Source organism: Mobula birostris, chromosome 18, assembly GCF_030028105.1.
Source record: "Mobula birostris isolate sMobBir1 chromosome 18, sMobBir1.hap1, whole genome shotgun sequence".
Classification (NCBI taxonomy): Eukaryota; Metazoa; Chordata; class Chondrichthyes; order Myliobatiformes; family Myliobatidae; genus Mobula; species Mobula birostris.
In genome coordinates, this window is record NC_092387.1 from 62160919 (window position 1) to 62278548 (window position 117630).

General features: G+C 42.1%; 3 protein-coding genes across 4 annotated transcripts; all 3 read left to right on the forward strand.

Annotated features, from left to right (window-relative positions):
* Positions 1 to 3318: 3318 nt before the first annotated feature.
* Positions 3319 to 16424, forward strand: LOC140211866 (cocaine- and amphetamine-regulated transcript protein-like). The gene is made up of 3 exons (XM_072282046.1): positions 3319 to 3462; positions 3994 to 4077; positions 16320 to 16424. The coding sequence occupies exons 1-3, from the start codon at positions 3319 to 3321 to the stop codon at positions 16422 to 16424; spliced, it is 333 nt and encodes a 110-aa protein (XP_072138147.1).
* A 6244-nt stretch (positions 16425 to 22668) lies between these two features.
* Positions 22669 to 24435, forward strand: LOC140211892 (calicin-like). Its single transcript, XM_072282078.1, has one exon. The coding sequence runs from the start codon at positions 22669 to 22671 to the stop codon at positions 24433 to 24435; it is 1767 nt and encodes a 588-aa protein (XP_072138179.1).
* Positions 24436 to 25602: 1167 nt separating this feature from the next.
* On the forward strand, positions 25603 to 79546 carry tubgcp4 (tubulin gamma complex component 4). 2 transcript variants are annotated; one of them, XM_072282047.1, is made up of 18 exons: positions 25603 to 25842; positions 32508 to 32633; positions 37201 to 37323; positions 38600 to 38653; positions 40630 to 40686; positions 44090 to 44169; positions 46031 to 46235; positions 52319 to 52484; positions 53407 to 53531; positions 56814 to 56864; positions 60358 to 60463; positions 61983 to 62090; positions 63396 to 63525; positions 64975 to 65152; positions 70923 to 71057; positions 72843 to 72959; positions 76728 to 76867; positions 78035 to 79546. In XM_072282047.1, exons 1-18 carry the CDS (start codon positions 25687 to 25689, stop codon positions 78045 to 78047), a joined length of 2070 nt encoding a protein of 689 aa, XP_072138148.1. In that variant the 5' UTR covers positions 25603 to 25686; the 3' UTR covers positions 78048 to 79546. The 2 variants fall into 2 exon arrangements, with proteins under 2 accessions (XP_072138148.1, XP_072138150.1); XM_072282049.1 differs by lacking the exon at positions 37201 to 37323.
* The last annotated feature ends 38084 nt before the right edge of the window (positions 79547 to 117630 follow it).

Here is a 117630-nt window from a genome sequence, read left to right on the forward strand (position 1 = left end):
ATTAACCATTGCTCTGACAGTCAAGGGTCCTGACAGCAAATAGGTCCTAATGTCTCCAAAGTCAGAAGCCATTTTAGCTTTCAGTTTCATTGAATTTGTTATCACGCAGAGGACAGCTATGGTGCAGCATCAACGTTAGCACAGCCACAAACAATTAAGGTCAGGATGACATTCCATGCACTAAAAACCATAAGAGATAGGAGAAAATTAGGCCATTCAGCCCATCGAGTCTGCTCTGATATTCAATCATGGCTGAATTTTTCCCCCTTGTAACCCAATTCTCCTGCCTTATCCTCATAACTTTTGACACCTTTACTAAGCAACAACCTATCAACCCCCACTTTAAGTATACTGTACCTAATTAGTTGGTCTCCACAGCCACTTGTGGCAATGAAATCCATATGCCTATGCCTAAAGAAATTCTTCCACATCTCTGTTCTAAAGGGACATCCTTCTATTCTGAGCTGTGCTTTCTGGTCCTACACTCTCCCACTATTGCATATATGCTCTCAATATCAATATTCCGTATGTTTCAATGCAATACCTCCCCCCCCATTCTTCTAAATTCCAGTGAGTACATGCCCAGACCCATCAAAACTCCTCATAAAATAATCCTCTCATTCCTGGGATTATTTCCCTTAACCTCCTCTAGACCTTCTTCTGAAGACATTTTTCAAGTCTGGTCTTCACGAGACTTAAATTAGCTGGGATTCCTGCACAAGATCACCATCTGGTGCTCTCTACAAGTTGTGTGTGTGTGTGTGCCTGTCTATCTGTGAGTATGCATATGTTTGCGTGTGTAAGAGTGAACGTATGTGCATACTGTATGCTATTGTTTGTAAAATCCTGGATGGTGATGAGGAGGTGAACAGCAGTGAGATAGATCAGCTGGTAGAGTGGTGTCACAACAACAAGCTTGCACCCAATGTCAGTAAGACCAAGGAATTGATTGAACACTACCTCACTATTTTATTCTCTTTTTGCACTTTTTAAAATATATTTCTTATTGTAAAATACTCTCTAACAATATTTTAGGTATTGCACTGTACTGCTGCTGCAAAACATCAAATTTCATGACATATCTCAGTGATGATAAACTTGATTCTGAATCTGATATGTGTGGAGAAGACAGAATTACGTTTGGTTGCAGTGGTCCTGCAACAAACAAAAGCAAGAGTGTGTCAAGAAATTTCTCAAGCCTGCTGACTGTCTGTTTAAGTAAAGGGTTGACTTCAATCTTATCCACTTTCATCAATAGACCCATTTCCATTGATTTCCTTAACGTCAAAAAATACACTGAGCTCCTACGCAGATATAACCAATGGCTGATCAGCCACAGCTCACTGCGGGAGTGAATTTCAAAGATCTGCAACCCTTATCCCAGTCTTAAGTGCCAGACCCTTTATCCTGAGACTGTGAACCCAATCCCTAAACAGCTGACCAGTCTATAAAGATTGCAGCAAAATGAACCATCACTTATGCAAGCAGATTTAGATTAATTTATACATAGTATATCACATGCAAATTGAAACATACAGAAAAATGCACCATTTGCATTAACAACCTAAGGATGTGCTGGAGGCAGCTCACAAGTGTCACCACACGTGCCAGTGCCAACAAAGCATGCCTACAATGTTCAAGCAACAACAACATAACAAAACAACAACAGCAGAACAAGTCCCATTCACGAATGAACACACTTATAAAATGGAACATACCTAGGTAGAATGTACAGCACAGTACAGAAACTTTGACCCACAATGTTGTTCTGACCTTTTAACCGACTCCAAGATCAATCTAACCGTTTCCTCCCTCATAGCTCACTATTTTTCTTTCATCCATGTGACCTTCTAAGAAAATACACAAAATGCTGGAGGAACTCAACAAGTCAGGCAGTATCCATGGAAATAAACAAACAGTTGATGTTTTGGGCTGAGACTCTTCTTCAAGACTAGAGAGGAAGGGGGAAGATCCACATCTTGGCCGAAAACATCAACTGTTTATTTCTCTCCATAGCTGCTAACTGACCTACTGAGTTCTTCCAACATTTTGTGTATGTTACTCTTCTTTCTTAAATGAAAATCTAAGTGACGGCTTATATTCATTAAAGTATGTTCTCTGGGTGATAACGGGAATTGTGCAGAAACACAATTAGATGACAAACAGTAACCACTGCACTATTGACAAGAGTACTATTAACACTGACTGAAACCATCTAACATTGTTGGGCTCATACAGTCACTGGCTCTTTCTCGGGATTCCATGTTATATTTCAAATAAATTGCTAATGTATTTTCTGCAGTTGTGTTACAGAATACAGTAACACAAACAATGGAAAAAAAATTCTGTTATTGTTTCATTCCATTTGTCTTTTTCAGTAATTACAGGATTGCTCATTTGAATAGCAGGGTAGGGAGCTATTTGGCCCATTGGTCTTATGCTTTGTCTTACAGCAATGCCAGTCAGCTTTATTCTCTCTGTTTCATCCCCACTCTCCCCATCCCTCTCTCTCCAATCTCTTCCCCAATCTTTCTTTCTCTCTGAATCTCTTTGCTCACCCTCTCTTCCCTTCTCTCTCTATCTTGATTCCCCAAACTATATTTCCCTCTACATTTCTCTTTTTCTCTTTTCCCTTTCTGTCTCTCTCTTCCCTGCTTTCCCTGCCTCTTCCCTTCTATCTGCCCCCCCTCTCTCTCTCTCTCTCTCTCTCTCTCACACACACACACACACACACACACACACACACACACACACACCTGACTGATTCTGAATTCAAGTTAATAGGTTTGAGAAGCAAGAGATTACAGATGCTGAAATCTGGAGCAGCGCACAAGATTCTGGAGGAACTCAGTGGGTCAGGAAGCATCTGTGGAGGGAAATGGACACTGGACGGCTGGAGCCAAGACACTGCATCCAGACTGATACAGATTATTTTTAAAGCAAATGTTTCCACCTTGTGTGGAGAAAAGTAGGAGTGTCAAATAACGATAGGATTGAAATCCCTTTCATTAGATATCAGACCGTTCTCTACTAATAAAGCAAAAGATTCTTAATCCCAGATCGCTCTTTGAGACTGGAACTGGCAGGTTGGTATTTATATAGATGGGGGAGTGGACAATTTCGACAGCTTCTCCTGATAAAGAATTGGCAGCAATCGGCAAAGCCTTTGAGCCCACCCCTAACCTGGGAGGAGTCATTGCGTGTTTTCAGACCAATAGTCCCACTGTATAAAAGTCGGGCGCTGGGACAAAGAGTTAAACACTCCAAGCTCCCAAACCCGTTTCCGTTCGTCAGCCGGGCGGAAATTCATTCAGCACCATGGTCAGCGACCGGCTTCTGCTTGCCGTCTACTTTTCCGCCTTACTCACCACGGCTATTGGCACCGAGAACTCTGATGTGGAGACAAGAGCCCTGCGAGATTTCTACTCCAAAAATTCTTATCCTTCCAGCGAAAAGGAACTGGTTGGTTTATCGTTGTTTTGTTACTGGCAATGGGGTAATCTTGTAGGGGGCAGCTTGACGTTCTTGATTAGTTAAATGTGCGTTCTCTCAACTGGAGTGTGAATTTGATTGTTGTGATTTTGTTAAGCATTAAAAGTTAAAACATTTAAATTAGTTTAAGCGAACAGTGCCAGGCGCACGGGTGCGTGGAAATAAAACTGAGGTTGAAGTTATAACATCGTATTTAACATAGAATAGTACAGGACAGGAACAGGCTCTCGGCCCGCAATGCTGAATTAAACTAAATCTCCTCTTTTTGACTTTTTAAAGACATTTCCTTTAAAACCAATATTTTGTTGCCGTGAAGTGGCATTTAAGATAACGGAAATGTTGTAGCTTATTACAGATGCCCAAAGTCCAAACCTCCAGGGAAAGTAGTGAGTTAATTATAATCATTTATAATATTTGTTTGGAGGACTATATAGTACAAAGGATTTCACCAAACCTCTCTAATTCTAAACCACCCGCTGCACACCCTCCCCTGGACGACAGCTCGGAGCCCTGCACGAGGTGCTGAAGAAACTACAGACCAAACGGCTTCCAACCTGGGAGAAGAAGTATGGACAAGGGCCACAGGTAGAGTCAACTTATTTTGTTGTTCAGCAACCAACCTCCCCCCCCCCTTCCCGAGTTACTAAAGGGTTCCGTTTTTACCGATATCAAAAAGTCAGTTCTGCCCGTTTGTGGGAAAATCCACAAAAAATACTCGATATGGAAACCAGACCTCTCGGTATAATAATGAAGAGCATCAAAGCGCAAAAGACTGATAATAAAGAAAAAATATTGAAGATAGAGAGAGAACTAGTTCTGCCGTTCGTACGTACGGTATGTACGCCGAGTTTTGAATTGAATAATACCACGAGAGCTCGTTCATAAATAGGAAGTGTCCATAGATTGGGCAGTCATAACCCGGGAAAGGTCTGCGTTTTCTCCGTTGTTTCTTCTGGCTGCACATGAAGTATAGTTAATGTTTTGTACTGGCCGCTTTCTTCCGCCATGCAATATGAATTTATTTCTCTTTCAGCCGGTCTGCCTCTGCGACCAGAACTTTAATTCAAGCTTCTTGTGTCTTTTAGCTCTTGGCTAGTCGATTTCCGTTACCATTATTACCAAGGGTTAAGGGGGAGAAGTGTTAATAATCCGAGATCTCAAGTAATACCCATTTGTTTGCATGGAGAAGTGAGGTTTGATATACAGAGATAACTGGGGCGGTGGTCTTGATCAATCAGGGCGACGGGGAGAAAGGAAGAGAATAGGATTGAGAGGGATAATAAATCAGCCATCAGCCATCAGCGGAGCAGATTCGACAGGCTGAATGGCCCAATTCTGCTCCTTTGCTTTATGGTTTATAGCCTTATGGTGAAACAGCTTCGAGTCTGACACAAAGTTAACTCTAACCTTGTCAATGAATAGAGCAACTGACGAATCCATCTGAGTTCTGGCTCAACATCAGATCGAGAATGTCGATCCGAAATGCTGGATGAATTGAATGGTGGGGGGGGGGGTGGATTAAATAGCATCCATTCCACAGGAAATGAGTTTGCAATCTGCATCCCATCTCCTCGTTGCGACGTGGCAATGCCCACATCTGGAGGGAAGGCACTGAGAAAGGACCAAGTATTCCGGATAACATTTTCCCATCTCTCTGACATTAGAGGGTAAAGGTCGTCCAATCTGAAATCGCTTTCACCCTACTGGAAATTGGTTCCATGGACTATGACTCCCAGGGACGGATTACTAGTACTGGTGACTGCACCTTTTGAGTTAGTGTTGTCCATTGCGTTACACGGTACATCATTCAAGACCCCTCACACCTTCTCCATGAACTGTTTGTTCTTCTGCCATCAGGCAAACGTTACAGGAGCATCAAAACTAAAACCACAAGGCTACTAAACAGCATCCTCCCACAGGCAGTCAGACTGCTAAATAGCTGCTCTACCTGACTCTGCTTTGGGCACTTTTAACTTGCACTGGACACTTATAACTGATTTTAACTGACACGTGGCTGTTGTGTTTTACTATTTATTGTTATGTTTATTATTTAGTGTTGCGTTTGTTATGTTATGATTGCACTGCTCCTGAGAAACACTGTCTCATTCTGCCCTGCAGAGCTGATGTATGGTTAGAATGACAATAAAGTTTTGAATCTTGAATCTTGAATCTACTGACTTACCCAACTGCTGGGTTAAAATGAGATGTTTTTAAAGTTCCGCGTTAAAATTGATTAATTCCTCCTTCTCTGAGTATCAAGGATACAACGCAACTGTGTGGCATGGTGATTTCAGAATGACGTGATGATTTATAGTGCATGGGTCCCACCACGTCTGTCCTCTGCCTCAGACCTCCCCCGTACTTTCTGGTTCCTCCTCGTTGAAAGCGAATTGCAGACCGCCGGCAATATTTTCCCGATCCCCTCCCACTCCCCTCTCAACTCCCCGTCTATTTTTGCAGCTTACTATCTTAAAACTATGCCCACAAAATATATCATTTTGTAAAATGGAACTATTTAAATGGAAATAGCACGGTAGCGCAGCGGTTCATGCAGCACTTGTAAGATTGGGATTCAATTCCCGCCGCTGTCTATAAGGAATTTGTACGTTCTCCCCGTGACCCCATGGGTTTCTTCTGGGTGCTTCGATTGAAGCATTGAACACATTTACACCAAACACCGCACGAAAGCAGCATCCATGATCAGAGATCACCACCACCCAGGACGTGCTCTCTGTTTCGCAGCTGCCATCAGGAAGATGGTACAGGAGCCTCAGGACTCACACCACCAGGTTCAGGAACAGTTATTACCCCTCAACCATTAGGCTCTTGAACCAAAGAGGATAACTCCACTCAACCTCACTTGCCCCATCATTGAAATGTTCCCACTCCTATGGACTCACTTTCAAGGATTCTTCATCTCATGTTTTGGATATTTATTGCTTATTTATTTATTTATTATTCTTGTTTCTTTATTTTTGTATTTGTACAGTTTTTTTGTCTTTTGCACACGAGTGGTCTTTCATTGGTTCTGTTACAGTGATGATTCTATTGTGGACTTATTGAGTATGCCGGCAAGAAAATGAATCTCAAGGTTGTATATGGTAACATATATGTGATAACAAATTTACTTCGAATTTTTGGTTTCCTCCCATATTCCAAAGACATATGGGTTAGTGAGTGTTAGTAAGTTGTGGGCATGCTATGCTGTTGCTGGAAGCATGGCAACACCTGCAGGCTGTCCCCAGCACATCCTTAGACTGTGTTGGTTGTTGATGCAAGCAACTCTGATTAACATTGAAAACACTGTATATTTCGATGTTTTGGGATACATGTGACAAACAAAGGTAATCTTTAATCTTTAACATTAGATGCAAACCTAACTGCTAAAAGAGGTAGATTCTACCCCTCCTTGTACAATTACAGCAACACTGCTTTTTCTCTTGGAAAACAACTCCTGGTTGGAGTATTATAATTAGCCCCTGCATCTCAGGACTGCAGAATATTATTGTTCTATATCCTTAATTCCTCATCAATCCATCCCCAGTTTAGGTGATTGTGTAGATTTAGGACAAATTTACACACAGTTAGCAGAAAGCCCTGTCAGGATGTTTGCAATGCCTTGTCCTTTTTATTTAGAAGTACAGCACAGTAACAGAACCTACTGGCCCAATGAGCACACACCGCCCAATTACATGTATGTGCCCAATTAACCTACTAACCTGTAAGTCTTTGGACTGTGGGAGGAAACGAGACCATCTGGAGGAAACCCACACAGTCACAGGGAGAACAAGCTCCTAACAGACCCTGATGGAAATTGAACCTGAATCTCAAATGGGAGAAGCTTAGATGGGAATTTTGGTTAGCTTGGACCAGTTGGGCCAAAGAGCCTCTTTCAGTGCTGAATGACAAATGTCACTCAAAATATATTTGTGATTAAGTACTGGGGCTTTCAACACAGTGCATTCTATCACTTTATGTTAATATAGAAGGTTCTACAAAGAAAAAAAATCCAAATCTATATTGTCTTATAAACTGCTTCTTGTACAGAACAAAGATTTTCTGCTAAAAAGAGTTCTCCCATTGAATCTGATCTGGTTCCTTAATTCTCAGATCTTGATGAGAATTTAAGGAAAGTCAATGAGAGAATGGAATGCAAACCCTGAAGTCAACAGTGAAGAACAAATCAATAAATAACGGGAAATTAATTGGGCTGTATTAATGAACTTGTCTCCTATCTAAAACCTTGTTTCTATGAATGAGATTCTTTGTGAGGTATCTTCTTGGTAGAATCTAATTCTGACATTTATAGGGAATCAAAGCAAATTATGGTATAGAGGGAGGTTGCTCAGTCCACCAACAGCTGATGAAAGAGTTTTTCAGGTTAATTTCACTTCACTGCTCCAAGTCCATATTCCCACAGGTTATAGCGATTCCACTGTTGATTCTGTCACTTTTACACAGAGCAGAGAGAAGGTGCAAGCTCCACACAGACAGCACCCAAGGTACAGCAGAGGTTCATGCCTTTCAGTCCTATGTCTGTGCTGTCCATGATGCCATATTAAACTAATCCTATCTGCCTGCTCATGATCACATATCCCTCTATTCTCTGCCTGTTCATGTGTCCTTCTAAATGTTTCGTAAACATCACTATCATATCTGCTTTCACCACTTCTGACAGCGCTTTCCGAGCACCTACCACTCTCTGTGTAAAAACTTTCAAACTTTCCACCTATCACCTTAAAGTTTTATTTATCTCTCTATCTATTTATTTACTGAAATACAGTGTGGAATAGGCCTTTCAGGTCCATTGAGCCACGCCACCCAGCAATCCCCCGATTTAATCCTAGCTGAATCAAAGGACAATTTACAATGGCCAATTAACCTACCAACCGGTACACATTGGACTGTGGGAGGAAACCATAGCACCTGGAGGAAACCCACACAGTCACGGAAGAACGTACTAACTCCTTACAGGCAGCAGCAGGAATTGAACCTTGGTTGCCGGTACTATAAAGCATTGTACTAATGCTCTGGGACTACGCACCCTATCAATGCCTCTCATAATTTTATATTCTTCTGTTAGGTCTCCCTAGTCCTCTTATGTTCCAGAGAAACAGCCCAAGTTTGTCCAACACCTCCTTATTGCTGTAACTCTTGAATCTAGGCAACATCCCAGTGAAACTCAATTGCATCCTCTCCAAAACCTCCACATCCTTCATGTAATGCAGCAACCAGAAATGCACCTGCTACTGCAAATGTGGCCAAATAAAGTTCTATTCAACTCTGCCATGGACGGTCCTAAGTCCGGCTGTGAATTGAGGAGCATTGGGCTTGGGGCTACTAACACCATCCGTAAAAACACAGCACCACAAAAGCTCCTGGGAGCAGAAGGATTTTCTTGAAAGATTGGCCCAGGACAGAAGACTCTGGCGAGCTGCTATCGGCAGCCTATGTCCCAGTAGGGGTGATGGGCTTAAGAAGAATGTTCTACTCAGCTGCAACATGACTTCACAACTTTTATACTCAGTGCCCTGATGGATAGTGGCAAGTATGCTGCACGCCTGCTTTACCACTCTGTGTATTTGTATAGCCATTCTTAGAGAACTACGGACTTGCATCCTGAGATTTCTCCACATATCAATGATCCTCCTAAGGGTCCTGTCATTTACTGCATACTGCTTTGCATTTGACCTCCCGTAGTACCTCGCAATCATCCAGATTAAACACCATCTGCCATTTCTCTGCTCATATCTCCAGCAGGCACTTGTCCTATTGAATCCTTTGATACCTCTCCTCACTATCAACAAATGTTCTGATGAAGAGTCTCAGCCTGAAACGTTGACTGTTTAATCCTATCCATAGATGCTGCCTGAGCTGCTGAGTTCCTCCAGCATTTGTGTGTGGATTTCCAACATCTGCAGAATCTCTTTGTCTTTATGATCCATACTCTGACAATTTGTGTGTTGTGTGCAAACTTACTAATCAGTCCATCTACATTTTCATCCGGATCATTTATGTATATCAGAAACAAATCAAACACATAACAAATCAGCTATTTTCATATAGTCTTTTTATGTTAGTCTAGTCATATACCACAGCCATGCTATTAGCATCACACTCAGTGGCCACTTTATTAGGTACAGGAGGTGGAACCCTGCTGTGGTCTTTTGCTGCTGTAGCCCTTCCGCTTCAAGTTTTGAAATTTTATGCATTTAGAGATGCTCTTCTGTTCACCAATCTGTAATACATGATTATTTGAGTTACTGTCACCTTCTTGTGCGAAAATCCAGGAATTCAGCAATTTCTGAAATACTCAAACCACCCCCTCTGGCATCAACAATCATTCCATGGCGAAAGTCACTTAGATCTTCTCTCTTATGATGTTTGGTCTGAATATCTTGACCATGTCTGCATGTTTTTATGCATTGAGTTGCTGCCACATGATTGGCTGATTAGATATTTGCACTAATGAGCGGGTGTACGTAATAAAATGGCCACTGAGTATAAGACAGGTAAGTTAATATAATAGGTTCTAACTGCTGCTTTAAGTTATTTGGTCTCACCCTTTGATATTCCCTTCGTTATGCCCACCACTGCCCTTATTCTCTGCTACTTAAATCTAATTTGTAAGCTCTCTTTCCCAGACCTGACAGAAGTTCTAGGAATTTATTGACGTAAGTCACAAGTACACAAGGTGACCGGGGATGTATTGTGAGAAGAATTGCATGATGCTTTATCTTAGTTAGGACAAGAATTATATCTTATACACTGGAGGTTTAATTTATTCCTAGGTATTGATTTACATGCTTGTTAAAAAGATCCGGAGAAACTGCCAACCCACCTGACTAACTTGAACAGGTTAACATTATTTTGTAGTTGGAAGAACTCCATACCATTTGTGTCAACATTCTGCAAGCTGGCAAGAGATTCAGATCAAGGCAGGTGAATGGAGTTGATTGATTGATTGAACTCCCTGTTACACCACTGGAAGTTAGAGCAGTAATGAAGGTCTTTCCTCTCTGGTGGCATTCAGGGCTTCCTTCATTCACCATGGCAATAGCTTGGTTTTCACTGTCATCAGTCACACAGGTCCCAAGTGCAGATTCAGGAATACCGTCACACTCAGATGTAGAAGGATTCCTCATTGCTGTTTCTGTAACAAATTTTGTTTTACCAGTCAGGGTTGTTAGCCATGAGCTGAACCTTCAAACCTGAAGGACCGGTGGACCACTCCTAGTCTGGCCTCTACCCTTTGATTTGTTTGGAATGTGTGACTCTACTAAGCCAAAGCATGGAAACCCTGACTCTAGCCAAATAGCTCTCCGGGTCATTGAGGCATGCAAGCCTCCAAACCTAATGACAAGGTTGAGGTCCTCTTGGAGGAGAATAGGTTTGAGAGGGATAATAAATCAGTCATGATGGAGTGGTGGAGCAGAACTAATGGGCCAAATGTCTCAATTCAGCTTCTATGTCTTACGATCTTAAAGTTGCATAAGAAAATAAAGTGAAAATGGTATATTCTTCCTGGTTCTCATTAGAATGAGGAAAAAAAAGATGATTTAACTGTAGAAGTATTGATCACAGCTGAACTCAAGCCTAAACACTCATTTTTCACAAAGAGATCATGTAAAGTAGAATTGAGGCAAGTTATTGATTCTCACCATGCTAGCATAATAACTAACTGAGTTATTGATCTGGAAGCATCAGCTCAAGTTCCAACACAGCAACAAGGGCACTTAAATTCAAGTAGTTAGGTAAACAAGTTTTTTAAAAAAATGATAGTGCCAGTAATAATGACAATGGAGTTACTAGATTGGCATAATAAATCCATTTGATTCATTAATATTCTGTAGGGAAAGAAAATCGTCTTGTTTACTTGATCTGGACCATGTGTGACTCTACCACTGTGATTGTGTCATAACTGCCCTCTGAAGTGGCCAGCAGGTTACTTAATACGGTGTATTGGTCTTGCCAGTGATATACCTGTGAACAAGTGGAAATAAGTATGGATAAGGAATTACCTGTCACTTCCTCAGACAGATTTGTCAATGAAATTGACATTAATCTACCTTTTATAATATCCATTATCGTGGCTAATTTCTCATTTTTCATTATATTTCTGCTCCACTCTGCACCCAGTGGCCACTTTATTAAGGTACAGGAGGTATCTAATAAAGTGGCCACTGAGTGTATGTTTGTGATCTTCTGCTCCTGTAGCCCACCCATTTCAAGGTTTGATGTGTTGTGCATTTAGAAATGCCCTTTTGCACACCACTGTTGTAATGTGTTGTTATTTGAGTTACTGTCACCTTGAGCCAGTCTGGCCATTCTCCTCTGACTTCTCTCATTAACAAGGCAATTTTGCCCACAGGACTGTCAGTCACTGGATTGTTTTTATTTTTCCACACCATTCTCTGTAAACTCTAAAAACTGTTGTGAGTGAAAATTCCAAGAGATCAACAGTTTCTGAAATATTCAAATCACCCCATCTAGCACCAATAACCACTCCACAGTCAAGGTCACTTAGATTGCATTTCTTCCCCATTTTGATGCTTGGTCTGGATAACTCAATCTCTTGACCATGTCTGAATGCTTTTATGTATGAAGTTGCCGCCACATGATCAGGTATTTGCATAAATGAGCAGCTGTACCCACTGAAGTGGCCACAGAATATATGACTATTTAAACAGACAACCTGCTTTCTGCAATATGCAGGCACATTGAAGGCTGGCTTCAAACAGTTGATGTTTCTGGACCAAGATTGGAAAAGAAGGGAAGAAGCCAGACTAAGAAAGTTAGGGGAGGGGTAGGAGTACAAGCTGGCAGGTGATAGATGAAACCAGGGGAGAGGGGAAGATGGGATAAACAGAGAAGCTGGGAGCTAATAGGTGGAAGAGGTAAAGACATCTGATAAGAGTGGAGAGAGTAGACCTTGGAGAATGGGAAGCAGGAGGGGCACCAGAGAGAAGTGATGGACAGGTGGGGAGAAGAGAGGGGTAAGGGAGGAGCCAGAATGGAGTTTCAAAAAATAGAGAAAGGCAAGGGGGTAAGAAATTACTGGAAGTTAGAGGAAGTTATGTTCACGCCATCAGGTTGGAGGCTACCCAGATGGAATACGAGGTGTTGCTCTTCCAACCTGAGAGTGGCTTCATCGTGGCAGTAGAGGAGGCCATGGACTGAACATGTTAGAATGGGAATGGGAAATAGAATTAAAATGGGTGGTCAATAGGAAAACCCACCTTTTTGTCAGACAGAGCGAAGGTGCTTGACAAAATAGTCCCCTAATCTACATCAGAAATCTCCAACTTTCCACTGTAACAGTCTTTGTTTCCAGTTACTGCTCAATCACATAAAAGTAAATCTAAACTATACTGGGGAGAGAAATAATAAAATACAGAACAATACAGCACTGGAACAAGCCCTTTAGCACATGATGTCTGAAAGTTTACTCCACTATCTTCTATAGGCAATGCTACAATAAGGCAGTATCCATTATTAAGGACCTTCACCATCCAGAACATGCCCTCTTCTCATCACTACCATCAGGGAGGAGATACAGGAGCCCGACAATACACACTCAGTATTTTAGGAACAGCTTCTTACCTTCTGTCATTAGATAAATGAACGCTCCCTGAACCTATGAACACCACCTCACTATTTTGTTCTTTTTATACACCACAAGATGGCGGTGCATACAGTCACAGCAGCTCCAATCAATGTGAAATTTGTTGTTCTGTTCATCTTTTCTATGACCATAAAACTCTGCTGATCTTAAAGAACACTAAAATCTGTAGGTGTACCTCGCTAGTGAGTAGAATAACAAGGAGCTGTGTAGTTAAGGACTAACACAGGGAGCAGGTCCTTGCTCTGCACTGTGGCTTACTGGGGGACTCAGACATTGGAAAAGCACATGAGGATGCAGACATGCGGTAAGTGTACAGGTATTCGAGCGAGACTTAAAGTGGATCCCTGCAGGCCCATGCTCCTGACGATTCTACTCACTAACGCTGAACCACTAGAAAGTAAGTTGGATTACTTGCGTCTGAGCCAGCAGAAAATGAGGGACTGCTGCACACTTGTCCTGACAGAAACGTGGCTCCAGAACACCACTCCAATACTTGGCCATCCAACTAGAAGGCTTAATCTCCTTTTGGTCACACTGAAATGCTGTGAATGTACTCAAGACCATCAGAGAAGGTCTTTCTGTCTACGTCAATAAGATCTGCAGCTCACCGCAGATAAAGTTTTTACTGAAGTGCAGGCATTTCTACTTACCAAGAGAGTTCACAGCCATTGTGCTTATTGCTGTTTACATTTCTGCTGCTCCCCCCACACCGTCCCGTGCTCATGGTGGGGAAGTGCTGCATGAGCTCCATGGCGACACTGCCCCTGTAGGCTTCAAAGTAGCCACCATCATTCCAGTGGTGACCAAGAGAGCGACGATAACTGACCTAAATAATTACTGTCCAGCGACACTAACTTCACCCATCATGAAGTGCTTTGAGCAGCTTGTAATGGATTGTATAAAATCCCAACTTCCAGTTACATTGAGCCCCTTTCAGTTTATCAACCACTGAAAGCGGTCCACTGATTACGCTATAACCTCAGCCCTCCAGTCTGACCTGTCCCACCTAGAAAATGATGCCTCATACACTAGGATGTTGCTCAGTGTTTAACACAGAGGCTGGTGGGGAAATGTCCACATTGGCACACGACACCCCTCTCTATAATTGGATCTTGGACTACTTCATGAAAAGACCCCAGTCAGTCTGAATTGGCAGCAGGATCTCAAGTTCCAATACACAGAGCACTGGTGCTCCCCAGAGCTGTGTGCTCAGCCCGCCACTGTTCATGCTGCTGACTCACAACTGCACTGCCATATCCAGCTCAAAGCGCATCAAGTTCGCTGATGATACCGCAGGGATTGACCTCATCAGCAACAATGATGAGTCTGCAGACAGAGAGAAGGTAGAGAGGCTTGTCAAATGATGTGAGAACAACAACCTGACTCTCAATGTGGACAAGACAAGGGATGATTGTGGACTTCAGGAAAGCACAGGTCACCCATTCTCCATTGCACATCAATGGTTCTGTGGACTAGAGGGTGAAGATTAATTAAGTTCCTTGGTGTGCATATACAAATGATCTAACCTAGATCCACAACACCTCCTCACTAGCCAAGAAGGCACAGCAGCATCAACACTTTCTGAGCAGATTGAGGCATGCAAGGTTCCCTACCCTCATTCTAACAACTTTCTACAGGAACACCACCGAGAGTGTCCAGTCTGGCTGAGTAATTGTGTGGTACGGAAGCTGCAAGAACAGAGAATAGCAAAAACCACTGAGAAGATCACTGGGGTCTCACTCCCCTCTATTTGTGACATTCACCGGGAGCATTGCAGACAAAGGGTTTGAGGCATTGTTGATGATGCCTACCACCCACCCCACAATCCCTTTGACCTTCTACTGTCAGGAAGGAGGTAAAGGAGCATCAGAACGAGGACTGCTTCTTCCCTCAGGCTGTAAGACTAATGAATACTCTGCCACCACCAAGGTTGCGTCACTGGGACAGCAAGCTGTTAGTGTTTATCTGTGCTGCCCACTACATGCATTTTGAATTGTATTTTATTAACTTATTTAAGATAATATTTTGGTTAATATTCTGTGTGTGATATACGTTTTGTGGATGTACCATGGTCCGGAGGAATGTTATTTTGTTTGCTTGCATACATGTACAGTCAGATGACAATAAACTTGAAATTCTTGTATTATTTGTTCATATTTCTTATTGTAACCAAGAGTTTTTATATATTTGCTATACCGCTGCTACAAAACAATAAATAAAATGCATATGTCAGTTTCAAATTCATTTACTTACGCACGTACATCAAAACACAGTGAAATGTGTTGTTTGTCTTAACAACCAATACAACCCAAGGGTGTGCTGTGGGCGGTTTGAAAGTGTGACCACACATTCTGTGCCAATGTTACATGCCCACAATGTTTAGCAGAACAACACAACTACGTCAATAGCATCAAAACAAGCCTCATTCCTCCCTCCCACCCACTCACATATACAGAAAATCCTCCAACCCTAGTACCGGCCATCTCCGTCAATGATACCAAACCTGATTCTGATTGTTTAGACTGCATATGGTCCTTCCCCCTCTGTTCTCTGCCTGTCCATGTGTGCATCTAAATGCCTCTTAAATGTTGATGTCTATATGCCATGGATTGATCTTTATATTTCTTTATATTATATTTACATTATATTCCTGGGGAGGCGGGTTGGAGATACTTCTGTACCAAAAGAGGTACAAGACACTCCTTCCATCTGCTAACTGCAGGCCACCTTTCAGCAAGCTGTAGCACCTGCTTAGACCTGGGATCACGGGAGCAGGTGATAGATGGTCGTACAAACAGTTGGTACATATCATAAATCCTGGTTTTGTGACCACTAACACTGGCAGGCAATCTCTGAGGAGGATCGATAACGGCCGGTGTTACCATCTTGTAAAGACTTTGCCTGGAAGAAGACAATGGCAAACCACTTCTGTAGAAAAAATTTCCAAGAACAATCATGGTCATACAGATGGAAGACCACGATTGCCCATGTCATACAGCATGGCACATAATGACGATGATGATGATTATTTATTCTTGCCTGGCCAAAAATTCTATTAATAATAGGAGATCCTTTCTTTTAGGTTTGAGCAACAAAAGCTGGCCTTGACAGCAACTTCATGTCCTGAGAAATGAAAATGTAAAAGATTCTGCATACAGGACAAATATCTAACCTGAATCTCCTTATGTTTGTCTGTTTCCAGTGTTACATTGGGGATGTGTGCGCAGTGAGAAAAGGACCCAGGATTTGGAGAACCTGTAACTGCCAGAACTCTAAATGTAACTACTTCCTCTTCAAATGCGTGTAGAGATCTGACGAAATAAAATCATTTCTATTTTCAATGGCTAAGTGAAGAAAATTAAGAAATATGTTGGACATATTATAAATAAAAATGTTACTATCCCACTACATAAAACTGTTCCTGTACAATTTGCTCTGTTCTGTATGTATGTTTCAGTGTCATTTGAAAAGATACAAGCTATTATTAAATCTGCTATCCTATTTCTTCTAAAGCACTTTGTGTAGTGTCAAGATTTCAATGTTTTGGTATTGAACTAGGCAGTCTTGGTACAAGCCATAGTGTTACAGGTTTCAATACAATTTTTTTTTGTTCAAACGTAAGAAATGTTTTTATATGAGTATATCTGCCATGCTGTTTAAACCTTTAGGCACCACAATCAATTTACAAAGTGAGGGATTAATTTAAAAGTAAATTATTTACAAGATATAGCAAACACAATGAGACTGAAATGAGGTGACCATCCTTAAATAACTTATACAACTCAGAGGCTTGTTAATTCACCCAAAAGACAGTCATGGCCAAGTTTTGGTTTGAACCTCATTTTATGATAGAATGGGTGAGGAGGTCTTGGATTCTGATGTTTCAGTCCAAAGTGCTTTCAGAGGTCAGGAAAGAGGCACAAAAATTTCTTGCTTCATTATAGTTTTATTCAGCTTCAACAGGGCAAAGAAATTAAGATGGTGCTACCTTGCAGTCAGCTATTTTTATATCCTAGATAAGAAAAATTCCATTCAAATTTGTAGGTAAGAGTCAACCAATGAGAAAGCTCTTATCCAAATAATGCAGAACCAAGAGAGGCTTCCAGAAGTAACCCCTGGGGAAACACACTGAACAACTGCATAGACATACTGTGGCCACTAGGAAGCATAGTAAACAGTTACTTCTATATAAGTAATTATATAAAATAAAAGTTAAACAGTCTAATCTAAAACTTAAACAGTTGGATCCAACAGAGGGCACATAGTAGAGTGCTATCTCACAACACCATAGACTCAAGTTCAATCCTGACATCCAGTGTGATTTGTATGGAATATGTATGTTGTCCACGTGACTGTGCTATGTTTCCCCTGGGTGTTATGGTTTCTTCCTACATCCCGAGCAGTTGTTGGTCAGTAGGTTAATTGGACACCATAAATTGTCTGCATTCTCAGAACAGAGATGAAGAGGAATTTCTTTAGCCAGGGGGTGGTGAATTTGTGCAATTCATTGCCACAGACATCTGTAGAGGCCAAGTCATTCTGTATATTTAAAGCCGGAATTGTTATGTTCTTAATTAGTAAGGACTTCAAAAGTTATGGGGAGAAGGCAAGAGAATGGGGTTGAGAGGAAAAATGAATCAGCCATGAATGGCCTAATTCTGCTTCTATATTTTATGGTCTTATGGTGTAAGTGAATCCCAACATCTGGGGTGGAATTGATCTAAATATGGGAAGAATAAAACAGATTTAGTGTAAATGAGTATTGGATAGCAGCATTGACCTGGTGGTTGAAAGAATCATTTCAGGGGTGCTTATCCCTATAATTAAGTAGGTTGTTCAAGTAATGTCGGAGGTGAGTTTTAAATAGATACTTAGGATATTGGACCATAAGGTATACCTGCTCTAGTAATTTATCTATGATATAAGGAGAGAGGCCACCTGACTTTTCTAAAATTGACAATTAAGCTCAGCACAAACCAGCAATGTTCTGTGAAATCAGATCAATACATTCATCCTTTCCTCAAATTCCATCTAAGCCATTTGCTGATTTTAGATGGTTGTGCTAATATACAGGAAGGTGCCGGCAAAGAGCCAGTAACATCATGAAGGATCCCACCTACCTTGTTTATGGACTCTTTGTCCCACTCCCATCAGGGAGGAGGCTGCGTAGCATCCATGCCAGAACCATCAGACTCAAAAACAATTACTTTCCCCAGAAATAAGGCTGATCACCACTTACACCTACTAACTCTATCACTACTTTATTTCCAGTGAATCACCTTGTGTATAGCCTAGCATCACTTTATGAACATACAATTGATAACTATCTTATGTATTTATATTTATTCTATGTTTTTTAAAAAATTAATATCGTGTTCTTTATCTTTTGTGTTTTTTTTTTGGTGTGTTGCATCGGATCTGGAGAAGCAACTATTCAGTTCTCCTTACAATTACGTACAGGAAATGACAATCTTGATCTGTTGTCCAGATGCAGGGTCTCAATGTGAAATGCTGACTATGCCTCTGCCTTTACAGATGCTGCCTGACCTGTTGAGTTCCTCCAGCTTTTGATTTTTTTTTTGCTTGTTGGACTCCTCTTCTCTTCCAGCATTTTATCTTCCATCCTACTGGTTCTGGGAACAGTTTCACTCATTGTCACCACCTTAATATACAGAGTAGGTGGAAGCTGAGTTTCATTCGTTATGAGGTTGATTTCTTTTCTATATCTGAAATCTATTCTGGATTAGAACTTGGTTCATTCCCAATAAAATTGGTGTTTTATGATTTTTCGCACTTTAGTAGCAAATAATAGACAATAGTAGAGATGATTTTAAATCAGTGGCCATATTATTAGATATACCTGTACACCCGCTCATTAATTCATACATTTAATAAGTCAATCATGTAGCAGCAACTTTAAGCATAAAAGCATGCAGACATGGTCAAGAGGTTCATTTGCTGTTCTTACCAAACATCAGAATGGGGCCAAAGGGGTGGATTGAATATCACTGCAACTGCTGATCTCCTGGGATTTTCACACACAACAGTCTCTAGAGTTTATAGAGAATGGTGTGAAAAACAAAAAAAAAACCATGCGGTGAGCAGCAGTTCTGGGGGTGAAAATGCTTTCTTAATGAGAGAGGTAAGAGGAAACTGATTCAAAATGACAGGAAGAGACTGTAACTCAAATAACCACACTTAACAACAGTGGTGCGCAGAAGAACATTTCTGAACACACAGCGATTTGAACCTTGAAGTGGACGGGCTTCAGAAGCAGAAGATCACAAACATCCACTCAGTGGCCATTTTATTAGGTACAGGAAGTACAATAATGGCATTGATCAGAATTAACAGTAACATTGGTAATGTGATATTAATTTCTCAATAATCATAGTTACTGTATTAGTCTTGCCTGAAAGGCCCTTATCCCTCAATGAATAAATAGAATCTTTGTGCCAATTCTCCACTACCACTATCAATAATTTTTTACCTGATTAAACCTAACTTTACTGCTGATCCCTACCCAGTGATGGTCAAGGGCGGTACACATGTACCAACAGCAAGCAAGCCACAGTAGAATTGATCAAGTGACATGCTGATACTCACTGTGTGATGTCCCTTTAGAAAAGAGATGAGGTGGAATTTCTGTGCCATAGACGGCTGTGGAATTGAGAGGGAAAATAAACCAGCCATGATTGAATGGCAAAGCAGACTTGATGCTGGCTTGAAGACAATGGTTACTTAAATCAGCAACTAACAAATGCATCTATAGTATAGGTCTGCCAACATCAAGAAAGGATAGAAAACATGGATGTTTGATGAAAAAGAAAATAATATTGATAATGGACTAAGTGTCCAGGCTTTACTAATTCAGACAGGTTATTCCCAGCAAGTCCTAGGAGTCAATGGTGATATCTATCTCTCTCTCTCTCTCTCTCTCTCTCTCTCTCACACACACACACACACTCACTTTATTCTTTCATAGTCGTTTAATTATTGAGCTGCTATGCATGATCCAAATCATGCAGATGGCCCTAGAAGGCTCCACGGAAGCGTAATAGCTAGTGCAAGACTACTAAAGACTACTACAGCTCTGGGTGTTGGGAGTTCAGAGTTCAGTTCTGGCATCATCTATAAGGAGTTTGTACATCCTCCCCATGAATGTGTGGGCTTCTTCCAGGTGCTCCAGTTTCCTCCCACTGCCCAAAGACGCACCGGTTAGTAGGTAACAGGACACTGTAAATTGTCCTGTGATTAAGCTAGGGTTAAATTGGTGTGTTGCTGGCAGTGTGGCTCAAAGGGCTGGAAAGGCCCATACTGTGCTAGATCTCCAAATAAATAAGAGAAGGCAGAGATAGGCTATAATTGCTATGAGACAGTCTCATTTCTTTTTTTCTGGTGTTAGGAGCAACCGAGACAAGATGATTTTTCTCAATGGTGGTTACTCTTACAATGACAAATCTTTGAACAGATGAGCACTTGGGAACAACTGAGTTTGTGATATTTCTTTATCAGATCCACAAATCCACCCACAGGAAAGCTGCACGGATTGTTTTTGTTCAGCTAGGTTCTCCAATTTCTCCACTTTCAGTAATTGCTGGCCATTTGCTCATCCTTGATTTTAATCACTCCTGCTGTCTGCCGAGTCTGTAGTTCCCTGGGTCCTAGGCTCTGGAATTCCCACCCTAAACCTTCCTGCCTCTTGGTGCTCCTTTCTGAAGCAAGTATAAGAAACAAGCAATGGGAAGCCAGTTGAACCTAGGTGTCTATTCTACCATCATAGGATCACTGAAAACGACAATGCTGTAGGAGGCCAGTCAGCCCATTGTGTCTATACAGCTCACTCTTCACTTCCAGCAAAAGGTTCACAGGTCAGTTTGTCAAGCATCCATTTAACTACTGCTGAATTGTAGTCAGACATCCTGTAACAGTTATCCATTCAGAATTTTTGGAATTGGAATTGGTTTATTGTTGTCACAGGTACTGAAGCCCTTTGTTTTTTCCTCCTATTACTTCCCAGCTTCTTATTTCATCCCTTCCTCCCCCACCCACTTGGCTTCACCCATCAACCTTCTAGCTTGTCCTCCTGCCTCCCTCCCTACCTTTTTATTCCAGTATCTTCCCTCTTCCTTTCTGTCCTGACAAAGGGTCTCAGCCTGAAACATCGACTATTTTTTCCTCTCCATAGATGCAGCCTGACCTGCTGAGTTCCTCCAGCATTTGCGTGTTGCCCTTTATCACTTCGCTCTAATCCTTGCACTAATTACTTTATATCATTCCTTCTGATTTCTCATCCCTCTGTCAAGGGATTTAGCTTCTACTTACTTCACTTTGGCCCCTCGCAATATTATACAATCCTAATTTTCAACGAAAACTACCTGAGCTTATTCAATAAGGGTGACACGTTAGTGTAATGCTTTACATTTCCTGACACTGTCTGTAAGAACTTTGAAAGTTCTTCCCATAATCACATGGGTTCCCTCCGGGTACTCTGGTTTCCTCGCACATTTTGAAGACACATGGTATAAATGGATGGCACAGGCTCGTTGGGCCAGAAAGGCCTGTTACGGTGCTAGATCTCTAAATAAATAAATAAATAATTCCACGCTTTAGTTCCAGATCTTCCAGTTCCAAGACAGTTTTATCAACTCACCCTGTCCTGTCCAGTGCAATCACATCTTTCCTGTAACGCAGTGACCAGAATTGCACACAATGTTCAAGCTGTGGTTATATACATTTCCGCATAACCACTTGCTTTTATATTCTATGCTTTGCATAATAAAGAATATGCTTCCTAAACCACCTTAATGACACATTCTGCTACCTTTATGGACATATGGGCACAGACTCCATTGTCCCTCTGTTCCCACACACCTCTTGGTATCTTCCCACTTTTAAATTCTCTTGCTCTGATCCACTTCTCAAAAACATTAACTTCTCCATGGTGAATTTTTATTACACATCAGAACTGTGTATTTCTTTCCTCTTCACTGCCAGTCACATCTGTAAACTCTTTAAAGATGCACCCTTTATTTAGGCCTAAATCAAAATGCGAGGGACTAAATACCGAGTTCTGTGCACCCCATTGGTAGCAGCTTTATAGACACAAGAATAGACATCAGCCATATCACTTTTGGATCTATTCAGCCACTTTTCCTTCAATCCCGTGAGCTGTCCTGCTTCTGGATCATTTGCCATGTGGGACCTTGGCAAGTGACTTGTTAAAGTCTTTGTATACATCTAATGCCCTTTTCTTATTGACCTTCCAAGTGAGCTCTTCAAAAATTTCAACTGCTGGGAACCTGCTGAACAAGCACAGCTGACCCTTGTGAAACAGGTCAATTGGTCAATCTTCCAAGGGGCAGACAAGTAGGGACTGGCCAATCCAAGCTCCTGTTTTATACATCTTCCTGATGAATAGTCACAAACATTCTACTGATGGATTAAAAGTATTGTGAGATCAAGGCTTATTGCATCACTTCCTGGTTACAACAGACTTCTATCTTAAGAGGCTCTGCTGCAAACTTCAGGACTGTCTTGCCCATTGCAGGATGAAGCTGGAATTTGATGATCATAAGCATAGTACCTTCATTTTGCAAGCTCTCAATACTCAAAGACAGAACAAGGAGTGTTGTGATGTTGTCATCAATGTGGGTTCCCATTCATTTTCGGCCCACCAGAACATTCTCACTGCGGTCAGTCCCTACGTCAAGGACTTAATCTACAGTTGCAATATCCAACCATCTGATGAGCTGTCCGTCACCATTGACATCGATTACATGAGCCCAGTGTCGGTGGAACAACTGCTAGACTATTTCTACACGGGTAAGATCATCATTGCTGACAAAAATGTGGAGGATCTGCTCAAAGGAGCCAAGTACTTCATGATAAAGCGACTCAAGTCCCATTGCGTGGAATACCTAGAGCTCGTCCTTGACAAACAAAATTACATGTATACGCTTACATTGGCTGAGACCTATGACTTACCTGAACTGGCAGCCACTGTGTACCTCTATTTGAAAGATGAATTCTTCCACTTGAGTGAGACAAAGGAATTTGTGGAGTGTCCATACCATATATTACTGAAGCTGGTCAAGGATGAAGACCTCCACACCACTAATGAAGACCAAGTCCTCTCAACCATACTAAGATGGACGAACCACAGCTTTGAGAACAGGATGGGTAATTTTCAGAAGCTGTTTTCCAACATTTACCTGAATGGTGTCACTGACCAGCTGCTCTCAGAAGTCAGCAACGAAGAGGTATTGGTCAAGAACAATACGACATGCGTGTGTGCTATAGTGGACGTGCTTAGTCACCGCAAACAGGAGAACACTGACAGTGTCTTACAGTTCCAGAGGAAGGGAGCCCTGGTGGATGTGGTTCTAGTGTTGGGGGGGCAAAGCAGTGATGGTGGTTTTCGGAATGCCATCTATGCCTATGTTGTTGATGAGAACAAGTGGATTAAGGTTGCAAACATGCCTTATCGAGCTGCTGCTTTGGGGGCTGTATGCACGAGGAATTACCTGTATGTGACAGGAGGCACCAATGAGCAAAGTGCCAGCCTCAAGTCAGCATGGAGGTACAATCTGGACAAAAGCACTTGGAACAAGTTGCCAGACCTCCCACTTGGGTTGGTCTTCCATTCAATGATAGCGTGCAACGGATTAGTATACACCGTTGGGGGCAGCGTGGCCCCTAGGAAGTACATCCCCACTATTTACCGGTATGACGAGAAAAAGGAGAAGTGGACCACTGTTGGAAGGATGAGTGTCCCCATGGACTGTGCAGAGGTTGTGACCCAAGGGGACAGATACATCTACATAGCAACTGGCAGGTGCATGATCAATGACAGGATCTCCAGGGTGGGAGTCGTGGACTGTTTTGACACGATAACAGGCGAAGTTAAGCAAAGCCTGACTTTCCCCATTGAGTTCAAACACAGGCCAGTAGTTGCCTTCCAAGGTGACACAGCTCTCTCCGTGCAAAGCCACAAGCACACCATCGAAGTGAACTTGCAGAAGTTCAAAGCCAACAAGGTGGTCAACCGCATCCCCTTGCTCCCCAACGGCACTAAACTGGAGGTGTGTCATGCCATGGCTACCATTCGGAACATGGTTTTTGTCTGCGGAGGTACCTCTGCCATTGAAGAAGGCAACACCAAGGAGTACGCTGTGAACAAAAGTGCCTTCCTACTAGAGACCAAACTGGGAGTATGGGAAGAAGTGGCGAGACCTTCTGAAGCACTGGAAAGTTCTGCCTGCTGCAAAGCTAAACTGCAATGCAAATTTATCCAAAAACCTGAAAAATTTAGCTAGGACTGTAGAAGATATTAGATAAGTATAATATTCAAAATTAATATTTTATTTCCTATCATGAAAATAAAAGTGTCAAAATCAAGCCTGTTGTTGGAAAATAAATTATACATATGAAGCAGAAGGAGGCTACTTGGTCCATGTGCTAGTCATCAAAAGCACCACTAACAGAACATAGACTATTACAGTACAATACAGTCCCCTCAGCCCATTATGTTGTGCTGATCTTTCAATCCAAAATCAATCTAACCATTGTCTCCAACATAACCCCTCCATTGTTCTATAATCCAAGTGCCTATCTACGGGTTTCGTAAATGTTCCTAATGTGTCTGCCTCTACCACCACCCTGGCTACATATTCCATGCACCTACCACTCTCTGTGTAAAAAAAAACTTATCTCTGACATCCCTCCTATACTTTCTTCCTTAAAATCATGCCCCTTCATATTAGCCAATTACACCCTGGTTAAAAAGTGTTTCCCTGGATTTTCAGCTTTTGTAGAATCTCCTGTGATTATAAAAGGGCCTTTCACAAGTTGGCAGACTGTAACTAGTTGGACATCACGAGGATTATGTCTGGACCCCAACTATTCACAATCTAAATCTACCCAGAATACTGAAAATCCTCCAAATTCACTGGAAGGAGAGGTTAATATCCTTACCTGGGTCAGGATCCTTACCTGATATCCAACTTGGCCATGCTGGGCACTCCAATATAGTTCACATTCCTGACTCAAGTGAGCTTTATCAAGTGAAGAGATTAGTGGACAGGGAATGAGATTCAAGAATGTGCTCAAACCCGTCTGGGAGCTCTAGACCATTCCCCTTCACAAGGGGAAGGTGCATTAAGAACCTCAAATCTAGGAATGATGAACGCCCAGAGCCCAATGTAGGTGGCAGAAAGAGTGCAATATCTCACAAATTATCCACTCACTCACCCTGAGGGTCACTGCCAGCCCTTTTGTGGAAACCTCTATAGATCCCACATTGGCTTCCTGAACTACCTCAAAATCCACTGAAAAGGAGTCCTCAATCCCCAGTGCTGCCTGCTGGTCTCTCCTCCCTCCTCAACAATAAAGATGACAACAATCCGTTATGTGACTTGGAAACTGCCAGTACTAAATATTGTGGGCGTCCAGTCTTAGATCTTCCAGTCGCCAGGATGAATTATGGCGATCGCGCGCAACGTCATTTTGGATGATTTCTTGCCAGTCACAAAGATGTCGGCGCGCAGATCTGGAGGTTGCTGTTTTCTATGTTAAACCGGACACATCGATTTTGTTTCTGTTCCTGGGGACAGCGACAACTGGGCGTTGGCGACCAGGCCGGTGCCATGATCCACGAACTGCTTCTGGCCCTTAGTGGATACCCAGGCAGCATCTTCAGCTGGAATAAGCGCAGCGGCCTGCAGGTGAAGGCGGATCTCCGAGCACCATGGCAACCGGAGGCGGGAAGGGAGGCATAAGAGAGTATGCAAGATAGGGACACAGAATGCCGGAGGAACTCAGCAGGCCAGGCAGAATCAATGGAAAAGAGTGCAGGGTCTCGGCCCGAAACGTTGACTGCACTCTTATCCATAGATGCTGCCTGACCTGCTGAGTTCCTCCAGCATTTCGTGTGTGTTGCTTTATTTCTAGCATCTGAAGATTTTCTCAGTACTTTCCTATGCAATATAGGGGAAAGATGTAGGCAAAAGACAGAGGAGAGAGGAGGAAAGTGGGGTAAAGCAAGAGAGGGAGGGTTCACGCAATAGGGGGATGCAAGAGAAGGAGGAGGGTGGCAAGAGAGGAAGGCAAGGATGTCGTGCTAGGTTAGGTCGAAGAGCTTATGTATAGTCAAGGCATGAGGATTTGGAGTGGGAAGGGTGGGACAGAATTTCAGAAGAGGGTGTGGGATCACAGGAAGTAACTAATATGACAGGATGATGGATTGTTCTGTTTTGTGGTACGTATGAGGTGTCTGATAGCAAAGGGTCACCGGTCTGGATTGCAAGAGTGGGGTGGCATTGCAGGAGTTGCTTTTGCAAGTTTGAGGGGAAGAACACTTATGGGGCTTTGTAAAAGCCGAGAGTTGCAAGCACAGGTGTGGGTCTCAGTGATGGGGAGTATGGAGATAGGGAATGCAATTATGGATTAGTGTGTTGAAGCGGAGAGTGATAGTGAAAGGATTTTGTAATGGAGAGCCAGCAACCAGTGGTGCACTGTTGAGTTCTTCAGCAAGGCCCTTACTGTTTGTTAGATACTTGAATGATTTGGATGTGAATGGCAAAGTTATGATTAGTATATTTGCAGATATCGTGGAAAATTCTGATATCAACTGTGAATAGTCTTTGGTTGCAGAATGTTTTGATGGACAGAGCAAAGGCAAATGGAATTTAATCTTGATGCATTTTGACCAAAAACAGTGTATGGTAGGAACTCCGAAAGTACTGAGGAACAGAGGGATCTTGGCAGAGGACAAGTAGATGAGGCAGTTCAAGTTCAGTTTATTGTCATTCAACTGTAATCGAAATGATGTTCCACCGGTCCAAGCTGCACAACACAGTACATATAAATCATACACACAACACACACAAGTAATATTACCACTAGTTAATTAATAAGGTGCAATTCTGACACAAGTTTTAAAAAGTAAACAGTATAATGCTACTGGCACTTCATACATAATGAGATCTGTGTGGTGATCATAGCCTTAACGGCCAGGGAAAAGATGCTGTTTCCCACCCTGACAGTTCTTTTCCTAATGCTACGGTACCTCCTGCCTGATGGTAGGGGGTCAGAGTTTGTCGGACGGATGGGAGGGATCTTTGACAAAGCTGAAGGCTCTGCATATGCAGCACTCCTGATAAATGTCTTTGATGGATAAGGAAGCAAATGGGATAATAACCTTTCTTTGCCAGGGCATTGAATAGTAGAACAGGGAGTTCATATAAAGCATCTGGATTATTGTGTACAATTTTGTTCACTACACTGCAGAAAAGATATGTTTGAACTGCAAAGAGTGTAAAGGAGATTCACTGCGATGTTGCATGGGATGGAGCATTTTAGCTACAAGAGAATGAAAAAGAAGGTTTGCTTTCGACTGGGGCAGGTTGAGGTGTCTGACTAAGGCTTGCATGAAAGTGTAGTTGTTATTGTAACACTATTACAGCACCAGTGACCCAGATTCAATTCCACTGCTACCTGTAAGGAGTTTGAATGTTCTCCGCGTTACCACGTGGGTTTCTTCCGGGTGCTCTGGTTTCTTCCCTTATTCCAAACAAAGTATGAGTTAGTTGTTTAATTGGTCAAATGGGTGTAATTGCGCTGTGTGGGCTCATTGGGCAGTTGGAAGGGTTTGTTTCTGTGCTGTAAATAAAATTTTTAAAAACATTGTAAGGCAAAGATAAAAATATTTTCTCTTAAATGAGTTGTCGATAAGCAGAGGGCATGTTTAAGGTAAGGGTCAGATTAATTGAAGAGGTTTTTTTTCACACAAGGGATGGTTGAAATCTGGAGTATGCATAGCCGAAGACATTTACGTGGTATTTTGATGAGTGATTGATAACAGGACTGATATAGATAGGAACTGATAGTCTGGTATGGATGTGATAGGCTGATGACATTATTGAAAAATAGAGCCCAGAATACTGAAGAAAATATTCAGATAGATGTCCAAACCCTTGGTAATTAAGACCATAAGATTAGGAGCAGAATTAGACAATTTGGCCCATCAAGTCTGTTCCACTATTTGATCATGGCTGATTTATTTTTCCTTCTGAACTCTATTCTCCTGCCTTCTGTCCATAACCTTTGATGCCCCTACTAATAAAGAACCTATCAACTTCTGCTTTAAATTAATCATCTTAAGGGAAGAAAAAAGCAGTGTATAGTAAGGGAGGCTGCTGAAGATGCAGTTGCAGGTGGTAATATATTTTTTTGATTGATGCTTAGTGTTAATCCAAGTGCTATGTCCTTTCAACTTCAACCTTTCAGATTTGAAGGAATGCCATTTCTGATATGAGCAGTTTCAGAAGGCACACCACCAAAGTCAACTGAGGATGGATTGTAAATAACTCCCACTTGTTATGAATTTATAAGTATTTTTGGTTTGCTATGTCATTTCCTCAATGGTGTCTCTTACATACAAAAATCATTGCAGGGCTTAACATGGAGATTCTGAGGTATCTAGAATTTGAGATCAGTCTCAAGGGGTCACCAATGCAGGACAGATGGGAAGAATTTTCTTTATCTGGATGGTGGTAAAGTTTTAAAATTCACAACCAAAGAGAGCTGCAGAGGCTTAATCACTGTTTTTAGGACTGAGATTGACAGATTTTTTTGCGATATTAAAGGAATAATGGGGATAAGTGGACAAAATAAAAGTCAGCATAGCCTTGTTGGAGGCTGGAACAGTCACAAAGCTGAAAGGCCTATTTCTGTTTTTGTTTGTTATGCACCATCTTGCTAACAAGAGAGTGGGTTGTTTTCTTGCTTACTGAAGCCCATGTGCAATCAATCACCATTAATGAGATTTCTGAGGTAACACATCCTTCACATCCAACATATTTTGATGTATACTGAGGCTATGAAAAGCCCTGTATAAATAAAACTTATTAAAATAACTAATCTATCAGAATTCCGATGAGGGACGAAACCTCTCCAGTGTCAATAACTAATCAAAAATTGCACTTAGGCAGTAGATTCTCAGAAGCTCTGTGGAACCAAGCAACCACCACAATTTAATATGCAAAAGGAAACTGGATCTAATTGTATTCTTGTAAGCTACAACCAAACAAATGAGAAAGATATAATATGTGGTATAGATAGTCGTGGGAGAATTTTAGCAAGAAGTTTTTTTAAATTGAAATAAAGTTTAAAATAAAATTTATGATCTAGAGTACATACATGTCATCACATACAACCCTGAGATTCTTTTTCTGTGGGCATACTTAGCAAATCTTTAAAAGAGTAACTGTAAACAGGATCTGTAAACTGTAAACAAACTGTGCAAATGCAGATAATAAATAAATAGCAACAAATACTAATAGTTTGATAAAGTCACCATATACTACATTGAGATTGATTTTCTTGCAGACACACAGTAGATCAAACAAGTACAATAAAAACAATGAGAAACTACACACAAAAACTGAAAAACAACCAATGTGCAAAAGGGAATAAACTGGGCAAATACAAAAAAACCCAACAATAATAATATTAAATAAATAATACTAAAAGCATGAGTTGTAAGAGTCCTTAAAAGTGAGTCCATAGATTGTGGAATAAGTTCAGTGTTATTGTGTGTGATGTAATCCATGCTGCTTCAGGAGCTTGATGGTTGAAGGGTAATAACCGTTCCTGAACCTGGTGGTGTGGGGACCTAAGGCTCCACCTTCCTGATGACAGAAGTGAGAATAGTGCATGGCCTGGATGGTGGAGGTCTTTGATGATGGATGCTACTTTCTTGTTCAGCGCTTCTTGCAGATGGTGTGGAGAGCTTTTTCTGTTTTGGAAGGAGCTGTATCCACTACTCTTTATAGGTCTTTCTGTTCTTGGGCATTGGTGTTTCCATATAACCTGTAATACAGCCAGTCAGGATGCGCTCCTCTGTGCATCTGTAGATCTATAGATTATGTGCATTTAAAATCTCACATAAATCACTAACACAAAATAGGTCCAATAAGGTGTTGCGGTAATACATCATCATCGTTAGAGGGATAGCTGTTAACACAGGATATCACAAGAATTAATGCAGTGACATGAATTGTGCCTAGAATTTAGACGTCCAACTTCTTTCCTAGCAGCCAGGATTATATACTGTTCTCAAGGTGTATCCTGATCTGAATCAGATACTCATCTGCAATATTTGACATTTGAAAGAAAAACTAATGACCCTCATGACCCTTTCAATTGTTGATAACTTTGTGCTCATCAAGTCATAAATCTTTCTATTGATGGCACTATCAAAGCTTGCAAACTGGGTTTGACTGATCTAAAAATGCTTCATGGTCTGCCTCTCACTACTATCAGAGCACTTGTGGACCTGGTACATAGACTCTAACCTCAAATGATAGGCTGTCTGTAAATATCACTTGATCTGATTAAAGTAATTTTTTTTAAAAACTGGCCTAGAGTGAACACACTATGAGAAATCTAGGGGACACCTGGAAAGGGAAAATTCAAGATTAATTCATACCAAGTAAAATCAATGAGCTTGAGTTTTTTAAATTAAGCATATTCAAAGTTCAAAGTAAATTTATTGTTAAAGTACTCCTATGACTGTATGACTAAGTACAGCTCCAATACCATATTTAAGTTTGCTGATGCACTACTGTTGTGGGCCTTATCAAAGGTGGTGATGAATCAGCATACAGGAGGGAGATTGAAAATTGAGCACATCTACATGAAATGCTGTCTTAGAAAAGCAACATTTGTCATCAAGGATCCTCACCACCCAGGCCATGCTCTTTTCCCACTGCTGCCATCAGGCAGACCATACAAGTGCCTCAGGATTCGCACCAGGTTCAAGAACAGGATAAATGCACTCCTCTGTTGAGATGTTCTCACAAGCAATGATCTCACTTTAAAGACTCTTTATCTTATTATTTCATGCTCTTGTTATTTATTGCTATTTATTTGTAGTTGCATTTCAACAGTTTGTTCTGTCTTCAATGCTCTTGCTCTTTCATTGATCCTGTTTACAGTTACTATTCTATAGATCTGCTGAGTATGCCCGCAGGAAAAAGAATCTCAGGGTTGTATGTGGTGATATGTATGTACTCTGATAATAAATTTTAATTTGAACATGTATGTCACCATATACACCCCTAAGATTCATTTTCCTGCGGACATAATCGGCAAATCTATGGAATAGTAACTATAACAGAATCAATGAAAAAATCAACTGGAGTGCAGAAGACAACAAACTGCAAATGCAAATATAAATAAATAGCAATAAGTAAAGAGAATATGAGATAATTAGATAAAGAGTCCTTAAAGTGAGATGATTGGTGGTGGGAACATCCCAATACATAGGTAAGTGAGTGTAGTTTTCCACTTTTGTTCAAGAGATTGATGGTTCTGGGGTAGTAACTGCTCTTGAACCTGGTGGTGCGAGTCCTGAGGCACTTGTACCTTCTAGCTGATAGCAGCAGTGAGAAAAGAAGGCATTTCATGTAGATATGCTCAATGGTTGGAAGGGCTTTCCCCCGATGTACTGGGTCGAATCCACTACCTTTTGTCAGAGATAGGGCAGAAAACGGTGAAGTGAAAGAAGGCCGCTACCTCACAATGATGTTGTACAGCCTGATTCCATTTCTCATGCTCCTATATAAATTAAGGTAAAGATCCAGAATCATTTAGTAGGGGATTGTACTGCAATGGGGGACAATATTTGCATGGCTGATTAAATTGGACAGACCAAATCCTTCAGTTGTCATTGTTACACACTTATTAGTTCAAAACTCCGTATTTTCTAGGCATTCCAAAGCTGTCGGTGCTGAACAAGCGAAGGGATAGTTTAGGATGTCAGTAATATCTACACGCAGTTTTAATTCAGAGCAACACACAAAATGTGGAGAAGATATTTCCTCTCGTGGTGGAGTCTTAAGACCAGAGGGCGCAGCCTCAAAGTACAAGGATATCCCTTAAGAACAGAGATGAGGAGGAATTTCTTCAGCTAGAAGATGGTGAATCTATGGAATTCATTTCCATGGACAGCTGTGGAGGCCGTCGTTGGGTGTACTTAAAGCAGAGGTTATTAGGTTCTTGATTAATAAGAGTGTCAAAGGATATGGGAAGAAGGCAGGAGGTTGAGGTTAAGATGTATAATAAATCAGCCATGATGCAGTGGTGGAGCATTGCACCCATAGATGGTCCCTGACTTGCTGAGTTCCTCCAGCATTTTGTGTGTACTCTGGATTTCTGGCATCTACAGAATCTGTTGTGTATAAGATATATATTGGTGTATTTGACAGATGAATGACTTAAGTGCTGAGAACATTTGACACTGTAGCCACTAATCAAATACAAACTATTTATATTACTGCGTATTAAGCCATGCCCTAAGCTAACAGTTATATCTGATTGTACCTAGGTATCTCAGGATCTGCCTTTTCTTCATCCAAGTGAGACCAGTGTCTTAAATCGATTGTGCAAGTTAGGCACTGACTACATTCGCTTTACTGAGTTTGTGGAGCAGTATACCGGACATGTACAGCAGGTAGGTTCTATGGCCACTGATCTATGCTGAGGTTTTGTATACACCTCTGTATTGCTTGCCACTCAATGCTTCTGACTTGTAAAGCACTTTTAAGGTGATGCTTTTCAGATAACCTCCACAAATGTATCGTGCCTGGATTGGAGAATATGTCTTATGAGGATCGATTGACTGAGCTAGGGCCTTACTCTTTGGAGTGAAGGTGGATAAGAGGCGATTTCATAGAGGTGATAAGAGGCATAGATCAAATGGACAGCCAGCGGCTTTTTCCCAGGGTGGAATTGGCTAATACATGGGCGCATAATTTTAAGGTAATAGGAGGAAATTATATGGGGGGATGATAAAGGTAGGTTTTTGACACGCAGAGTGGTGGGTGCACAGAACGCACTGCTAGGGGTGGTGGCAGAAGCAGTTACATTAGGGACATTTAATAGACTCTTGGATAGGCACGTGTATTATAGAAAAATGGAGGGCTATGTAGGAGGTAATCTATGTTAGATTGATCAAGGATCAAATTTAGTCATCATATACATTTACATGTATTAGGATTTTGCTGTGGTGTGTTGATCAGAGCATGATCTTAGAGTAGGATCGTAAAGTATTGATCTTGGGGTAGGCTAAAAGGTTGGCCCAACATCGTGGGCCAAAAGGCCTGTACTGTGCTGTGATGTTCTATGCTATACAACAGTATAAGGTGGCAAAATCTGCTCCATTTCTCCTCTTAAGATTCAAGTTTATTTTAATGTCATTTCCAGTACACAAGTGTAAAAGAAAACAAAATAATTATTACTCTGGATCTGGTGCAGTACAAAACAAACAATAAGATAAAGAACACTATACGTAGTGTGATCTTATGTCCATAAAGTGACACTAGCACAGAAGTATCTTCACATCAGATGACTCTAACAGGAAATGATAAAGTGGTTGTAGGGTGAATTAGTGGGTGGAGGTATTGATCAATCTTACTGTTTGGGAAAAGTAACTCTTTTTGAGTCTGGTAGTCCTGCATGGGTGCTCTACTTAGCCTCCTCTCTGATGGAAGAGAGGCAAACAGTCCATAAGCAGAATACCTCATGATGTTACTGGCCGTTTTCCAGAACCTCTCTGTATATACATTGTTGATGGTGGGTAATCTGGTGCTGGTGACGTGTTGGGCAGTTTTGACTACCTGTTGTAGAGCAGTTTCCGTACCATGCAGTGATGCAACATGTTAGGCTGCTCTCTACTGCAGTTCTGTAGGAGGATGTGAGTATTGATGTGCATAGTTCAGCTCTCTTCAGCCTCCTCAGAAAGTAGAGGTGTCAGGAAACTTTCTAGTCATTCAGCCATGTCCAGATGGGACTTATGGCTTGAACTCCAGTGAACAGTGTGATTGCTGATATGCAGATGGTTGCGATCCAGTCACTGGATTTTGCCGCTGGACTGGTAAATATCAACAATACAGATATTTTGCAGTACTATTCTGATGTTAACATGCACTTACACTCATTAGCCCATCCATTTCAAGGTTCCACTTGTTGAGCATTCAAAGTGTACTCTTCTGCACAACACTGTTGTAATGCGTGGTTATTTGAGTTACTGTCGCCTTCCTGTCAGCTTGAACCACTCTGGCCATTCTCCTTTGATCTCTCTCATTAACAAGGCATGTTCAGCCACAGAACGGCCACTCACTGGATTTTTTTTTTGGTTTTTGCACCATTCTCTGTAAACTCTAGAGATTGTTCTGTGCGAAAATCCCAAGACATCAGCAGTTTTTAAAATACACATACCACCCCATCTGGCACCAACAATCATTCCATGTTCAAAGTCACTTAGGTCCTATTTCTTCCCCATTCTGAAGTCTAGTCTGACTACAACTGATCCTCTTGACCATGTCTGCATGCTTTTATGCATTGAGTTACTGCCACATGATTGACTGATTAGATATCTGCATAAATGATCAGGTGTATACGTGTACCTAATAAAGTGGCCACTGGGTTAATTTTGCGACTTGTTTGCACTGGTACTGATCACAGAGCTGGAAATGTAATCAGACCTACAATAAGTCATTACAGTGTAATGTTGCTGGGCAGCGCTTCCATTCAAGTCTTGTTTCAGAATACTTGTCTAAAATACCTGTCAACATCTTTCACACAGAGAGTGGTGGGTGCGTGGATTGCACTGCCAGCGGGAGTGGTGTAAGCGGATGCAATAGGGTTTTTTAAGAGCCTCTTAGATAGGTACATGGAGCTTAGAAAAATAGACGGAAATTCTAAGCAGTTTCTAGAGTAGGTTACATGGTCAGCACAACATTGTGGGCCAAACGGCCTGTAATATGCTGTAGATGTCTATGTTTTATGTAGATTGTAGGATGTGTTCTGTAGCCATGAGAGGTTGTGCAAGATGTGCACTCCCAGGACTTTGAAACTCCTTGTAGCTTCCACTGCCATGCCTTCAATGTAAAGAGGGATGTGAGTGGTGTGAGTTTTCCTGAAGTTGATAACTATCTCCTTTGTTTTGTTGACATTTGAGAAAGAGGGTATTTGCCTGGCACCAGACTTTGAGCTCTTCCACCGACTTGCTGTAAGCCTTCTCATTGTTGGTGAAGAGCCCCACCACTGTTGTGTTATCAGTGAACTTGACAATGTGATTACTTGGGTGTTTGTTCATTAGGTCATGTGTGAGTAAAACTCAAATTGGATAGTGCTCTGATAGCAATCTCCTGTAACAAGGCAGAAACAGTGGCCTCAGCAGTTTATTATCCTTAAACCAGAATTATTGAGACAGATTACGAGGCCTGAACCAGGCCACCAGAGACAGAGAACAGGCACTGAGGCTGTCTGTGGTGGATATCTTGATCTAGATCAGGGGTTCACAAACTGGGGTCCGCGGCCCTTTGCTTAGTGGTATTGGTCTGTGGCATAGAAAAGGTGGTTACTCCTTGAAAATGTATCTTTTCCTGTTGATCTGCCTCTCTACCAGAGGACTTTAGGTTCAGACCAAGGGAATAATTGTCAAACACAGTTTACTTAAGGTTACATACTGTTTATTAGCAACTTTGTGTCGCTCAATTGATTTACAGAGTCCCGCTCATAGAGCCTGGATATCTATAACCAAGTGAGCCCTGAGCACTGTCCAGGGCTGCTTGTTAATCATTTGTTATCACATAGTACTCTGATCATTGCCAGCCATCCTTGATTAGTGGTTACACAAAGCAGCTATCTCTAGCAACATGCACTCCTTTGTTCCTTGCATCAAGCAATCCTATGGTTAGCAGTTTAGTAAGCCACTATTATCTTGCAACATTATTCTCATCACGCAACTAGTCAAGCTACAAACAAGTCAGTCAGGTTTTAACCCTTTTTATTCTGTATATAATTCCTCATTCCTTTTCTTATATAACAATGATGATAATGTTTCAACATAACCTCATTGAATCAGGAAATAAAGAACTGGAAAATGGACAAACCATGGATCAACTCTAATTTTATTGAGTGCTTACATACTTTATTTCTAATTTTTGTATTCTTAATTATATGAATTAAGCATAAATATGACATGATTCTATTGAGTGGATAACTCCACTCAACTTCACTTGTCCCATCATTGAAATGTTCCCACAACCTGTGGACTCAGTTTCAAGGACTCTTCATCTCATGTTCTTGATATTTATTGCTTATTTATTATTATTATTTGTTTTTTAATTGCACAGTTTTCTTTTGAACACCAGCTGAATTCCAAGTTCGTGTAGTCTTTCAGTGACGCAGTTATAGTTATTATTCTATAGGTTTATTGAGTATGCCCACAGGGTTGTATATGGTGGCATACAGGATATGTACTTTGGTAACAAATTTACTTTGATCATTGAAAGAACACTCAATTTAACCTGCCGCTTGGTTATCCTAGTGGCAATAATATATAGTATATTATATTATATTATGAACAAATGAGCAATTCCTATTTATTTATCCTTAAAAGTTGATTCTGAAAATTTCTTTCAGATCTGGTTTTAATATTTTCTTTTCCTGTGAAGAAATTCCCAATAACTATAAGGCTGTAACAGAGAAGTACATGGAATCTTCGCACTTGACCTAGGCAGATTATGTTGATGTTTATACTGCCATCAAGTTTCTCATCTCCATGTCATTCTTCATTGTTGTCTTTGAAATATTTTTTTCCTTTAAGGCAATAACTGTATAGTCCTCATCAATACCCGCCGATGCTCGTATTTTGGTGGAAACGGTGTCAGCTCATGACTTTTAAGTTCTGTGCCCATTTGTCTGTTTTGCTGTGTTCCTTATTGCTATATCGTTCACCTGGATCTTCTGTCGGAATATTGTTACAACTGAATTATTCAAAATACTTCTATATATGGTGGGAATATTCTGGTTAGAATGATAAATACAATGGAACTCCTGACCCTATTTTCACACAAGATACAAAGAAGCTCCAAAGCAGGCCATTTGCCCAAACGGTAAATGATGGTCACCATAAAGATTGTGGTTCTGTTCATATCTATCCTCCTTATTATCCTTTTCCATTCATCTGATCTTTCTTAAATGAACCAGTAACAGCTAGTCTTATGTTACAGGAGTGCCACCCTTCCCAGCAGGGCCAGACAGGACTGCACGGGATTTACCTTCGTGCCTTCTGTACAGGACTAGACTCGGTGCTGCAGCCCTACAGGCAGGCACTCCTTGACCTGGAGCAGGAGGTAATTGTCTTCACCTTTACTATAACATTGCAGGAAAATGGAGCTGCTAAAACTGTTCTATTATCATTTGAATGAGTTGCTATTGATAAATTTTCAGTAACCTGGCATTGTTCTCTGGGCAAAGTGTCAGCTATACAGTTCCACCTGTCCTTAATCTGAAGTTTGGTTTGCACTTTAGAGATCTTCAGGTGATTGTTAAAGATCCTGTGATACTATTTCAAAAAGCAGGGAGATCTTCAGGTACCTTGGACAACATTCCTACTTCCATCTATGCAATAGCACTTCTCTCAATTAAATCATGTAAGTTACCTTTACATGTATAAATGCTGTGTGAGAAAGGCCAGCTAGTTTAACTTATCTGTCACATTCAGTCATCATGTGTTTAAGAAGTTTCAACTACCAGTTACTTTGTAGTCATGTGAAGGAGCCAAAAAGCTTCTGGTGAATTCAGAGAACACAAGTATGAGTCCTAATGAAGGGTCTCAGCCTGAAACATCGACTGTTTATGTCCCTCCATTAATGCAGTCTTATCTGCTGAGTTCCTCTAGCATTTTGTGCATTACTCAAGATTTCCAACTTCTGCAGAGTCTTGTGTCTACAAAATATGGGGATATTTTCTCTCTTCAAATATTATCCAAATATTATCTAGGTTCTCAAGTCACTGTGTAACATTACTTCTTGTTGCACCTACAATACATTTATGGTAGGGGTTCAAAGTTAAAATTGAATTTATTGTCATATGTCTTTTCACAGGTGCAATAACAAGCATTACTTGCAACAGCATCACAGGCACATAGCATCATATAAACAGTGTTCACAAGAAAATCATAAAAACACCTTTTACAAGAGAGAACACAATTAGAATCAAAGAAAAAGCAAAATCCATTTTAGTGAAAAATGGTCATAGTGTTGCTAAACTCTACTGATAAGACTGCAGATTAGCTCAAGAACTGAATGATTGAAGAGAAGTCGCTGTTCTTGAACCTAATAAAGAAAGGATTTACATATATGTAATGTCTTGCACAAGTGTACAGTCTTCAGACATTCCAATCTACCTTATAGCCAGTTAACTGCTTTTGAAATTTCATCACTTTTGCAGTTAATTTGTATGCAGCTTGTTCTGCAGAGAAGCATTGAGATAAATTACTACGTTTTCTATTACAGTGATGTTGGTTAAGAGATTAAAAATTGTCAAATGCATGCATTTTTCTGATGAGTCTTAATACACTCTTCTGGCTCTAGCAAGATGATATATTGCCTGTATGTTTTTTTCCAGTTCTTGGCAGACCCGCACCTCTCTGTCTCTCACATCAACTACTCCTTGGATCAGGTGAGCATATGTCACAAGTACATTGAAGCTATTCCAGATTCATTAGCTGATTGGATGAGTGCCCATCTTTGAAAAGTGACTTTCAAAATTGCTGAATCACTTCTGGCGTTTGATGTCAAAACTAAATATCTTGGCATGTCTGCAGACCAGTCAGTGAAGCATGTAGTCAGAGGAGTTTTGGGTGCAGCATCAGTGGATTGAACTTGGTCTAGAGCCACCATTTGGCACCTTACAAGGATCAACTCAAAGAATATGAGCTTTCTATAATCTCTTATTAAGCTTAAACATGCTAACATAGAACAATTTATCACGATTCTTTCATTTTTACTTATTCCCTCTCCTATTTTTCAAAATACTCCAAATGTAAAGTTTTGCATTGTGAGCATTTGACGGGAGACTGGATTGGGAATATTCTGCTCCATTGCTTTTACGACACTTTCACATGCCGAAAAGTGTACTTGACTCTACCATTCTGAGCTGACTTGCTGAGCTAAAATGTTCTGATGCAATTATGGCTGGCTCTCAGCTTGGATCTAAAATTAAAACCTTACCTGAACTGTCCCTATCTTGAGTTCCAAGTCTCTTTTTTTTCCCTCTAGAACCTGATCACAGCATCACTTTCCTCTCTTGGAGTAATACTTGGTATGGCAAATGCTCTGCTAATGACCACAAAAATCTGCAGGGAGTGGACATAGTTCAGCACATAGACACCAGCTTCCCTTCCATGGATTCTGTTGATGCTTCTTACTGTATCAGTGAAGCAGTCAGCATAATCAAAGACTTCACCCATCCCACAAATTCTGTCTTCTTCCTTCTTCCATCAGGTAGAAGGTACAAAAGCTTGAAAGCAAGTACCACCAGGCTTCTACTCTCTTTTCACCCCCTCCCCCCCGCCCCCACCGTTCTAAGACCCAGGACTATTGAATGGTTCCCTAGTATAATAAGATAGATACTTGGCCTCACAGTCAACCCCGTTATGGTCTTGCACCTTATTGTCTGCCTTTCTCTGCGGCTTGCACGTTATTCTGCATGTTGTTTTACTACCGCAATGCACTGTCGTGATTTGTATGCAAGACAAGCTTTTTACTGTACCTCTGTACATGTGATAATAAACCAGTTCCAATTCTAATGAAGTTGGAAATATTTTGCAAACTTGGGGGAAAAAAGGAGACGTTCTAAAAAGGAACATAACATAAGAACATAAGAAATAGGAGCAGGAGTAAGACATCTGGCCCGTCAAGCCTGTTCTGCCACTCAATAAGATATTGGCAGATCTGGCCATGGACTCATCTCCACCTACCTGCCTTTTCCCCATAACCCTTAATTCCCTTACTATGCAAAAAATCTATCCAATCTTGTCTTAAATATATTTACTGAGGTAGCCTCCGCTGCTTCATTGGATTCATTGAATTCCACAGATTCACCACTTTCTGAGAAAAGCAGTTCCTCCTCATCTCCATCCTAAATCTACTCCCCTGAATCTTGAGGCTTTGTCCCTGAGCTCTAGACTCACCTACCAGTGGAAACAACTTTCCTGCCTCTATCTTATCTATTCCTTTCATAATTTTAAGATCTCCCCTCGTTCTTCTGAATTCCAGCGAGTACAGTCCTCGGCAACTCAATCTCTCCTCATAGCATAACGTCATCATCTCTGGAATCAACCTGGTGAACCTCTTCTGCACTGCCTCCCTTAAGTAAGGAGACCAGAACTGCCTGCAATACTTTAGTTGTGGCCTCACCAATACCCTGTACAGTTGCAGCATAACCTCCCTGCCCTTAAATTCAATCCCTTCAAATGTATTAACAGTGCATATATTTATATAAGCTATTGAGCTGGTCACCCCAACTCAGTCCTGAATACGTAACACAACATATACACCTGCCCCATCGTGAACCTAATATGTCCCTTTGTGCTCAGTTCAGGTAGCCTACCTCTGGTACTGACTTCCCTTCTTGCTTACCATTGTTGTTCTTAGTTTCAGCTGCTGTTCCCATCTGTTATGGTGGTGGTTGAACAAATCAAGTCTCAAAAGGTAAGTTGATTCAGTGCTGACTTCCTTTATCGAGTGGCACTTGTGTGGGTCCAAGCACTCTATCATATTGTTTGAGAATAATTTATCGGTGGCTGATATATATTTATAGTCCCTGGTCATAGAAGTTTAACCTAACAAGGCTTTCTTATCACACCCTATAATAATTTGAAAGATTTCTCAAAAGTAAGCCTAAAGTTCTCTATTTTCCAGAAAGAAATGAATTACATTTCTTATGCCCCTTTATATTTAACTCCTTCAGGACATTGCAAAGTGCATTGGGTACCACGGTAGCATAAGTGGTTATCATGACACTATTACAGCTCCAGGTGTTGAAATTCGGCGTTCAGTCCTGGCATAAGGGGTTTGTATACAATCCCTGTGGAATGTGTGGGTTTCCTCCAGGTGCTCCAGTTTCCTCCCACAGTCCAAAGACATACTGATTAGTAAGTTGTTTGGTCATTGTAAATTGTCCCATGATTAGTCTAGGGTAAAATCGGCTTTGTGGTGGCAATGCTCAAAGGGCCGGACGGGCTTATTGCGTGTTGTAGCTGTAAATAAATAAATACTTATTGAAGCTTGGTCAATGTTGTAATAAAGGAAATGAGGCTACAAAGTAGATGATTGGTTTCATAGACTTTTCTGCAGACATGATTTGAGTGCGGACCTGGATATTTATTAAATTCTGTCAGTAATGCTGCTTTGCCCAAGCTCTCTGATGTTACATTCCAGTTATACTCCAGGTGAAAAATTTTCCCTCCTTAGATCCCCTCGTCACAAGTGTCCTTATCAATACTCTTTGTTGCCTCCTCAACAAATGTACTCTGCTTGGTCAGCATCTGTCCTTGACAAAGCCATGCTGGCCATATCTGATTAGTGCATTGCAGGCACAAGAGATTTGGCAGATGCTGGAAATCTTGAGCAACACACACAAGATGCTGGAGAACTCAGTAGGTCAACCAGCATCCACGGAGGGAGGGAAGCAAGCAGTCACTGCCTCAGGCCAAGACCCCCCCCCCCAAAAAAAAGTTTTAAAAATTAAAAAGATATAAAAATATGAAAGGAACTATATTGTAATTACTGAATAATTGAATTTAGATAGGTGATTATATAAAAATACAAACAAAAATAGGAAACTTAAACTACATGAAAAATGAGAATTTTCTACACTGTAATCCAACAGGAGAGAATGGGTGTGGATATTTAATGACAACTGTACGTAGCATAATATGATTTGTTGAATTTCATGTGGTTAGTCAGCATCTGTGCCTTTGCAAATTGGAAAGGGGTAGAATGGCTACCAACGTCAAGAAGAAAAGAAAAGCTTACGAAAGGTTCAAAAAACTAGGTAATGATAGAGATCTAGAAGATTATAAGGCTAGCAGGAAGGAGCTTAAAGATGAAATTAGGAGAGCCAGAGGGGCCATGAGAAGGCCTTGGTGAGAAGGATTAAAGAAAGCCCCAAGGCATTCCACAAGTATGTTAAGAGCAAGAGGATAAGATGTGAGAGAACAGGACCAATCAAGTGTGACAGTGGAAAAGTGTGTATGGAACCGTAGGACATGGCAGAGGTACTTAATGAATACTTTGTTTCGGTATTCACTATGGAAAAGGATCTTGGCGATTGTAGGGATGACTTACAGTGGACTGAAAAGCTTGAGCATATAGACATAAAGAAAAAAGATGTGCTGGAGCTTTTGGAAAGCATCAAGTTGGATAAGTCTCCGGGACCAGACAAGATGTACCCCAGGTTACTCTGGGAGGTGAGGGAGGTGATTGCTGAGCCTCTGGCAATGATCTTTGTATCATCAATGGGAGAGGTTCCAGAGGATTGGAGGGTTGCAGATTTTGTTCCCTTATTTAAGAAAGGGAGTAGAGATAGCCCAGGAAATTATAGACCAGTGAGTCATACTTCAGTGGTTGGTAAGTTGATGGAGAAGACCCTGAGAGGCAGGATTTATGAACATTTGGAGAAGCATAATATGATTAGGAATAGTCAGCATGGCTTTGTCAAAGGCAGGTTGTGCCTTACGAGCCTGATTGAATTTTTTGAGGATGTGACTAAACATGTTAATGAAGGTAGAGCAGTAGATGTAGTGTATATGGATACCAGCGAGGCATTTGACAAGATACCCCATGCAAGGCTTATCCAAGGGGACCTTGCATTGAGGATCCAGATTTGGCTTGCCCACAGAAGTCAAAGAGTGGTTGTAGGTGGGTCATATTTTGCATGGAGGTCGGCGACCAGTGGTGTGCCTCAGGGATCTGTTCTGGGGCCCCTTCTCTTTGTGATTTTTATAAATGACCTAGATGAGGAAGTGGAGGGATGGGTTAGTAAATTTGCTGATGACACAGGATTGGCGGTGTTGTGGATAGTGTGGAGGGCTGTCAGAGATTATAGCGGGACATTGATAGGATGCAAAACTCGGCTGAGAAGTGGCAGACGGAGTTCAACCCGGGTAAGTGTGAGGTGGTTCATTTTGGTAGGTCAAATATGATGACAGAATGTAGTATTAATGGCAGAGTGAAAACTCTTGGCGGAGTGAAGGATCAGAGGGATCTTGGGGTCCGAGTCCATAGGACACTCAAAGCTGCTGTGCGGGTTGACTGTGTGGTTAAGAAGGCGTACTATGCATTGGCCTTCATCAACTGTGGGATTGAGTTTAAGTGCCGAGAGGTAACGTTGCAGCTATATAGGACCCTGGTCAGACCCCATTTGGAGCACTGTGCTCAGTTCTGGTCACCTCACGACAGGAAGGATGTGGAAACTATAGAAAGGGTGCTGAGGAGATTTACAAGGACGTTGTCTGGATTGGGGAACATGCCTTATGAGAATAGGTTGAGTGAACTCGGCCTTTTCTCCTTGGAGCGGCAGAGGATAAGAGGTGACTTGATAGAGGTATATAAGATGATGAGAGCCATTGATTATGTGGATTGTCAGAGGCTTTTTCCCAGGGCTGAAATGGCTAACATGAGAGGGCACTTGGAAGTAGGTACAGAGGAGATGTCAGGGGTAAGTTTCTTAAGCAGAGAGTGATGAGTGCATGGGATGGGCTGCTAGCGACGGTGCGGAGGCAGATACGATAGGGTCTTTTAAGAGCCTCCTGGATAGATACATGGAGCTTAGAAAAATAGAGGGCTGTGGGTAACCCTAGGTAATTTCTAAAGTAAGTACATGTTCGTCACAGCATTGTGGGCTGAAGGGCCTGTATTGTGCTGCAGGTTTTCTATGTTTCTAACGTCTGTGAAACCATACCACAGTAATTTTCATGAAGAGGTGCACCAAAATTAGGCCTCTTCAAATGACAGTGAATATTTAAAGTGTAATATTGAATTGTGAGCAATAAATCACCAGCTTAACAGGTCAGTTGGCTCTCATTTTGCTTACTTTCTTTCGTCCTGTTAGATCCATGGTTGCCAGCTCCTGGAGACTGTCCATAAACACAGCTGTGGAGGACTTCCACCAGTTCGCAGTGCACTGGAGAAGTAAGGGACAGACAATTTATGCATGCTATGTACCACAGGTTTCCTGTTACTGTACGCAACCTTTGGTTCTGAGCATAATCTAGAAATATCAAGAAAGCAGTGCCAACGACCCCTGCAACATGCCTGTTCAGGTTACAGAAATTTGTTCTTATCAAATGCACAAATGTTGATCCAACATTTGCGATGTGCAGTAAAGTTTGTTTTTCTTAAACTTATAGGGGGTGGTGAGGTGAAGTAAATCAATACAATTTATATATATTTTTTGATTTTGTGTTTCTTGACACAGATGCAAGTGACATAGCATCACTTTTGGAAAATTGAATATTTGCCTATTTTTTAGGAACTTAAGTCCCCCCCATCCATGTCGTACATAACATTGCACAGAATATACATCCCGGAAAGCAAATCCTGTCAGTATTTATTTTGCACTTGAGCACTGATCTATCCCCTTTAATGCTAGCAGTACAGCCCTCCATTCTACTGCATGTAATCCTTTCAACCAGTTATCCTTAGGTCAGCATCCTTTCATTTCTGGGAGCTATGGTAGAATGCAGCGCAGACTCATTAGGATGCTAATGAGTCAGTCCCTTCTGCAGTTTGTGAAAGAGTCACCATGAAATGAGTTTTGAGTGACCTTGTGAGTTGTGAAATTTCACTTTGGAAAAGAAAGTTCCTTAATTGGCAATGCTGAAAATGTCTGTACTTGCAACCTATTATGCTGCTGTTACTTCATGCAATTATGTCGATTCAGCTGGAATGGTTAGTCTTAACTGGTTGTATATTTTCTACTGACGATTTCATTATGAAACGATCTATTTTCGTAAGTTGAAGAACTTTCTTGGCTTACTAAGTATTTTCATAGAATTATGCCAGGATCTCCCTTGGACTTCTGTTTATGACTGTCAGCAAGGAAGTGTATATAGGGCCTGCTTAAATTCTGCTATCCCCAAATCCCCAGACAAACTGACAGGGAAATTACTGTTATCTAGGTTTCTAATAGAGCAACTGTTTATCCAGGCTATTATTAGAAAGTAGAACAGTACAGCAGTGGAAAGGCCATTCAGCCCAGAGTGTTGTGCTGATATTTTTACCAGTTAATGTTAACATAATGGAGGACCCAGAAGACAATTTCGATGTGTTTTACATGCTGCTGTGAATGTTTCTGGAACTTCATTCTGTGTAGGTATGGGTGAAGGACAAAACACTGCAACTGCCTTTGCAGGACTGTAGGAAGGATAAAGTATGAATGGAAGAAAAGTAATAAGGCATAGATGAGCTTGAACTAAAAGTCTTTTGAAAAATGTCAGTCCAATGGGCGTTAGTGCAACTTTGATATAAAGGTGAATTTGAAAGTGGGGGCAGCACGGTAGTGCAACGCTATTATAGTACCACTGAACCGAGTTCAATTTCTGCTGCCTTCTGTAAGGAGTTTGCACATTCTCCCCGCGACCCAGTCGCTTTCCTCCCGCATTCCAAAGCGTATGACTTAGTAGGTCCATTGTTCACAGTGTAATTGGGCAGTGCAGGTTCATTGGGCTGAAAAAGCCTGTTACGGTGCTGTATCTCTAAATAAATAATGTAAATGCATTTATTCAGCATCAAGCTGTCCCAAAATATATCTGTATCCAATGAAGTTCCACTGATGTTCAGCCACAGCTGTTGGTAAGAATAAGTGTAAGTTGGTCCTGATGAACAATGCAATTAAAGGCAGGTGTGGAAGGGCATCCAAATTCTAATACTAGGTGCCTGAGAGGGTTAAGATAGGTAAACTGAAAGGAAAAAAGACTGTATTAATGTCAATAAAACATAAATTTTAAGTTGTTGGTTAGCAAATTTTGATTATTTTGCTATGTCATTTCAGGATCCTGGCAGTATGTCACGGTGTGATGTACAAGCAGCTGTCTGCATGGATGCTACATGGGCTGTTACTAGACAAGTATGAGGAGTTCTTTATTAAGCAAGGGCCTTCCTCTGGCAATGTGGGCACTCAGCCTGAGGAGGAAGAAGAGGAGGATCTGGGAATCCGAGGCTTGACTGGGAAGCAGCTCAAGGAACTTCAGGATCTGGTAAGAGCAAAGAAGAGATGAGCAGCACACACAAAATGCTGGAGGAACTCTGCAGGTCAGGCAGCATCTATGGAGAGGAATAAACAATCAACATTTCAGCCTGAGACCCTTCATCTTGATCCAGCCCAAAATGTTTATTTCTCTCCATAGATGCTGCCTGTCCCTCCAGTATTTTGTGTGTGTTGCTCTGGATTTCCAACGTCTGCAGAATCTCTTGTGTTTAAAAGAAAAGATGAACCAATTTGTAAAGTAGAAACATAGCTGCTTGTAACACGTAAACGTGCAAGCTAGCAAGTGATAATTCTAAATCAGAATTGTATATTAAAGGAGTGTTTCATTATCAGCTGCGTTCAGCATTCTATTGTTGTGAAAACCTCTTTTTCACATGGTGTCTTTCAAACCATAGAAGCAGGAAAATAAGGCCAATATCCATAGTCTTTGTTAATTTTAATTACAGTTCTTCCTGCGTATATTATTGTATCTGTATGTGACTTTGGACAAAATGGTTGAATTCACACAGAACTGTTGTCACAATCAAAATAGTTTAAAACTATTCAGTAATTCTGGAATCTTCCTTCATCCTGCCTTCCTGGTGGAATGTCTGTAATTTGCAAACTGAATTTGTCAGGAACAGTGATCTGACCTGACAGCATGAAAGAACTGAATTAATTGATTTGGATGAATTGCTCTGGGTTAATAGCTGTGTCACGTTTGATGTTCAGTTAGCTGGATTCCTTTGAGCCAGTTGCCCTTGCATCAGCATCCTTTCAGTTCTTAGAGCTATGGTAGAATGCAGCACAGACTCATTGGGATGGAAAGTCAGTCCCTTCTGTAGGTTGTGAAGGTGGCACCATGAAGTGAGTTTCAAGTGACCTTGAGAGTTGTGAAATCTCACTTCGTCTTTGATTAAAAGGGGTTCTTCACTGGCAGTGTCTTCAGATGTCAGTACCTATGGCCTGTGATGTTGCTACAGTTTTTGATTGTATCTGTATCTCACTTGAACTTGGTGTGCATTTCATGCAGCCTACCCCACTCCCACTGCCACCAAGCTCCCCACCCTCTGCTTAAGTTTATAATGGATTAGCTCTGGAAACCATTTAATGCACAAAAATTAGATTATCTATTTTTAATGGTGTTAGACTATAATTCATAGGAGCAGAATTAGACCATTTGGCCCATTTACTGATCTGCCATTCCGTTATGGCTGATTTATTTTCCCTCTCAACCCCATTCTACTGCCTCTCCCATAATCTTTAACACCCTTACTAATCAAGAACCTGTCAACCTCTGCTTTAAATATACCCAATGACTTGGCCCCCAAGGCTATCTGTGGCAATGAATTCCATAGATTCACCACTCTATGGTTAAAGAAATTCCTCTTCATCTCTGTTCTGAAGGAACGTCCTTGTACTTTGAACTGTGCCCTCTGGTTCAACACACATTCACTGTTGGTGAAACATCCTCTCCACATCCATTCTATCTAGGCCTTTCAATATTAGGTAAGTTTCACTGATATACCACTACCCCTCATTCTTGATTAGAGTACTGTACAGATGCAATAGGAGCCTTTCTGTGCAGGTCTGACAAAGAGGTTTTTAAAAACCCAGACTCCATAAAAGGAGGTACCACCTCGAGGAGTGGTCATCGTGGGAGTGGTCATCGTCGGAATAGTCTTGAATTAGAGTAGTAAGGCTTTGGCTCAACAAGGCTTCAGCAAGAACAAGTGGAGGCTAGGTAAGTTCATTCCTTATTTCTTATTCAACTCTAGAGAGAATAGGGGGGTTTGTCTATAGAGCCAGTGTTCTGTTCTGGGTGTCAGACATGGGATTTTATGGAGACTTCCAGCCTCCGTGATGGCCACATTTGCGCTAGTGCAACGAAGTGCAGCGCAGAGACTGTCTAAAGGAACTGGAGCTGCAGCTCCATGAGCTTTGGCTTGGTAGGGAAAGTGAAGCAGTGATCGACAGGAACTAAAAGGAGGTAGTCACCCCAACGCTACAGGAGATAGCTAAATGGGTGAATGTCAGGAGAGGGAAGGGGGGATGCCAGATAGTGGAGAGCACCCCTGTGGCCATCCCTCTCAACAATAAGTGCTCCATTTTGAGTACTGTTGGTGGGTGGAATAACCTACCTGGGGGAAGCACAGTGGCCGTGGCTGTGGCACTGAGTCTGGCCCTGTGGCTCAGAAAGGTAGGGAACTGAAGAGGATGACAGCAGTAATAGGGGCCTGTATAGTCAGGGGGGCAGATAGGTGATTCTATGGACACAAAAAAGAAATGGATGGTCCAAGATGCTTCTGGACACATCCACAGTATCCTGAAAAGGGAGGGTGAACAGCCAGAAGTTGTGGTACATATTGGTACCAACGACATAGGAAGAAAAAGGGAGGAAGCCTAAAGAAATATACAGGGAGTTAGGAAGGAAGCTGAGAAGCAGGACCCCAAAGGTAGTAATCTCGGGATTGCTGCCTATGCCATGCAACAGTTAAGATAGGAATAGAATGAGGTGGCAGATAAATGCGTGGCTGAAGAATTGGAGCAGGGGCAGGGATTCAGATTTCTAGACAATTGGCACCTCCTCTGGGGCAGGTGGGACCTGTACAAAAGGGACAGGTTACACTTGAATCTGAGGGGGACCAATATTCTTGCGTCAGATTTACTAGAGCTGTTGGGAGTGGTTTAAACTAATATGATGGAGGGATAGGAACCAGTCATGTAGACTTGACATTGTGCTGGCAGATTTACAAGTAGATGTTGAGTGTAACATGAATGTAAGGAAGGACAAGCAAATAGTTAAACTGTACCACAGAGGCAAAATTCAAAAGGGCGAAGAATGCAGGACTGAGGTGCTGTATTTAAATGCACGTAGCATTTGAATTAAGGTGGACGAACTCGTGGCACAATTAGGGATTGGTCGGTATGACATTGTGGGCATCACTGAGTCATGGCTGAAAGAAGGCCATGGTTGGGAGCTTAACACCAAAGGATACACTTTGTATTGAAAGGACAGGCAAGAAGGCATAGGCAGTGGTGTGGCTCTGTTGGTGAGAGATGGAATTACATCTTTAGAAAGAGGTGACATAGGGCCAGAGTTAAGAAATTGCAAAGGTAAAAAAAAACATTATGGGAATCATATATAGGCCTCCAAATAGTAGCCAAGATGTGGGGTTGAGATTGCAATGGGAGTTGGAAAAGGCATGTATTAAGGGTAATGACACAATTGTAGTGGGGGACTTCAATATGCAAGGTGATTGGGCTGGTGTCAGAGGGAATTTGTCGAATGCCTATGAGATGGTTTTTTAGAGCAGCTTGTGTTTGAGCCTACTCGGGGAAAGGCCATTTAGATAGGGTGTTGTGTAATAACCCAGATCTTATTAGGGAGCTTAATGTAAAGGAACCCTTAGGAGGCAGTGATCATAATATGATTGAATTCATACTGCAATTTGAGTAGAAGAAACATAACTCACATGTATCAGTATCTCAATGGAATAAAGGGAATTACAGAGGCATGAGAGAGGAGCTTGCCCAGGTGGATTGGAGGATGATAGTGGTGGGGATGACCGCAGAGCAGAGATGGCTGAAGTTTCTCAGAATAGTTCACAGGTGCAGGATAGATATGTCCCACAGAGGAAGAAGTTCTCAAATAGCAGGGGTAGGCAACCATGGCTGACAAAGGAAGTTAAAGATTGCATAAAAGTCAAGGAAAGGGCATATAAGGTAGCAAAAGTGAGTTAGAAGTTGGATGATTGGGAAGCTTTTAAAATCCAACAGAAGGCACTTAAAAAAGCTATAAGAAGGGAAAAGATGAAATATGAGGGCAGACTAGTAAATAATATGAAGCAGTATACCAAAAGATTTTTCAGTTATATGAAGAGTAAAAGGGAGGTGAGAGTTGGTATTGGACCACTTGAAAATGATGCTGGTGAGGTAGTAATGGGGAACAAAGCAATGGCAGATGAACTTAATGGGTACTTCGCTGTGCAAGACACTAGCAGTGTGCCAGAGGTCCGTGAATGTCAGGGAGCAGGAGTGAGTGCCATTGCTATTACAAAAGAAAAAGTGCTAGCAAAGTTAAAGGTGTTAAGGTGGATAAGTCACCTAGACCAGATAGACTACATCCCAGAGTCCTGAGAGAGGTTGCTGAAGAGATAACGGATGCATTGGTTGTGATTTTACAATAATCACTTGATTCTGGCATGGTCCCGGAGATTGTAAATGTCACTCCGCTCTTTAAGAAGGGAAGAAGGCATAAGAAAGGAAATTATAGGTCACTTAGCCTACCTTCAGTGGTTGGGAAAGAGTTGGAGTATATAATTAAGGATGAGGTTTGGGGGTACTTGGAGACTATTTATTAAATGAGTCAAAGTCAGCATGGTTTCTGTAAAGGAAAATCTTGCCTGACAAATCTGTCTGTTAGAGTTCTTCGAGGAAGTAACAAGTCAGGTGGACAAAGGAGAGGCAGTGGATGTCACTTACTTGGATTTTCAGAAGGTGTTTGATAAGGTGCCACACATGGGGCTGCATAACAAGATAAAATCCTATGGCATTGCAGGAAAGATACTGGCATGGATAGCGGAATGGCTGACAGGCAGGAGGTAGCAAGTAGGAATAAAAGGGGCCTTTTCTGATTGTTTGCTGATGTCTAGTGGTGTTCCTCAGGGGTCAGTATTGGGACCGCTACTTTTCACATTGTTTGTCAGTGATTTAGGTAATAGAATTGATGGCTTTGTGGCAAAGGTGATATGAAGGTAGGCTGAGGGGTAGGTTGTATTGAGGAAGCAATGCGATTGCAGCAGGACACAGACAAATCGGAAGAATGGGCAAAAAAAGTGGCAGATGGAATACAACGCTGGGAAGTGTAGGATAATGCATTTTGGTAAAAGGAACAATACTGCAGACTATTATCTAAATGGGGAGAAGGTTCAAACATCAGAGGTGCAGAGGGACTTGGGGGTCCTTGTGCAAGGCTTCCATAAGGTTAACTTACAGGTTGAGTCTGTGGTAAAGAAGGCAAATGCAATGTTGTCATTTATTTCAAGGGGAGATGATGCTGAGCCTTTATAAGACACTAATTAGGCCGCACTTGGGGTATTGTCAACAGTTTTGGGCCCCATATCTTAGAACGCCTATGTCATTGGGAAAATCCAGAGGCAGTTCATGAGGATGATTCAAGGAATGAAGGGGTTAACATATGAGGAGCGTTTGGCAGCTTTGAATCTGTACTCACTGAAATTTAGAAGAATGCGTGGTGATCTCATTGAAACCTACTGAATTTTGAAAGGTCTCGATTGGGTGGATGTGGAGAGGTGGTTTCCTATGGTTGGGGTATCCCAAACTGGAGGGCAGTTTCAAAATTCAGGGGTGACCCTTTGGAGCAGAGGAAAGGAGGAATTTTTTAGCCAGAGAGTAGTAAATCTCTGAGATGCACTGCCCCAGACTGCGGTGCAGGCCAAGTCTGTGCATATAGTTAAGGCGGATGTTGATTGTTTCCTGATCAGTCAGGGCATCAAAGGATATGGCGAGAGGCAGGTGTATGGGGTTAAGTGGTGTCTGGGATCAGCCCTGATGGAGTGACAGAGCAGACTCGATGAGCTGAATGGTCTAGTTCTGCTCCTATGTCTTATGGTCTTACAGGGTGGTAAACTCAGCCAGCTCTGTCATTGGTACTAGCCTCCCCACCATCGAGGACATCTTCCAAGGGCGATGCCTCAAGAAGGCCGCATCCATTATTGAAGATCCTTACTATCCAGGGCATGCCCTCTTGTCATTACTACTAACAGAGAGGAAGTACAGGAGTCTGAAGGCATGAACTCAACATTTTAGGACCAGCTTCTTCCCTTGCACTGTCAGATTTCTGAATGGATCATGGATCTATGAACACTACTTCACTATTTTGCTCCGTTTATTTATTTAATATTTCTTATATGTAGCTTATATTAATTTTTGTATATTGTACTGTACTGTTGCCATAAAACAACAAATTATGTCAGTGATAATAAACCTGATTATGATTTGTATATATTGAAAATACTTGGGTAATGCATTGATATCCTGATGCTGATGAATTTTGTTTCTTTCTCATAGCGATTAATTGAAGAGGAGAACATGTTGGCCATGTCTGTGAAGCAGTTTTCATTACGAGCTGAGATGCTGCCCTCATACATTCCAGTGAGAGTGGCAGAGAAGATCCTGTTTGTGGGTGAATCTGTGCAGATGTTCGAGAATCAAAACGTGAATCACACTCGTGCAGGTGGGCCTCAGCATTTGGAGTTTGTCTGATCCCTCCGTGGTTCATCTCAGAGACTAGGGTGTTTCCAAAACTGCATCAGGCACTGTTTTGATCCTTGATCTTAATCAGAGGCATTGTAAAAGTAAGTTCTGCTAACATCACCTTTTCAGAGCATCTGGGGTGGACAGTAAGTGTTGTTGGCCATAACTCACAAGAAACTGTATGTAAAAGAGAATTGGGTAGTTTTGGGAAAAGTAGTGGAAAGAATTTGGCAGCAGTTCCCTATTAGATAGGATATACAGCACAGCACAGCACAATATAGGCTCTTCAGCTCACAGTTTTCTTCTAAGCTCTTGGCTTACTCCAAGCTCAATGCAACCCTTCCATCCCACTCTAAAAGTCTCTGAAATATTCCAAATGTACCTGCCTCTACCTCCATCCCTGGTAGTGCGTTCCATGCACTTACCACTTATTGTGTAAACAAAAACAAACAACTTACCTCTGACATCCTACCCCCCCCCCATACCGTCACCTTAAAATGATGCCCCCTTGTTTTACCCACTTCCGCCTAAGGAAGAGTCTTGCCGGCCTTTGTACCTGTGTTTCTATTTAACTTATACTCCTCTATCAAGCCGTCTCTCAACCTCCTTTGCTCCAGAGAGAAAAGCCCTGGCTTGCTCAGGCTTTCCTCATAAGGCATGCTCTCTAATGCAGGCAGCATCCTGGTAAGAGAACTACTCTTACCAGAATTTTTTAAAAATTGCTGAAAATGTGCTGTGACTTTTCATCATGAGCCTTTTTTTTTGCAACGTAGACCACAATTTAGAAGTGTTTTCCAAAAAGAGCTTGAACTATTTTGGCTAAACTGCTATTAGAACCACTGCTTGTGTTTGTTCTTGCATGCCAAGCCACTCAGCGGTGTACTTTCTGTGTGTTGCTGCAGGGTCCATTTTAAAGAACCAGGAAGATGCCTTTGCTGCAGAGCTGCACATGCTCAAACAACAGCCCCTTTTCAACCTTGTGGATTTTGAAAATCTAATTGATAGGATCAGAAGTACAGTGGCTGAGGTAAGAAAGAGTATAACCACCAGGGTATATGAAAATAGTTTATCTGTGATTGCCATTACAGCTTTCTTTTCTGTGACTTTTACTAATGAACATTGAGACTGCTGAACTCGACATGCCCTGATGCCTTAATGAGTGAAACATACCCTTTATCTAATATAAAGAAGCACTTGCTGGAAGTATTCCGCTGGAGGACACAGGACAAGGGGTGGAGGTGAAGTGGATGGGTGGGGGGGTGGGGGGGTGGGAGTGAGGACAGGAGGGGAGTGTATGGACCGAGTAAATTTTAGCTCTGCCCTCAAGGCATTGCAGATTTTTTTCGTTGGAAACTGAGATAGGGCAGAAAAGTAGCGTTTGAAGTAAAAGATCTTGTTGAATGGTGGAGCAGACTCAGGGGGACAATTTAGAAGATAGAACATAGAGCAGTACAGCTCAGGAGCAGGCCCTTCGCCCCAAAATATTGTGCAGAACCGTTTAAATGGCTAACTGAACTAATCTTTTCTGCTTACGCAATGTTCATGTCCTTCCATTTTCCTCACATTCATGTGTCTATCTAAACGTCTCTGAAAAGCCTCTACCACCACCCTAGGTAGTGCATTCCAGGCACCCACTCTATGTGTGGGGAAAAAAAAACTTGCCCCTACGTATCCTTTGAAAATGTCTCTCTCACCCTCTGGTATTAGACATGTAGCAAGCCTGGGAAAAAGATACCATCTGTCTACTTTATCTATGCCCCTCATAATATAATGAACCTTTGATTTCCCCTTAGCAGAAAACAACCCAAGTTTGTCCAGCCTCGGTATAGTACATGCCCTCTAATCCGGACAATATCCTGGTAAACCTTTTCCGCGTCCTCTTGAAAACCTCATCATTCTTCCTATAATGGGACAGCCAGAACTATATGCAATATTCTAGATATAGTCTAACTAGGGTTTTATAAAGTTGTAAAATAACCTCCTGATCTTTGAATTCAATGCCTCAACTAATAAAGGCAAGCATGCCATATGCCTTCTTAACCACCCTATCACTATTAAGGTTCTTGCCCTTAACCAGTGTACTGTCTCCTTACATTTGATCTTCCAAAGTGTAACGCTTCACTGGTTAAACTCCATTTGCCATTTCTCTGCTCATATCTGCAATGGATTTTTATCCTGTTGTCTTCTCCGTCAATTTCCTATGCTACCTACAACACCACCCATCTTTTTATCATCCACAAACTTACCAACCTACCCATTTATGTTTTCATCCAAGTCATTTATATATATATATCACAAACAGCAGAGATCGGAGTACAGATCCCTGTGGAACACCACTAATCAAAAACCTCCAATTAGGATAAGTCTCTTTAACCACCACCAGCTATCTTCTATGAGCAAGCCTGTTCTGAAACCTAACAGCCAATTCACCATGGATCCCATGCATCTTAATCTTCTGGACGAGCCTCCCATGATGAATCTTGTCAAACACTTTACTAAAACCCATGTAGACAACATCCACAGCTCAACCTTCATCTAAAACCCTCATCACATCAAAAAACTCAGTCAAGTCAGTAAGACACAATTTGCCCTGCACAAAGCCATGATGGCTTTCTCTTATCCATGGTTTTTCTAAATCTTCTCCCAAAAAATTCTCTCTAATAACTTCCCAACCACTAATGTGAGACTCACCCATCTATAGTTTCCAGGATTATCCCTGATTCCCTTCTTGAATAGTGGAACAATAGTTACTCACCAGATTTTCATTTCTCTCATGTTCCTATGATTTTTGATTGGGAACCCCTGGCATAGAGGGAGAAACAGTTTTTTTATCTATTAATTAAATGGCATAATAACAATAGTATTTAATGATAAATAAAGAATAATTTATTATAGTTATAAAATAGTTACTTAAAAATGAAGTTTAGATGATACTCATGATAAAACTTGTCTCTATTATTATTCCAGTTTTAGCTTGTTCGCTGTCTTGTAAATTTTAGAACATAGAACACTACAGTACAGTACAGGCCCTTTGGCTCGCTTTTTATCCTACTCTAAAATCAATCTAAACCTTCCCTCCTACATAGCCCCCCATTTTTCTATCAAGCATTTGCCATTTAAGAATTTCTTAAATGTCTCTAATTTATCTGCCTCTACCACTACCCTTGGTAGGTTGTTCCATGCACTAAGCATTCTCTGTGTAAAGAAAACTCACCTCTGACATCCCCCTATACTTTCCTCAAATCACCATAAAATAGTACTGCCTAATATTAGCCATTTCCGCCTTGGGAAAACGTCTCTGGCTATCTACTTGATTTATTTCTCTTATCATCTTGTACACCTCTATTAAGTTGCCTCTCATCCTCCTTCACTCGGAAGAGAAAAGTCCTGGCCAATCTACCTTCATTAGATGCGTTCTCTAACCTGGGCAACATCCTGCTAAATCTTCTGTTGATCCTCTCTCTATATAAAAAAAATGTGTGGATAATTTACGTGCAACTTCTGTATGACTTGTATTCTGTATGTTGCTTTCTGAATCTATGTGACCTGATGATGTTGCAAGCAAGTTTTTCATTGCACCTGTACTTCACTTTTCTTGAGCATGTGACAATAAACTCGACTTTCTGTTACCTGTTTGTTTTGCACTTTTAGCTCTGTAAGTTTAGTCGCCGAGGATTTGGTATTTTTCTGTTGTTACTTTGCTGAGCTGTTTGGTTAACTGGTCTTTTATCTCCTCACCATTCATACTGGGTTACATTGTCACAGCAGTGCAATCAATTGGCCCTAGCTGAATTCTGGCTTGGCGAGAGCAGTATAAAATTATGTTCTTCTCATTCCAATCTAAAGAACTGTGCACCACAAAATATTTTTTTCCATGCGGTCTAAATGAGAGAGGAATTGTGCTCTGCAACATGGCTTCCAAGTCAGATCAATTTTGGAGAATGATTGCTTATAACTGATGGTGGATTTTCTGAGGGAAGGTCTCGGCCCGAAACATCAAACTTCTATTCTCCTCCATAGATGCTGCCTGACTGCTGAGTACTTCCAGCATTTTGTGTGTGTTACTGTGGATTTCCAGCATCTGCAGAATCTCTCATGTTGAGGATTTTTTTTAATGGCACTTGAGGGTACTGATGCAAGAGGGACCAGAGCCATATGAAATGTGATGGTAAGAATGTTTAGGCAGATAGTTCAGGTGAAGTGTTATTCATCACACACCCGTGAGCTGTGTCTGTGTTATTGAGGTACCTCTGTTCAAATTTTGTTCAGGTCTTTGAGTAAATCTGTTTTTCTTTTAATTTTTAACCAGCATCTATGGAAGTTGGTGGTGGAAGAGGCAGGACTTCTGGGACAACTTAAGGTGAGACTGAACAGTGTTTAGAAAATGGATTTTGTGGAGTATTTTATCTTTGATCTGGGGACACTGAAGGCATGGTGATATATGGTACATTATTTCAAGTTGGTGGATTTCAAGTTCTGTGAGTACTGAACTGGCATCCCCATGAAGATAATAAAAGTTGGCTGGAGGAGGAATGGAGACATACAGTTGCAGTAAATCTGAAGTAAGAGCTGAGGTATTTGATGGGGTAGAGAAAATGGGGCTTTGTCCTGGATTAATTATCCATTAGAATTGATCCTGGAGTTCTTGATGTTGAGTCACTGGATATTTCGAAATGTGCAGCTACAGCTTCAGGTTCCAGCACTAAGTTTTGTTATCTGATGAACCAAATTTAAATAAACTTAAAAGGAAACCTAAAGTGTTAGGATTGGGAGAAAAGACAATAATTTTTGTTAAAAAAACTTGTATTTTTAAAAGTAGAACATAGAACAGTGTGGTCCCTTCGGCCCATGATGTTGTGCCAGCCTTTTAACCTATTCTAAGATAAATTTAACTACTCCCTTCTACATAATGCTCTATTTTTCTATCATCTCTGTGGATATCCAAGAATTTCTTAAATGCCCATAACATATCTGCCTCTACCACTGCCCCTCACAGGGCATTCCACTCTCTGCATAAATAAATTTCCTCCGACATTCCCCCCCCCCCATATTTTCCTCCAATCACCTTAAAATTATGCCCCTTTCTATTAGCTATTTCTCCCTGGAGAAAGAATCTTCAGCTGTCCATTCTTATTTATAGCTCTTTCTTGTACACCTCTATCATCTTACTTCTCTCCAAAGAGAAAAGCTATAGCTGGCTCAGCCCATCTTCATAAGACATGTCCTGCAGTCCAGGCAGCATCCTGGCAAATCTCCTGTGCACCCCCTCTAAACCTTCTACACCCTTGCTATAATGAAGTGACCAGAACTGAACACAGTATTCCAAGTGTGGAGATTTAGCTTTTTCCATTAATTGATCAAATAAGTTGCACTTGGGATAAGAGCTGCTTTCAGTAATGATACGTGTTTATTACTATAAGCATGAAAAGCTTTCACTGTACTTAAGCTGAATGTAGTTCTTACGAAGCTTACTAATGTGCATACGATCAAGAGCTTGGGAGATAGGCCGATGTATTTGCCAGCTGCTGCGGGGCTGCAGGCATCTGTTGTAACCTGTATGATATTTATTCAACACTCTCTTGTTGCCAAACCTTAAGGGTTATATAAATGTGACTCACTGCTGATTCCTGATTTATTCAGGTACCTTACAAAAAGAGCTTGCACACTCAACGCCTACAGTAAAATCTGTTCTTTTTTGATTTTAAAAAGTAGTCAATTACTCACTGTAATATTTGATCTCATGTGGGAGTCAAAATGGAGTCAGTGATTCAACTTAATGAATATTGTTACGATTTTCTTTTTAGCCAGGATGTTAATATGCTTTAGAATATATTAGAATTAAAGTGATACCTATCAGTGGTGAAGTGGCCAACAGGAGGAAAATGACAGGTCAAACAGTATCTGTGGTGGCAGGGGACAGTGGGGGTGGGGGGGACGTGCGGTAGTGGGTGGGGAAGAATTGATAATGTTTCAAGTCAAAGCCCTGTGTCAAGACATAGTGATTCCAGGGCTAGGCAGATGTATATCAGTGATCAGGACCTAGGTAAAGTTCCAGATCATATCTGTCTCTCCTGAAGTTCCAGATTGCTGCTTAGATTGCAACAACCAAGCAGATATAATTATATTGTAAACATGGGTTAAAACTTCAGCTAAAAGTCACATGAGAAAGCTTTTTCCCTTCAGAACTATCATTTTGTTCACGTAGTGGTTATAATTTACATAAGGAAAAGGAACAGGGCTGGACCATTTGGCCCTTTGGCTGTACAACAAGATTGTGGCTGACCTAACCCTAAACTTAATTTTCCTGTGTTACTCTCCTATCCCTTTAATATCCAGAAAACTATCGATTTCCCTTTTGAACACATTGACTAGGGTTCCACATTTATCTGGGCTGAAGTATTTCAAGAGTCCACCACACCCTGGGTTGAGAAAATTTTCCTTCATTTAGGTCCTAATGGCCCACTCACTATTTTGAGACTGACCACTAGACTTCTCACCCTTGGGAAATGTCCCTCCTACATCTATCCTGTTGAGTCATTTTTATTCATTTTATCAAAGTGCAGAGAGTAAAGACCTAACTTATTCAAACTCTTCCCATGACAGACTGACCTGTTCAAGAATCAGACTGGTCAATGTTTACTATATTCCCTTTATTACAAGTATTGTGTTTATAGTTTAGGTAACCAGAGTGTCCATTACCTTTGTAGCTGAATTTTCAAACTTTTGAGGAGCAGATTATCAGATCTTTGAGATATTTCACTTCTCAGGCTCATTAACAATAGTTTTTTTTTATAATATTTACTTTATTCATTTGCAGTTGACAATTGGTTCTTCAATATTTTTGTAGGTTTTATTGTCTTCTGTGAAAATAGAAACAAAAGATTGTTTAAGTCCTCTGCATTTCTTGTTCTTGATGCTGACAGAGAATGCTTTTGAAATTCCAAGATGTATGTGATTATCAGTGTGGACTGTAGTTTATATTGGTCTCTTTCAGTTTTTCTGTGTTGCCAATTAACGGGTGGACAATATGTTACTTTTTTAGATAAGGGAGGGGTTGGGTGTTTGATGTTATTGTTGCTTTTTTGCATGGGAGGAGCTGGAGGATTAGGGGTTTGATGTTTTAGCTGCCATGTCTGGGTGGGCAATATGTTAGTTTTTGTGTGAGGGGGAGTTTGGGGGTTTGGGGTTTGATGTTTTAGCTGCCGTGTCCAGATGGATGATCTGTTAGTTTTTGTGCGAGGGCGAAGTTCGGGGTTTGCGAGTTTTGTTTCTTTTTGTTTTTCGTGCGAGAGGGGAGCTTCAGCGACTTCCATGGATTTTCAATATTTTATGGCTATCTGGAGTCTATCTTAATTTGGTACTCCAGTGTGGTGTGAGGTGACTACCTCATCCTGATCGACAGTTACACTACTTTCTTCTTCAATGTTAGTGTTGTTATTTACTCTGGATCTCAGCTCTTCATTTGAGTTTCTTGGAAAGAAGTGTATGACTTTCTGTTTTGGCAGAGCTAAACTCAAATCAAAGTATTTTGTTTAACTATAAACAATGCACACAAAATGCCGGAGGAACTCAGCAGGTCAGGCAGTATCTATAAATAGTCGACATTTCAGACTGGGACCCTTCATCTAGACACTGGAATCCCCTTCACAGGTGCTGCTGATCTGCTGAGTTTCTCCAGCATTGTGTGTGTGTTGTTGCTCAAGTTTCCCAGCATCTGCAGAATGTCCTGTTTGAATGTACCTAATTGTTCTTTCAACTATACCTATTTTTTGAATATGTTGGTGAAAAACACGCTCTCTAAAATTGTGGGTGAGCATTAAGTGCTGTCAGATTTATCCTGGGCTGTTTTACAGATAATCAAAGATTTCTACCTGCTGGGTCGAGGTGAACTGTTTCAGGCTTTCATCGACAGTGCACAGCATTTATTAAAGACTCCACCAACGGCAGTCACTGAGCACGGTAAATAAGGCGAATGACCAGAGGGGGGAGCTGCTTTGTTAGGAATAGAGAAGGGAGTGTGTTAATTAAATTTCTGAATAGCAATAACGCTCTGATTATTGTAACTGTGATATGGTAACTTCAGTAGAAATTCTGATCAGAGCAAATCTTCCTACACTCCTTTAGAAGAATGGTGCATTTTAAAATGAGAGGCCTCATCAAAAAATCGCTGTCAGTGTTCATGTGGTAAGTGGTCTAAATTATGCTGCCGTGAAGCTTTATCAGCAGTAGGCTATATGCTCATTCTTGGTAAACTGCAGAATGAATTGACAAGTTTAAAGATAGGTTTGTCTTATTTGTCATTATTAGCCACTCTGTTAACATGTTCATGGTTTAACTTTTATTTAAGTCAATCAAACATTTCAGTTTGCAAAACTTTGACCTCTGTGGGCGTGTGAGCCACGAACTATCAGAGTCAGATTTAGTATCAATGATGCCTGATACATTTGTAATATTGTGGCAGCAATACAGTACAAAGGCATAAAATTCTATACATTACAAAAAAAATAGTGCAAAGAAAGGGAATAAAGAAGTTGTGTTCATGGGTTCATGGACCATTCAAGAATCTAGTAGCAGAGGAGATGAAGTTGTACCAAATCATTGAGTGTGGGTCTTTAGGCTCCTGCACTGATGGTAGTAATGAGAAGAGGGCACGTCCTGGATGGTGAGGATCCTTTATGATGCATGCCACCATACTTAAGATGTCCTTGATAGTGAGGATGGTTGAGCCTGTGATGGAATGGATTGCTGAATATATATGATTATAAACACTACAACCTCCTGAAAATTCTTTACCAGCAGGTATCTGCCGCTTACCATGCATGTCTCTTCACCTGGTGAAGCTGGCTGCTTTCTATTATTTTTAAGAGTTTTTAAACCCAAATCTAGAATTCTGGAAAGACTGCGGGTTTTTTAATCCAAATTGGCACTTTTTATCCCATCTGTAATTTGTGGGTTAGGTCTTATGTCTTGGTTACAGTTTTTAAATAAAACTCTTAGGTAGAATTGCTGATATTTCAGCACTAAGCATTAAGGAAGCAGTAGTGTGGGGATTGGGAATTGTGGGGGGAAAGTGTACAGGAGCAGCCAAATGGTGATGCAGGTTCAAGAGATACTATAGCTTGCTCCTAATTTCTGATTCTAATGCTTTTGTGTTTCTTAAAATACGTAATCTAATTCTGTTTAAATAATTATAGCAGAAAGCTAGTTGTAAAAAACTTATTTAACTTGTTTCCTCTTTCTGATCTTTCCCACTCGCTAATCTATGAATGTCTACAGATGATAATGAATTGATGAAGAGGAATAAACAGTTGACGTTTTGGGCTGAAACCCTTCTTGGGAACTTCATCAGGACAGGTCTCAGTCTGAAACTTTGTCTGTTTATTCCTCCCCCTAGAAGCTGCCTGACCTGCTGAGTTCCACCAGCATTTTGTGTGTGTTACTCTGATTTCCAGCAGCTTCATTATCTCTTGTGTTACAGATGTCAATGTAACGTTCCAGAAATCAGCACACAGGGTATTATTGGATGATGACAATCTTCTCCCACTCCTGCACCTCACTGTGGAATATCACGGGAAAGACCCCAAAGGTAGGTAATGCACACGTCCTTTCCAATCTTTCCGAGTATTGTTTAATGAATAGTAGAGAACTAAGGAACAGAGTCACTAGTAGTGATTCCCAGTTATTGCCACTCTGTTCCCTGTAATGCCCTAAGCACCATCCAGAGCACCAGCACAGACTGATGGACTGCCAGAAATGAAGTCTGCATGTCCAGAGAAAATTAAGTAAGCTGCATCAGAGTGGGGAAGGTGGAAGTATTCCTTGCATAGATGCTGTCTGACCTGCTGAGTTCCTCCGGCATTTTGTGTGTGTTGCTCGACATTCCCAGGATCTGCACAATCTCTTGTGCCTTTGCATTCTTGTCTTTTTGGCCCAGTCGCATCTCATTAATGTACTCTGAGATTTATATATCCTAGAAGTGTGTATGCATTTCTGTAGGTGTCGATAATTATTCAGTGGGGCAGCCTGTGAGTATTGGCCTCAAGTATCAGGGCACTGCTTTCAACATTTGTTTCTTGCCTCAGCCCAGAAGTCATTTCCAACTAAATTCAATGAATATTTGATATTGTTTAGGAGTAATAATGTTATGTCATGAGACATGGACATGTTGCAATCTAGATTTTAATATCTGTTCATAACCGCCTGTGTTGATTTGCTGCTCTGTTCTGGGCTTTTTGAGACAATATGTATCTTCTGAATCAATGCAAATCAACAGATTGCTGTGAAAACTCTTCTAGGTGACTGTTGTCCTTAAGGAAAGTGCTGACTATAAATGTTCTGCTTTACGTGTGCGATCATAGGTGTTATATATCAGCAAATTTCAATTAAATTTATTATCAAAGTATGTATATGGCACAATATACCCCCCCCCCGAGATGCTGATCCCTGATTTTAAAAATATTTATTTTTGTATGTGCACAGTTTGTCTTTTGCACATTGGTTGCTGGTCAGTGTGTGTGTGTGATTTTTCATTGATTCTATCATTTAATTTTTGTTACTGTGAATGCCAGCAAGAAAATGAATCTCAATGTAGTATATGGTGACATGCATGTGCTGAACTTTGTTAACAAACTTCCTTTGAACTTTGCTGATCCATATGGTTATATAAGGCCTATGATTGTACATGTAGAGTAGAGTATCTGTAGTCAGTACTTCAGTGATCCCGGAGGGCTTTCACAGCAACTGATTGATTAGTGCTTGCCTCAGCTAATGCTTCAAACATTTAACTACTGTGCTTTCATTCCCAAATGTTAATTGTTGCCTAGCATTGATTGCCATTATCAGCTTTGCCTTATGTTTCTGTATGTTTCCCTATCTCCCTGTGCACATATAGATTCAACACAGAGCCGCGACGCGTCATCTTCCCCTCGTGAAGCCCCTACTTCTGGCTGGTCTGCCCTGGGACTGTCGTATAAAGTGCAATGGCCTCTGCACATCCTGTTTACCCCTGCTGTGCTGGAAAAGTAAGCTTAATTTGTGAATTGGTCTTCCTTATTTTTCCTCCTTTCTTCACAATTGTTTTGTCTGGCCAGTCAATCCATATACTAACCACCCTCTGGGAGAAAAAAGTCTTTTGGGTTCCTATTAAATTTCTCCCCTCTCACCTTAAACCTGGGTCCCTGGTTCTTGGGTTCCCCAACCCTGGGGAAAAAGACTGTGTGCATGATGTGGAAGCATTGGAAGGGGTACAGAGGAGATTTACCAGGATGCTGCCTGATTTAGAGAGTATGCATTATGATCAGAGATTAAGGGAGCTAGGGCTTTACTCTTTGGAGAGAAGGAGGATGAGAGGAGACATGATAGAGGTGTACAAGATAATAAGAGGAATAGATAGAGTGGATAGTCAGCGCCTCTTCCCCCAGGGCACCACTGCTCGATACAAGAGGATATGGCTTTAAGGTAAGGGGTGGGAAGTTCAAGGGGGATATTAGAGGAAGGATTTTTACTCAGAGAGTGGTTGGTGCGTGGAATGCACTGCCTGAGTCAGTGGTGGAGGCAGATACACTAGTGAAGTTTAAGAGACTACTAGACAGGTATATGGAATAAGATCATACCCCATTCTGGTACACTCCAGTGAACACAGTCCTGACCTGCTCAGACTCTCTCCATAACTCAGTCTCTCGAGTCCCAACATCATGCTCATAAATCTCCTCTGCACTATTCCCAGCTTAAGTTATGATACAAAACAAAATGAGTTACCGGAAGCTGCAGAATTCGATCTGGGGGCTACGTATCTTTCTGTTTTTACTTCCAGTATCTGAATTTTTTTTTTTGATTTGATATCTCATCAAAAAGATGCTTCTTACACTCAGTACCTACTTCCTGTAGCTAATAGCATGACCACTGAGCGAATGTTTGTGATCTTCTGCTGCTGCAGCCCATCCACTTCAGGGGTCGACATGTTGTGCATTCAGAGATGCTATTTTGCACACCACTATTTTAATGTGTGATTATTTGAGCTACTTTCACCTTCCTGTCAGCTGGAACCAGTCTGACCACTCTCATTAACGAGATGTTTTCACCCACAGAACTGCCGCTCACTGGGTTTTTTTGTTTTGCACCATTCTTTGTAAACCCTAGAGACTGGTGTGTGTGAAAATCCGAGGAAACCAGGCAGTTTTTGAGATACTCAAACCACCCTGTCTGACACCAACAATCATTCCATGGTCAAAGTGACATAGATCACATTTCTTCCCCTTTCTGATGTTTGGTCTGAGCAACATTTCTTGACCATGTCTGCATGCTTTTATGAATTGAGTTTCTGCCACATGATTGGCTGATTAAATGTTTGCATTGACAAGCGGGTGTACCCAATAAAGTGGCCACTGAGTGTATGACGCGGGGGAGGTTTGTAGTTCAGGCTACGTTCCAAGTTACGTGCTCCTCGCCCCATCTGGTGTTCTCTTCCTCAGGTATAACATTGTATTCAAGTACTTGCTGAGTGTGCGGAGGGTGCAGGCAGAACTGCAACACTGCTGGGCAGTGCAAATGCAGCGGAAGCACCTCAAGTCCAACAAGACGGATGCAGTCAAGTGGAGACTGAGGAACCATATGGCTTTCCTTGTGGACAACCTACAATACTACCTACAGGTAATCAAGAATAAAGCAGGAGCTAGATTATAAGGACCAGTTACTGGGCTTGTAACTGAAATGCCAAAGCAAAGGACTGGTAGAGAAATACGAAGAGACCATAAGGCACAAGATCAGATTTAGGCCAGTCAGTCCATTGAGTCTGCTCTGGCATTCCATCATGGCTGATTTATTGTCCCGCTCAACCTCATTCTCCTTCCTACCTTCTCTTCATAACCTTTGATGTCCTTACTAATTAAAAACCTATCAACCTTTGCTTTAAATATACCCAATGACTTGATCTCCACAGCCATCTATGGCAATGAATTCCACAGGTTCACCACCCTCTGGCTAAAGAAATTCCTCTTCATCTCTGTGTTAAAGGGATGTTGTTCTCTTCAGAGTCTGTGTCCTCTGGTCCTAGACTCTCCCACTACTGGAAACACCCTCTGCATATTACTGTATCTAGTCCTTGGCTTCCATATTGGTTACTAATTGAATTGAATTGACTTTATTTCTTACATCCTTCACATAAGTGAGGAGTGAAATCTTTACGTTACGTCTCCGTCTAAATGTGCAATCATAGTAATTTATAATAAATAGAACAGTCAATATAACCTAGAAATACACTCAAATCAGAGTGTAATTCATGACCTAGTGGAAGAAGCTGTTTCAGAGCCTGTTGGTCCTGGCTCCTATGCTGTCATACTGTTTCCTGGATGTTAGCAGCTGGAAAACATTGTGGTTGAGGTGACTCGGGTCCCAGTGATCCTTTGTAATCAATTTTGCATGCTGCCCCAGCACCTCCTTGCACTGTTTTGCTTGTTGACACAATCAATGCAATTGCTGTATGTTTTGATGTTCCTGTGACAAATAAAGCTAATCTTTAAATCTTTGTCTTTACTGGTGGGGGAGGTTGAGGTGGAAAAAGTGCAAGGGCACATAAAGTGAGAGGCAGATTGTTCAAGAAAGGTTGGTAAGCACTTGTTCTGGTGGAGGTGGCAGAGATCTTCAGCTCTAAGCAGTTGGTCAGCTCATTATTCCTTTTCTTGTACTGTTTATTTAATTGTACAGTTGTCCCTCGGTATCTGCAGGGGATTTCCAGGACCCCCTGCGGATACCAAAATCCGCGGATGCTCAAGTCCCTTATATAAAATGGTGTAGTATTTGCATATAACCTATGCACATCCTCCAGTTTACTTCAAATCATCTCTAGATTTACTTATAATGCCTAATACAATGTAAATGCTATGTAAATAGTTGTTATACTATATTGTTTAGGGAATAATGATGAAAAAAAAGGTCTGTACATGTTTAGTACAGACGCAACCATCGTAGCTCTTCTGGGAACGCTGATGCTGCCTCGGCATCAGCCGACGCCGATTCTCCCGTGATCTTTAAGCTCTTGAGGCTGTAGCGCTTTACATAGCCAGCCATTCCTTACTAGCCTTAAGCTCCTTCCTCTCACTCACAGCACAAGTAGCGAATGAACGAGATGCGAGGCAAACAATGCTCAAACAACGAGTGCTGGAGAGAGACTGAGGATCTGTGAAATGGCGGGAGGCTACAGCAGGGTACGCCTACACATCACTTCATTCGCGTGGATTCAGTGTAGTGCTCGGTGCGCAGCAAATTCAAGTTTTGCTTTTTGGAACTTTCTGGAATTTTTTTTCGAATATTTTCAATCTGCCGTTGGTTGAATCCGTGGATATGGAGGACCGACTGTAATTTATAGCAATTTTATGTCTTTGGACGATACTGCTGCAAAACAGCAAATACCATATCATTTAAGACAGTAATAATAATCCTGAGGAATACACACAAAATGCTCAGCAGGTCACACATACGTTTTGTGTGTGTTGCTCCGGATTTCCAGCATATACAGAATCTCTTTATGCTTTTATGACATGTCTTTTTGGCATGAACTAGGTGGACCAAAAAGACTGTTTCTGTGCTATATTACCCTTACAATGAATGACTGAACAGACTTCAGGAGTAAATAATGTTTTTCTGTCCAGATGCATCATAACACCAAAGGTTTATTGGTATTGGTTTACTTAGAATTATGTGGGAATGATTTACACCTTTCCCTGCTGTGTTCACCAGCAATTTTTATGTGTGTTACACCTTTCCTTGTAAGTTTAAGTTTTGATACTTGAAAGCTAATGTTCAATGTGCAACATTTGATTCTTTCCCCCTTCTGCAACTAAGAGTTTTTTCCTACAGTGGGCTTTAATAATGTTCCTTTATGAAATGCTGAGGAACTGGAAAGGACTAATACTTCTAATGAAAAGCATTGCCCAGCAAAATATTTATTAGGTGTATTCCTTTCATTAATTTTACAACAGAGTAAAAGGCAGCGTCAAAGGGAAGGTGATGGGTACAAGTTGGGTAAAGGTTTTTTTGTAGATACTTATTTTCAACTTTGTCAGCTGGTTCATACATCTGTCCAACCTCCATTGCATTCAACAGATTGTTTGTTCAAAATACAATCTGTGGGAGAAACGCAGTAGGTCGAGCAGCATCTGGTGGTGGTGGGGGGCGGTGCAGAATATAGGAATAGTCTACTTTGGGTCGAAACCTTGCATCAAGACTGGTGTATCCCTAATGGACGATTGTTTGCTGCCTTTCACCACTTTGGTCCCCAGGTTCCAGACCCCATTCACAGAAACCTGATGGTTCATCTTTTTCTTCCTCCCCAAATTTCAGAGGAAATTTGAAGAGGAAGAATAATTCTTCCTTTCCATGTTGCCCTGTCATATTGTTCTCTCCCTCTTTATTCAGCTTCATAGATCTGACCCTTTAATTCACCACCCTCATCTTTCTTCTGTTTCTTCCTCAACTCTTAAGTCTCGCTGGTTAAGTGAAACTCTCACCATTCATTCTTGTCCCACAGCTCTACTGCCCCTCTCACTCAATGTTTTAGGAACAGCTTCTTCCCCTCTGCCAACAGTTTTCTGAATGTATAATAAACCCATGAACACTACCTCACTATTTTTGCTCTCTTTTTGCACTGCTTTTCAAAATTTAAAAAATTATACATGGATTCCAGGTAATTGGGCCATTGGTTAATTGAAATAACTGCTTATTGGGACAACTTTTTAAGAACAATAACTAGATTCAAGATTTCAAAGATTCAAAAAACATTATTGTCATTCTAACCGTACATCAGCTCTGCAGGGCAGAATGAGACAGCGTTTCTCAGGAGCAGTGCAATCATAACATAACAAATTCAACACTAAATAATAAACATAACAATAAATAGTAAAACACAACAGCCACACGTCAGTTAAAATCAAGTTATAAGTGTCCAGTGCAAGTTAAAAGTGTCCAAAGCAGAGTCAGGTGGAGCAGCTATTTAGCAGTCTGACTGCCTGTGGGAGGAAGCTGTTTAGTAGCCTTGTGGTTTTAGTTTTGATGCTCCTGTAACGTTTGCCTGATGGCAGAAGAACAACCAGTTCATGGAGAGGGTGTGAGGGGTCTTTAATGATGTACCGTGTCTTCTGGAGGCATCGACTCTGAAAGAGGTCTTGGACAGAAGATAGGGAGACCCCAATAACCTTCTCTGCTCCCCTAACCACCCTCTGCAAGGCTTTTTTGTCGACAGCACTGCAGCTGGAGTACCAGGTTGTGATGCAAAAGGTCAGCACACTCTCAACCACGCCTCTGTAGAATGTAGTTAAGATGTTAGTGGGGAGTGATGCTTGTTTAAGCTTCCTCAGAAAGTGCAATCTCTGCTGGGCCCATTTCACAATCCCATCTAATCAAGAAAACAGCTGGATTCCCTTTGTTTATTTGGAACACTATGCCACTTAATTGGGACAGGAGTCTATTGCCAAACAGTTTCTAACTCGCATCAGTCAAGTGCACTTCTGTGGCCATTAGACGCTATGCTGTGCTTAGAGCGAACAGATATTGAATTATGTTGGTTATGTGTATTTGTATTCAAAACCAGTGATTTTTTTTTGTCGCTTTTAGTTGGCGAGAAATAAGCAGTAAGATGATTGAGAACTGTTTTATTCCCTGTGGTTTCAAGCATTAGGCTGGAGATGCCAGAAACTCTGGGAGAGTAAATGAAGTGATTTCACTACTTCAACAAGTTAGGAACTACGAAGGATTTAAAGGTATCAACGGTTATCTTGATTGTTATAATGAAAATGAATTGTTGGAAGATGCAGTCATCGAAAGCATTATATGAAAGTAGTCCATATTATCTGCACTGGTTTTGTTTATTTACAATCAATAGAACATGGCATCGTACACTGAATGAATTCCTCCGTCGATAACTATTAGGACCTAATACACAGTTTTATACAACAATCAGCTATGTACATACATCTACTGATGCTTCTGGACATATCTTCAGTGATGTTCCTGGAATCATCGGGTGTTTCGAGTCTTTCAACATCATACACCCTCCTCCAGGTGACCCAGCCAGGGCTGATCAGACCTCAGCTTGTGTCCAGATGGCTAGCTACTTATGACTCCATGGTGTTTGAGCCACAGCCATCTTGAGGCCCTCTCTGCGGCATTAATGGTACTGCGGATGACTCTCCTCTTCCTCTCTCCCTCGATGCCCAAATTGCTGAAGGCTCCAACTAAGGAACGGGCTGCAAATCCCCTACAACCAACCTCCACTGCGAGACACCTCGCTTTCCACCCAGCCTGCTGACAGTTGCTGACCAGTCCTGCGTACTTGGAGAGCTTCCTTTCAAAGGCCTCTTCCAAGCTATCTTCCCATGGGACTGTCAGCTCCAGCAGCACCACTTGCTTAGTAGACTCAAACACTAGGGCAGTGTCTGGTTGCAGGGCGGTGGCTGCGATATGGTTGGGGAACTTCAGCTGCCGCTGGAGGTCCACCAACAGCTGCCAGTCCCTCGCAGAGGTCAGGATGCCTGCAGATGTTCTTTTGGCAGGTATTGGCAGCTCCCCAGCTCTGACAAAGGCAATGGTCTGCTTGGAGGGTCGGGACTGCTTCGCCCACAAAACTCCTGCGCTGACGGCTTCAGCGATGGTCTTCAGGACCTGATCATGCCTCCACCTGTACCGTCCCTCACCAAGTGTCCTTGTGCAGCCGCTGAGGATGTGCTCCAGGGTTCCTCGCTTGGAGCACAGTGGGCACACAGATCACTCAGCCTTGCCCCATATGTCATAGTATTAGTAGTGTTGCTTGAATTTCCAGCATCTGCAGAATTCCTGTTGTATTAGTAGTGTTCTAATTTGTTCTGTATTTCATTTAATTACATAATTTGTTACTCAGTTAAACTGTAGTTTGTCTTTTATTATACCTTTTTAACTATTTCCATATTTAAACTTTGGCTAATTGGGGCAGCTGCTTAATTGGGTGAAAATGTACTGGTCCCGATGTGTCCCATTTAACCCGAATCCACTATATTTTGTAATGTAATTTACAGTATTTTTAATGTATTGCACTGTACTGCTGCTGCAAAACAATTTCATGACATATGTCACTAACAATAAACCTGATTCTGATTTTGTTTCATCGTCCTCCACTGTGCTGTATCTGGCTTCAGTTTCCAGCAACTTACAGCTGAAAATACTAGGTGCAGTATGAAGTACCTGTTCCAGCAAAACATGTCTTGTAATTATGGTCTGAGGATGCTGAACCAAGCTGTACCTGCACGCTGGCTTTGTGTTTGCTCAGATGACACCTTGCAAAGCTGTCTCCACTGACAGAACTGAAACATTGACATAAAGCTGGCGGAATCCAAATCCCTCCATGCGTTGTGTTGCTTAATTTGATGCTTAATGCTACTTTGTCCCATTGCAGGTGGATGTCCTCGAGTCTCAGTTTTCACAGCTCCTGCAGCAAATAAATTCTATACGAGATTTTGAAAGCGTCCGACTGGCTCACGATCACTTCCTGAGTAACCTACTGGCCCAGTCGTTCATCCTGCTCAAACCAGTGAGTATATTTCCCTTTAATGGCAAGTAAGTCGTGATTAAGTGGTGCAGGTGAAGCCTCAGCTGTTCAGTTTTGCCAGGAATTTAGATAGCATCTCAGGAATTTGGGCCAGATGTGACAAGATGGTGCTGGAGAGTGTGACTCTTTGTGTGCAGCTCTGAAGGACAACCTCTCAAGAAGGCTGTATTTATCATGAGGAGGGCATGTCCCTCACCATCCAGGACATGCCCTCCTCTCAGTACTACCATCAGGGAGGAGGTACAGGAGCCTGAACATACACTCTCAGTGTTTTAAGAACAGTGTCTTTCCCTCTACCGTCAGGTTTTTAAATAGTCCATGAACACTACCTCACTAGTTTACTGTCTTTTTGCACCATTTATTTTCTCATTTTATATATCATTGTAATTTATAGTTAAATTTATGTATTGCACTGTACTGTTGCCACCGAACAATCAAATTTCACAACATATGTCAGTGATAACAACCCTAAATCTGACTTAGATGAAATTGCAGTATGTACTGGATCATGGCGGGTTGAAAACTGCAATGGCGTGAGGATGTGCCGTCTCTGCTCCGAGCTCCACAGACCCAGGTTTGATCCTGACCTCTGGTGCTGTCTGTGTGGAGTTTGTAGAGTTGTCTGTCTGGCCTTTGTCAGTCAGGACACCGATATAACAGCTGGGAAGTTGTGTTGCAGTTATATGAGACATTGATGTAGCCGCACTTGGAGTATTGTGTATAGGAAGGATGTTATTGAACTAGAAAGACTGAGGAAAAGATTTACCAGGATGTTGCTTGAACTTGGGGGCCTGAGTTATAAAGAGAGGTTATTCCCTGGAACATAGGAGATTGAGGGGTGACCAAATAGAGGTACATTAGATCATGAGGGGCATAGACAGTGAATACACATAGTCTGTTTCCCAGGGAGTGCTTAAAAACATAAGTATAAGATCAGAACAAGAGATTTTAAAGGGGTATCAGGGGCAGCTTCCTCATGCAAAGGGTGGTGGGTCTTTGGAATGAGCTGCCAGAAATAATAGTTGAGGCAGGTACATCATAAACATTTCAAAAGCATCGAGATAAGTACATGGATAGGAGAGGTTTAGACGACTGTGAGCTAAATGCAGACAGATGGGAGTCGTGCTCTGGGCAACATAGTCTGTATGGACAAGTTGGGTCAAAGAGCCTTTTTTCAAGCTGTGGACTCTTTGACCCTAAACACAAGAGGATAATTTGCAGCAGCCAAGTAAGCTAAGTGGAGGATAATGACAAAAGTAGTCAAAGGGGAAAGTAATCAAAATGGGTATTGTGGTGGCAGGGTAATGCTTTAAAGCTCCAGCAATTAGGGTTTAACTCTGTAAGGAATTTGTACTTCTACCCTGTGATCATGTGGGTTTCTCCGAGTGCTCCATTTTCCTCAGACACTCCATAGAAGTATGTGTTAGTAAGGATTAGTAAGTTGTGGGCATGCTATGTTGGTGCCAGAAATGTAGTGACGGTTGTGAACTATCCCCACAGCCTCTGACTCTGTTGGGTACTGACACAAACGAAGCATTTCACTATATGTTTTGATGTGCATGTGACAAAAAAAGTTAATCTATCTTTGAGGGTCGGTGGTGGTCATATGTGAGAGAGAAGTACTTGGAAGGAAAGAGAGGGGGAATGGGAGCAATGGGTGTGCTCCGAAGAGTCAGCAAGGAACTGATGGGTCAATATTAATATTTCACTAACATAGCTTTTCAATGGGGCAGCAGCGTTTGATGAGTTCATTCCCACTCTCTGTAGGTGTTCCATTGTCTGAATGAGATCCTGGAATTGTGCCATAACTTCTGCTCTCTGGTTAGTCAGAATCCAGGACCGTTGGATGACAGGGGTGCACCACAACTGGACCTCTTGGTAACGGTAAGTTCTGACAATCCTGCACTCTCCACCTATCAGACTGAAAACTGATGGGGATCTGAGCCCAACTCCAGTAGCTGTATGAGGGATCTAGGCTAAAGTTTTGGTGCCGTATGGGAGAGAGGTTGAAGTACATCCTCTTTCTTAGTAGTGTGGATGGATGAAGTCAAGTCTCTTGACTTCATTTTAACAGGGGCAAACGTTCTTTAAATCGCTAAAGCAGACACACACAAATAATTACACTGATCACCTTAAAAGTAATTATCAGCTGCATAGTGCATGAGATTGGGCCAAACTTGGATGGGTGGCTTGGTCAGCATGGACTTCTTGGGGCGAAAGACAATCATATCTGTGAGTGGGAGGGTGGGAGAGGGGCTTGTTTGGCTGTTGCTGTTTTGTTGTTCTGTAGGAGGTGGTGACCATGCTATTTTGACATCAGAACGTGTGGTGACACTTGGCGGGTTTCCCCCAGCGTACCTTTAAATTGTGTTGGTTCTAACTGCAAACTAGACATTTCACTGTATGTTCTCAATATACATGTGATAAATGAATATGAATCTGAGAAGGCTGTCAAAACTAATCAGTAAGCTTCAAGACTTGGCCTCATACCTCTTTGTGAAACTGGATCCTCGATTTCCTCACTTGCAGACCCCAGTCGGTTTGGATTGGCAACAACATCTCCTCGACCATCTCCATCAGCACAGGTGCACCACAAGTCCGTGTGCTTAGCCCCCTGCTCTACTTGCTATATACTTATTACTGTGTGGCTAAGCACAGCTCCAATGATATATTCAAAATTGCTGACAACACCATTGTCTTTGTCTGAATCAAAGGTGGTGGTGATTCAGCATATAGGAGGGAGACTGAAAATCTGGCTGGGTGTTGCCACAACAATAACCTTTCACTCAGTATCAGCAAGACCAAGGACTTCAGGAGGAGTAAAATGGAGGTCTATGAGCTAGTCCTCATTGGGGGATCAGAGATGGTGACGGTCAGCAACTTTAAATTCCTTGGTGTTCATTTCCGAGGATCTGTCGTGGATCCAGCACATAAGTGTCATTACAAAGAAAGAATAGCAAAACTGCAAAGGTCTTAGATATATGTAAAATAATTCTGTAAGGTGAAGATGCCTTCAAATGAAGTGAAATGAAGTTTCTAAATACCAAAATATTTGCTATAAAGAGCAGTAAACAGTAAAAATCAAATTAAGTCAATATTTAGTGTGACCATCCTTTGCCTTTGAAACTGCATCAATTGCCTTGTGTACACTGTAATGCAGTTTTATAAGAAAATTCACTGGTCAGTTGTTCGAATCATCTTGGAGAACTTACCACAGTTCTTCTGCAGACTTTGGCTGTCTTGCTTGCTTCTGTCTCTCCAGGTAATCCCGGATAGCCTCGATGATGTTGAGATCAGTACTCTGTGGAAGTCATACCATCTGAAACCATATAAAATATCTAGGGTACCTGAGACCTTTACACAGTATTGTAAAACTTATTTTTTTAAAAAAATCTCCTGGCACCAGCAAGTTAGAATCTAGGTAGTTATTTGACAGCATGAAGTTCATCTCAACTCTCTGAGTTGACTTGCGGGAGTATGAAAGCTCTTGTTTGCCAGTTTTCTGTCTTTCTATTACTCTTTATTCCCTGGTGACATACAAAGAAGTTACGCAGCATTTCTTCACTGCTTTAATGCTTTCAGTATTACTGGACAATAGATTTTTCAAAAGTATTGCTTCCTCAGAATTTTTTTTTGTTTATGATAGACCACTTGAAGCTGAACACAAAAATAATTTCAGACTACTTATATCACATAGGAATTTGGTGAAACAAGAAATTAACTTTAATAGAATATAATGTGTTAAATTGCATAATGCTGCTGATGCTTGATGATTTTTGTTTGTACTCGGTGTAGGAGGCTTTTCAATTAAATGTAGAACAATAATAGGCTAACATTAATGGATTCCAGTTGCCCTTATACCATTGCCCTGGAACCACATTGCCTTGGTGAAACGTTTCACCGTGCTTGTCACTGACAGCACCAAGATTTGCAGGGAAGAAGTCTAAATGGGAATGCAGAAAATGAATCTTTAGTGACATTTTGCACTTCATGATTTTGTATGCTTGAAGCATGGTGTTAACCAGCTGCATGTAGTTTGGTGCTCTGTAGTTGCCAAGAAAATTTTCAACAACATTCTTGAATGCTCTCTATGCAATTTTCTCCGGTCCCGTCTAGAAGTTCTTTGAATTGCCTGTCATTGATGACCTGTTTGATTTGTGGACCAACAAAAATGCCTTCCTTAATCTTGGCATCAGTTATTCTGACTTGAATTATGAATCGAAATAACAAATTGAGGCAATTTTTTTTAAAATGGTGTGTGATAAGGAAATTTCATGGTGATTTTCATAATCAGCTGCCCAAAATCCATAAGATACACCCAAATGTATTCAGGAAGCAAAACCTTTACTGTCCAGTGTAATTAGATGCCAATAATGTAAAAATATCTCCAGGGTGGACTTACCAAGTAACTACATTTTTGGTATTGCTTATGAATTTTTACATTCTGTACTCTGTTTCTACAAAACAAAGAATTATGGTTGCCTCTTAAAGGTTTGTTCAGCTTCATCCCAGTCTTTGAAGAGATGTGATCCAAAGATCGTCCAGTACTATTTGATTCTATGACCCTTTAGTTAAAGTAAAAACAATCTTTACTTTCATTCATTTTTCATTCTCCTTTGTGTGCTTGCTTTCCATCAGTCTCTCAAGGAGGTAAACACAGAATTACAACTAGATTATTGAACAACACTTTAAGATCTAGAGTCATTGAGGTATATAGCATAGAAATAGCCTTTGGCCTGTTGAATCCACCTATTCACATTATTCCTCTATCAGTCTCATTTTTCATTATTCCCAAATTCTCCATATCTCTTCCTTTACTACTCACAAGGGGGGAAACATACAGTACAGTGGCTCAATTAACCTATACTCAATGGTCACTTTATTAGGTACCTTCTGTACTTCATAAAGTAGCCACTAAGTGTATATTCATTGTTTTCTGCTGCTGTTGCCCATGCACTTTAAGGTTTGGCATGCTGTACATTCAGAGATGCTCTTCTGCATACCACTGTTGTAACACAAAGTTATTTCAGTTACTGTGGTCTTCCAGTCAGCTTGAACCAGTTTGACCATTCTCCTCTGACCTCTCTCATTAACTGCTGCTTGCTGGATGTTGTTTTTTGTTTCTCATGCTGTTCTCTTTAAACTATAGAGACTGCTGTGTGTGTGAAAAATCCCAGGAGATCAGTAGTTTCTGAGATACTCAAACCACCCTGTCTGGCACCAACAACCATTCCATTGTCAATGTCAGAACAACAACTGAACCTCTTGACCATGTCTGCATGCTTTATGTATTGAGTTGCTGCTACATGATTGACTGATTAGATACTTGCATTACCAAGCAGGTGTACAGGGGCGCCTAATAAAGAAACCTCTGAGTTTATAAACCTACACCTCTGTGCAATGTGGGAGGGAACTAGAGTACCTGGGGGAGGCCCATGCAGTGATAGGAAGAACATACAAACTCCAAAGTCAGTATTGAAGTGGGGTCACTGCTATCGTGAGGCAGCAGCTCTGTGAACTGAGCCACTGTGCTGTCGTCTGTCACCTCTGCAACTCATTGTTAGCTTTCCCTGACAAACAGGTCTTCTGTTCCCGGGCACAATGATCCATCTGTTGACCAAGGCTGATTTTCTCGTTTTGGATGCTCTTTAGGGTTTCAGTCGGCAGTCATCCCTCCTCTTCAAGATCCTGTCAAGCGTTCGTAATCATCAGATCAACTCTGACTTGGCCCAGCTACTCCTACGACTGGACTACAACAAGTACTACACACATTCTGGAGGCACGTTAGGAAGGTGAGAGTGGGCAGTGGCAAGTGTTAAGTCTAACTATGCCTCTTATCACCTTGTACACCTCTATCAAGTCACCTCTCATCCCCCTTTGCTCCAAAGAGAAAAACCCTAGATTGCTCAACCTTTACTGATAAGTCATGCTGATAACTGGATTAAATGCGCCATCTAGTGGAGCCTGCACTGGAGCTATATGTATGAAAAAAATGTCCTGATGTAGGGCCTCAGCCGATAATGTCAAGCATCACTTTACCTCCACAGTTACTGGTCAACCTGTTGAGTTCTTTCAGCAGTTCGTTTTTGTTTTTTGCTCCAAATTCCAGCATCTGCAGTCTCTTGCATGTCCAATGGAGTGCTAAACATGGCCTGGTGAAACGCAGAGTCAGCTGGTGCCATACAGCCCACCAGGCGAGGGAGGGAGCTTAGACCCTGCAAGGAAAATTAGTCTAAGTGCTTGATGTAGAAACTGCATGGATGTGCATACATACTTGAGCTTGTATCAAGAGTGAGCAGGTGAAGTAACAGTGTCTGTTACGTATTGATACTTGCTAGACAATTGATATTAGTAGAGCATTATTCTAAGGTATCCTTAGAAAGAAATATGGACTGTTGGACAGACTTAGAACTAAACATTGAATCCTGATAAAGAGTTTTGGCCCAAACCCACCTTCCTCCTCACTTGATCACACCTATTACCTGTCCGTTTGTACTCCCTCCCCTTCTTCCCCCTTCCTTTCTGGTCCTGATAAGGGTTTCGGCCCGAAATGTCGACTGTTTCCCTCCATAGATTCAGCCGGCATTTAGTGTATATTGCTCAATGTTTTCAGCATCTGCAGAATCTCTTGTGTCTATAAAATGTAAGTATTACCTTGTGCAACAGGTCTCACTGTGCTCGTGTAACTGCTATCAATTTATGAAATGGGACCTGTGAGTCACTGTGAAAGTATCCAGAAGCAGGAATTTACAGTAGTTTTTCCTTCTTATTCTGGCTTCTACCACCTTCCTTTTCAGTCCTGAATAAAGGTCTCTGCCAAAATGTCGTCAATTTATTCCCCTCCATAGATGTTGATCTGCTGAGTTCCTCCAACATTTTTTGTGTGTTGTTAAAGATTCCTAGCATCTGCAGAATCTCTTGTGTTTAACCCTTTAACAAAGCCTTCATTTCTTTTTCAGTTTTAGCATCTGACCTGCCTTGGGTCCACTGGTTCCTCACCTTCACCGGTCTCTGGTGTTGTTGACCCATCTGCGGTTCAAAGTTGCATGTGTGACCCTGCCAGCTATATCTGCCCCTCCTGCATCCATCCTTGGGAAAGCAACTGTATGAAGCCTTCACAGAGAACTTGGGATCACACTGCAGTCTGGGCTTATTTTCAGTCTACCAGGGAAGAGTTTCATGAATGATTTGTTGACCTGTCACCTGATTCCACTCTCGTTGACACATTAAATTAATTCAGTGTAGAAGTTATGGTTCCCTGAAGTTCTACAAACTCGCTGCACAGTCTGAACACTCTCTGTTCCCTGCCCTGGCTCCTACTATCATCTGACCACCAAATCTCAAAGGAGGGGCACTGACTGGTGGGATAAGAAAGGTTCAGGGTGATTAGAACAACGATAAAGATCAATTCATACCAGAGTGATGGACTTCTTTAAGAACTGCTATTGGATAGGCAGAGGTTCTAAAAAAAAAAAAAAAATTGCTTTTGAAAGTTCAGATGCTTTACCCAAAACTGGTCCAAAAGCCACAATTAACTGGGAATATCCTTCCCTGCCTTAGGTCCGGGTTTATCAATGTCAGTACCTCGTGGTGCTTCAAGCAAAGTTGCAAGTTCAAGTTTAATTCTCTTTCAACAATGCACATGTATACAGCTAAATGAAATGTTGATCCTCTAGATTCCGATCAGTACTAAATCCTCTGTGCCTACCAAAAGAAAGAAACTGTTTTTCATTCTTTTACCCCTCATCCCAATTTTATTAGTGGAACTCAATAAAATGAAACCCATGCTGCTGTGTGAGTGTCTTTGTTAAACAGGTCAGTACACAAACAGTCTGCTTTTATCACTGGTACAGACTAATCCCACTTCAATTACTGTAAGGGAGGAGAGAAAGCAGCGCGCCGCACGTGCACAGCCCTCTGGTGAAAATGATATCATATCCGTTAAGTGGGGGCTGTGGACAATTCTGATTTGTTGGAGACAGCTGTGAAAGCACAGAGGAACATGTGGAAAAATTTCTGAAACGCTCGTTGGCTGCTATTGTTACTGCATGGTCGGGAATGTTTCGGAGGGAAGGCCTGAAAATCCCCGGCTTTGCCTGCTGTTGGCGACCGAGATGGAGGTCGAATCGCTCGGATAGAGATGGCGCTCAGTACTCGGTGTCGGAGAGCTGATCAGAGCTCGAAGTTTTCGGATGACTCAGAGCCAGACTGTGGTCGGGCATGGCAGGGAGAGTTTTTCTTCCTTCTCCCGTCTGCGTGAGATGTGGGACATTTGAGAGACTTTGAACTTTTACTGTGCTCATGGACTTCTTCATCAAGTTATGGTATTGTTGCACTGTTGTAACTATATGTTATAATTATGTGGCTTTGTTAGTTTTTTTCAGTCTTGGTCTGTCCTGTGTTTTGTGATATCACACCAGAGGAAATAATGTATTATTTCTTAATGCATGCATTACTAAATGACAATAAAAGAGGACTGCGTGTCTTCATAATCTCAGCTAAGAGCCTTGTATAGTTCAGGACCTCCATCTCCCTTCCCCGTCTGACTCACTCTTTCCCCTCCCTCATTTTCTGTGCCAAGCTCTGAACACTTCCACAGAAGGAAGCATTGCAGGCAGAAATCGTGTTTTGTTGTATTTCCCGGAAGCTCATCCTATGAATTAACAAACTTCAAAGTAAATTTTATTATCAAAATGCATATATGTCATCATATCCAAACCCTGAAATTCATTTGCTTACGGGCATATTCATGAAATCTATAGAATAGTAACTATAACCAGATCAATTAAAGATCAACCAGACTGCAGAAGACAACCTGTGCAAATGCAAAAATAAATAAATAGCAATAAGTAACAAGAACATGAGATAAAGAGTCCTTAAAATGAGATCTTTGGTTGTAGGAACATTCCAATGATAGGGCAAGTGAGTGTAGTTATCCCCTTTCATTCAAAAGCCTAATGGTTGAGGGGTAATAACTGTTCTTGAACCTGGTGGTGTGAGTCCTGAGGCTCTTGTACCTTCTACCTGCTGGCAGCAGCAAGAAGAGAGCATGAGCTGTGTGGTGGAGATCTCTGATAACGGATGCTGCTTTCCTTTGACAGTATTTTATGTAAATGTGTTTAACGTTTGGGAAGGTTTTACTTATGATGTGCTAAGCCAAATCCACCACCTTTTGTAAAGATTTTCCATTCAAAGGCATTGGTGTTTCCATAACAGGCTGTGATGCAGTCTGTCAGTATACTTTCCATTACACATCTATAGAAGTTTGTCTTAAGTTTTGGATGTTATGCTGAATCTCCACAGACCTCTAAGGAAGTAGAGGCACTGCTGTGCTGAGTTCCTCCTGCAGAACACCCTGAAGGTTAACTTGCAGGTTGAGTTGGTGGTGATGAAGGCAAATGCCATGTTAGCATTCATTTCAAAAGGTCTAGAATACAAGAGCAAGGATGTGATGCTGAGACTTTATAAGGCTGGTGAGGCCTCACCTTGAGTATTGTGAATAGTTTTGGGCCCCTCATTTTAGAAAAGATATGCTGGCATTGGAGAGGAGGTTCACAAGGATGATTCCAGGAATGAAAGGGTTATCATATGAGGAATGTTTGATAGCTCTGGGTCTGTACTCACTGGAATCCAAAAGGATGAGGGAGGATCTCATTGAAACCTTTTGAATGTTGAAAGGCCTAGACAGAGTAGATGTGGTAAAGGATGTTTCTAATGGTGGGAGAGTCTAGGACAAGAGGGCACAGCCTCAGGATAGAGGGGTGCCCTTTCAAAACAGATGCGGAGAAATTTCTTTAGCCAAAGGGTGGTGAATTTGTGGAATTTGTTGCCACATGCAGCTGTGGAGGCCAGGTCGTTGGGTGTGTGTAAGGCAGAGATTAATAGGTTCTTAATTGGATATGGTATCAAAGGTTACGGGGAGAAGACCAGGAACTGCGGTTGAGAAAAAAAAGGATCAGCCATGATTGAATGGCAAAACAGGCTCGATGGGCCAGATGGCCTAATTCTGCTCCTCTGTCTTATGGTTTTATTTTCTGAAGATTTATATGATCATAACTCATTTTAAGGTTCTTGTTAAAAATAAGTCTAGTGCAGAGATAAATCAAGTGTGAATTTAGAAAGTCTACACCCCACACCCCAAATTCCCTCAGGGTCCATGCTGGAAGGTGCACTTGCACTTGCAATTACACTTATGTGCTGGGTCCAGGACAATCTTCTGAAATAGTAGCACCCTGCAATTTAAAGTTGCTAACCCTCTCCACCTCTGAGTCTCTGATGAGGATTGGCTCATGGACCTTTTGGTTTCCCTCTCCTATAGTCCGTAATCACCAACTTTTCAAGCATATTGTCACCGATCCACAGCCTCATGAGTCCATATTCCGCATCAGGAGCTGTGGCTAACTCCCACTGTCCACACTTGCTCTCTGCTCTTGGAGCTGAGAACATTGGCAGTGCCTCTGAATGTCCTGTCAGACAGTCTATCTACAACCCAGCAGATAAGACCTATCAAGCTTAGTGTTTCCCTGAGTTGGGTGTGAATTCCACATACCTAATGTGTAGAACGACCTCCATCGCTGAGCTGTTGAAACTAGACACTGTCCGGGAGCCAGAGTCGGCATCTTCCAGCATGGTTCTGAAGGAATTTGGGTATGGGGTATAAACTTTCTAAATCTAAACTAGATTTATCCCTGCAGTAGACTTATTTTTAACAAGAACTTTAAAATGAAGTTGTGATCATATAAACTTCACAAAATGCAGGAGGAATTCGGCAGCATCTATGGAAAGGAATAAAAAGTCAATGCTTTGGGCTGAGACCCTTCCCAAAACGTTGACTCTATTCCTTTCCATAATTGCTGCCTGACCTGAGTTCCACCAACATTTTTTGTGTGTTACTCTGGATTTCTAGCATCTGCAGAATTTTTTATGTTTAGCATTAAAATCTGCTTGTGAGTGGGTTCACAGGGAAACACATTCTTTGAAAAGAAGATATTCTAAAGTATTTCAGGGCCAATGAATTTCGTGTTGAAGTATGGTCAACCTGCAGACAGCGATATCTCACAAATAGTAGTGTGGTGACTGGGAATAGAGGGAGGTGCTCTGTCCAGAAGCCAGGTTGGGTCTTATCTGGGTTCCCTACAGAATTACTGCTTTCTGGACTTGGCAGGGTTGTCTTCTGACTAAACCCTGCCAGCTGCATGGATTCTCAACAGGACAACACAGCATCCCATAGACTCTGAACTCCAGCTAAATCTGTCTCCAACTGGATTAAAACCTGAGGCAAATATGGCAGCCCCATTCGATGAATGGGGGCAACATCCCCAGAGGTAAGGTAACTTTTTATTGGTTACTTACCTTAATGTTTAAGAACATAACTAACATTAAACTAAGGATCTCAGCAGGTTAGCAGTATCTATGGAGGGAAATAAGAGTCAACATTTTGGGCTGAGATGCTAGGAAGTTGAGAGGGCTCTGTAATAAGATATCTTATCCTAAAGGTTTTTGGCTGTGAAACAACTGTTTATTCCCTCCAAAGATGCTGCCTGATCTGCTGAGTTCATCCAGCATTTTGTGTGTGTTACTCTGAATATCTAGTATCTGCAAAATCTGTGTTAAATAATGCCGAGATTTTTTCCAAACTTCTGAGGCAATACTTCTGTGATTTTCTTTTAAACATCATGACTGTAACTGTCGGCACTTCAACAAGCATTTGATTACCAAACTGCTCCAAAAGCCACAGAGTATGGGTGGGTGGATGCATGTTACTGTCTGTAATAGTATAGTGAGCCTCTTAATGTCTGATTATATTACCCCATTACATACCCATGGTCCTTCATAAGCTTAGGACATAAAACAGTACAGGCCTTTCGGCCCATGATGTTATGCCAACCTATATAAACCTACTCCACCATTGATTTATCCCTTTGCTTCTACCCGGTCCATAATCCTCCATTTTACTTACATCTCCGTGCCTATCTAATTGTCTTCTACATTTCCCTAATGTATCTGCGTCTACCACCATCTCAGGCAGTGCGCTCCAGACATCTTCTGACAGTTGACTTCTGACATCTCCCATAAACTTTTCTCTGTTCACTTTAAACAATGTCCTCTGGTATTGGCCATTGACACTCAAGGGAAAAGGTGCTGGCTGTCCACTCTATGCTTTTTAATACCTATAAACCTAAGATGTATTTTGAATTAATTAGATGACAGCCCTTTTGGGGAGAGAAAATAAACTTACCCCATTCACCATGAAGACATCGATCCAGGTCTCAGTCAGCGTTTGAAATTCTGGTGTCAAGCCTGGCCAGGAAATTTCTACTCTGCACCCAGCCCTGAAGAACTTTGCAGGATTCAATGCGAAATCTCCTAAAATCTAGAAAATGAAGTCCTGCTATCTCTGGAATTGGTCTTTTAAATCTTTCCTGCACTTACTCTGACAAAGGAGACCAAATCTACACTGAATTCCAGGTGTAAACTCCACCTGAGGCTCCAAGTCCCACACCCATCCTTCCCCTACAATGGCCTGCCTGTCACTGGGCTTTCTGATTAACATCAGTTTATAATTGTCACATGTACTAAGGTACAATTGAAAAAACTTTGGTTTGCATACTGTGGATACTGATCATTTTATCATATAAGTGGATTGAGGTGGAGTCATAGAAAAGTAAACTAAAAAACCTCATCAATCCAATATCTCCTCATTAACCAGACCTTCCACCCTCCACCAAATCCTGGGAATCAGTTTGTGAGTCTTGCTTTCTGGTCATTTTCTAATGGGCAGAATGGGGTAGCAGAGTGGAAGGAGAGTTCTTTTGGTGCTGTTTGATGTGTAGATTTAAATATTTAAAGGTACATTGAAACATAAAGTGAAATACATTGTTTGTGTCAACAACCAGCACAGTCCAAGGATGTGCTGGAGACAGCCCACAAGTGTCGCCATGCTTCCAGTGCCAACACAGAATGCCCAGAGCTCATTAATCTTAACAGGTATGTCTTTGAAAAGTGGGTGGAAACGGGAGCATCCAGAGGAAGCCCATGCAGTCATGGGGAAAAGGTGGCATCTCCTTGCAGTGCGTTGCTTGCACTGTAATTGCTTTAGATTAACTGCTATGTTACTATGCAGCCTCCTGGTTGGGTTGGAGGGGATTACCTATGGAGAGGTAACAGTCGGACTGAATCTATGTGGGAGCACCTTGAGGGGTGTGGACAGCTGGAGGGAAAGCACTGGGAAAGATCATTCTGAGGAGGCACATTTTTACTAACACTGTTGGGAAACAGACTGATGGGTTGCAGCCTCTTTTTGAGTATCTGAAGGGGCTGTTCGTCAAATTCTGGTTGCACTTCAGCCTGCGATCCTGAACTATGGTCACATAGTACAGTTTTGCCTCTAACTTCCACCCTGCCCTTAAATTCACTTGGTATTTTTGACACCTCCCTTCCCTTTCTCATTCTCTCTACCTCCATCTCTGGAGACAAACTGTTGACTGATATCTTTTATAAACCTACTAGTTTCCACAGTTATTGTGACTATATCTCTTCCGGCCCTGTCTCCTGTAGAAATGGTAATCCTTATCTCAGGTCCTTTGTTTCCACCGCATCTGTTCCCAAAATGCAGCTTTCCAGAAATCAGAGATGTCCTCCTCCTTCAATGAATGGGAATTCCCTTCCTCCACGATTGACGCTGCCCTCGCCTTCATCTCCTCCATTTCCTGAGCATTCACACTCATCCCATCTTCCAGCCACCTTAACGGTGTTAAGAGTTCCTCTTGACCTTAAACACCACCCTATGAGCCTCTGCATCCAAAACATCATTCTACTCAACTTCCGCCATCTACAAAGGGATCCTACCACCAAACCTATTCTTACCTCCCTCACTCTATACTTACTGCAGTGATTATCCATGATTCCCTTGGCCATTCATCCCACACCACTAATCTTCCTCCTGGTACTTATCCCTGCAAATGACCAAAGTGCTACACCTACCCATTTATCTCTATTCAGGGCCCAAGCAGTCACCTGCGAATCTTCTGGGGTCTTCCATTGTGTCAGGTGCTCCTGACGTGGCCTCCTCAACATTGTGAAACCCGACCTAAATTCAGAGACCACTTTGTCAAGCACCTCTGCTCTATCTGCCAAGAGCAGAATTTCCCAGTGGCCAAACATTTTAATTCCTATCCACATTCCCATTCCAATATGTCAGTTCATGCCTCCTCTTTTGCCACAATAAGGCTACTCTCAGGGTGGAGGAGTAATAATACCTCATATTCCATCTGGGTAGCCTCCAACTTGATGGTATGAATATTGATTTCTCTTTCCAGTAAAAATTTCCCTCTTCTATTCCCAACTCTGGCCTCTTCTCCTCACCTAACTATCACCTCCCCCGGTGCTCTTACTTCTATCCTTTCTCCCACGGTCCATTCTCCTCTTATCAAATTCCTTCTTTTGTAGCCCTTTATCCTTCCACCCACCTGGCTTTATCTATCATCTTCTAGCTAGGGTCCTCTTCTCCCCGCCCCCCACATTTTTATTCTGGCATCTTGCCCCTTCCTTTCCAGTCTTGAGAAGGGTCTCAGCCTACAGTAGATGCTGTATGTCAGACCTGCTGAGTTCCTCCAGCATTTTGTGTGTGTTGCTCTTGATTTCCAGCATCTGCAGAATCGCTAGTGTTTATCATCACCCTCTGACTATCCCCACTAACCTATTTGACTTGGCAGAATCAGGATCAAAATCAGGCTGGGTATCATTGATTTATGTGATGTGAAATTTGTTGTTTTGCAATACCAGTACAGTACAAAGACATAACATCACTATAAGTTACAAACTAAATCAATAGTGCAAAACAAGGGAATAATGAGGTAGTGTTCATGGACTGTTCAGAACTCTGATGCCAGAGGGGAAGAAGCTGTTTCTGAGTCACTGAGTGTGGGTCATCAGGCTTCTCTATCTCTTCCCTGATGATAGAATGAGAAGAGGGCATGTTCAGATGGGGAAGGTCCTTAATGATTGATGTCACCTTGTTGAGGCACCACCTCTTGAAGCCTCTTAAAGATGTCCTTGATGGTGGGGAGGGTTCTGTATGTGTTCACCCTTTTCCCCCTTCCAATCCTGAAGAAAGTTCTCAGACCAAAACGTCCACTGTGTATTCATTTCCATAGATGCTGCCTGACATGCAGAGTTCCTCCAGCATTTTGTGTGTGTTGCTTTGGATTTCTGGTATCTGCAGAATTTCTCGTGTTTAAAGCATACAGGGTGGTGGGTTGCTTGAGGGTACTCCTGGTCAGTTTGTGCCTGTGCCTGGCCAAGATGCCAATTTGTGGGTCGCTGAACTGACTGCCTGCCCCTCTTTCCGGGATTATGTTCATGCCTGGGTAGCCTTTGAGAGGGACTATGTGATCTTATGGATACATTGGGGGATTTCTGAGAACAGTGAGTGCCCAAGGAAATTGAGTGCTTCATGGATGATAAAGAGAAACCATATTTACATGCTTCATGGACGATAAAGAGAAACCATATTTACTTTTGAAACAGTTTTGTAAACCCCTGACTATTGCATATATTTTGTGATTGAATAAACTTTTGTACGCTTGTTTAAAAAAAACTCTACTTGAAAATCTGTGGACACAATGGGGGGATTTTCCAGAATGCTGGGCCCTTCAAGGGCTCAAATGTGTTATAGATAGTAATAATTGTATTTGAATTTGAAACTGTAAATACTTTGAAGCCCTGATTTATTGTGCCGTGTTTAGTTGGTAAATAAGCTTTCATAGAAGAATGATGAGCTCAAACCTTTTAAATAGCTCTGTACCAGTTTAAGAAGATGCTGGTGAAGCATGGTGATGACTTGCTGGCAGCAAACAAAACTACTGTCTACTTTATTAACCATCCTGACTCTTCCTAGAGATGCTGCTTGGCCTGCTGCATTCACCAGCAACTTTTATGTGTCTATTTTATTAATCACACTTTTTCTGGAAAACAATCACTACAATCAGTAGCTTGTAACTTCCTTTTCAGAGTTGAACCACCTGTACAGCCTGGCATTTTTGTGGTTCTCTTATGCACCAAAAATCTCAAATACTCCACTGACTGTGCTATGCCAGGCCAGTACCATAGAACGTTTCAAACTACTTATAAAAACCTACTTTTTAATTTGGCCTACTTCTAAGATTACTTAATGCCTGTTGATGTTGATTATGCTGTAATTGTATAATTTGGTATATTAATTACATTTTATTCTATATAATGCCAATTTAAGTGCTGGGCCAGATTTAAAAAGTCAGGGTGTCGGGGCCTGAGGTGAGAGATCTCAGGTGAGGTTTACTCATCTCTGCGCTGAAATGAGGCAAATAACAGGCTTTTGGATTGTGACTAGCTTCGTGGCTTCTTCACTCTGACCCAGGAACTCTGTTTCAAATTAAAATACAACTACCACTTTTGTTGAAGTCCTACTGCAATCGCGTTGCTTCCTCGGGAAGCTTAATGATACAGGGACAGCAACAATAATCTAATCAATCAAAGGACACCACCATACGGCACTGAACCTGTAAATCCTGCTCTGACACAAGTTTGGCGACATCTGCACAGGACATGGATCCTACTGCTACTAACTATAAAACGAGATATCGGAGAAGAAATGGGCCATTCGGCCCGTCGGGTCTGCTCCGCTATTTTATCAAGTCCTGTTTATTTTTCCTCAACCTCTCTCCCTCTCTCTAGAGCTTTTATTTTGAAATACGGTCCCGCCGTCTTTTAATTTGGCGGCGCGGCCGCTTCGGTTCTGCGACTCAGCCGGACGGCGTGAGGAGCCGCCGCCATTTTGTCTTGTTGGAGTTCTTCACTCGGAGGCCGTTATGGTCGCAGCGGACGAAAGGGCGCGAGCTCTTTTCCAACCTGGCGCCGCCTCAGTCCAGCAGCGGGCAGTTGGAGCAACACACACGCAAAATGCTGATGGTGGAACGCAGCAGGTCGGGCAGCATCTATAGGAATTGGTACAGTCGACGTTTCGGGCCGGGACTCTTCGTCAGGCCGATCCGAGGAGGAGGAGGACGGCGGGTCCCGAGGTTGTGTCCACGGCCGGGACCCGACGGAGCAAAGGACTGGGCCTGACTCCCCTGTTCAGCTGAGTGGAGCTTGGCTTACTGCTGAATGGGGTACTTCCTACTTCACACACGCGGAGAGCGGTAACGCAGCTGTCCAAACCGCGTACCGACGGCCGGCGACGAGCGTTATGGAGGTGAGGTACTCGAAACATCCAACTCCACGGGAAAGACAAAGCTCACTGGGCAGAGATTCTGATATCCGTTCGCGTCGCCGTCTATTGCGATGCTGCAGACCGTCAGTTGCTGCTGCAGCAACACGATGGAGGGCGCAGGCAGAGGTGGTATGAACTCGTGCTACATTTGCCGAGAGGGGAGGTTGCCATTAAAACAGACGAAGCTCATTTGAAGGCCCTGCATCTTGGAAGAGAGGTTGCAGCTAATTTTTTTTTAAAAAGACAGACTCTAGATTTTCGTAAATAAAACGGTAGAGGAGTTTTAAGTTTAAGGGAAACTGTAACAACTCACTTTATTGTCGACCAAACACAGAACCTAAAGGACGGTTAAAAAAATTAACTTCATTATATCATCACGTCATACCAGTCTTTTAAAGTGATCCTCAACTCTGTGTCTTGTGGCTGTGAATAATGTCATTACATTACCCGACACAGGCTCCCACCCCCCAGAATTCACCAAAACCAACATTGTGAAGCTGTCATTGATGGAGTAATAGCAGCTCTGGTTTGTCCAGAGGTGTGTTGACACATGCGATGGCAGGAGAATCCTCCAACAGGCGATCTGCTGAGATACATTTGGGTTTATGCCTCCTATCTATGATGAAATTCTTTTTTCTGTTCCAAATCACAGAACGGGTCATCGTAAGGTGGCCTAAGGAGATGATGTTGTGTATCATGGCAGACAAAAACAAATGAGGCAGAGTGTAGGTCAACAGGAATCCAAGGGTGCTGTACACCAAGATTGGAGGTAGGAATTGAGTTTACTGAGGAGGGTGGAATACTGCTGAAAGGCCAACCAGGCGGCTGTGGTGGCAGGGATTTGCTGCATAAAGAGAATTCTTTAAAAATAAAACAAGGATGGAGATTTCCTAGGAGAGGCAGCATGTGGTGCTCTGAAGGCCTAGCATCCTCCAGGCTGGGCAAGAAGAGCAACTGTTTGACATGCTCAGACTCCGATAGCCTAAACAGGCTATATTAGGTGAGTCTTGAACGTGCCGTATTTATCACATTCAGGCGGGTGTTCTAGCAGATTCACCACTCTTGCTGCCGTGGAACTACTGAGCGACGCTACTATGTAGTAATATCTGGTGATGTAGTAATATCTGTCCACAGAGATTTCTTGCAGCGTGAATTGGGCCTTGGCTTCTACAAACCAAGTGACGGCATTTTGCTTCAAAAACTCAGTTTCACAGTGACTGAATTGGCTGATAAATTCAATAACTTTGGAATTGTCCTAGAGCATTTGGGTGACCAATGTAGGTTTTTGTAAATAAAACGGCAGAGGTGTTTTAAGTTTAAGGGAAACTGTAACAACCCACTTTATTGTGAACCAAACAAAGAACCTAAAATGCGGTTACAAACTTCACGTCATTACGTCATCATGACAGCACAGCCTCTTAAAGTGAAACCCAACTCAATATCGGCAGTTGTGAATTCTGCATGCTTCCACCTCTTACATTACTCTGCAAGACAGCCTTGGTACCTGACTGTGAAACCATCCGGTATCTAGTTCGTCTTCTCCCTGCTTCATGTGGTAGGGTGTTCTTCTCAACCATTTTTGGGGCTTCTTGGGAGCTTCCAGCCAGATGTGATGGGGGAGGGGGACACAGTGTGTGTTGGACAGGACAATCACCTCTGTCTCCATAAAGATGGGGGTCACACAGCAGCATATACCTGACACCCAGCTGTCATCGAAGATCAGATTGTCCTGGCCCAATTCGTGGATGATGGTTCCCAAGTAGAACCACGAAGTTGCTGCCCTGGGTAGGGACCAGCAAAGCACAGGTTCTGCAGGGATTGATCTCGGGCTCGAGCAGGGTAGTGAAGGGACTGCTGCCTTGTTGGGGAACCACATGGCAATGTGGGTGCACTGGTGGAGATATTGACATCTTACTGATGGTGTACAATGAGCATCATCTCTGGTTTACCATCTCATTAACTCTTGGAGACCAGTTGTCTGGTATCCAGGTAGGTGAAGAACCTGCAGGTAGTCAACTCCAACAGCCAAAACATTCATTTCCCACCAGTCCTGCTGGGACCTGAGAGAAAACAAGAAGAGTTTAAGAGACGAGCTGTCAGTCTGCACCAGGACTGTAATAGTGAGGAAGCAGATTCACTCAACATCTGACCCCAGGAGTGTGATGGGACAGTGTAGAGGGAACTTCACTCTGTGTCTGACTCCAGCAGCATGTGATGGAACAGTGTGGAGGGAGCTTCACTATACGTCTGGCCTGAGCTGTCTAAGCACCAGGTGTTGATGAAACACATGTGAAGTAGTTCAGAACAGTAGATCTGAGACTGAGGGAATGAACTGGGATGAATGACAGGGGCAGCCCACAGCCCACCACCAACCCGTGGACCCTGTTGCTCAGTAAAATGGCCCCCACATAAGCTTGCTATGCAAGGCTCTACCCATAGGCATGAAGAATTCCCAGGAGTTGAACACTCCTATTTTGCCCCCACCCCAGTCCTGCTTATGTGCCACGGCCATCCTGGACCCACAGCCACTGCTACTCTGTGCCAACGAGATGCCACAGCTTTCAAGAAGAAGGAACTGATGTTGGCCAGGTTTCTGAGGTCAGAGAGCCGGTAACCTGGGCAGGAAGATCTTGTTCTCGTACTCCTCACTCTCCAGAAAAAAAAACAAGACAGCCCACTGACTTTGGTGTCCGGTTCACCTACTCCCTGATTCATGTGGTAGAACGTGCTTCTCAAACACATCTGTGCTTCCCAGGTGCCTCCTACCTGGTGTGGAGTGTTCACAATGTGTGTTGGACAGGACATTCACTTCTGTCTCCACAGGAATGGCGTCACACGGCAGGATGTTGTTGCAAGTCACCGCACACTTGTAGCTGGCAGATTATCTCGTACCAGCAGGTAATGGTACCCAAGTAAGAGTAGATATTGGACAATGACTTGGCCACCATGAGAAACTCTGCAAAGCTGCTGCCAGGTGCTGCAGGTGGTTGACCTCAGTGGAGCCCAAGCAGGGCGGCTGGGTGGCAATGTAGGTATACTGCTCTTCCACTGGGGATGTGTCGCTGGAGACATTACTCCTTCCGCTGATAGCGTACAGAGTGCATCATCTCCCTGGTTTACTCTGAGGGACTCTCCTGTGCCAGTGTCTGGTATCCAGGGAGGTGAAGATCTTGGAGATGGTCGATTCCAACAGCCAAAACACACTTATTTCCCACCGGGCCTGCTGGGACCTGAGGGCAACCAAGACAGGAGTTTAGGAGATGAGCTATTGGTTTCCACCAGAGTCTTAATGGTGCAGCAACAGCCCCAGAGACCCGAGGAGATGAATGAAGTTACAGGCTGTCGATGCCAGCTGCAGTTTGCCCACGTGCGTGATGGTGAGATCCAGTGATGCCTGTCCCTGGCCCTGGTCTGCCCGCTTGCTCTCCATCTGCTGGTGCTGGGGTATCCAATATCTCCATCCTGTCCTTCAAATCTAGAGCAACACACACAAACTGCTGGTGGATATCTACAGCTCAGATGGTATCTATGGAAGGGAATAAACAGTAAGCACATATACAAAGATTCCCCTTTCCAAACAATATCAAAATGTCTACAGCAAATTCTGATATAATTAAGTTCAAAATACACTTATTTCCCACTGGATCTGCTGGGACCTGAGAACAAACAAGATAAGTATTTAAGAGACAGGCTGTAATGGTGTGGAGGGAGGTTCACTCAATGACTGTGATGGGACATTGTAGAAGGAGTTTCACTTTGTCTGGCCCTGGGAACATATGATGGAATGGTGTGGAGGGAGCTTTACTCTGTGCCTGACCTGAGCTGTCCAAGTATCAGGTATTGATGAAGCACATGTGCAGAAGTTTGGAGTGGTAGCTCTGAGAGTGGGAGGAAGGGGATGAATGACGGGGGAAGCCCAGAGCCCACCACTGACACGTGGATCCTGATGCTCAGAAAAGCAGGCTCCCATCTCAGCTTCTGCCTACATGCATGACAAATTCCTGGGGGTTGGCGCTTCCGATTTTGCCCAAGCGCTGCAAGCATCCTGGGCCCCACACCACTGCTGTGCGTCAATATGATGCCGCTGCTCACTCTGCTAGAGATGCACAACAAACTGGAGACTTTCAAGAAGGAGCTGATGTTGGCCATGTCTCCCGTGGTCAGGGGGCCGGTAGCCTGGGACAGGGAGATGTTCTCGTACAGCTGTTGATATTTAATCACCAGCTCCTTGCTCTCCTGAAATCAAATCAAAACAAGACAAGACAGCTCACTGACATTGGATACATTTATGAAGATAAAGCTTAGCTTTATTTGCAAACTCCTGCTTTAGAAAAATAATCTACTTCTGTCTTGGACAATTTTAGAACTATTTCCAACCTTCCTTTTCTAAGTAAAATTTTAGAAAAAGTAATCTTTTGACAATTAAGTGATTACTTGAATAAGAACTCTATTCTTTTTTTTCCTAAATATTTTAATTGTTTTTTTAAATAAAGAGAGCATAGTATAAAGGAGGTTTGTGCAGTTCATAACAAATGCATCAAATGTATTATTCATATCTATGAAAGAGATGCACCCATAGTACTATCATGCTTTAGATGCCTCCCTGCCCCGACCCACCCCTCCCAATCCCCATCTCCAAACCATCACTGCATTAGCAAAAAGGGTTAAACGGAACGCTTGTCCCCACAGAGCTCCTTTGGTATAGAGAAGGTATATTTTCCTAATACATAGACTGTTGTATGTTTACAAGTCTGGGTCTGTAGAATTTTACCGGGTAATGCTGGAGGTCAGGGATTTATGTAGAGGAAAGGAAGAAATGATGGACCTTTAGTTTGGCTGGGAATTCTGAAAGGGTACCCACACCTTTTGGAACTTTATGTCTGAGTTGAGAATTGAATAATGGATCTTCTCAGGGTATAGACTGGACATGATGTCTCTGAGCCACTGAGCGTGGGTGGGCGGGGTAGCATCCCTCCACCTGAGCAAGACTGCACGTCTGGCCAACAGAGAGGCAAAAGACAGTGTGCGACGTTTCGTTGGTACTTAGGTGCGTGTCCCCCTCTCCAGAGGTGCCGAAAAGAGCAATCAAAGGGTTAGGTTCCAAATTATAATTAAGTATTCAGGATAGAGTTTGGAAAACATCTTTCCAGTATTTTTTCAAGCTAGGGATGTCCAGTACATGTGAATAAGGGAAGCCTCGCCCCTTTTGCATTTGTCACAGCAGGGATTAACATCTGGGTAAATGCGAGATAATTTAGTTTTAAACATATGGGCCCTGTGTACAACCCTGAACTGTAACTAACAAGCAGTGGCGGGCACATAAATTAAAACTGCCTGGGAGCAAGATTTAAATTTCTCATTGTCAGACAATGTATGGGATTCAGTGCTTAAGAACTCTATTCTTAATATCTGTCAGGTTTTGGATTCAGTCATGGTGCAGAAACTGCATTGCTTAAAGTAGTTAATGACTTAGGGCATAATGCCAATGCAGGTAACATATCAGTTCTCATTCTCTTAGATTTGAGTGCAGCATTTGATACCGTAGATCACAGCATTCTTATAAACCACCTTTGTCTGTCTGGTACTGCCTTAAGCTGGTTTCAATCTTATATACATGGGTGAAAATTCTTTGTTAGCTTGGTAATTGTGTGTCCAAAATCCATGATACTGTGTTAGGTGTGTCGCAGTGATCAATTCTTGGCCCATTGTTGTTTGCATTGTACATGCTCCCATTGGATCAGGAAATTTCAAACCACAAGGTGAATTACCACAGCTATGCAGATATCTATTACATCAGATGACCCTAAGGCTCTAAACCCTCTGGTCCAATGTCTTATTAGCAATACAGAATGGATGAGTTCAAAGTTCCTTGAGCTAAGGAAAAAACAGAAATTTTGGTTATTGGTAGCAATAAAAAAAGTATGAATCTTAGAAATAAACTTGATCATCTGGCCTTAGAAATCAAACCTGATGTGAGGAATATAGGCATTATTATTAACTCTGAGCTCTTTTAAGGAACATTGCTAGAGTTTGATTTTCTTTTAACATCTCAGGATGCAGAAAAAAATTGATACACACTTTTGTCTTTAGCTGATTAGACTACTGTAATGCACTGTTTTCATACTGGTTTGTTCAGTGTTCCTAGAGCCAAGAATATAAGAACGCGTAACATGGCCTTTTGCTCTTATGCACCAAAAATCTTGAATACTCTACTGACTGTAATATGCCAGACTAGTACTGTGGAACGTTTCAAAACACTTCTAAAAACCTAATTTTTAAATTGGCCTACTTCTAAGATTACTTAATACTTGTTGATGTTGATTATACTGTAATTGTATAATTTGCTATATTAATTACATTTTATATAATGTTTACGATTTTAAATAATATCTCATATTTTATGATTATATTGATTTATCTTTACAATCTATGTAAAGCACTTTGAACCTGGATCTTAATGTCTAAAAGGTGCTATATAAATAAAAGTTAGTATTTGGGACCCTTTTCATCAGTGGGCAGTGGAAATAGGATCTTTGAATAATTTGAAGGTGTGCGTGAAAGGTTACCAGGAGTAGAGTTGGCGTACGTGTTAATGGGAAAATGAGACTGTTAAAAAGTGCATTTAAATGTTTGAATTATTTTCAGAGTTTTGAGGTGTGAAATGGCATGCAGCATAGTCCATAAGACATGGGAGCAGAATTAGACCATTCAGCCTATTGAGTCTGCTCTGCCATTCCATTATGGCTGATCCCAGATCTTATCAACCTCATATACCTGCCTTCTCACTATATCCTTTGATGCCCTGACCAATCGGGAAATGATCAACTTCCACCTTAAATATACGCGCAGACTTATCCTCCACTGCAGTCTGTGGCAGAGCATTCCAGACTAAATTCCAGTGAGTACAGGCCCAAAGCTGCCAAATGCTTCTCATATGTTAACCCCTTCATTCCCAGAATCATCATCGTGTACCTCCTCTGGACTCTCTCCATTGACAGTACATCCTTTCTGAGATATGGGACCCAAAACTGTTGACAGTACTCTGTGCGGTCTGACTCTTACAAAGGCTTGGCATTATTTCCTTGCATTTATATTCTATTCCACTTGAATGCCAACATTGCATTTGCCTTCTTAATCACAGACTCATCCTGTAAATTAACCTTCTGGGAGTCTTGCACCAGGACTCCTAAGTCCCTTTGCACCTCTGATATTTGAACCTTCTCCCCAGTTAGAAAATAGTCCGCACTATTGTTCTTTTTACCAAAATGCATTATCATACATCTCCCAACGCTGTATTCCATATGCCACTATTTTGCCCGTTCTTCCAATTTGGCTAAGTCCTACTGCAATTGCATTGCTTCCTCAATACTACCTACCCCTCCATCTATCTTTGTATCATCAATAAACTTTACCACAAAGCCATCAATTCCATTTTCTAAATCATTGACAATATGAAAAGCAGTAGTCCCAATACTGACCCCTGAGGAACATCACTAGTCAATGCAGCCAGAAACTTAAGCCATCTCTGCTCTGCTGTCATCCCCATCAGTATTCTTCTTCAATCCACCTGGGAAGCTCCTCCCTCATGCCTCTGTAATTCCCTTTATCCCAGTAGGATACTGATACATTTAAATTAGGCTTCTCCCTCTTAAATTGCACTATGAATTCAATCATATTATGATCACTGCCTGCTAAGGGTTCCTTTACATTATGCTCCCTAATAAGATCTGAGTTATTAAAAATGAACAATCTCAGATGGCCTCTCCCCGAGTAGGCTCAAGCACAAGCTGCTCTAAAAACCCATCTCGTAGTCATTCAACAAATTCCTTCTCTTGTGATCCAACACCAACCTGATTTTTCCAATCCCCTGGCATATTGAAGTCCCCAGTTGCAATTGTGTCATTACCCTTATTACATGTCTTTTCCAACTCCCATTGCAATCTCAACCCCACATCTTGGCTACTATTTGGAGGCCTATGTATGATTCCCATAATGGTTTTTTCACCCTTGCAATTTCTTAACTCCACCCACAAAGATTCAAAATTCTCTGACCCTACGTCACCTCTGTCTAAAGAAGTAATTCCATCTGTTATCAACAGAGATATACCATCACCCATGTTTTCCACTCTGTCCTTTCAATTCGAAGTACATCCTTTGATGTTAAACTCCTAACTATGGCCTTCTTTCAGCCACGACTCAATGATGCCCACAATGTCATACCCATCAATCTCTAATTTGCCCACCTTATTCCGAATGCTACGTGCTTGTAAGTACTGCACTTTCAGTCCTGCATTCTTTCCCCTTTTAAATTTTGCCTCTGGCTTGTCCTTCCTTACATTCACCTTACACTCATCACCTACTTGTAAACCTGTTGGCTCATCCTCAGCACTATCATCGTGGTTCCCATCCCTCTGCCATATTAGTTTAAGCCACTCCCAACAGATCTAGTAAAGGATATTGGTCCTGCTCGGATTCAAGTGCAACCGGTCACTTTTGTACAGATCCCAACTGCCCCAGAAAACGTCCCAATTATCCAAAAATCTGAATCCCTGCCCCCCACCCCCGCTGTAATTCTTCAGCCACGCATTTATCTGCCACCTCATTCTATTCTCACCCTCACTGTCACGTGGCACAGGCAGTAATCCTGAGATTACCGCCCTTGAGGTCCTGCTTCACAGCTTCCTTTCTAACTCCCTGTATTTTTTTTCCTCAGGACCTCATCCCTTTTTCTTCCTACGTCATTGATACCAACATATAGCACTTCTGGCTACTCACCCTCCCTTTTCAGGATAGTGGACACATCCAGAAATATCTCGGACCTTGGCACCTGGTATGCAAACAACCATCCATGTTTCCTTTTTGCGTCCACAGAATCACCTATCTGTCCCCCTGACTATAGAGTCTCTTATAACTGCTGCTACCCTCTTCAGTCCCTACCCTATGAGTTACAGGGCCAAACTCAGTGCCAGAGAGACAGCTGCTTTTGCTTCACCCAGGTAGGTCATCCCCCACCCCACCACCAACAGTACTCAAAATGGAGTACTTACTGTTGAGGAGGACAGGCACAGGGGTGCTCTCCACTATCTGATGTTTCCCCCTTCCTTCTCCTGACAAGTTACCCTTTTATCTGTCTCCTGTAGCCTTGGGGTGACTACCTCCCTGTAGCTTCTGTCTGTTGCAGCCTAACTTTCCCTAACAAGCCAAAGGTCATCGAGCTGCAGCTCCAGTTCCCTTAAAGACTGCTGATGCTGTCACACAGTCTTTCAAACAGGAACCTTTGCACATTCCAGGTGTCTAATTAGGATGCGGCATGAATGAGAGTTCAGTAAAAGATATTGGGACTTCTGAGGGGTAGGGTTTAGAATCCCTTTGACAGTTTGATTTTTAGTTTGTTTAATAGGACTGGATGTTACAATCCCTAAAGTTTTTGCACTGCACTTGACTTGAGCGGAAGTAGTTCTTAAAGATGACCACTAGATGATGTTACTACCATTACGACACATCTTCAGTTGTGTACCTCAACGTCACTGGCTGTTTCGGTCTTTTATCACAAGACACCCTCAGCCGAGGCAGCCCCACTACTGGCTGATCAGACCTGGGTGTGTGTCACATGGTTAGTCTCTAGATGGTCACTTGGCAACCCAGACAGCATCCCTTCTTCTCAGCCACAGCCAGTGACTGCTCATTTCGGCAGCATTAGCAAGTGCTTTGATTGCCTCCCTATGGGCCTGCCCTCTGACCCCTACTTCCCTCAGCAGCCGTACAGTGGAACTGGCTACAAAGCCCCTGCTCCCCACCTCAACTGGGCGCACTTTTACGTTCCAGCCTCGCTCCTCTGCTTCAGCTGCCAGGTTGGCATACTGCAGCTTTTTCCATTCATAAGCCTCATTCACAGCATCCTCCCAGGGGACCGTCAGCTCAATGATAAAGATACGCCGACAGGAGTTGGACCAAAGGACCAGGTCAGGCCGCAGGTTGGTCATTGCAATTTCAGATGGGAAGGTAAGTTTCTGGCCTAAATCAACACGCATTTCCCAGTCCCTGGCTGCACTCAGTGGGCATGAGTCGTGAGGCAAGGGGTTAGCCCCCGGTTTCTCTCCTTCCTGGATGAAGGATGGTGATATAGCACATCACTTGCACTAACTGCATGAAACTTCAGATAGCTAAAGCAGTACTAGCAGAGACCAGGTCAGTACAGATGCCAAACCGTATCCAAAACGTGGTAAGGACGCTTTGATGTTTTAAGGGCTTCCTGGCTTTTTCAAGGGGCAAGATACAATTGTCCTTTTAATTTCCTCGCTCTGAGAGTCCTGTTCATGTTTTCATTTCAATTGAAATTATTGTATCATTAAAGTTGTTCCCTGTGGAAATCAGTAACCAAATAATCTAGTTCATGTTAGAGTATCGGGGAAGTAACTTACATGGCATTTCTTAGTTCAGATAATGTGTTAAACATTGACAATTGTGATTAAGTATATAAATATGCAGTAGATGGATATACTCTATCGTTCCATAGTCAACCAGCACGCTACAATCAAATGTATGAATCTTTCATTAAATAAAAGCTGGAGAACCTTGAAGGATGGACAATGAGGACGATAGTGTCTTGTTAAACAAAAATAATGCACGTGGCCAGTTGCACATTTTGATTAAATAAATATGAAACAATTATACCCAGAACTAGAAATAGATATGTGACAAGTGGTCAGGTTACTCTAGATGCTGGAGAAATGTATAATGCAGATTGGTTTAAAACAGACTAGGAATATAGAATAAAATTATGACAAAAATAGGATGCTGCTAACTAACTAAAAAGGAGCCCTGATGAAGGGACTTGGCCTGAAACATTAACTGTTAATTAGATGCTGCCTGGCCTGCTAAGTCCCTCCAGCATTTTGTGTGTGTTGCTCTGGATTTCCAGCATCTACAGAATCTCTTGTGTTTAGTGTTACTGCGTGGCACAAGTTCAGCAGGTACAGTACACAACCTTCACCAAAAACAATAAAGATAATGTGACACTGCTAGGAATAACACTGTTCAGTTCAAGGAGATGCTGTTCTTGGTCAGCACCCTGACCTGTACATCTTTGGAAAGGAGCAATTGAACCCTGATCTTCTGATCACTGGAGATGTAAAGTGTTAATCTAACCGCTATGCTATCATATATTAATACATATATAAAATATGTAGTATATTGCACATAATTAGTTTATTAACTGGATAATCTGCTCAGAAAGGCTGCTACCTCACTCCTGTTACTTCAAAGATCTGAAAGTTGCTTAAATCATCTTGTGATACACCTTCCCATCTGCATCAATATTGAGCAGAAGACAATTTTTATTATATCAATGTCAATTTTATCTCACCCACACAAGGATGAAAATTATTTCAAGATTTCATAAATAAATTCATAATTAACATGTTAAAAATAAGTAGCAGTCAATTTGTCAATTTATATGTTACAACTTTTTTCCCCACATATAGCTAACAAAACTACACAAGGATACCTAGCAAGTAAAATCTGTTTTATTATGTGTGTTTTTATATTTTGATAAGTAATCAACACTTAATTTTGTTCATCTGAACATTCAATTTGAATAAAATGTAATGTGCCTGACACAAACATCAATTTTATCTGCCCAAATTATTAAAATTGAATTCTGTCAAATTATTGAATCTGTATGGGGCAGAGAAACAGCATCCAAGTTCACACTGACCAAACACCCGTTTACAGTAACTACCCTAATCATATTTTATTCTCCTCATGTTCCCACAAGAGGTAGCTTTCAATCAGGCGATTGCCGATCAATGGATTGCAAGCCTTTTACTTTCTACTGATAAATTGCTAATTGTGGTTTCAGTAATGCAAGCGAGCAGAGTGCAGCACAAATATAGGCAGAGGATTGATATGTCTCACAAATGTGTGCCTTGGATTTACTGCATGTGTCTGCACGTGAGCGCATGCTCATGTGCTTGCGTGTGCGTGAGAGCCAAAGGGTGCGGAAGGGTGTACATTTGGGAGATTTTAATTTCCCAAATATCAATTGGCATGTCCCTGGAGCGGGGGTTTTGGATGGGGTGGAATTTGTTAGGTGTGTTCAAGAATGGTTCTTGACACAGTATGTGGATAAAGGCCAACAAACTTAACCTGTTCTTTAACGGATTTGACATTGTGGCCCCTGCCATCCCCCACGAGTCATCTGTTGTCGGCCCCCAACCAACACATATTCCACTCTCCCCTCCTACCCCTCCTCACAGTCCCACACCCTGCTCTCATGACTTATACCCCTTCCCCACATGAAACCACCACGGTGGGCTTCACAGCTGAACAGGTGAGAAATCAGCTGAAACGTCTCTACCTAAGCAAGGCTGCAGGACTGGATGGTGTCAGTACCAGGGTGCTCAAAGCCTGTGCCCCTCAACTATGTGGAGTACATCGCCATGTCTTCAACCTGAGCCTGAGGCTCTGGAGGGTTCCTGTGCTGTGGAAAATGTTCTGCCTCGTCCCTGCGCTGAAGACGCCGCACCCCAGCGGCCTCAATGACTACAGACCGATGGCATTGACCTCCCACATCATGAAGACTCTGGAGAGACTTGTTCTGGAGCTGCTCCGGCCTATGGTCAGGCCACACTTAGATCCCCTCCAGTTCGCCTACCAGCCCTGACTAGGTGTTGAGGATGCCATCGTCTACCTGCTGAACCATGTCTACGCCCGCCTGGACAAGCCAGCGAGCACTGTGAGGGTCATGTTTTTTGACTTCTCCAGTGCATTCAACACCATCCGCCCTGCTCTGCTGGGGGAGAAGCTGACAGCGATGCAGGTGGATGCTTTCCTGGTGTCATGGATTCTTGATTACCTGACTGGCAGACCACAGTACGTGTGCTTGCAATACTGTGTGTCCGACAGAGTGATCAGCAGCACTGGGGCTCCACAGGGGACTGTCTTGTCTCCCTTTCTCTTCATCATTTACACCTCGGACTTCAACTACTGCACAGAGTCTTGTCATCTTCAGAAGTTTTCAGATGACTCTGCCATAGTTGGATGCATCAGCAAGGGAGATGAGGCTGAGTACAGGGCTATGGTAGGAAACTTTGTCACATGGTGTGAGCCGAATTATCTGCAGCTTAATGTGAAAAAGACTAAGGAGCTGGTGGTAGACCTGAGGAGAGCTAAGGTACCGGTGACCCCTGTTTCCATCCAGGGGGTCAGTGTGGACATGGTGGAGGATTACAAATACCTGGGGATACGAATTGACAATAGACTGGACTGGTCAAAGAACACTGAGGCTGTCTACAAGAAGGGTCAGAGCCATCCCTATTTCCTGAGGAGACTGAGGTCCTTTAACATCTGTCAGACGATGCTGAGGATGTTCTACGAGTCTGTGGTGGCCAGTGCGATCATGTTTGCTGTTGTGTGCTGGGGCAGCAGACTGAGGGTAGCAGACACCAACAGAATCAACAAGCTCATTCATAAGGCCAGTGATGTTGTGGGGATGGAACTGACGGTGGTGTCTGAAAAGAGGATGCTGTCTATGTTGCATACCATCTTGGACAATGTCTCCCATCCACTACATAATGTACTGGTTGGGCACAGGAGTACATTCAGCCAGATACTCATTCCACCGAGATGCAACTCAGAGCATCATAGGAAGTCATTCCTGCCTGTGGCCATCAAACTTTACAACTCCTCCCTTGGAGGGTCAGACACCCTGAGCCAATAGGCTGGTCCTGGACTTATTTCCTGGCATAATTTACATATTACTATTTAATTATTTATGGTTTTATTACTACTTAGTTACTTGTGGTGCAACTGTAATGAAAACTAATTTCCCCCAGGATCAATAAAGTATGACTATGACTATAAGCCTACTAGAGGAGAGGCTGTACTTATCTGGTAGTGGGAAATGAAGCTGGTCAGGTGTCAGATCTCTCAGTGGGACAGCATTTTGGAGATAGTGATCACAACTCTATCTCCTTTACCATAGCATCAGAGGGGGATAGAAACAGACAAGTTAGAAAAGCGTTTAATTGGAGTAAGGGGAAATATGAGGCTATCAGGCAGGTACTTGAAAGCATAAACTGGAAACAGATGTTCTCAGGGAAATGTACTGAAGAAATGTGGCAAATGATCAGGGGATATTTGCATGGAGTTCTGCATAGGTATGCTCCAATGAGACGGAAAGGATGGTAGGGTACAGGAACCGTGGTGTACAAAGGCTGTGTAAATCTAGTCAAGAAGAAAAGAAGAGCTTACGAAAGGTTCAAAAGGCTAGGTAATGATAGAGAGCTAGAAGACTATAAGGCTAGTAGGAGGGAGCTCAGGAAAGAAATTAGGAGAGCCAGAAGGGGCCATGAGAAGGCCTTGGCAGACAGGCTTAAGGAAAACCCCAAGGCATTCTACAAGTATGTGAGAGAATAGGACCAATCAAGTGTGACAGTAGAAAAGTGTGTATGGAACTGGAGGAGATGGCAGAGGTACTAAATGAGTACAGAAAAGGATCTTGGGAATTGTAGAGGTGACTTACAGCGGATTGAAAAGCTTGAGCACATAGACATTAAGAAAGAGGATGTGCTGGAGCTTTTGGAAAGCATCAAGTTGGATAAGTCTCCGGGACCGGAGGAGATGTACCCCAGGCTACTGTGGGAGGTGAGGGAGGAGATTGCTGAGCTTCTGGCAATGATATTTGCATCATCAATGGGGATGGGAGAGGTTCCAGAGGATTGGAGGGTTGCAGATGTTGTTCCCTTATTCAAGAAAGGGAGTAGGGATAGCCCAGGAAATTATAGATCAGTGAGTCTTACTTTAGTGGTTGGTAAGTTGATGGAGAAGATCCTGAGAGGCAGGATATGATTAGGAATAATCAGCATGGCTTTGTGAAAGGCAGGTTGTACCTTACGAGCCTGATTGAATTTTTTGAGGATGTGACTGAACACATTGATGATGGTAGAGCAGTAGATGTAGTGTATATGGATTTCAGCAAGGATTTGACAAGGTACCCCATGCAAGGCTTATTGTGAAAGTAAGGAGGCATGAGATCCAAGGGGACATTACTTTGTGGATCCAGAACTGGCTTGCCCACAGAAGGCAAAGAGTGGTTGTAGATGGGTCATATTCTGCATGAAGTTTGGTCACCAGTGGTGTGCTGCTGGGATCTGTTCTGGGACCCCTACTCTTCGTGTTTTTTTTTATAAATGACCTGGATAAAGAAGTGGAGAAATGGGTTAGTAAATTTGCTGATGACACAAAGGTTGGAGGTGTTGTGGATAGTGTGGAGGGCTGTCAGAGGTTACAGCAGGACATTGATAGGGTGCAAAAATGGGATGAGAAGTGACAGATGGAGTTCAACCCAGGTAAGTGTGAAGTGGTTCATTTTGATAGGTTGTACATGATGACAGAATATAGTATTAATGGTAAGACTCTTGTTAGTGTGGAGGATCAGAGGGATCTTGGGGTCTGAGTCCATAGGACACTCAAGGCTGCTACGCAGGTTGACTTTGTGGTTAAGAAAGCATATGGTGCATTGCCCTCCATCAATTGTGGGATTGAGTTTAGGAGCTGAGAGGTAACGTTGTAGCTATATAGGACCCTGGTCAGACCCCACTTGGAGTACTGTGCTCAGTTCTGGTCGCCTCACTATAGGAAGGATATGGAAACCTTAGGAAGGGTGTGGGGATTTACGAGGATGTTGCCTGGATTGGGGAGCATGCCTTATGAGAATAGGTTGAGTGAACTCGGCCTTTTTTCCTTGAAGTGATGGAGGATGAGAGGTGACCTGATAGAGGTGTCTAAGATGACGAGAAGCATTGATCGTGTGGATAGTCAGAGGCTTTTTCCCAGGGCGGAAATGGCTAGCACAAGAGGGCACAGTTTTAAGGTGCGTGGAAGTAGGTACAGAGGAGATATTGGGTAAGTTCTTTACACAGAGTGGTGAGTGTGTGGAATGGGCTGCCAGTGACGGTGGTGGCGGTGGAGGCGAACACAATAGGGTCTTTTAAGAGACTCCTGGTGAGGTATATGGAGCTCAGAAAAATAGAGGGCTATGGTAACCCTTGGTAATTTCTCAGGTAAGGACTTTGTGGGCTGACAAGCCTGTATTGTGCTGTAAGTTTTCCATGTGAGAAACCAAGAGTATCATTATGCTAACTACTATGCTACCGTGCTGTCCCTAATAATTGTCCTTGTGGGAGGTGGTGGGGGGTAAGGGAAGGGGTTTAGATGGATGAATGAGGGCAGAATGCAGGAGAGGAACTAGGTGCCCCATCCATCACTTCCCTCACTCCTCCACCAATGCACAGTAACAGCAGTTTGTACCATGTACAGGACATACTGCAGAAATTCACCCTGGAAAGCACCTTCAAAGCACCACGGCCTCGATCAGCTAGAAAGACTAGGGCAGAAAAAACATGGAGAACACCTCCAAGTTGCCCTCCAAGAGACACAGCACCCTCACTTGGAAATATATCAGCATTTCTTCCCCAGTGCTGGGTCAGATTCCTGGAACTTCCTCCCAACAGCACTGTGGGTGCACCCATACCTCAGGGACTGCAGTGGTTCCAGTAGGTAGCTCTATGGCAACTAGGAATGGACAATTATCTGCTGGCTCAGCTTGTGAAACACACATCCCTTGAATGAATAATTAAAAAATACCACTCTGAGGAATGACTTGAGGGAGTCATTGAAGGGGAAGGTGGGAGGGAGTGCACGCAGGAAGATAAAGGAGAAAGCAGTGGTCTCAGGGGATGACCTAGTAACAGATTGGGTAACAGATACTGTTCTCTGCCTTCTCTGAGGATTGTCACCTTGTTGTGATGGAGAGGCTTGTGAGTTCCTGAGATCCTAAGAGTGATGCCACCTTGAATTCAGTCATCTGGCGCTTAGCTCCTGCTAGAGTCTTCCATGGCAGTAAGGTCAAAGGGGGGAGGTTCCAGACAAAGGGCAATCCAACCAAGACCTCAACTGGCAGAAGACGATGACACATCACAACAGCAGTGAAGATGGAGGAAGGCTACAGCAGTGAAGGATCCCCAGACATCTTGCATTCTATGCCACTGGACCCTGACCCCGATATGTCAAGGACTGTGTGGTGGCTGCCCATGTATCAGCCTCCCGATGTTAAACAAAGTCATACACAGGCGTTCTGAATTAAGGTATTACACCCTAATATTCCAGTTATGTAGATCATAGATCAGCCTCTATAGCTAACTGAGGACCTACCAATACACAACCTCTTTGGAGAACATCATACTTGACTTGAGCAATCACACTCTGCAGAGAGTTCCAGGACTGTGTTCTGTCCTGGTGCTAGGGTTTGGAATATGGAATAAAGGGTCCAGTTGTCAGTTGACATTGGCATGGGTAGGATGAGGGAGAAGGTTCTGCTGAGGGATTATGAGGAGGAGCAGAGTGGGTGGGAGTGACATGCATGGTGCAGAAAGGAGAAGGAAGCACTTGCATCCAGGGAAATCAAAAGGGGCACATGTTTGGGAAGAGGGAACAACCTTACTTGGGCAGAGTGGAACAGTGCACACATTAAGAATGGAGCTTGCATACACAGAGGAAGCAATGGGAACACAAACCCTGGAGGGTGTGCATTATTGTTTTTGCAAATATTACAGAAACTTCAGTGTGTAGTGTTAGAACATAGGACAGTACAGCATAAGGGCAGACCCTTTGGCCCATAGTGCTGTGCTGAACCATATAAATTAGTAATCAAATACCCAGCTAAGCTAGTCCCTTATGCCTACACAATGTCCATATTCCTCACATTCATGTGTCTATCTAAACGTCCCTTAAAAATCCCTAATGTATCTGCCTCTACCACCACCCCAGGCAGCACATTCCAGGCCCCCACCACTTATATCACCTTTAAAATTACCCCCCTCACCATAAGTGTATTCCCTCTGGTATTAGACATTTCAACCCTGCCCTGATACCTTTGTGGTGCATTGTTTGATTTGTATAAATTGCCAGTATATTTAATTTATTGAGATACAGCGCAGAGTAGGCCTTTCCAGCCCTTCGAGCTGAGCCGTGCTGTGCTGCCCAGCAATCTTCCAATTTAATGGTAGCCTAATCATGGAATAATTTACAATGACCAACTGGTACATCCTTGGATTGTGGGAAGAAACTGGAGCACATGATGGAAACCCACGCGGTCACAGTGAGAAGGTACAAACTCCTTACAGGTGGCGGCCAGTTTCTCTTCTGGCATAACTGAGCTGGGTAACTTTACATCAATATCAAAACAAGATTATTTCAAAGTCATTAAGTCTCTTATCTGCTTACTTGTGACAAGTACTTACCATTGCAAACTGAACTTCAGTTCCAGCAGCTTTTACAAGGGCTACCAATTTCTCCCTCATAATGTACCCAGTCTGCGGTTGTTCATAGGGTAGAACCTGATGTTTCTAAAGTGCTGGCTATCTTCCCACTTTCTTTCCAGTGCTGATCAAGGGTCTCAGCCCAAAACATCAACTGTTTATTCCTCTCCATAGATGCTGTCTGACTTGCTGAGTTCCTCCAGCATTTTGAGTGTGTTGCTCTAGATTTCCACCACCTGTAGAATCTCTTGTATTTATGCTGACAATTTCTCTATACACTCTCAGTTCTGATGCAGGATCTTAACTCAGACCAAATGTTTTGTGATAAACATTCAATGCCGCTCAATTCCTTGTGTTCCTGCAGCAACTCTCTGCTTCTGAAATTCTACAGTTCAATGTAGGGCAGGCCATGCTCATGCTGAATTTGTAAGTCAGTGTTACCCGCAGCTGATGGTCAAAAACATCTCTTCTAATGCATTTCACAAGGAAGACTGCTGAATACGTGGTTAGTTCCTCCTCCCCCTGAGCCAGAGTCAAGAATAATGTTGAATACTAGCACCTGTTAGAAAACCTAGCCACAGTCAGAGGTTAATGGGTGAGAAGTAGTCCTTACCTCACTTTACCCTAAAAAAAAATCTGCTCTTGATAATTTGCAAGTCAGAGTTATACACAAGGAACACCTACGGGAGAAATTAACAGTACAAGGACGGAGGTACTGAAGAATAGAATTTATATTCAGAGTTTGTTAGTTAGGGCACAAATGCTTTGACTTTGGCAATACGATTTTAATAAGTTAAAACTCTTATCTTCAGAGTAATTAGCTCGAATTACAGGGAAATTAGGGCTGCTCATCATAATTTATGTGCTAATGTTATAGTAGTTTTGCATTGGGAGCCAGACGTAGGGTTGAATGCAATTATCCAAATGCTTATAGAGTTTCTGCAGTTCTTCACTGTTGGCATCTTGTCTGGTATGGTACGGTAGCGTAGGGTGGTATGGTAGTGTGGTGGTTAGTGCAATGCTTTACAACACCAGCAATTACCGATCAGGGTTCAATTCCCACCACTGTCGGTAATGAGATTATACATTCTCCCTGTGATCCTGTTGATTTCCTCAGGCTGCTATGGTTTCCTCCCACATTCCAAAGAAGTACAGTTATTGTTAGGTTTAGTGAGTTGTGGGCATGGTATGTTGGCATCTTTAGTCTTTTGTCCATCATTGATTACATGGTGTGAAGGTTTATTTGCACAGTGAGTATGAACAAGCAGAACTACATCTTCTCACCAGCTCAAAGTATTCTCAGCAACGTGATTTGTCGTAATTGCTGCAAACCTACATCTGTCACTGAAAATCAATGTGTGATGCCTTCATTCTGATGAGAAGCAAATCGCTGATGTGTCTCTTTTGTCTTGAGGAGGGATCTCATTGAAACCTATCATATTCAAAGGTCTAGATAGAGTGGACATGGAGAGGATGTTTCAAAGTTCAAAGTAGAATTCATTATCACAGTACATACATGTCACTGCATACAACCCTGAGATTCTTTTTTCTGTGGGCATACTTAGCAAATTTATAGAAGAGTAACTATAAACAGGATCAATGAATGCAAACTGTGCAAATGCAAATATAAATAAATTGCCATAAATAACAAGAGCATGAAATAACAAGATAGAGTCCTTAATGTGAGACCATCGGTTGTGGGAACACCAGAAAAAGAATGAATGTAGTTATTCCCTTTTGTTCAAGAGCCTGATGGTTGAGGGGTAGTAACTGTTCTTGAACCTGGTGGTGTGAGTCCTGAGGCTCTTGTACCTTCTACCTGATGGCAGCAGCGAGAAAAGCACATGGCCTGGGTGGTGAGGATCTTTGATGATGGATGCTGCTTTTTTACGATAACGTTTCATTTAGATGTGCTCAGTTTTACCCGTGATGTACTGGGCCGAATCCAGTACTTTTTGCAGGATTTTCCACTCAAAGGCATTGGTGTTCCCATAGCAGGCCATAATGCAGCCAGTCAGCACACTTTCCACCACACATCTATAGAAGTTTGCCAAGCTTTTTGATGACATGCTGAATCTCCACAGACCCCTGAGTCTGTTGTGCTCTCTTTGCAATTATATTTATATTATTGGTCCAGGACAGGTCCTCAGAGAGAGTGACACCCGGGAATTTTAAGTTACTGACTCTCTCCACATCTGATCCTCTGATGAAGACTGGCTCATGGACCTCTGGTTTCCCTGTCTTGAAGTTCCTTGGTCTTGCTGACATTGAATGAAAGGTTGTTGTTATTACACCACTCAGCCAAATTTCAGTCTCTCTCCTGCATGCTGGTTCATCACCCCCTTTGATACAGCCCACAACAGTGGTGACATCAGCAAACTTGTATATGGTGTTGGAGCTGTACTTAGCCACACAGTCATAGGTGTAAAGCGAGAAGAGCAGGGGGCTAAGCACACATCCCTGTGGTGCTCCTGTGCTGATGGAGATGTGGTGGAGATGTTTTTGCCAATCCCAACTGACTGGGATCGGCTAGTGAGGAAATTCAGGATCCATTTGCACAAGTGGTTATTGAGGCCTGGGTTTTGGAGTTTACTGATTAGCTTTGATGTGATGATGGTATCAAAAGCTGAGCTGTTATTGATAAAGAGCATCTTGATGTATGCATCGTTGCTGTCCAGATGTTCAGTTGTGTGAAGAGCCAATGAGATGGAATGTGCTGTAGACCTGGTGCTTTGGTAGGCAAATCGGAGTAGATCCAAATCAGCACTCTGACAGGAGCCAATATACATAAACACCAGCCTCTTAAAACATTTGTTTGTTGTACGGTTTGTTGTCTTCTGCACTCTGGTTGAATGCCCTAGTTGGGTGTTCTTTCATCAATTCTGTTATGGTTATTATTCTATAGATTTATTGAGTATGCTCGCAAGAAAATACATCTCAGCATTGTATATGGTAACATATATGTACCTTGATAATAAATTTACTTTGAACTTTGCTGCTCAGCAAGTCCCAGACTCTGAGCCCGTGAACAAGTCCAAAGTTTATCTATTCAAATGGCTGAATCACTTGCCAGGTGGGATACAGTCAAAGGTATTTGTAGATGTTCAGTTTTAATTTTACTTAAAACTTCCTAACAGTTTCCAACTACACGCCTATTGCATCAGTTCAATGGCAGCCTCATGTTCCAATAGCTATCTGAAATAAAATATTCTCAATGTGAAAGCATCAGTATTAACTTTTCAACATGAAGCCAAACATTATGGAGACATTTAAGTAAATGATTCACAACGATAATTGAGAAGAATTTACAAATGGGCATACGTTTAAGATGATTGGAGAAAAGTATAAGGGGGATTTCAGAAGTACTGTAAGTGTTTTTACTCGGAGAGTGGTGAGTGTGCAAATCTGTCAGGAGTGGTGGTAATGGCAGATACTTTAGAGACATTTAAGAGACTCTTAGGTAGGCAGATGGATGATGGAAAAATGGAGGCCTATGTAGGAGGGAAGAGTTAGATTGATCTTAGAGCAGGTTAAAAGATTGGCACACCATGTGGGCTGAAGGGCCTGTACTGTGCTGTGATGTTCAGTGTTCTATGATCTAAAGATGGTGTTGGAATTGGAGAGCTTGGGTTATAAAGGAGAAGCTGGATAGGTAAGGGCATTGTAACTTAAGCGTAGGAGATTGAAAGGTGAACCTATGGAGTATTGATAATCAGGAAGGCATAGATAAAGTGGGTGGTCACAGTCTTCTTTATCAGGACAGGAGAGTAAAGCTGGAGGGCACAGGTTTAAAGAAAGAGAGGGAAGATTTAAAGGGCACCCAATTGCCAACTTTTACAACAGAGTGGGAATATGGAAAGAGCTGCCAGAGGTAGTGGGGAGAGGCAGGTACAAATACACTGTACAAAAATCATTTAGACTGGTCTTAGACATGGACAGAATTGAATAGAATTTATTTAAATCTTATATCCATCCCACAACGTGAGGGAGTAAAAACCTTTACGTTATGACTCTGTCACAGGGTACAGGCATGTGAATTTATAAGTCTAAAGGCTCGTAGAAAGAAGCTGTCCCATAGACTGTTGGTCCTGGCTTTAATCCTGCGGTACTGTTTGCCAGATGTAAGCAGCTGAAACAGTTTATGGTTGGGATGACTGGTGTCCCCAGTGGGGGTGGTAGCATGCTGCAGATGTAATCTTCCACCAGCCTCTCAAAGCATTTGCTTATAGCTGAGGGAGTGCAACAGGACACCTATCGTTCAGGCATACTACCTTGCTTTTCTTAAGTACAGGGGAAATGATGGACGATTTGAAACAGGAGGGCATTACACAAAGGGAGAGGGAGAGATTAAATATGTCCGTAGACCCACCAGCCAGATGTTGAGCACACACTTTAAAGGTGCACTCTGGGATGCTGTCTGGCCCTTCTGCCTTGCAGCTGTTGACACGTTGGAATGTTCTACGTACCTCAGGCTTGGAGATGGTCAGTGGCTCTCCTCAGGGGTTCAGTCCTATCAACCTCGAACTGAATGTAAAAACATTTAGTTCATCCGGGAGTGAGGCGGAAATGTTGGCTGTACTGCTGTGTTTCTTCTTGAAGTCCGTAATGATGTGCAGATCTTGCCATACGCTGCGTGTGTCGTTGTCACAGAGTTGTGACTGGATTTTGTCCCTGTATTACCATTTTGCCACCTGGATGCTTCTATGTAAATAATAGTGGCATCTCTTGAGATCTTGTTGGTCTCCAGAGACAAAGGCTTTATCCCTTGCACTGAGAGCAGCACACACTGAACCATTTATCCAAGGCTTCTGGTTTGCATAGACCTGGACCGATCTTTGGGGAACAATGTCTCAATGCACTTCTAAATGCAGCTTGTGATCATCTCCATCTTTCTCAGCTTGAAATACCTCCCAGGTGATGCTATCAAAGCAGTCTTGTGACATTGAGTCTGATTGGCTGGAACAGCAGTGGAGAGTTTTTACTATGTGCTTCCTGTTGCAGTTTCTGCCTGTAGGCGGGCAGGAGCAAGATGGAGGAATGGTCAGACTTTCCAAACGGAGGGCGGAGGATTGCTTTGTTGGCCTTGCGGAGGAGAGTGTAGCAGTGGTCGGGTATGCTTCCTTGATGTGTTGTCAGAACCTCGGGTAAGCTCTGGTCAGTGACGCTTGGTTAAAGTCTTCAGCAATGATGAAAGCAGCCTCCAGGTGCGTGGTTTCTTGGATATTGATGGTTTTCCAGAGTTCATTATGCTCCAGGTTAATATTGGATGGGAAAGGGTGTAGAAGGATATTGGTCAAACACACGTAAATGGAATCAGCTCGGGTAAAACTTGGTTGGCATGGGCAAGTTGGGCCAAAAGGCCTGTGTCTGTGTGACCTGATACTCTGAAACTAAACTTAGGTTGTTGAAAATGTGGAATACATTGCTGTGTTGGTCACAAATGGTAAAGATAACTGATAAAGTCCTAGTTCAAGTTTTTATCGTCAATCAGCCGTATACATGTATACCACCAAATGAAACAACATTCCTCCAAACCGAGGTGCGCAGCACATAAGGTAATATTACCACAAATAAATCAACAAATAATACACAACATTCCAGAAGACTGACATTTTGCGTAAGGTGCATTTATGAAACAAGGTAAAAAATAAACAATATAATGCTACTGGCCCTTCATTCATGACCTGGGTGGTGTCAGGGAGTTCAGTAGTCTTATAGCTTGTGAGAAGAAGCTGCTTCTCATCCTAACAATCCTTGTTCTAATGCTATGGTAGCTCCTGCCTAATGGTAGGGCTCACAGAGATTGTTGGATGGGTTGGAGCAATCACTGACAATGCTCAGGGTCCTGTGTGTGCAGTGCTCCTGATCAATATCTTGGATGGGAGGAAGAGAGACCTTGATAATCCTCTCAGCAGTCCTTGTAAGGCCTTACATTCAGATGCCTTGCCATTCCTGTACCAGACTTTAATGTCATCCTCAAGTTCCTACCCTTTTATAAGGTTATTTTCTATAACTATGGAAAGCCTGCATTATCCTCCTATATTATACTAGTTGCTGATAGCAGTTTAGTTTTAATTTTGCTAAATGTAATGTATTATTCAACATTTTGCTATTTTTCTTAATAGATTTTTAAAAAATACTCACATATCAACATTTCAATTAACATAATGACCTAATTAGCACTCCCTTTCATTTTGGCTCCATTTCTCCACGGTATTATTTAAATAGTTCCATTGACAATGAGAGCTATTATTTAAAGACAGTTTTACTAAATTCACTAAATGGTTTAACCTACTACCACTTCCACTGCTTTCTCTGTCCACGGCTCTTGGGCTTCATCAGTCGCAGGTCAGTCCCTTACCTATAACTCTTTCAATTAATAATTGATTTACAAAATAGGTTGAAAAGGTTTGTGTTTATTAGTCAAATATTTACAGAAAAGGAATTAGAGGCAACAGGGTCATACTGTAAATTAAAACAAACAGATTGATACAGTAAAACTAGCAAGAATGACAGCCTCTACAATCTCCTCAAATTATAATTCTGGGCTCAGTCTGAAGTCCACGGTAACATCTATTCTTTCTCTAAGACTGTAAAACAGCTTCTTCCTGAGGGCTGTTGTGCAGCTGAATAACGCTACACCCCAGCTTGCCAGCGGCCTTTGAGTGTAATGGACTATTAAAGTCACTTATTGCCAGTAAATACGGGAATTAAAAAAAAATTAAACCAAACCACATGCATTGTAAGTATCTGTTTTGCACGGACTGGAGTAGCAGTGCAGTCTGATTGTCTTGAGCAATGACAATAAAGTTCTAATCTATTTTTCTCAATATACTGCTTTCCAATAATAAAATGCTTTTTCCCGTGTATAAGAAAACTGAGAAAGTGCAGCAACTTAGAGTGGAAATATGCAGAGGTGTTTTCTCCAAAGTTTCCCAAGAAAAATACTTGTATGAATTAAATATACTGCAAAGAAAATATATGAATTTGTTTGCATTAAATCACAAAAGAATATTTGATATTAAAAAAATATAGCAACAGTCACTTATGTTTATTGGTGCTGAATGATACTGTGGAATGATTATGATACTATTGATTGGTGGTGATTGTTGATGTTTGAAGTCTAAAGATTAAGTACAGTTCATCTAATATGACACAACCTTGTACTGTAACTCTGCCATCTTCCACTTCAGGTGGGCCAGGCTTGTCTTTATACTTTGGAATAAAAGAAAATGAGTTGTTTCAAATTATAAGAGGCATAGATAAGATGGATGGTAACCATCTCTTCCTCAGGGCAGGGGAGTCCAAAACAAGGGAGGCAAGGTTTAGGCTGAGAGGGGAAAGATTTAAAAGGTGCAACATTTTCATGCAGAGGGCAGTGAGCTGATGGAACAAGTTAGTTGAGGCAGGGGCAACAGTATCATTAAGGAAACCCTTGGATAGGTAGGTGGAGGGGCAGAGCTAGCAGGGATATGGGTCAAATGTGGGATATTAGGACTAGCTAGGTGGGTATCGTGGTCTGCATGAACTGGTTGGACTGAGGACCTGTATGCATGTTATATTGGTGGATGGCATGATGGATTAATATGCTATTAATAAATTATAAAATTCCTTTAGTTACAATTTACTTCACATACTTTAATTCTCAATGCTGTTACTGTGAAGTATTAAATTGTTTGAACATATTTGCATTTCTGCTTGTTCTTTTATTAGAGAGTGTTTAATATACAAGTTTAAATCATTTATTAAGGTTGATGAGAGACATTAGATGTACTCAAGCTTTGTAATATTAAAGTCCTGGCCAGATTAATATTATTTCCCATAAAATATTGTTTAATCTTCAGAATCAGAATAAGGTTAATTTTCACTGACATATGGTGTGAAATTCATTGTTTTACAGCAGCAGTACAGCGTGACATAAAAAATATTATAAGTTACAATAAGTAATATAAAAAATTAGTGCAAAAGAGAGCAAACTAGTGAGGTGGTGTGCATGGGTTCATAGACCATTCCGAAATCTGATGGCGGAGGGGAACAAGCTGTTCTTAAAATGTTCAGTGTGTGTCTTCAGGCTCCTGTACCTCCTCCCTGACGGTAGAAATGAGAAGAGAGCATGTTCTGGATGCTGAGGGTCCTTAATGATGAATGCTGGCTTCATGAGACACCTTTTGAAGATGGTGGGGAGGCTAGTGGTTTAGATAGAACTAGCTGAGCATACAATCCTCTGCAGCTTTTTCTGATCCTGTGCTTTGGGGCTTCCATATCAGGTGGTGAAGCAACCAGTCAGAATGCTCTCCATGGTACATCTGTAGAAATTTGCTCGAGATTTTGGTGACGTACCAAATCCCCTCAAACTCCTAATGAAATCTAGTTACTGGCATGCCTTCTTCAAAATTGCATCAATATGTTGGGCCCAGGATAGATCTTCTGAGATGTTGACTCTCGGGAATTTGAAGCTGCTCAACTTTTCCACTGCTGATCCCTCAATGAGGAATGGTGTCTATTCCCTCAACTTTCCCTTCCTGAGGTCCACAATCAATTCCTTGGTATTACTGATGTTGAGTGCTAGGTTGTTTTTGTGACACCATTCAACCAATCTATCTCACTCCTGTACATCATCTTGTCAGCACCTGAAATTACGCCTGCAATAGTTGTGCCATTGGCAAATTTATAGATGGCATTTGAGCTGTGCCTAGCTATGCAGTCATGAGTTTTGAGAAAGTGGAGCATTGGGATAATCATGCAACCTTGAGGTTTGATGAATATTTCCAGGACCCAAGGAGCTTATTGCTAACCTCAGCTTTCAGGCACTTTCCAGGGGTTAAAGAGTTGTTTTTAAGTTCCTCATTCAGCCTCTTGTGGTAACCAATGAACAGTGAGGATTGTGTTGGCCCATGATTTAGTCAAGAGAAGCAATGGGCCCCACTTAGACCTAATTAAACATCACATTCACCTGGCCTGATGAATGTAACTGAAAAACATCATATGCAGGCGACACCAATTAGAGGCACAACAGTATAAATGTGAGAAAGCATTAGGACAGACAAGGTGAATGACAGAAAGAACTAAAATTCATTCCTCAACCTTTGGTATTTTGCGACCGAGTCACTTGCTAGACTGCTATTTGTTGATATGTCCTTTTGCTTTGTAGGAATTGTACCTGTGTTTGGCAATCCTTTGAGGTTTATTAATCTTTTCTAATTTAGGAATACTTTATAAATTAGAAATCCTCGATGAGCTTCATAAATTATTTGTCTAAATTTAAATGTGCATGAATGAAAAATAAACTCTGTTAAAGCTACTTTTTCAGCTAGAAGCATCCCCTCCTTGGTAAGGAGGGAGTACCCACCACTCAAATAGTGGGTATTGGCATCGAGAGGTGCTGTAGACACTAAACAGGGAAGAGAGCTGGTCCTAGAAGTGTAGGTTGATACAGTACAACTTCCGTTGGAATCCTTTTTTATGTTTTTGATAAAATATTAGTTGAATTAATGCAAGACTAAAATCGTAGATTATTTTTAACCAACGCCTATATTTGTCACAATATGTGGTATTTTGTCTCCACCTACTGGCAAATAGCAGCATAGCAGTTACATTACAATTTTTATCACCTTTTTGATTTTCCATTGGCTAAGTATTAGCACATAGAAACCATAGAAACATTACAGCACAGAAACAGGCCTTTTGGCCCTTCTTGGCTATGCCGAACCATTTTTCTGCCTAGTCCCACTGACCTGCACCTGGACCATATCCCTCCATACACTTCTCATCTATGTACCTGTCCAAGTTTTTCTTAGATGTTAAAAGTGAGCCTGCATTTACCACTTCATCTGGCAGCTCATTCCACACTTCCACCATCTCTGTGTGAAGAAGCCCTCCCCCCAATGTTCCCTTTAAACTTTCCCCCCTTCACCCTTAACCCATGTCCTCAGGTATTTTTCTCCCCTAGCCTCAATGGAAAAAGCCTGCTTGCATTCACTCTATCAATACCCATCATAATTTTATATACCTCTATCAAATCTCCCCTCATTCTTCTACGCTCCAGGGAATAAAGTCCTAACCTATTCAACCTTTCTCTGTAACTCAGATTCTCAAGTCCCGGCAACATCCTTGTAAGCCTACTCTGCACTCTTTCAACCTTATTTATATCCTTCCTGTAATTAGGTGACCAAAACTGCACACAATACTCCAAATTCGGCCTCACCAATGTCTTATACAACCTTATCATAACATTCCAACTCCTATACTCAATACTTTGATTTATAAAGGCCAATGTACCAAAAGCTCTCTTTATGACCCTATCTACCTGTGATGCCACTTTTAGGGAATTTTGTATCTGTATTCCCTGATCCCTCTGTTCTACTGCACTCGTCAGTGCCCTACCATTTACCTTGTATGTTCTACCTTGGTTTGTCCTTCCAAAGTGCAATACCTCACACTTGTCTGTATTAAACTCCATCTACCATTTTTCAGCCCATTTTTCCAGCTGGTCCAAATCCCTCTGCAAGCTTTGAAAACCTTCCTCACTGTCCACTACTCCTCCAATCTTTGTATCATCAGCAAATTTGCTGATTCAGTGTACCACATTATCATCCAGATCATTGATATAGATGACAAATAACAATGGACCCAGCACTGATCCCTGTGGCACACCACTAGTCACAGGCCTCCACTCAGTGAAGCAATTCTCTACCACCACTCTTTGGCTTCTTCCATTGAGCCAATGTCTAATCCAATTTACTACCTCACCATGGATACCTAGCGACTGAATCTTCCTAACTAACCTCCCATGCGGGACCTTGTCAAAGGCCTTACTGAAGTCCATATAGACAACATCCACTGCCTTCCCTACATCCACTTTCCTGGTAACCTCCTCGAAAAACTCAAATAGATTTGTTAAACATGACCAACCACACAAAGCCACGTTGACTCTCCCTAATAAGTCCCTGTCTATCCAAATACTTGTAGATCCTATCTCTTGGTACTC

Coding starts and splice junctions, on each gene's coding strand:
- LOC140211866 (XM_072282046.1), top strand. CDS start 3,319: ATGGTCAGCGACCGGCTTCTGCTTGCCGTCTACTTTTCCGCCTTACTC. Junction 3,463..3,993: donor CTTCCAGCGAAAAGGAACTG/GTTGGTTTATCG, acceptor CCTGGACGACAG/CTCGGAGCCCTGCACGAGGT. Junction 4,078..16,319: donor AGTATGGACAAGGGCCACAG/GTAGAGTCAACT, acceptor GTCTGTTTCCAG/TGTTACATTGGGGATGTGTG.
- LOC140211892 (XM_072282078.1), top strand. CDS start 22,669: ATGAAGCTGGAATTTGATGATCATAAGCATAGTACCTTCATTTTGCAA.
- tubgcp4 (XM_072282047.1), top strand. CDS start 25,687: ATGTTAAACCGGACACATCGATTTTGTTTCTGTTCCTGGGGACAGCGA. Junction 32,634..37,200: donor ATACCGGACATGTACAGCAG/GTAGGTTCTATG, acceptor CTTATGTTACAG/GAGTGCCACCCTTCCCAGCA. Junction 37,324..38,599: donor TCCTTGACCTGGAGCAGGAG/GTAATTGTCTTC, acceptor GTTTTTTTCCAG/TTCTTGGCAGACCCGCACCT.